We start from the raw sequence: 104,126 nt of genomic DNA, 5'->3' as shown, positions 1-104,126 counted from the left end.
TGTGCATTAAATATGAGCCATACAGAAGTTATTCCACTTACCTGCTCCGTTGCTAGCGTCCTCGTCTCCATGGTTCCGTCTAAATTCGCTGGCAGCTTGCTTTTTTAGACGCGCTTGCGCAGTCCGGTCTTCTGCTCAGCGCGAGCCGCTTCAGTGTGCTCCCCGCTACAGCTCTTCTGCGCATGCGCAGACGAGCTGTCACTGCTCGGGAGCGCGCTGAAGCGGCCATTCTGTACCTTCCTCTGTTAGAGAAAGGTGCAGAAACTGGAGCTGCCCAGCGGAGAAGACCAGCCCAGCCCAGCAGCCCCGAGAAGCGTCCCAGGTAAGTGATGGGTCGGGGGGGGGCTGCCGCTGCGCCGGGCTGCGCCGGGGGGGGCTGTCGCTGCGCCGGGGGGGCTGTCGCTGCGCCGGGGGGGGGCTGCCGCTGTGATGGGGGGGCTGTCGCTAGGCCGGGGGGGCTGTCGCTAGGCCGGGGGGGCTGTCGCTAGGCCGGGGGGGGCTGCCGCTGTGATGGGGGGGGCTGTCGCTAGGCCGGGGGGGCTGTCGCTGCGCCGGGGGGGGCTGCCGCTGTGATGGGGGGGCTGTCGCTAGGCCGGGGGGGGCTGCCGCTGCGCCGGGCTGCGCCGGGGGGGCTGTCGCTAGGCCGGGGGGGGCTGCCGCTAGGCCGGGCTGCGCCGGGGGGGGCTGTCGCTAGGCCGGGGGGGGCTGCCGCTAGCGCTGGGCTCCGGGGCCTTCACCTGGGCTGAGGGTCTAGCGCTGGGGAGCCGGGGGCTAGCGCCGGTTACCTGCTGTCTGGTCGGCGGCTGCGGGGCGTCTGGTCGGCGGCTGCGATGCGTCCGGTTGCCATGGAGACACAGCTGGCGGCGTCTCGGGAGCGCGCACGTCGGGCTGCAGCGAGCGACGGGGAAAGAGCCGGCGGCCATCTTGAGGAAACTTTTATAAGTTGCTGAAACGCTGGAACGGTAAGTACGAACCAGCTAGAAATGTCATTTACAGGGGGGCTTAGTTATGTATGTTTAATGGGGGGGACTGGGCAAAAAAAAAAATTAACTGCTTCCTCGAGACATCTCCTTTAAGACAATGCAACATATTTCCCCAAAGCATCAAATAGCTTATGCCAGGTCAGATGCAGATATTCAATGTAGGTACAACATTTGGTATCACATTTAAAGTTTTAGTGACTAAGATATCGGATGTGCTTTGCATATTTATGCATCCATGTGCTGATGGTATATTGGATAAACCGATGCAAATCAGGGGAAATTCAGTAAAATTGCTTTAACTTTTATGGTCAGGTTGGGAATTTTTGTGAAACGACATATGACCTAGTTCTGTAAATGTGCAGAGGCCTGCTGTAACATTGAACTTCTGATGATTTTACCACTTGTCTAGTCTTGGAGTTCTATGTAATATCTTGATTTATATACGGGGTGATTCAAAAAGAATGGTGGAAAAGTGAAGCCAGAATGACATGAAAAGATGCAAGAACTCTTCAAGTTTTTATACACCTTACAGATGTGCGATGTGGGCGCCATTGGTGACTTGGCAGATGCCAAGTCAGCAGTCCAGTTCGGTGCAGAAGTGTCCAGCATATCCTCAATAATCGATTTCACTACAGAGAGGATGGATTGTTTCAGATCATCTAGTGTCACTTACGGCGCCAACATCAAAGGTGCGTAAAAACTTAGAGTTCCTCAGACTTTTCATGTCATTCTAGCTATTGTATGTCAGTTTGTGTATGAAGAAATAAACTTTACTTTTGCACCATTCGTTTTGTAGTTCTCAGGGTGGGGTCTGGGGGTATTGGTGTATCTTGATGCCACCTGAAGCTAGGGGTTTGACAGGGAAAACGCCCGTTACACCCCTAGCTCCCCATTGGCGGAATAGGTACAGGTCCTGCAAGGTGCCTGAATGGATGAGGGACATTCACGCTCCGTGCCTCTTACCCGCTGCGGTGCGGCACCCCTGTTAGGTGCCTCAGTGTCACTGTCCTGCTGCTGCCGAGTCCCTGTTTCTGTCAGGCGCGCTCCATGTGGCTGTCCCCCGACGCTGTTCGGTCACTTGCCTTGTAATGCATGCAGGCACGTGTGGCACGCAGCTTTGGGTTGCCTGGTGTTCTCCGGCACTGTGTGGCCGGTGGTGTTAATTGTCAGTGCCACGGGGCTTCTCACCTTCCTGCAGCGGCCACGATATTCAAATAACATCGGGTGGGGGGTTGCCGACGCCCTAAAATCCTTGACTGCGCACGCGCCGCGTAGGACTGTCTCTTCCCCCAGTGCTGTCGACTCCCTGCACTTGCTGGTATATGAAACCAACATCAGGTGGGCCGCGACCACTTGTGGACGCTTTCGCCTCAGTGCAACTACACTAAGGGGAGTTCCTTTTTGTGAATTGGTTGGGGAGGAAGGCAGTTTTAGCTGTGGCTCTGCGATTGCAGCAGGGCCTGCTAGCTGTCTTTTCCTCCAACTCTTAGTGGCCTTCTAGGACCTATTGGCTAGGCTGCTCTGCAGCCAATCAGGTACAGGGGGCGTCACCCCTCTGTCAATCTTGATGCCACCAGGACTTCCTGGTGGCGTCACGGGTATTAGTGTATCTTGACGCCACCAGCAAGTCCTGGTGGAGTCAAGATTGACTGGGTGACGCCCCCTGTAGCTGATTGGCTCCACAGCTCAGGTCCTGGCAGCCCAGTAATGTAATGCAGAAGCAGAAAGTGGTTGGAATGCACGGCGGCCATCAGGTATGGGTTTTCAGGGCCGCCGCAGCAGGCGAGGATAGCGGCAGTTGAAACCCCCTTTTCCCCGGCGGCGGAGCAGAAGGCAGCACCCCGCTCTGTGTTGATGCACAGAGCGGGGTCACAGGGGAGGATTGCCCCAGGGTAAAACCCCTTCACTGGTGGCTGACCACAAGCCGACACCCTGCTCTGTGTTACAATGCAGGGAGGGCTCCCCATTACTGATGACACTGTGCTGTGAAGCGGCCCCCCCACCCCCACATATCTGCAACATGCAGGTGGACAACAGGGAGGACACAGCGGTGGCCTTCCCGTAAGTGAAAGACGCCGTCCACACACACAGCAGCACAGCTGCAGGGAGCCGGCAGCAGCGCACTACTGTGGCTTATATGCGTGCGTGTGTCCCCTCCCCGCACACTGCCAGAGGTTGCGGTTGCACACAGCTCCAGGAGGAGCACATCTTGGAGGCTACAGTGGCGTGGTAATGTCAGATAAAGGCTGTAGATGGATACAGCTCCAGGATGAGCACAGCTGGGAGCCGACAGCTTCGGGCCCAGGGAACAGGCATTTCACTGCGGAGGGCTGTTTAGTCACATAGCACATACTACGCCTCACATTTCAGCCCTTTAGCACCTTCCAGGGCCCTCTGCTATTGACACTATCGGGAGCTGGGGGTGTGAGAGGTGTGTTTTCCCTGTCAAACACCTAGCTTCCGGTGGTGTCAAGATACACTTATACCGGGTCTGGGACAATTATGCCCAGTGTAACCATAATCTTGCTCTCCGGCTCACACTATTGGCTGGTGCTGTCTTCTACACTTCATTAATTACACACATCACCCTTAACAAGCCCATGGAGTGACAGCACTACCAATTAAGTCAGGGTAGAACCAAAGTAAATACATTCATTGAGCTTTGATTGACATTTTCTGTAAATAAAATGTTGATTATCCAGATTTATATTTTGTGTTTTCTTATAAAGTAGGAATATTTAGTGTGATATAAATAGAAATTAAAGATGCATAATTTGCGTGGAGAGTCTGGTGTGATGAAATGCAGCCAAGAATAGTATTATTTGTACTTTAGTCATTTTTTGTGTTCCCTTCTGGCAAAGTTGGCAATAATATGCTATTCTATTTATTGTGAAAAACATTGCAAATGCTCAATCTAGAGTCCTCATGTAATTCTAGAGCTTATCTCCATTTCCAAGTGCCATAGACATACAGTGTGGCAAGTATATGTAGACCTCATTTTATGGTTCAAAATGTTTTCATAAAGAGTCTCATTTGAGACTTACTTTCAAACCACTTGTGTGGCTGGAGTTTAATTCTCTTTTTTTATTGCGTAATTACATAGTGCATAAAATGATACAATAACAGAATATAATGCAAATATTAGTTCCCTGTAATCAAGAACACAAAAGTACAAAAGGCCACTGATAAACACAATAGCATAAATGTTGGCCAAGTTCTGAAGAGGCAGCTCACCATAGAAAATTCACGAGCGGAAATATGCATTGTTTGACAAACCAAGGTCCTTTTGGTCTACCCCATACTTATTGTATCTTATCTCCATTAGAATAATGGGGGGAGACATGCTTTGGGAGTCCTGAGTTGAAGGACATGCCCCCAGTGGCTGATTAGCTGCCACAGGTGTGCCCTCCTGAGCTGGACCTCCTGCCTCATCCGCCTGGGCCCCATACACATATATGCTGTTGGAAGCGGGGTCGGTCCTAAAGTTGCGCCCACTACTGCTGGTAGAGTCACAGCAGTCCCCCTCTGCAGCGGCCGTAGTGAAAATGGGCAGAGTGACAGCGTTGCCTGCAGCAGTGCTAATGAAGCAGCACGGCAGGGCCCTGAACAGCACGGTTTGGACGCGGAGGGCATGGGACCATGTGAGTAGTGGGGGCACATGCGAGCTGTCAGAAGCAGGGATAGGAAGCCAGTGTACCTTCAGGGGCGGCTCCGCTCGCTTCCAGCGGCATGTGTGTGGGTCCCGGCCGTCCCCGCTTCCAGCAGTGTGTGTGTGTGTGTGTGTGTGTGTGTGTCCCAGTGTCCCAGGAGGATGAGGCAGGAGGGCAGGTCTGCGGCAGCCAATCAGCTGTTGGGGGCGTGTCCTTCAACTCAGGACTGCCAAAGCATGTCTCCACCCATTATTCTGGTGGAGACAAGATACAACAGCACCGGTCTACCCTTTTATGATTCCGTGGGTACAGAATAAATTGGATTTGGATGATTCTCATTGAATTTAGTGTGGCACCATCCAGTTTCACACCCCTGGTGGGCCACTGCCCTATATTTTGTGTGTTCCTAACAGCTGGTGTCATTGAGCCTTCCCAACTTGTAATTTTTTGTAAAAAGTAGTGCAGGGTACTTTTAATTAAATCTTTAGCGACAAATCCAGGTTTAATTTGAATACTGATGACGTCCGTGTTCATGTCTGGAGACCTCGGGGTGAGCGCCTCAATCCTTTGCTGTGGAGCAGCACTCTGCCTTTACTACTGGTGTGATGGTCTGGGGGGCCATCACATATGAAAGTCAGTCCCCCCTAGTAGTGGTACAAGGGACAATGACAGCTCAGCGATATGTTCAGGACATCCTGTGTTCCTCTCATGGCAGCTTCCAAGAAGCAGCAGGATAATGCTCGACCGCACACACAAAGGGGTCACATGAGCCTCCACAACATTGCCACACCTCCGTGGCCATCCCGTCACCAGATTTATCACCAATAGAACATGTAGGTGGTCCTCTTGGACACCAACTTTGACAGCCTGCAAGTTTCCATGAGAGATTCAGTTACAGAAAACTCCGGGGAACCCCAAGCTGCCGGTGCCAGTGTGATTCACCTGTGGGGTGCAGGGCAGCCCGCTGAATTCAAATATGGTGTTATTAAAAGTTTGTAAGCCTGCATGATGCACTACACGTACCATTGGTCTGACACCATATATATGCAGGAGTAAGCACTAAGCAGCCGTCCCCCTCAACATAAGGAAGGTGTGTCAGTGGCTGCTCATCAGTGTACTTACATGTGTTAGTTGCTCCTCCGTTTAGCTGTCTGTATGTTGGGGGATAAGCGGTGTATACGCCTGCCCTCTTGTATCCATGTATCAGCGAGTATATGGCCGCTTTCTGTGATTTTTTTTATTTTTGTCATACGATTTGGATTGAAGAGTAGTAAACCACAAATGTTACAATGTTTGCAATCTCTTATAGACCATCATTCCCAAGTTTATTTCAACCTACATATACACTTCATTCAAATTCATATTAAAATCTTCAGTTTTTTACAATCCTGGTAACTGTGGAGACCAGCGGGAGGGACTCTGACATCGCCTGCTAGGTAAGTATTGTTTTTTATTTTTCAAGTAGTGTAGCTAGGTCTTATTTTTGGGGCAGGGCTTATATTTCAATCCCCCATGAAATTCAGGGTATGGCTTATTTTATGGGTAGGTCTTACTTTTAGGGAAACACGGTCCTGAACATGGTCTTCCGGAAACGCTGCTTCTTCTAGCTTCAAGAGCAGGTCAATGGGACTAAATATTAACCCTTATCGCAAGTGTAACACAAGTCATCTTCATATTTTCACACCGAATCAGGCTAAGGGCTCATTCACATGATCACATGCGTAAACTTTGCAGTGTTTGAAATGCATATTGTTCAACTTTCCCTGCGTATGAGCGCACGTGTGTTTTGGTTTTTTTGTGCACGTCTACCTGCATGCGAATGTTACGCGCACAAAACAGCCTAGAATGATGTTCTCAACCCCCCCCCTTTTTTTTTATTCATTAGCATGTTTCCTAGCAACATGCGCAAAAAATGCAACTGCTACACTAGTACTAGTTATACGCAGCCATAAAAAACAAAGGTGCTCTTACACGCATAATACGCAATAAAATAGAGCATGCTGCGATTTTTCTTCTGCGCATGACATACGCAAATGTGAATGGATCAATGAAAATACATTTACTTTCATTGATTCACCGCGATATGCATAATAATGAATAATCCCGCCGCAGAATTTCCGCCCGTGTGCAGGGGGCCTAATAGGATCTGCCACATATCTCAGCATACTAATACCGTCCCAATAGAACCCTTCATGTCCACCTCCTCCCGATGCAGCTGCTTTCTTTCTACTCCAGCAGACGGTTTCCATTTGATTACACTGAAAGGTTGGATTCCAAGTTTGGACTGATCCTTTTCTCCTGGCAAGCCCACAGATGCATTTTTGGCCTGAGCTGTCTGTAAAATATTTTATCCATTTTTATTCAAATGAGGTAACTAGAAACCCGGGAATGCAAATAAGAAAGATCTGCAAGTGGTGGCAGAACTCAGTGTGCGCTTTGTGCTGCTGAGCTCTCGGTTTTTTTTCATTAAAGGGGTGCAGACTCTTTTTCTCTGTCCTGGATGAACCCCTTTAAATTCTCCTATTTACATAAAACAGTATCCCTTACCACAACCTCAGCATACGTCTGCGTATATAAATACAATATGGCTGTTTAGACTGAATAATGGAAAAAAAAGTATAAAATTTGGCATATGCAAAACTCTGCTCCATTGAAATGAATGGGCAAAGGTGCAATACCATTCACAACCTGAGGGGGTGCCTATCACCGACTGTTTGCATGTTTATAGGGAAGTCAGGAGGATTAGTTGTTGACCAAGCCAGCATCCTGCCAACAGCTATCTCAGGTGTATGAGAACCTTAACCTCATCTAGATAACTCATTGATCAGCTGAAACTGCAGTTAGTAGTGTTGTCCAACCATATATTATCCCTTCGGGGCCTATTCCGTCAGAGCAAGAGCTGCCCTTACTTGGGGCTTTCTCCTTCAGGTAATAGAGAGTAGGGGCCCAAGTGGACAACTCCTCCCTCACTTTTTGATATCCTTATGCAGTAATGGACAGGAATTATCTTTTAAAGGAAAGACAAAATCACAGACCGCAAATATTCAGGGTGAGCCATGAAAAAGTAGCCTGTTGCAAACAATACTGCGACAGAAAGAACAGGAGGAACGAGGAAGTGAATTGTTTTTTTTTCAAAGTTATCTACTTGTTATAACAGATGCTGGAAGTGGTCCCTGTTCACTTCTATGCACATCTGGGCATGTTGCAACATGTTGGCTGATACTGCCTGCAGCTCTTCAACAGTGATGCTGTGGATAGTGTTTGTGATGTTTTCTTGAGTTCATACCAGGTACGTGGATTATTGGTGTGCACCTTCTGATTTAAATTTTCCCACAGATTAAACTTGCATGTGGAAAAGTCCAGGGACCGTCATGGCCATAACCAATTGCTCACAATGTGCTCTTCTGTAATCAGTTTATTAACCCATGCCAGTGAGTTGTGGGAGGTGCGGTATGTTGTTGGAAAAAGCTGTACATTCTTTCTTCAGGTGTTAGTTGGTTGTAAAATTGTTTAAACATGTCCACATAAATCACAGATGATTTGAAGAAAATTGGTCCCACTATTCGTGTTCCTGACACTGCGCACCAAACGTCAGTTTTCTGGTCCTGCAGTGATGTTTCATAAGTCAGCTAAGGATGTTCAGTAGACCAAGACCTCGTAGTCTGTGAATTCACACGACCTGATAAATGAAACCATGCTTCGTCCGTCATAAATTACAGCATTGGATCCAAAAGTCATGTAGCGGTCAAAGTCAGCAACCAAGTAATTTACGCTTATAGGTTTGTTGACCCCTTTAATTCCTTCACCCGTTATTTGGTATGTTTTCAGGTTCAGAGATTTCAGCACTTGCCGGCACGTCGTTCATGATACACCAATTTGATGAAACAGTCTCCAAGTCGATTTTTGAGGGCTATTTGCAATCCGCTGCTACATGTCATGGATGACTTTGGACATCCGGACTAACAGAAGCCTTGGTTTTTTCATGTTTGCGACAGACCCGGTTTTGTGCCGTTTCTGAACCGCCTCTTAATACAATGTTGGGCAGGCGGCTTTGCAACTGTGTACTTGTCAGGGAAGGCCTCTTGAGTTTCCTTAATAATTGATCCGCTTCACACATAGCCTTCCACAATAACTATTCACTGTTGCAGGATGAACACTATGGGGCAGATTTAGTGGGGCCGTCTAAAAGAAAATCCGTCTTTGTCGCCCATTACAACGCAGCTCTCATTTCTTATACTGCTGAGGTTAAGTAATACTATGTCCTCCTCTAAAAAAAACGGTGCCAGGATCGGAGGCAGGCTACTTTTTCATGGCCCACCCTGCAGTATAGTGTGATTCCCTACAGAGGCGTAACTTAAAGGGGTTGTCCCGCGCCGAAACGTTTTTTTTTTTTTCAATAGCCCCCCCGTTCGGCGCGAGACAAACCCGATGCAGGGGTTAAAAAAGAAAACCGCACAGTGCTTACCTGAATCCCCGCGCTCCGGTGACTTCTTACTTACCTGGTGAAGATGGCCGCCGGGATCTTCACCCTCGGTGGACCGCAGGTCTTCTGTGCGGTCCATTGCCGATTCCAGCCTCCTGATTGGCTGGAATCGGCACGTGACGGGGCGGAGCTACGAGGAGCCACTCTCCGGCACGAGCGGCCCCATTCAGAAAAGAAGAAGACCGGACTGCGCAAGCGCGTCTAATCCGGCGATTAGACGCTGAAAATTAGACGGCACCATGGAGACGAGGACGCCAGCAACGGAACAGGTAAGTGAATAACTTCTGTATGGCTCATAATTAATGCACAATGTACATTACAAAGTGCATTAATATGGCCATACAGAAGTGTATACCCCCACTTGCTTTCGCAGGACAACCCCTTTAAAGCTCCCGGGCCCCGATGCAAAACTTGTAACAGGGCCCCCAACTATAATGCTTTACTCATAGTACTGGGTTCCCTATATGGAGAAGAGAGGCCTTATGGGCCCCCTAAGGCTCCTGGGCCCGGGTGCAACCGCATCCCCTGCATCCTCTATAGTTACGCCCCTGATTTCTTATTACTTTGCCCATTCTGCAATACAAAAACATATTTTAATATTTTAGAAAAGGAAGCTGCATTTGTTTTTGTAGCTCCATAGTCGTGATATCCTGATAGCAGGAGGCGAATCAGAAAGAGAGAATATCTCAGTTCTATTGTGTCGCAATCTCCTGACAGCTGAAGTTTGAAATCATCTGCCCAGGCTCCCAAATATGTTAATCCCGTCTGTGATTTCAACACAGTTCACACGATCTTTCCATTCGCAAGTGTTTGGAGAATCTGACCCCATGGAGTTTTCATTCCTCTGGATCTTCCCTAAGTTCTGCATAGTTTGTACTGAAGGTGAATCTTGTAGGGAGAACGTTCCGTTAGGGAGATACCTCAGTACCCAGCTTATGTGAGTCTTGCCAGATGGCGTCCTACCATGGACGGCCACGTGCCGGTGAGTCATCCTCGCAGGCTTTGTGTAGCACTTCTTTCTTTATTACTGCATTTCTCTAATTTCACAATGTTTGCCAGGAAAACAATAAAATGTATAAATAATTACCATGCTGGAAGGCCAGAAGCAACTTGTTTCGAAGCCATCGCAGCTCATATTTCTATGCCCTGGTTTGTCGTCAGAATACGACTATAGGCCTCATCTAAGTTTTTTTTACTGCTGGATTGGATGCAGACTGGGACAAACTTAGAAATCACAAGCCTTCTCCACATTTGGAAAATAATGGGCACAGCACAACTGAGAAGACTTACCTATGCACACTTATTTAACAGGTGAGTCTCCTGCAAGCTAGGGTGGATGATTGAAACAATTGGATTTTCAGGAGAGGGGGTAAGTCCAGTACAAATTCTGCCCCCACACTAGAGCCATTTGTACAGGTGGCCGTGTTTATGCTTCTACCAAACATATGGTCCTAAAAAAAATGTGGGTCTTCGCAAGTTTGGTTCTTCCATTGGAGCAATTTCTAAAGACTGCAAGGTACCCCAAGAACCTGTTCAAACAATTGATTGCAAATCTTGGGACAACACACACAGTCTTCGTTCAGGTAGGAGGCATAAATCAACTTTCAGGTTGAATGAACTTTGGTTTGGAATATCAAACTGAACCCCAAGACGATGACAAAGCAACTGGTGAAGGAGATGAGGCATCACCAGTAGGAGAGTCATTAACCCTTTCCAATCCACTGTCTGACGTCTGAAGACATTCTCATTGAAGGCTGTACAGTTGCAATGTCGGAAGACCGCTCTGTTGTCGGGGGGCCTCTCCAGCATGTCCCATACCACAGTACTGGCTCTAGACAGCAGGTGGCGCCATTGTATAATGGCAGAAAGAGAAAGCCCCCTAGGAAACCCTGAATCCAAAATTGGATTGCAAAGGGTTAATCACCATACGTAGAAAGGCAGTTGTGCAAGGAAATGGCCTCAATTCCAAGACAAACAAAAAAAAAAGTGTAGGCCAAAATAGTCAATGCTATTGTCGTGGGGGGCGGTATAGCGCACAGGATTCAGGATTTGATGCAGCAGGTGGAGTAACCAAAATGAACAATATTTATTTATGAACAAAGGAATGGAAATGAACAAAAATAATATGGCAGTAACGGTTATGTAACTAAATGTACACCTTTGAATACCTCGTGACTAGCTACGGCTAACTAGAAAATAAAATTAACAATACTCTGTACACAATATGTAAAAAAAAACAAAAAAACAGGATGAAAGGTGCAGGACAAAAAATAATCAGTCCCATCGAACACAAATCCTGCAACACACAGTTCTTCTTTAAAGGGTTAACATTCTATCCATATCAATTTATGTAAATAGGCCTGGTGAGCACTATTTGTGTCCCTATTGATGTACACACCTAATTTTGGAATTGAGGCCAGCCCTACTTACAGTTGCCGCATGGAGATTCTTCATACCTTGTAGCAGCTCTGATGCTTCTGCCAGGTTGGCGCTGTGGCACAGACTCTCTCTCTTTGCAGCTCCAGGCAGTCTCTGGTTCCTTCAGTGTCCCCCAGGCAGCTCCTGCTGCTTCTCTCCTCTCTGCAGACTATTGCACCTCTATTCCACAGCATTCCAACAGCACCTCTGCTCACTGTCACAGTCCAACTAATTGTCCTTTTTATATGCCAGGTATAAGCCAATTAGTAAGAGCCCACTATGGTAGGTATTTTCAGTTCTACTATGCTGAAATGTGTCGCAAATTTTGGCATGAAGAATTTGACTTCAGGGTCTACACCATTTGTGGTGAAACTGGTCAAACTACAACTCCCAGCATGGCCTGAAAGCCACAGGTGGCAGCTATGACCATTTAAAGACAAAAGAGTTAAAACCAAGACATGTTTTCCTTTGTTGCTGAGCTGTTCCATACCGCAGAATGACAGCGAGTAAAAAATGTACAAAGTTTGGCTAAAATAACTCCTAAACATATGTGTCTTTCTGGGAGCGCATCTGGTTTGTGTTTGCAGCAGTCACACTACAATGTAGGTTCTCTACTGGTTTCTGAATGATAGCGCAGACGCATGCTGACTCGATGGCCATATATTATCTCTCAGGGACTACAGACGATTCCTAGGACTGCCATTTATCTCTGCTGTCATGGCATGGACTTGGAGATTCCCCGTGGTCTTCTGCTTTGCTTGTTTATGTTCCTCATAAAATTACAAGAATAGTCTAGACCAGGCCTGCATAACTTAGCAGTCGGTAAGAGCCAAAATAATATAGGCAAACCTCTTGGGGCCGCAGATAGGCTTTTAGCGGCTCTTCTTGGTAAGTAAAGATAGTGATTACAGATAAACTATTTTAACCTACGAGGTAAGGTAAAGTCATGCACCGAGTCATGACTGATTCCTAGGGTGACTATTTTTGCAGGGTGGTTTGCCATTGCCTTCCCCAGTCATCTTTACCCCCCAGGAGGCTCATTTTACCAATCTCGGAAGGATGAGTCAACCTTGAACCGGCTACCTGACTCAGGCAGGGATTGAACCCGCAACCTTCAGGTCATGAGCAAGAGCTTAAGACTCCATTTCTGCTGCCTTAACACTCTGTGCCACATGAGGCTCATTTTGTTACTTAAAACACATTTAGCGTTTTTTTTTCATCGTTTATATGAAGTTAATGGAATGCATTACACTTCTGGTCAGCAATCAGTTTATCGTACTCCACTGTTGGATTCTCAGGAGAAACTTTCTGCATGGCTGCAACACTTTCCACTTCTGCACTGCTGTTAGTTGCACCGCCACTCCCGAAGCCAAAAAGACCTTCCTTGATGCAACACTCATATGACCGGCCGCGCAGCGAGGGAGGGGATAGCGGGCATCAGTTGTGGGTTCAACACTAAATTCAAGTTACACAGCTGATGCCCGCTATCTCCTCTCTTGCTGCACGGCCAATCAAATGACTGCGATTCAGTGAAGGTTCTTTAGGCCAGTCACACAAGCCACGGATGTAACATGGCTACGCTGCGGACTGTGCCATGACTATGATGTTAAGAGGCGAGCCTCTTGATACTATGGGCATGTCACAGACTGCAGGCTGCAAGAAATCTTTCGTAGGGCCACTTGTGGCCCACAGACCGTATGTTGCACAGGCCTGGTCTAGCTAGACATAGAAGGAAACAAATTATACCGGCAACTGGTTCAGTATTATATATCACTTTCTCCTTTTGTTGCTAGTCACATTTCTCCACAGGGTCCTGATGAGGAGTAAAGCCGGTCATACATATTAAGGTGTCCATACACGTTAGACTAAAGTTGATGAAAAGGGATGTTCTCAACCAAAACGATCTTCATCAGGTGGAATTTAACAAATAACGATTGTTTTGGCCGACTGATAACACACCGTCAAATATCTGTAAAAACCCGGTGCGACCTTCCAATAAATATACTTTTGGCGAGCCAATAAAGTTGAACTCCTCTTTATAATATGATACATCAGCTATGAAATACATTTTGAGACAAAGAGCCTTTTCATTAGCCACTCAAACTCCATCTCTGTTTCCTGTTCAAAGCTTCATTGCGCCTCTTAAATCTCAAGGCACCAATCCGGATTGCTCCACCCAATCTTCTCTTCTTTGCACAAGGTGTAGCGAGAAGTCAGCCATGTTTGAATTTTTTATCCAATAGTCAGACAATATATTTTTTGCTCTTACTAAACATTTTTCATCCATGAACAATCTCTCCTTGAAAGAATGTTCGTCTTTGAAAGATTGGTTGTTAATTGCCCAATATTATTGAACACGTACGGAAAGTTGGAGATTATAAATGACCAATATAGATTAACCCTTTCCAATCCACTGTCTGACGTCTGAAGACATTCTGATTGAAGGCTGTACAGCTGCAATGTAAGAAGACGTCCGGCAGAGTTCTTACTGTGTATATTACTGGCCAATCTGTTGTCAGGGGCCTCTCCAGCATGTCCCATAATGCAGTACTGGCTTTAGCCAGCAGATGGCGCCATTTTATAAAGGGAAAAAGAGAAAGCCCCCTAGAAAACCCTGAATCAAAAATTGGATTGCAGAGGGTTAAAATGAGGGGTTTTTGTAATTTGATTTGCAGCCGAGCTGCAGGCATACCCTGGACATCCCCAAGATGCTCTCTCGGTCTTAGGGGACACAAATGGGGATTTAATAGTGGAATGGATGAGCACCACACTGTTAGAAAGGCAAACTAGGACTAGCTTCTCTGTGATGTGCTGTCTATACCAGGTGGGGCCTACCTTTTCTTTTATGGTATCATTGTTTTTATTCACCTTCTTGGGGCGCTTTCCTTGACTAAAGGCCCATTCACTTGTTGTTCGCGGTTTGCTAAGCTCACTTTTCAGTCAGCCTAAAAAAAAACCTTGTTGGCTCGCTGGCTTCTCATCCTGAGAGGTGAAGCGTTGAGCGAGAAGCGGACGAGAAGCCCGCGAGCCGGCAGCAAGTCTTTCTGTGCAAACGTTCTGCACAAGTGCTGGCGATCTTAGCGGTGACAACAGCAGTCGTTTAAAAGCCCGTGTAAAATGGCCATAACTTGATTAACCTAAGCCGGTTGTGCAGATTATCTCTGGGAGTTTCAGCTCCAGATCCTGCAGAGTTAAAGAAGAAGTTATCCAGATGGGGCAATCCCTTTAAGGGTGCATGAGAATGGAAATTGTCTTCAATTGTTTCCTTTTCATCTAATTGTTTCTACTTCCGGGAATACATTTTTATCTGCACCCGTTTTCCGGTAACTGATACATTTGCAGCTACTTATCTGGTGAATGGAAACATTTAATATGTCAGAATTGTTCAGAGAATCTCCCTCTGCTGAGGTATTTGTCTATAGAAACAATCTCCGGAATTGTAGGAATCTGCTCCATTAAATATTTGTATCCTCCTTGATCTGTGATGATCATCAGCATTTGATCACAACCCGTACGCCGCATTGCTTGCTTCTGCTTGTGCGCAGGCCAAGTGTCTGAGTTAGACTTTCCAACGGTGCCAGGAATTAATATAACACGAAGTAAGTTCTGATGAAATCTTGGGAGGGATTTATGAAGAGACATGTTCTTATTTGGGAAGATATTTACACAATACTTTTAGGCTGATGTCACGTAAAATGCAGGATGCTAATTACAGATCTTATTACAATTAACCATGATGGGGCTGCTTCCAAAAACTACCGTAAAGGAAGGAAATGTTATTGTTGCCCATGGTAACCAATAAACCTTCAGTCATCATTTTTATTGCATGCGAGTTTAAAGGTAACCCAGCACCATGAAATCCATTTTAAAGCCACCAGTACAGTGCAATGTATCATAGCATTGTACACATCCTTAACACCCCATATGCAAATGCAACGCACCATGTCAAAGAGGTGGCGCCATAAGCCCTCCAAGTTGGCGTGTCATAATAATAATAATTATAATCTTTATTTGTATAGCACCAACATATTCCGCAGCGCTTACATAGACAGGGGGGAATACAGAAAGACAAAAGTACAAAAATTACAGAACCACGGTTATATAGTAATCAGTTGATGGAAACAATAGGGGTGCGGGTCCTGCTCCAACGAGCTTACATACTACAGATAATGGGATGATACAGAAGGTAAAGGGGCTGGTGATGTGCATGGTATGGTGAGGTAGAGAGTGAGGGGTGCTGTACACAGGTCAGACATTAAGCCGTGTGAGGGCAGAATCAGTATGACTGCAGGGGCGGTTGATGGTGGCTGGCAAGGATTGCAGTCAGTAGGTCAGGGAGCATGTTATCAGGTGGGGTACAGAGGGGTTTGTTTAGGAAATGCGGTATGCCTTCCTGAAGAGGTACGTTTTTAGAGCACGCCTGAAGTTCTGCGAGTCCTGGATTGCTCGGGTAGCCTTTGGTAGTGCGTTTCAGAGGACCGGTGCTGATCTGGAGAAGTCTTGGAGGCGGGAATGAGAAGCTCGAATTAGAGGGGCGCTTAGTCTAGTTTTGTTAGCAGAGCGGAGAGCCCGGGCTGGGTGATGGATTGAGATGAGGGAGGCGATATAGGGTGGCGCTGTACTGTGGAGGGCTTGGTGGATGAAGGTAGCGAGTTTAAATTGAATTCTGTATTTAACGCGCAGCCAGTGCAGTGACCGGCACAGGGCAGAGGCGTCCGAGTAGCGGCTGGACAGGAAGATGAGCCTGGCTGCCGCATTCAGGATGGATTGCAGAGGGTAGAGTCTGGTGCAGGGGAGGCCGATCAGCAACGAGTTGCAATAACCGACCCGAGAGTGGATGAGGGCAGCAATAGATGTCATAAATGAAGCCTGGCCTCCTCTCCTTCTCGCTGCCACCCTGCATCAATGTTCATAGCACTGAGATCTTGTGCATATGCCATGGGCCCCTCCTGCTGCATGTTACTACACATGAGCAGTGCGCCGGTTAAGTCGATGTGTATACGAGATGTTCAGTTATTACTAAATAGTTTTTTGTGTGCAATGCTTTTTTTAATTCTACATTACAATATACTGGCTACTTTAACCCTCTCCAATCCCCTATCTGACGTCTTCCTATATTCTGATTGAAGCTTGTACAGCTCCAATTTCAGAAGATGTCCAACAGAGTATTCTTACCATCTATTGCCAGCCACTCCACTGTCGGAGCCTCTATGACCCGCACACACTGGCTTTAGCCAGCAGATGGCACTGTTGTATAGCAGCAAAAAGCGAAAGCCTTTTAGGAAACCCTGAATCCAAAATTGGATTGGAAAGGGTTAAAAGGGATTTATAATGACAGGTTCCCTTTAAACATTTTGAATTGTAGTTTTATTGCGACTAACAGCTAATAGCGGGATTGACAGATGCAGATGAGATTGACATTAGCTTGACAAAGGCCGCTGTGTCGGCCGAAACGTCGCCTTCTGCCATGTTTTACTTTTGGATATTCCAATACAATTAGGATTTTAATCAGGTGATGACATCGTAAAGAATTCTTTTCCCCGCCGTGCTGCTTCCTGTTTACTTTTGGATAGATGCAGATGAGACAACTGGCAGAGCTATGGAAAGATTGGAGGAGTGCAGGTTAATAGGGTGGAGAGAAGGGTGTTGCAATAGTTGGGTCCTGATCGACTCTCTCTCCAGTTCAGCAGGAAAACGTTAACTGTGGAAAGATGAAATGTCAGACATTGGCATATGGCCAGCAGCTGGAAGATGGACTAAGAGGAAACTAATCAAAAGCGGGCGAATGCTGGAGTTGTGGCCAGGTGAGATTCCAACCAGTGACGCCAGACCCATCCAAGTTGCCATAAGACACTGCAATAGGTGAAGGTACTACTGAAGCCTGTGCTGGACAGTAATATTATCAGGCAGAGTGAGAGTCCATGGGCATCCCCCATTGTGTTGGTGGAAAAGACAAAGGATGAATGTTTTTGGTTTTTTGGGCATGCCCTGTATAGAATGCTGCAAGCTTTTGAAACGACTTTGGGTTCTTCATCAGGATTTATAAAAACAAAAAAAAATTTCTGTTCTATTGCCATGACAAATACTTAGGACCATATTATGATTAAAGGGGTTGTACAAGGTTAAAAAAAAGTCTGCTTTTTCTCAGGCACAGTGCCATTCTTATCCATGGGCTCTACTCGGTATTGCAGCTCATGCCCATTCAGTTGAATACGGTTAAAACTGGAAATTTCCTCTTTTCTTACTTGCTCCTTAAAGGGGTTCTGACATGAATAATTTTTTTATGCTTTAGCAGCCATTGTCCCCTGGTGTGCCTAATGGACCCAGGGAACCCATGGTTTAATGGCTGCTAAAGCATAAAAATATAACACTTACCTTGTCTTCTGTTGTTGTTGACATCGGGGGGTCAGCTCCCGGCAGGCAGTCTTCTTCCTCCAGCAGCCGCGCTGCTCCGGGATCGCGCGCATGCGCAGTAGAGAGGTGCCCTCTGACAGGAGTCAGGACGGGCTGCGTCTCCACTGCGCATGCGCAGCACTCCGGAGTTCAGCCGGACGGACGGGCCGCCCACAGCAAGCACTGCTTGTGACGTGCTTGCTGTGAGCGGTCCGTCCGTTGACCTCGGAAGTGCCTGACGGACGGAGCAGAGCCAGGAAGCGGTCTTTTTGACCGCTCCTGCTCTGCTTTAAAGGCACAGAAGATGATGCCGGCTGGAGGGGACATGCCTGGCGATCGGGCCAGGCCAGGCAAGGTGAGTACAATTTTTTTTTCTTCATGTCAGAACCCCTTTAATACGGCTTCATGCCTTACCCCATCAATCATTAACTTCATAGTGAAGGCTCAAATAATTTGTCCTAGTACTGATTCTTAAAACAACTGAGCTAATAGGCCACCCATATCAGAAAAAAACTTAAACAGTGTACTTACACTTTCAGATGACTTTTCAGTATAAACTGTCATGAGTGTACATAAGGAATAATACTATTTCTGCCCATTATATGACTCGCATACCTGCATTTTCACCAATTTTCCCCCGCTGGAGCCTGCATAACTAATCTTCAGTTTCCTCTTAGCTGATAGGTGTAGACTAGCTGCTACGATGCTTTAATACTATGCATATGGAGAAAACAGCTAATTCTGTTCCCTAACTCCCTAAGTCATAGCAACCGCATGGAGGACAGTATACAGCAGTACTGAGCAGTGTAGATGTGATTTCAGTAGCTGTGAGAATGCAAATTAGTAGCCATTAGCTGCAGCAGCATGTTTGTGTGAGTCTATCTGCCTTTGCAGCAGCCTCTATCTTCTTGTCACTCTGTAGACTTGTATGGGCAACATGAGGCAACAGTTTGCCTCAAGTCCTGTAATCTGTCTGTGCCTCTATTACAAGAAACAAATTCAATCAGCACTTGCTACAAATAATTTACATGCACAGGTGCCTGTAAGCCACGGCTGCAACTAATACAATAGCAAAAGCACATGCTTCAGCACACTTATACATTTAATAAGAAGTGATGAACTTCACTAGACAACAGGCAGTGAAAAGCAAATTAGAAGGAAGGGAAACTCCTAGTGGCCAACACTATGGAGTGATTTTTCAGCACAAAAACATAATTTTAGGTAAAAACATGGAATTGCACTTTTGCTAGCTATCACATTAGCACAAGTTTTTAATAAGCTTGTGCTTATATGATAGCCAATGTGATAACTAGTAAAGGTGCAAAATGCTCTAAATTGCTGTCCACTGCCTGTTGTCAAGTGATATAAAAGGGCAAAGTTTAAAGGGAACCTGTCATCACCGATAGGCACCATAAACTAAGTTATGGTGCTTAATGGACAGGTCCTGAGAAGCCCAGGGATGTGCTTTGCATACTGACCCAACTTCCCGTTCTTATGCTGTCAATCGTGGAAGTCGGCACTCGGTGTATGAGCATGACTCTGTTCATCAGACACACACTGTTCTTTATAAGAGTCACACTCCATAGACAGAGCGCCAACTTCCAGGGGCTACAATGTGAGAACGGGGAGCCAGGTAAGTATGCAAAGCACATCCCCAGACTCCACGTTCTCTGTTCTATGAGCACCATAACTTAAGTACTTGCGAATTCCCCTTTTATGGTAATACTACATTTATTAGTAGTCTCTGCCCGATATACAGATATAAACATCATCTCATTGACTGACTGATCTGTCATTGCTCTGAGTAATCGAGCGTGACATGGATGTTATTAAGTCTATATTAATTCATAATATGAATTAATTAGTTTAGATTTGATACAACTTGTATTTACGTATTGTTCTATTTTATCCTTTTTATGTTTTGTATACATTGCCGTTGACAATGGGGTAATTTTTTTTCTCTTATGTATATATACATTCTTGATTTTCTCTCTTCCTCTTGTTCTTGTTTTCATTGTTTAATTAACAATTTTTCTGTGAATAGTGTACACCCCCAGCCCTCTGACACAACATAGAGCTAGACTCACACCAAACTGAATCCACACAATGAGCCGCACAGCACATAAACAGACTACAGAATGACCCACATCCAGGAATGGGTGTGACCGGGTTAAATATACTCACACCATGGCTGATTGGCCAACCAGGGGACACACCTTCCTATCGACCAATCAGTTCATACACCATAGGAGATGTTACAGCACAGTGGAGAGGAGGGCCCTAGTGAGGTATTTCAAACAGACAATCTCAAAAGGGACCTTTTGTAGTGACAGGTAAGAGTCAAAGCGCAGAGCTGAAGGCATAGCCATGTGGGCCAGGCTGAGGTCATAATACACCCTAATTCCATTATCTGTTGCCTGCAATTACAAGCACCTATGTAGGGATCAGAGCATCCACTTTTGCTCCGTACCCCTGTGTGTTGTGGCGCGGAGAGTGGGCAAGTAACTTTCAAAAGGAATACCAGCTCATCCAGAGACCTGGAAAAATATTTAAAAATTACTTTTTTTTAATAAATATTAAAAAGTGAAAGCTGACCACCCCTGCAAAAACCTTCCCTACGCATTTCTGACATGTAACTGAGCTCTTAGTCACAGTTACACGCCAGAAATGTGTCAGAGAGGTTTTTGTAGTTCTGGTCAGCTTTCACTTTTTAATATTTATGGGGAAAAAGTGAATTTTAAATATTTTCCTGGGTCTCTGGATGACCTGGAATACTTTTCGAAGTTGCTTGCTTATCTGGATGGACAAACAAGTCCGTGCTCTCCTGTGGATCTAGACTGAGACGGTTCTTCCTTTCTATATTGTTTCTTGCTACCGAAAGGGGGTGCCGGATCAGCTGATCCCAACTGATGGACGCCAGCCAATCAAGTATCGATGACCTATCCTGAAGATAGAGCATTATTAGTATTTGCCTGGACCCCCCCATGATGTATACAAGGGGGCCCTCACAGGCCTGAGCCCTTAACGTATGTTTCCGCAAAAATCTGCATTCATACCGGGATGATGGTCAAATGTAATAGGTACCTATTTATATAAATGTTGCCCAATCATGTATGTTGTACCAGATGTAAATTAATAATAATAATAATAATCTTTATTTATATAGCACCAATATATTCCGCAGTGCTTACAAAACGGGAGAACAGATAAAAAAAAACAAAGATACAAAAACCACGGTTACATGTAGTAATCAATTAATGGAGACTGTAGGGGTGAGGGTCCGGCTCCAACGAGCTTACATACTGCAGATAATGGGGTGATACAGAAGGTAAAAGGGCTGGAGATGTGCACTGCGGGGTGGAGAGTGAGGGGTGCTATACACATAGACAATGGTCAGACATAAGCCATATGGTGGCTGAATTGATATGGCTACAGGGGGTGGTTGATGGTGGCTAGCAGGGTTGCAGTCACTAGGACAGGGAGCATGTTATCAGGGGGAGTACAGAGGGGTTTGGTTTAGGAGATATGGTATCCCTCCCTAAAGAGGTACGTTTTTAGAGCACGCCTGAAGTTTTGTGTGTCGGGGATTGCCCGTATAGTTTTGGATAGCGCACTCCAGAGGACTGGTGCTGCTCTGGAGAAGTCTTGGAGGCAGGAATGAGAGGTTCAAATTAAAGGGGTACTTAGTCTGATTTCATTAGCAGAGCGGATGAAGTTAGTAAGTTTCAATTGAATTCTGTATTTAACGGGCAGCCAGTGCAGTGACCAGCACAGGACAGAGGCGTCCGAGTCGTGGCTGGACAGGAAGATGAGCCTGGATGCCGCATTTAGGATGGACTGGAGAGGGTAGAGTCTGGTGCGAGGAAAGCCGATCAGCAACAAGTTGCAATAATGAACCCGAAAGTGGATGAGGGCAGCAGTGAGCATTTTTAGCGTGTCCACAGTGAGAAAAAAGCGGATTCTTAGGATGTTCTTGAGGTGCAGCTGACATGTTCAGGCGAGAGATTGGATGTAGGGGGTAAAGGAGAGATCCAGTCAAATTCAACCCCAAGACAGCAGGCGTGCTGGGAGTTATGGTGCCACACACTGAGATGAAGATGTCAGGATGAGGTCGGTTAGTAGAGGGTGGAAACACCAGTAGGTCTGTTTTTGAGAGGTTCAGTTTTAGGAAAAGAGAGGACATAGTGTTAGAGACAGCAGACAGACAGTCGGTGGCGTTCTGGAGGAATGTTCTGGGTGTTTTCAGCATGGAGGTGGTACTGAAAGCCAAATCTCCTGATGGTTAGCCCAATAGGGTCTGTCTAGATGGAGAAAAGGAGGGGGCCGAGCCCTGGGGGACCCCAACAGCAAGGGGAAGAGGAGGGGAGGTAGAGCCAGCAAAGGAGACACTGAAGGAGCAGTCAGATAGTTAGGAGGAGAACCAGGAGAGAGCGGTGTCCTTTAGTCCAATGTAGCGAAGCATACTAAGGTGGAGTTTGTAGTCAACAGTGTCAAATGCTGTGGAGAGGTTGAGGAAGATCAGTAGGGAGTAGTCACCCCTCGATTTGTAAGGACTGTTTCTGTCGAGTGTAAGAAGTAAACCACGCGTTCTAATAGTTTGGAGATGAAGGGGAGGTTTGAGATGGGTCGGTAGTTGGCAACATCAGTCAGGTCAAGAGTCGGCTTCTTTAGCAGTGGGGATATGATGGCGTGTTTGAATGATGAGGGGAAAAATACCAGAGGTCAGAAAGAGGTTGAATATAGTGGTGAGATGGGAGATGACCACTGGGGAGAGGGACTGGAGGAGGTATGAGGGGAGAGGGTCACTAGCGCAGGTCGTTGGGCAAGCAGTGGAGAGCAATCTGGAGACTTCTTCCTTTGTCGTTGGTCTGAGTACAGACAGTGAGCAGGAGCTAGATGCAGTACTGATGAGACTAGGGTCAGGGCTAGTCTGAGATTGGGAGGGTATTTCTTGCTGTAAAACAATTATTACCCTGCCAGTGTGGACTACATGATGGCTCATGACATCAGAGTATGTCTGCAGCACTTTGAGCAAATATTCTTATTACCAATGGAAAAATTGAAACTAATTTCCTGTCACTTCAAATGACACCAATTCATACTTGCTGTAAGTAAGAGGCATTGATCATATTGAGTTGGGCATTCACAGGGGTGTCCTGCAGAAGTGGTTCTTACAACATGAAACCAAGTGGATTTGGAAACTTAAAGAGAACCTGTCATCACTTTTGAGCCCCATAAACTATGTTATGGTGCTGAAAGGTGATAGAACGGGGAGTCTGGGAGGGCTCCTCCAGACTCACTGGGTGTCCCGTTCCAGTGCGATTTCACTGCAAAGTTGCACACAGCATGACTCTTTTTAGACAGCTGTGTGCATGCTTTCCTATTCATCTCTATTTCTGCACTAGCAAAAACTTCAAGAAACTCCCCCAAAAGCAGCACAGCCTGGAGTCTGACTCTTCCTAACTGGTCACCTGATCATTACATCAAAGGTCCTTTAGCCATAGAGGTAGCTCTTCCTCAGCTTTCCTGCAGGAAGCAGCTGACTGCCTCTTTTGATTGTTGGCTGGTCTGGCATCCAGCCTCCATTGCACCCAGGGCACATTCCCCTCCTAGCTATACCCCTGAAATCCCGTCTGACACTAACTAGATATTCTATTTATGATATCCACAGGCATGGGTCCTAATTACCTAAACATATTCTTGGTTGGTCCACTCTTCCTACCATATTCAATTACCCTATACCAGTGAGACTCTGATTTTGGCTCTTCATTAGCTGATAAATATTGGTCCTAGATTTGGTAATCTACTAGTAAGAGCTCCCAAAATATATTGATGTTGGAGACCTTCTTTGATATTTTGCTCAGGTGGTATCTGGTTCCCACAAGAATAGCTCACGGAGTGCCAGGTTACCCTTCGAACTCCTTTGGTGATTGTCAATCCCCTGGCGACATACTACATATCTGGTGGACCTACCCTTGAATAAAGTGACTATGGATAAGAGTTTATGCATTTATTTATTCAGTAGCAGTATTTCATATAAGGAAGTACTCATGGGAAATTACATTCATATGTGTTGCTTCAGGTGCGAACAAGCTAAGTTTTTGTTTGGTTTCCATGCATCTCTATGTACACTGGAGGTGGTAGGAGATTGCTTTATCTGTTATACCACTTTAATTGCTGGTTGCTAAGTTAAGATATCACTACACATGATAAAGGTCTTCAGAAGCAATGCATACAGTACATATACGGAGTGTTATTAGACTGGAGTTCCTCGGACCAAACCTCCATCTGTACAGATCGTGCACACTTTGCTGTTTTCATTACCGACATAGGACTGGAGATGAGCAAGTATACTCGCTAAGGCACATTACTCGAGTGAGTAGTGCCTTAGCCGAGTATCTCCCCGCCCGTCTCTAAAGATTCGGGGACCACCGCGGGTGACAGGTGACTTGCGGGGGGAGTGGGGGGGGGGGGGGGAGAGGGATCTCCCCTCCGTTCTTCCTCGTTCTCCCCCGCCGGCCCCTGAATCTTTAGAGACGATCGGGGAGATACTCGGCTAAGGCACTACTCGCTCGAGTAATGTGCCTTAGCGAGTATACTCGCTCATCTCTACATAGGACATACCATCAATAAACCTACGTGTGTAAAGCTGAATAAGGTGTTGGCTCCAGATGGCATCCGCCTCGTAGTTATTAAAGATCTCCAACCTGTGACAGCTGCACCTTTAACTAATTTGTTTAACAAGTCCCTTCTAACAGGTGATGTTCCTGATGATTAGAGAATGGCCAATGTTGTACCCATCCATAAAAAGGGAAGTGAAGAAGAAGCTGGGAACTACAGACCAGTAAGGGGAGATAATCATGCAAATGCTTGTTTGCTCAGGCTAAACTCAGAAAATCAGCAAGTCCCTAAGCACCGGATTGCCACTCTCATGATGCATGTCGCTCTCACATGGCGACATCAGGAGGTCGCGCTATCCGTGACGCGCTGCTTAGTGGAACGCAAATTGCGCTCCACTGTATTGGAGATGATTAATTACAATAACATATTCACACCTATTCAATTTCATTGAATTCATATATTGGATGCAATCCACCACTGTGCCTTCTTTTCTTCTGTGGTAATGTGTCGGTAGCAGTGAATAGCGTTCTCTTATGCACCGAAACGCGTGGCAAGTGTTGTAACGGTTATTTCTGAAAGATTACTGTCCAACTGATTATATACTCTGTGGAATCCTGTTGGACTTTTTGCTTCTTCTGATTAACCTCTTCCATTTGATGGAAACAAGAATCCTTTTTCAGTTTTTCCTTACCCCTGTATTTACACTCTGTTGAGTGTGGAGTTGTTTTTCTTGCTGCACGCCAACCCATGGATGTTCTGTGGGAGGTAAGACCAATCGATTACAAAGCTCACTAGGAATTCGGGTGCTGGCGGGTCCGTCCTTCACCATGGACTTACCCCCTCGCGCCCGGGTAAGTCCCTCTCTTTTTGTATATATTTATATTTTTTATGATACATCCACTTGTAGGCGCTGTCCTGTTTGTATATTAACTGGATAGTTCGGTGGATTTGCAGTTGGTAAAGGATAGATGTCAGAGTGTTGTTAATGATGTATGTTCTGACCAGAGACTGGTTACCAGTGGTGACCGCAAGGGTCTGTACCTGGCGGAATTCTTTTTAATAGGATTGTAGGTGGCATAGGAGAAGGTTTGGTAGATAAGGGCTCGGTCAGACGAGCGTGGTTTACACGCTGATAAGCAACGTGTAAACCACGATCTTGATATGCAGGAAAAGATCACGTGTTTCTAGCTCTGTGGAGCAGCCCATTCACACGCCCGTAGTGCGGGGAGGCTACTTCCACGGCTCCCATAGGAACCTATGGTAAGCACCATGGACAGCGCGCACCACGAAGCTGACAGGCGAGTCGGCACTCGCTGTTCGTTCTTTTTAAGAAGCGCAGATTCTGCGCTTCTAAAAAGGGTCCATGTGAGCGCTTCCATAGCAACCATCTAGCGCTGGAGTCCTGGTGCCCGCTGCTCTGAACCCAGTCAATTTTCTTTTCAGTCCCAGAAAACCCCTTTAATACGCATGCCATCTCCATCTCCAAGAAAATAGGATCTGCTCCCCACTCTCTCCAAAGGAGAGGTATTCCATTGTCACCGGAGTGTGCCCAGGACACGGCATGGGTAAGCTCTCGGCTCCTGCCTCCTGACATTGCTTTCTTCCTCCATCACATCTCCACTCTCCTCCGTCTTGCACCTCCTTTCATGTTCTTCTCCCGACATCTCTCTACTCCAACTGCTCCCCCTAGCACATGCGCCACAGATCCCGGACACAGCAGGCTAGGAAAGACCCATACACATAACCAGACTGAACAGATACAATACTAGACAGTAGACATTAACCCTTACGTGACCTGTCTGGGTCACGCCACACAGTTTACAACATAGAACAGTACAAAAGGGACAAAAACAATCATGCTGACAAAGTCACAAACATCACACAGCCACCAACCATACCTACTACAGACACTCCAACTCTGGCCACTACAAGGCCGCATGCAAATGATGGGTGATCCGGTCTGGTGGACGTGCCAAACTGTCAGTGGGGGGCTGGCTTGACTGTCTCAGAAGGCCTGCGGGCTTCCATAAACACCATCCACTGTGCTAATGACGTGAGATGTTCTTGTGTCATCGCCACCATGGTTTATATTTCGGGCATGTGCCGCAAGCAACATCATGGGTGCTTGCGCAGTTCTTCTGCCTCCTGTTCTGGGCAGCTTCATGAAATCAACTGCACATGCACCTATCACTTTGCTCGTGGAACTTGCGTGAAAGTTAGACTTTGATGGCGATGACGTGCACAAAAGTGAGGTGGTGTTTGGGGAGGCACGCAGAACACTCGAGAAGGTCCGGCATGCCCATTGGAATGAATCACCCACCCTTTGCATGTAGCGTGAAGACACTTGATTTTACAGGTATGAAAAGAACTGCATGGTTTGCAAACTAACTATGTAAGTGCACATTTTGTCACCTATTAAATGGTATAAAGGGTTTAATAGGTGTAAAAATGGTAATAGGTTCCCTTTAAGGGTACTCAACTACTATGTGGCCAATCCACGGTAACCACATGTGTATTAATTCTAATTGCTAGGCTGCACTGGACTTGCCATTGTTTCAAGTGGCAATTACAGGCAAAACCGGTACTGTTGTATTTTATCTCCACCGGAACTATGGGTAGAAACCTGGGATTGTGGGGGTGGAGTTATAGTCAATGCCCACATGTGCCGATTGGCTACCTGAATGGAGGGTGAAAAAAGCGGGGAGATCTGACAGCCGGTGGGGGACGGAAATTGAGACAGTGGGGCGGCAGGGTAAACGCGGGACAGAGGGTGAAGAAAGTGGATGACAGCCACTGCGGGACGGGGACAGAGACACAGACATCAGGGCCGGCAAGGTAGCAGCGTGGCCGTCCTCAGTGATGGCAGTACACATTACAGCTGACACGGGAGGACTGGGGGAGCTGTCAGCGCAGGAGCGCCATGGGTTAGGGTTCACTGCGCTCCTGGTCTCAGGTGCCCGGTAAAGTGGCGGACCGCAGTGCCCAAGCGGCTTACAGCTGTTAGAGTCTGGCTTACAGTCTGATCCTCAGCACAGCAGCACCTCCCATCTCCACTGGCATGTGTCTGCAGCGGCCTCCGTTCTGTGCTCCCGACTCTGCTGTCAATCTCCTCCCTGCCAGCCACCGCTGGATGGATGGCCGGCAATTAACAGTGGGGACGGGGGGGGGGGGGGCATATTTTTATATTCCACACCACCTCTGCTTGACCCAACCCAAACAACCAATCACTGTTAATCACCCAACCCAAACAACCAATCACTGTTAATAACCCAACCAAAATAACCAATCACTGTTAATCACCCAAGCAAAACAACCAATCAGGTTGCGAATCGAGCAGAGGTGGTGTGGAATATAAAAATACGCGGACAGGGGACAGCAGAGCCCAGGAGACAATCGGCAGCTAAGGGTGTGACAGGGGCGTTACCTCCAACTAAGGCCGATCCGCCCCTAGCTGCTGGTGGAGACAAGATGCAACAGTACCTGCATGACCTACCAAGGATCACCTGTTGCGATTATGAGCCCCCTAAGACATTCATGCATGGTTTCCTCTGTGGCTCAGTGCACCTCTACTGCATCTGATGTATACCCAGTGGAGCAAGTCAGAATTAAAATGTACATTAGCCTAATAGAATTTGGAAAAATAGTAGCAGCCAAATACCTCAGACTCCATTTCCACTGGGGCTCCGGTCATCTCCTGTGCGTACACAGTCTTATTCTTCACATGGAATGTACTTTTGTCAGGCCGAGTCTCGTTTATCAAATATTGTTCAATACATTATGGAGCTCGCTTCCGCTTTGTATAAACAAGAGCAGGAAATAAATGGGAATTCTACTTTTGTTGAGTATTTTAATCCAAAACAGCAGCAGCAGAATCTCATTAAATCCCGAGGAGCAGGACGTTCTTCTGAGAGTACTTAACAAGAGTGTAAAAGGACAGTGAGCAGGTCTTGTTTGTATCCCTATATACTGATCACAGTGCAGGTGATTATACTTTATAGCACATCTCCTACAGTGACTCAATAAAAGAAAAATCAAGCATATTTTACAAGTTTTTGTAACGTCCTATGATAGTAGATCTGAACATATGCCCAAGAAGTATGCAATGGTGGACCAATACAGCTGACTGTATATTCATGTGAAGATGGTGCCTAATAGGGAACTATTGGAATTGCGTGAGGAGGATTGAGCCTGCCTCTACCTTCAGAGAAAAGGCCTGAAGGTTCCAGAGCTATATAAAAAGGGCAAAATTATGCTGCACCGTGAGGAGATGCCGTGGGGACTGTTTGGGTTCAGGGGCGCTGTGTAATATAATGAAAGGCTGAGAATTATACCCTGCAGGGGGGCAGTCCGAGCAACAGGTGCTGCTAAGGAAAGCTGCTAAAGGGACACTCAGACCTCACTTTGTACTACTAAACATTGCCTGCAACTGCCTAAGGACCATAACAGAGCGTGCTAGTACTGTGGAGAGAAAGAGAGAGTTTAAATCTTTGCTATGGATACCACGGGTCAAGCCCCACCAGAGGACATGGAGGCTTTCTGCAGCATCTGGTTGTAAGTGAGGTCAGCCTCATTAAAAGCCGAATGATGTGCACACTCACAGGGACTTATTAGGGACTAGCAGGCCTGCTGTTAGTATCCTAAGACGAATATTATTCCTAGAGGTAGGTGCCATTGAGAGGAAGCTTGTATACTTAGAAGAGAATGTGTTTTTTTTAATGGATATTGAAACAAAAAATTTGCGGACACTAGCGCTAGAGTTTCTGCCAATGGCATCAGGTTTTCAGCAGGGCATGGAGAGTATTGGGTTAAGCTGCAACTTACTGTTTTATTGGACTGTGTTGGAATTCCATTTGCCTTGTGAGTATTGTATGCCACAAACATTGTACTTATCTGATACACAGTGTGAAATATTGCTATACGCTTTATGTAGTATAGTCAGGTTCATAAAAACGATACCGTGTAAGGCCGGCTGCACACGACTGGCTCAATTTCGCATGCGGGAGCCCGCAGCGGAATCTGGCTATGACCGCAGCCGGCAACCTATTTTCTCCTGTATGGCAGATGACCGTCGGACATGCATAGTGTAGGGTTTTTTCTTAATCTTTGTTTTTCCCAAACCGTCCCTAGACGATGTCGCGGGTACTCTCGCAGCAATGTCCTATTTCCATGTGAGTCTTACACGAGAATAGTACATACAAATTTGCGTTGTCCTGCACCGCACATGGATGCGCTTTCCATGCTCTGCGCAATGCAGCTCACTATCGGCCGTGTAATTAGGGCCTTAGGAGAATGAGGAGGGTTTTGGAAAAAGGATCACTAATAGAGATGAGCGAGTATACTCGCTAAGGCACATTCCTCGATCGAGTAGTGCCTTAGCCGAGTATCTCCCCACTCGTCTCTAAAGATTCGGGGGCCAGCGGGGGGCGGGGAGGAACGGAGGGGAGATCTCTCTCTCTTCCTCTCTCCCCCCACTCCCCGCCGCAACTCACCTGTCACCCACGCTGGCCCCCAAATCTTTAGAGACGAGCGTGGAGATACTTGGCTAAGGCACTACTCGCTCGAGTAATGTGCCTTAGCGAGTATACTCGCTCATCTCTAATCACTAAGTCCTGCAGATTTCGGTGCGGATTTAACAAGTGTTGCGGTACATCTTGCATTCTAAGTCTGCCAGCGTGAAAGCACCATCTGGCCGTTTTCACACGGGTGTTAAAATCGCGCGATTTTTGCACAATGCAAGAGTGAGTGAAAACGCAGAATTATGAAACCAATGATTTTCAATGGTGTCGCGATTTTTTTTTTTTACTTTTGCCCACGTTTCCCTTTGAGGCCTCCTTTTTATCGCATTGCAACGCACAAACTTGCGATTTTCGTGCAATGCATTTTTAACACCAGAAACTGCCATTGACTTTTGCGCAATAAAATCACGGGCAATGGCGATGCGATGAGCGATTTTTTTTTTACCATAGCTGACGCTCCAAAATCGCCTGAACAAAACGCGATTTTCCGGCACCCATATCGCGATCGCCCGTGTGAAACTAGCCTAATGCCATATTTACATGCCCAAGAAAATCGTGCGAGCTCTGTACATTTGCGCGATATATGGACCCATTGTTTCCAAGAAGTTAATACATGGCCGTTTTTCTTCTTGCATCGATAGTGCGAGATGGAAAAACTGAAGCAGGTCCTATTTTTGCGCGATTCACGTGTGAGAATAGGACTCACAATGTGTTGCGTCTTGCATATCGCACAGCAAACGGACAGGGTTGCGCGCGAGAATCTTTGATGCAGCTCGCTATCAGCCGGGTCAACGCGGCAGATACGTATTTTACTAACAAAGTGACATTTTCCTTTGATTATATAATAAATCTCCATTTTTCCATTTGTAACCAGACTTTCCACCCTGAGCCTTCCCATTGGGGCAAGGGAAGTATGTCGCTGTTGTTACAGTACCCTCACTTTCCAGCAGGGGGCGGTGATGTAATTGACTCTGTCAAGCAGTCAGGCAGCAGTCTGCCTGTCACTCACTTCATCTCTCTCCGTGGAGCGGCTGCACACAGTAAGTTTGTCTCTTTACACTTTTGCTGGATTGCATTAAGCACTTTGCAAAAACTTTTAACCCTTGAAGTGTCCAGGGATTGCCTTGCCCTCTGGCACAGGTCGCCCATCGTGTTATTTTTGCATTCTTTGACGGATTTGGCTTTCATGTGACCTCAAACTAATTGTGAGCAAATATAGAAAAACTAAAAGACTCCTCTGCGTCAGAGAAAGTCCTAAGTAGGTGAATCGTTAACCTTCCACCTGTACTTCAGAGCAGCGCTACACTCTTGTGCATTTCAAAGTGATTGCTGGATGTTTCACTTAGATTTCCAGTTGTTTTTAGAGATGACTGAAATGTTTTGTTAAATTTGCTTATTTATAGATTGAATTATTTAGTAAACTCACATATTCAACAGTTTACAGACTGCGCTGCGGGCGTCCGACAGCCTCTTCTTCAGAATTCAGCAAACGTCAATCTCATAAAATCAATTTGCCCAAATTATCAAAGTATTGGTAATTGGGCAGAAACTTTGTTGACTAGTTGATAATGACAAGCCAGAACTGATGTCGGTGTCTTGTGAATGAGTTTGAACTTCTCAGGTTCATAGATTGGCGCGGTGGTCATTATCATCATCATACCTGCCAATGTCAGCTCACTACCCTCTGAGAAAATATGACTGATTAGTGCAATTACTATGGGGGTCAATACAATACAAGCCCACCTGTCTGTAAAAGCCCTTTCCATAATGTTGTTTATTTAAAGGGGAACTTACGTTTAAACGGAAGGATGAGCGGCCTGAAACGCTCGCTGCTCTCCGATCTGAAAACACGTGACACGTCCACAACGGACTCTTCTGACACTTTTAACAGTCACTTTTAGATACTTTTTTGGACTATTTGGTTTGTGAAGTAGTGCCTGTGCATTAATCTGCATATGACCTTATATACCTGCGGACGGGTCTGGTGTCCTCCTGACTGATTACAATTCTGCGCCGTATTTACGGACATTAGTTTGCTGTCAGTAAATGCGCCTCCTCATTGGCAGCCGACCAGGAGATGCCTCGTTCTATTCTCACCTGAGAAGCGCATGCAGTTGTATCCAGCCTAGATAATGCTATGTGAGCCAATGCAATCAGCAGCTGCTGCACAAGGTCTTCTGGCAGTTTGCTACAATGTATCAGTTTGTAGTCCAGTCTGTTCCGCTCGCAGAGCGTTGCAGAGATTTCTCAACTGGATAAAACAAAAACTCTAATCTTATTAATAACACTTTAGTTAGGAAATTGGTATTAAGTCAGGCTCACACGACCGTGCGGCAATACGCTCCGTAAAAATCACAGCGTTTTACCGGCATAGGGAACTCCGTATCTTCGTTTTTGCATGCGCATGCTTGAGCATGAACAGTGTATTTTGCGCACGCTATCCTGCACTGGCTTCTTGGTTTCTTTTTTTTTTTCTTCTCATGTCTCCTAGCAGCATGCGTAAAAAACGCCGTACATACGCAATGTAATTGTGTTTTAAACGCACCCATAGAAAACAGTAGGGCTGTACGTGTGTAATGCGCACAATGAGTATATGCAAGTGTGAAAGGAACAACGAAAATCAATGTACTTTCATTGACTCCGCTCACCGTGTATTATGCACCCGTACTACGCATTTCAAATACGTTCGTGTGAGGCCGGTCTGTATTCACAAGCAGCGTTTATTTCTTGCCTTTCTCAAAAACCATTAAAAGACGCACTAAAAAAACATGCTTTTTTAATAAGACCCACATGTGTTTTTGTTTTTTTAATGCGTTTTTGAAAACTGCAACAAAAATGCCATGTGTGAACACAGCCTTGGGTCGTATATGCGTATGTGTGTGCGCATTTGTGCATCAGGCTTTGTCGACTTGCGTGCGCAGCAGAAAAGAAAATAGAGCACGATGCGTTTTTTCTTTGGCATGACGGAATTGTGCAGCCAAATAAGCGCAGGTGAACGCACCCATTGAAATCAACGGGTTCTATTCTCAGTGTATTGTACGCGCAAATTTTGCATGTGCAAATAGGCCCATGTGACGCTATTCTTAGGGCTCCTGCACACTTGCGTTTTTTTTGTGTTTTTTTTTTTTTCACGTGATGTCGCTGCGTTTTTTTTCACGCGATTGTCAATGGACTTTCTAATGCTAAAATTTGCAAAGCAAGTTGGTGCTTTGCAAATTTTCTGGGATGCGTTTTTAATAGAGATGAGCGAGCGTACTCGGATAAGCACTAGTCGCTCGAGTAATTTGCTTTATCCGAGTATCGCTGTGCTCGTCCCTGAAGATTCGGGTGCCGGCACGGAGCGGGGAGCTGCAGGGGAGAGCGGGGAGGAACGGAGGGGAGATCTTTCTCTCCCTCTCTCCCGCCCGCTCTCCCCTGCTCCCCGCTGCGACTCACCTGTCAGCCGCAGCGGCACCCAAATCTTTAGACCCGAGCACAGCGATACTCGGATGAAGCAAATTACTCGAGCGAGTAGTGCTTATCCGAGTACGCTCGCTCATCTCTAGTTTTTAACATTAGAAAATCCCATTGACAATCGCGTTAAAAAAAACACGCAAGAAAAACACAAGTGTGCCGGAGCCCTTAGGGTGCTATTACACCTGGCTTAGTGGATGCCACTAATGCTTGCAAGTTTTTTAATTGCCACGCTGCACCCGGTCTTCCATCTTCAGCCCAGCAACTATCAGTGAATGCAGCCTTAGGGCTCGTTCACAAGTATGTGAAGAAGACTTCGAGTCTCCTGCAGCGCTGTACACATTACAGCCCGTACGCTCTGCCAGCAGGGACCGTGGATGGGCTGCATATGGCACTGTGCATGTCCACGAATGATGCGATCACGGACACGTGCAGCGTGATTTTTTTTCTTTTCTTCTGCAGACGTCCGCACCCAATCAGCACGGCTCGATGAGGAATTCCAGGCAGATTTAAGCCATTGTCAATTCAGCATCAAAATCTGCAAGTTAGATTTGTGGAATTTGGTGCTTCATTTTTTGCAGGACTGCAGATTCTGCTGCGTCCCAGTGGAATAATAATATGAGCACTAAAGCGGTCTCTTCCTATGAAATATATATATATATATATATTAGTGTGCAGGGTGGAAGTTGTTGGCACTGTTGGCTTATACGGTTCCCGCTATTCCTGATAGGAGCCCTCAGGTTCTTCATGGAAGACCTTGGCTGCCATTATGGGGGTGCGGACTTGTAGGTGAGGTCCGCAAATGAGCAAAAGCCTGAAGTCCCCCTGAAAATGATTCTTCGGAGTAGGAGGGTTAGCGATGTGCGGTGATCTATCGCTACTCTGGCGTATGATTTTGCGCTACAGTAACGTGAGATCAATACGTGACTCCTCCAATGTAGGGATCGGATGGGAGGACAATATACTTCAGGTTTTAAGGGTCATCTACACCCAGTGACTGGTATAATGGCACAACCTTCCAAAGACGAAGTAGTGTAATCCAACTTCTCTTTTATTGCTGGCTGTTAAACATAGAAGAGATAAGTTAGTTACACTCCTTTGTTCTCCTATTTTCTGATTCGGAAGGTTGCGCCATAATACCAGTTTTTGTTGCTCATACACCTAAGCCATTTCAGGCCCATCTGGAGATCTCCCCCCCCCCCCCCGCTCACCCCACCGTCCCCGAATCTTTTCGGACGAGCAGGCATGTACTCGAACATGCCGATACTCGCTGGAGTAATTTGCCTTAACGAGTACGCTCGCTCATTTCTAGTTGACATGTCCTATTCTTGTCCGTTTCTCGAATGAGAATGGTAATGCAAATACGTGGGGTCCAGCATGTCGGACTTGTAAATTATCCATGTGAATATAGTCTTAGACGTGAATAGAGAACTGGTGCCAGCAGCAAACGTCTCAGCGACTTCATATTTGTTCAGCTTGGTCTGATGTCACAGACCTCGATCCATTACATCTTCGGACCAAAGAAGTCAAACCCTCATAATGACATTAATAAATGTTAATGAGAACCTCTAAATAATCACAAGGAATGACAATTGTTATATATTAAAACTAGAGATGAGCAAGCATTGCCCTTAGCGAGTACCTGCCCGCACGGAAGAAAAGATTCGGCTGCCGCCCGCGGGCGGGGAGCGGCAGGGGAGGAACGGAGGGGAGATCTCTCTCTCCCTCTCTCCTCCCCGCTCCCCCCTGCTCACTGCCGCAACTCACCTCTCACCCGCACCGGCAGCCGATCCTTTTCTTCCGAGCGGGCAGGTGCTCGCTAAGGGCAATGCTCGATCATCTCTAATTAAAACGCTCCTCTGTAGAATATTCTAGCGCAATGGACACAAATGGTAAGACTGAAAATTCTGCCCTGAAGAACTATAAACTAAGCAAGAATACAGCGAGGATTGAAGACCAATACAAACTGCAGCAGCAGAGCCAACACCAGTACGGGGATGAGAGCGCACGAATGTTGGCTACGGCTACAGCGCTGTTTGTTCCGTTCAAAAATTGGACACCTATCAGAGCGGAAGCAAACTGAAAGTTGTCTTATTTTTTTTTTCTTCAAAATCCATTGAAATCAATAAGGAAAAAACAAAATTGTTTAATAAATCCATTTGAATTCTGTTTCTCTGCTCTAAAAACAGAACAGAAAGACAGAAAGCCTGAAAAGCCTTACCGCCGATGTGAGGAGAGCCCCTTCTAAGATCACTATTGTAAGATCCGCTCCGCAGCAGTAGGATTGGCCTGACAACCTCTTGTGAACAGGATCACTATAGGGACAAAGCCTCTGTTTGTTTGCATTGTTAGGGGTGTTCCCGTTACAATTGTGTTCCTGCGTAGAACTAGGTGGGGCGCTCAAACTATGATTCACATGCTGCTATCTGATATACGTTATTTGTAGTAGTATATAGAAATGACGCGCTTCCTTGGAACAGGCAGGTCTGCAAACAGCGAGTGCTGCTTTATAACCCTGGCGGCACCGCGCAAAAAAATAGCTTCATGTCCTACTCTGGCCCGTATAAGTGGTGGAGACCAGCACATGCATGGTCTGTGGAGACTGGACAGCACACGGGTGGGTGGGTGTCCATGTGCTGTCCAGTGCAAGTTGTGCCAAGAGTTTTTCGGCACAACTCTCAATACGGCCGTCTAAATGAGGGTTAGATGGATGCGGCTCATCTGCTGCTTTTTGCCACCAGCTTTCAGCATTTTTCTATCTGCCATGTTTTTTATTTAAAACAATACTGTAAAATCTCAGTAAAACTTTCCACCTGTGCTTGACCTCACAGACGTATTAATCTAAAGGGACTCCCCCGGTGACGGATTTATGTATCTGTAGACTTTAAGATATATGTATATAGCCTCTATATAGCCTTGTGTGGTGCAGAGTGCTAAGCTCTCACTCACGACCTGAAGGTTGTCGGTTCAATCCCCGCTTGGTTCAAGGTTGACTCAGCCTTCCAAGGTCGTTAAAATGAGTACCCAGCTTACTTGGGGTAGAAGATGCAATGGCAAACCACCCCGCAAAAACAGTCTGCCAAGAAGACATCATGATGTGCCCTAGGAGTCGGTCCTGACTCGGTGTTCGCACCAGGGGACTTTATATTTAATGAGTTAATACATTTGGCTAAATAGTGGTGTCACATCATAAAACCATTTGTACTGAACAGTAAGCAGGTCTGGTGAACTGGATTATGATTTTCTCCAGCAGGCTTTTGGGGTATTTTGTCGCTTTCCTAATTGTATCGTGTGCACACATCATCGTGGAGCAAATTAGACACAAGCTATCAGCCTCATATCCAAAATGGCTCTCTGCCCAGAAACAGCCAGACAGGGCCTTTTATTGTACAGACACACAATGGGCGTGCAACAGGTTACATCAGTAACATATAGGATTCTCATTTGTCGGATCATATAGAATCCCCCGCCTCCCCTTCTCCCCACCTCTCTCAAGTAGAAGCCTTTGTCTTTAACATGTGTCCAAATCTGAAAGTGAAAGTAGATATCCCTTTGTTCAAGAAGATTCTGTGTGTGGGGGATGGGGAGGACTGGGAAAACACTCAAGCAATAACATATAACACTGTGATTTAACTCTTTCCTTATGCAGCAGAGTTCCACATTAGGCTGAAGTCATTACAATAGCATAATACATTTGGGTTATACAAAGCGATAGACATTTTATAAATAATCATCATGTCTATCACAATCCCCCCTTAAAATGTCTATCCTCTAATTCTTTATCTAATTTTCACAGTCTTCTGCGCATGAGCCTATAACTGGAGCGCGTTGAAGGTTCGTTTTAGGGTCTTCAAGGGGGTGTAGGACTTGTCCACTCCTTCTGGGGATGCATCCAGCAAACTCATGGTGGGAGCGGCTTTTCCAGCATCAGTTTCACAGGTCTCTCTGACACAGGGGATAACACAGCAGACTAGAACAGAAAAGATAACCATCAGTTCACATACAACAGCGACGCCCGTCTGTGCCAGGATCCTTTACCACCCGCTCATCCATGGCGAGTGCTGGTCCCAAAAGTTAGCTCTTTTTAGTTAGTGCGGTCAGCTTCTTAATGGCAACTGCGTCTTTACCCGCGGGTCACGTGTCGTCTAGGATGTAGGTATGACAAGTCTCCCCTATCATCTTTCAGACACTCCCCTTTTTAGCTAAAGTCGTCTCTAAGGCCATTCTATTTTTAAAAAAGTCATAGTCGAGGTAGGTCCTATTGGTCGACTAGTCCCTATAAGGCGTCTCTAGTATAATTTATAAACCACTGCTAATTATAATAAACATAATTAATCCAGTCAACATTTATTTACCCTAATGATCAGGAAAGTGGACTCGAATCTAGTTTTAACTTGGTCTCTAATTTTTAAAACTTGTCAGGTACCCCCCTTGGCTATCCCATGACGTCAATGTACACGTGTAGATCAAAACTACCACCAGGGGTCTCTCTTCTCGCTCTAGCATAATGTTACAATACTAGTAGCGTACACAGGTACGCACGGCGTGGGACTCCCTAATCTTCACCCACACCAGTGTCCCTCCTGGAGATAGTCCTAATGGTGAACACGTCCAAGTCGCCTCACCCTTGCGTCAGGGTTTTCCCACTGCCCGTAAGTCCCTACTCCTAGGAGGGGGGGATCCCTACCTCACCTCAGAGGGAGGCCATGGATTCCCTGGGCTCATTTCCGGGCATCCATACCCTCTATCTGTACAAGTTAACACCCCACAGGGTGTGCCCTCGCCGGAACCTAAGGTCTTCTGCACTATCCCTAGGCAAATGGGAATTCCACTGACAATCCATCTTAGGAGATCGGGGCAGGCACAGTACTAGTACATTTCTCCTTTTTCTTTGGTAGCGCATGTGGTTGGCATTATCGGAACTGGCTCTTCATCTTTTTCAAACAAGGGAAACGTTGGTGTCTGACAGGATGTGGAGGAGCATAAGGGCTTTACTAAGGCACACTCCCCTGTCCAATTACCCTCCAGGCGGGTCCTCTACCTCATGTCTCCACAAAGCCAGTAAACGTCTCCTAAGGACTGGACCTGATTCTGCATCTATTCCCCTCCTATCATACTGTAGGAGGAGCAATACCCGTTGGTGAGTTCCCCAAAAATCTCCCTCTACCCTGCCTATTTGCCTGGCAGGTGTAGTTTCCAGGGTAGTCAGTAATACTCTCTCCGGTGCAAACACTTAAGTAGTTATAGAGTATTCCTTCTTTCATTTCTCACGGACAGTGAAATTAGCGGAAATGTTCGTGAAGAGACTAATAAACCACTCTTCAGCATCTACAGGGAGATTTAGGGGGACCATCCCCGAGTGTAGTCGGGCACTACCGCACACGCAACAGTTAGACTTGTTGCTCCTGTTAGCATTGTACCTCATCAACTCCAACCAGAGATTCTGGTCAGAGTAGCCAGTCGCTACTGTCAAGGTGTCCTCAAAAGGTAGGGTCGGCTATGATCATCATGTTCGTCAAGGTCTTTATCTTACGGCGGAGGGGGTTAATTATGGGCACAGGACTAAGTGAAGGCTTCCATTCGGCTGCATCTACCATATCCCTTATTTTAAACTTCCCTAAGGGATCTGTCCTCCCGTACCGGTATGTCCCCAGACTATAAGTCTCCCCGTCCCCCGGGCTTGGATCTCCCATGGTTAATGTAAAACCGCATTAAAACCAAGCAACATACTAAGTTCAGCCTTCCAATACCTGCTGTCCTTATTATTCTCAAGGAGGGTTATACGACTAATTAGGGATTTCCCGCTCCTCCCTTTCTTATTTAAGGCACTTCGCGGTTTATAGGACTAGTCTATTTCTGTGTTCCATCCCACTAATCCCCAATAACGGCAGTCTTCTCCCCAGACGTTATCAGTGGCGCAAGCATATTGTATTCCCCGGGTATATAAGTCATATAACCAGCTGGACTGAGCTAAATCTGGCCTGCGGTGGGATCTTGCGCCTAGACACGGGACCACAGTACAATAGTCGAAGGAATATGCGGCTACTTGAGCATTGGACGAGTTATACTAGAAGGTAACCATACCCCCATATTCTTCCGACTAAGGATTCCAGTTGCTACCTTCCTCTCTCACTAGCCCTAACCAGAGTAACGTCTTTGGCACAACTAAGACTGGTCTCCCGGATCTGAAGCTTTCTTACAGTATGAAGCGTTGATCCATGTAAGTCTTTCGGCTAGTTTCACAGCTGTGGCAGTAGTCAGAAGCACCTGGTAGGGGCCATCAAATCGGGGCTCAGGAGGGTGCTTCCTGGGGAACTTCTTGATGCACACCCAATCCCCAGGCTGCAAGATATGTGTCCCAGTGTCTGCCTCTGAGTCTGGAAGAGAACACCTGTGCATAGGCTTTGGTTAGTTCTTTAACAACGGAAATCACATACTCAGTCAACACATCAGATTGTAATTGTAACTACTGAGGATAGTAACGACCTAGTCTTGGGGCTAGCCCAAACAATCTCGTAGGGAGATAATGTATAATCCCCCCTGGGTTCATATCTAACACTGTATAAGGCTATTGGATGACAGTCTTTCCAAAGTGGCGTCATTTTTAAGTATCTTACTTTTAGCGTGCCACTACGTCTCTCCACCTTTCCACTACACTAAAGGTGGTACAGTATGTAAAAGGCCTGGGATACACCCAGAGCAGACATGACATGTTACATTCACCTGCGAAGTTTATACCTCTGTCTGACTCTGAATCACCTCTGGTACCCCATATTCACAGTTTACCTCGTTCATGAGCTTCTTTGCGGTTACCTACTTGTTTACCTTGGTAACAGGGTCGGCCTCCAACCTGCAAAGACATCAACAACAACAAGCACGTATTCATACTTCCCAACAAGTGGGAGCTGAACGTAGTCAATTTGCAATCCCTGAAATGGGTAGAGTGGTCCCGGCAAGTGTGGTGTGGCAAATTTACTTCTGCCCTGACTTACCCATGGCATAGATCATGCTAAACCGGACAAATGATGCAGCAGCTACAGAGAACCTAGAAGTCGCCCAACCTCTTTCAAGCGTCGTCGTCATTACTGCTTTACTAGGTGGGTCTTTGCGTCCATCAGCTGGGCCATCATGGGATACAGGAACTGTGGTGGGCAAGTGCTGTTGACTGTTCACCACACGCTGTCCTGTTTCTGCTGCTCCCATATTAGTCCATTTATTCTTTCCTTCCTTGCTGGCTGGTAACTGTAAAAGTCTTTAGCATATCAAAGTCCAAATTTTTGTCAATGTCCAAAGTTTTTTTTTAACACTGACTCATGCTGTCAGTATCTTTCTTCTTTCTTCCACGGCTTGAGGGCCGCTGCCTTTGCTGCGCTGTCAGCGAGGGTGTCGTCTCTCGCCTCTCCAGTGTAGGAATCGGTGCGAACTCTCAACTTTGTCAGGTAGAAGTAGGGCCTCCATGCGACTCTGTACCGTTGCACCATTCTCAATTGGTTGTCCTGCTAAGGTAAAAAACTGTCTGGCCTTCCATATTGGGCCGTAATCATGAGCTATGCCAAATGCATACCAGGAGTCAGTGTAAAGGATTGCCGGTCTTACCTCTCGCCACTCTACACGCCTCAGTGAGGGCCTTCCATTCCGCTTATTGTACTGTGACATGCGGAGGCAGAGCTTCTGCTTCTAGGACATCTTGTTGTGTGACCACTGCATATCCGATGTGGAGTCATCAATCCTCACCCTGGTACCATCTGCAAAAAGCTCAACATATGCATTATCAACAGAGGTTCTGATAACTGTTTGCATATCTGCAGTTTCTTACTGAATTAGTACTAAATAATCGTTCTGATGTTCTATTTCACATGGCTCGGAATCTTGTAGCACAAAATCATTTATTTATTTTTTTTCCAAACCCAATAGCTGATCTACAACACCTAGATCATCTATGACCCAGATCACCTATGCCTCCCCCCTTTTGAACCGCAATACTCAATGGAAAAAGAGTCATTGCGTTCAAACTAGTAAACCAAGAGGCACAAAAACAAGCACTTTGTAGGTCAAGGTGACATTGTATGCAGCGAAGTCTGAGCAAAAATCTCCTTAAAAAAAAATTTATTTTTTTTTTTTTATTTCAGGTCGCAGTTAGCATTTTTTAACACAAGGGGGCGCAACACAAGTAAAATTTTACGTCACCCAGTGTAATAGTATTTCAGGGTATGGCCAGCGTTTAGCTTTTACTCTCCTGTCGGAATATAATTATAGCTTCAGTGTAGACTGACACTAGAATATACAAAAGACTTAAAAAAAACTAAAGAATACGGATGAATTAACATCCTACTCTGGGCAATTCAGTCCCTCTTTCTTCACATAAAAAGTAAAATTAATTCACCAAATTGCATGAAAAAGTTTGCTGGGTGACTATAGGGAAATTATTCCATCTGTAGGAGCCTTCCATAACATCATCTGTCTGAGTATCCATTGGAGAAGCGGGCAGTGGAAAACAGAGCCCCTGGGAACATGAGAGAGCGTCCCCTGTCATGTATTCCCGGCCTCTGCCCCCCATGCATCAACTCCAATCTTCCATGCACTATAAACCAGCTTAGTCATCTACCATGTCCCAAGCTGCATCTCCACAAAGGTTTGTTTCCCTGAACTTATCACACATCCAAAGTGGCCACATCTTGGAGCGTAACAAAGTCTGGTCAAACAAAACCTTACTTCAGACAATCATGATGTTAGCACTGGATACAGTGGCATTGGGGAATATAGGCCTCCCAAATGCAGCAAAATGACCGCCAGAGGCAGAAAGGGGCGGGGCTACAAATCTCCCAAGTGAGGCAAAATGGCTGCCGGAGGAACGGGCGGGGCCAGGGGCAGCAGCACTTCCAGGTGAGGCAAGATGGCTGCTGGAGGAGGAAGGGGCGGGGCCAGGTCCTGCCCCGGATGGGGAGGGACCGGAAGTAACATCACACACCCTGAAAGTGAGCACATGGGGGGAAGTAACTTCAGGGTGGGGGCAGGCCTCACTACATTTACTGCAGAGTCACACCATGTTGGATTGTAAACATTGCAAGCACGGCCGCCATTACAGGGAGGGGCCGCAGTCAACACAAAGACATTACATTGTTCATTAGCAATACACATACCCCCCTACATGCTTTCCCCTCTTCAATCTCTTAACTACATTATACCTCCTTCTAGCAATCTAAAAACACATTTCTTTCTGCTAGGCTTCCTGCTCATCTTCTGAAAACTTTCTACAACCTATCTTACCTGTCCATGACCTAGCATTTCTGCTTATCTGTCCATGACCTAACATTCCTTTCTGCAACTTTTCCTGAGCCTTCTCTTTGTATAACATTTCTACATGTTTTGCATATTCCAAAACATCCTGTACTGATCCCTCATTCTATTCTGCCTGCTTATTCTATTCTATTCTATTCAAAGTTTCTGCACACAGTACTGTTTCTTTTGTAAAATCTGCTTTCTTCAAATCCTTCCCATATAACCCTTCTTTCCCACTCAGATTACAATACGCATTAATTCTATAAAACACAGGGAAAGACAAAGTAAACAGAAAGGGTTAATTGAGAAGTGCTCTTAGTGGCTTAACTTCAGTCCACTCTCTTACCAGCACCCCTCCCCCAATAATCAACACTGCACATTGTTTCTATAATAGCAGACAGACGGGATTACTGGAGAATACCCACAACGGCTCAAGGTATATATATATATCCACCTTTATATCAACCCAAGGTATATATCTCATCTACCTTTATAACAGCCCACCGTATACTAGTAATCCCCAAGAGCACTCCTTGTACACGATCTAGACAGGACATTTAGCTATACACAGAGACTGACGATTATTTTCAATGACCAAAACCTCAATAATATTCTGGAGAAATCAGCCGTCACACCACGGCTATATTCACCCGTAAATACCTTTCCACATATGAGAACATAACACGCTCAATCATATGGTAAGTATTCGTATCATAAATCTTCCTAACCTCACACTAGTTTTACCTAGGAGCACGTGTCACTGGCGTGTTCCCTCAGACTTAAACAGCCGAGTCCGCCCTCCCGACACATTAACCCTCACAGAATTTATCTCTTGGTCTTGTATACACAATTTTTAACCGTCTCAGACATAACAGACACAGCATACAAAATACCCCTTAAGCAGGTTAAAACGGGGGTCTTTTCCGAGTAAGAAAGAACTATATTACCTGCCTTTCATTGATTTATCACTCTGGATCAGGTACAGGCAGAAAAGCAGTCAGAACCCAGATCACATCGGTAGATTTACATAAAGCAATCTTACCGTGTTCTGTAGATTTTCGGGCCCCTGAGTTCTGCGTGCCATCCGCCGATCTCTGTATTTTTCCAGAATGAAAGAAATCAAAATCTCTTAACTCGGTCCACCCAGAGACGCCACTGAACTGGATTATGATTTTCTCCAGCAGGCTTTTGGGGTATTTTGTCGCTTTCCTAATTGTATCGTGTGCACACATCATCGTGGAGCAAATTAGACACAAGCTATCAGCCTCATATCCAAAATGGCTCTCTGCCCAGAAACAGCCAGACAGGGCCTTTTATTGTACAGACACACAATGGGCGTGCAACAGGTTACATCAGTAACATATAGGATTCTCATTTGTCGGATCATATAGAATCCCCCGCCTCCCCTTCTCCCCACCTCTCTCAAGTAGAAGCCTTTGTCTTTAACATGTGTCCAAATCTGAAAGTGAAAGTAGATATCCCTTTGTTCAAGAAGATTCTGTGTGTGGGGGATGGGGAGGACTGGGAAAACACTCAAGCAATAACATATAACACTGTGATTTAACTCTTTCCTTATGCAGCAGAGTTCCACATTAGGCTGAAGTCATTACAATAGCATAATACATTTGGGTTATACAAAGCGATAGACATTTTATAAATAATCATCATGTCTATCACACTGGTAGAGGTGATTGCCTTTTAATGACCCGGCATTACTAGTTATACCTCACTGTAGGACTATTGTATCGGTGCCAGCATTTTATATGGCTTCAGGGAATTGTGCTTAAAATTACTATAAACAAACCAAGTTTTGCACAATTCTGGCTGTCAGACAGTGAAAGCTCCGCTATGTACTTGTGGGCAGACGGTTCTCCTGAGATTAGCGTAGTGATGTAAGGATGTGATTCCAGCAATAGTTGAACAGTTAATTAGATGTCAGAAGTGGCATTGTGGAAACTCGTAAGGACACATCCACAGTCTTATTAACTAATTGACATGCATTGTCATATAATTCACTATTGAAGAGTCTGCCCTCTGTCCTGCGTCCCCGTTCTTTGCTACTCCTTCATTTATTTAACCCTTACCCCCTAGACTGCGAATATAATGAAGCTTTTCTTTCACTGGTGCAATTACTGCTAAGTATTCTTAGGCGGTACGGAGAGCAGGAACGGTGGACTAGGGGTGAGCACAAAGCATGCCTCCATAGTGTACCAATGTAGTTTAAATATCCACTAAATACATTATTGAAGAAGTTTTCTGGGACTTTTGATGGCCTATAGGACAGTAATCAATGCATGATTAGTGGGGGTACAACCTCTGGGACCCCCATCAGTCAGCAGAACATCTACTGGTAGGAGCTGAGGTTCAGTGCCTGGCACAGCCACACTTGTTTGGTCATCAATTAAAGGGACACTCTGGTGAATTTATTTTCAGGGCTCATCCTCCTGACTTACGTTCATTAGCTTATTTAGGTGACTACAGAATGTAATGCAATTGTTTCCCCTGCAGCAGAGATGGTACAGGCTCTCTCTGCTATTGTGCTGATGCATCAAGGGATTGATGGCACAGAATAGTGAAAGCGAAAGCATCTATATCAGCATCAGATCGGAGGCTGCACTGCATGGAAGTGACTGCCATATACATAGGAGACCACCACAGTGTGACAGACAATGAGGCGAGGAGTACAGAGATGGAAAAATGTGTTTTCATTGGAGTAGCCCTTTAAAAATCCCCCCCAAAACTCTTAGAAGGTTTAGAAATAACTAAGCATTCTGCAGACTTGTTTGATGACCTCTCTGTGGAGTTAAGAGATGATAAGGGGAACATTATCTAAATATACAGTTGCAAGAAAAAGCAAGTGAACTGAACCCTTTGGAATTGCCTGGATTTAGCAATGTTTTTGTAGCCTTTTCCAGCCTCGTGCATCTTGATAATACTTCTGGGGTTTTCTTGCATGGTTCACACTAACCAGTCTTTCTTAAGAAGAACAGATTTGTCAGCAACCAAGCCTTCTCTACCTTTATTTAGTGAGCAAAGCACATATGCTTTGCCAATCTCATTTTTTGCCAATTAGCTCTTGACGAAGTCATTACCATAGAGGGTATTTTTTTGTTCTCCTTGCACTGTGGATGTTTAGTGAATGTACTCAACAAGACTCATGACCAGAACTGTTTGTGTGTTTTTTTAGGTTACTTAGGTTAGATTTTGTTCTTCTATAATTGTAACTTGTATTACAATTAGAAATGAGCGAGCATACTCGCTAAGGGCAATTACTCGATTGAGCATTGTCTTTAGGGAGTATCTCCCCGCTCGGAAGAAAAGGTTCGGCTGCCAGCACGGGTGAGAGGTGAGTTGCGGCAGGGGGGAGCGGGGTGGGGGAGAGTGGAAGAGAGAGATCTCCCCTCTGTTCCTCTCCGCTCTCCCCCGCCGCTCCCTGCCTGCCGCCGGCAGCCGAACCTTTTCTTGCGAGCAGGCAGGTACTCACTAAGGGCAATGCTCGATCGAGTAATTGCCCTTAGCGAGTATGCTCGCTCATCTCTAATTACAATAGGACCACATTTTATTAGCAATCGGTGCAGAAATCCAGCTACTTTTTCTTTCAACTGCAGATGTACAACTAGAGTAAATAGTTTTGGAGTTACTGCTGCTATTGAGTATAATGAACACATCACTGTAGCATTAGGAGGGGGTGCCAACTTTAATGGGATCTCCACAAGCAGCAAATAGGAAATGTTCCATCCCTAGGAAACCCCAGCATTTGGCTTCAATCTGTCATAATCCTTTCCCTGCAGCTGCTTTACATATAAAGAAGTATAAAGTTAATCTATCCATAGAGGACATTTTGGAAAATGTTTGGTTAGAGCGCTATGGGTGTGTTCCCAGCTGCACAATGAGCTAACCCTCGCACGTAGGAGGACGCTGCTATGGAAATTCCATTATTTGAAAACTGTTACGATTATATCTGATAGCTACTGTTTTTTTTTTTCTTATTGCTAATAATAAACTGTTTCACTAAATACCTACTTGAAGTTCCTAGAGAATAATGCTACCCCGGTGCCTTGCCTGCCACACTGTATTTGACTTGATCATTATAATAGAGCTTAAAGAGGCACTCCTTTTCAGACCGCTTCTGCTTGTCTTTGCGTGTCTCATCAATCTTGTAATATACTATGATTCATATGTTTTACCACTATAAATCAAAGCTGAATTACTTGTCATTAGGGGTCTCGCTTCTATGCAGTCCACTGCTTGTTGTTGGGTATTGAGCTTCTAACGTAACTAACATTGGGTCATTTTCTTAGCTGTGGGAAAGGGGCTTTCTTCACAGGCTGCTGACAGATCTACAGAAACTTTGTAAACAGTCTCCACGTTCTCAACTTTTCTTGCTGTTATAGCACATGTGTACACAGTACTTTGGGTATACTAATCATTTGGCCAGAATATCTCTAAATGCCCTACTCCTACAATAATTCTGGAATAGTAGAGACATGGGCATTTACATACTGCCACCATTCTGATTGGACCAGAGAGAGCGCAATGCAGCATGAGAAGTAAGGGAAAGCAAGTGCAGGACAGTGAACTATTGGCAGAATGATGGGCTCACAACATGCTCCCTGCCTGAAAGTGGAATGCAAATAGAAGGGCAGCAGAAAAATGGGGGAACAGCATCTGAAAATCAGAACATAAAAACATGCGACGGTGCAAACGGCTGCAAATGAGTGTATAAGGAGAACTTGATGTATTATAGAAAGCGTGTTGAAAACTCAATGTCTAGTAGTATAAGGACTCTCATGGCTATAGGTCAGTAAAACTGACCATTTTATTGTAGAGCATTTGTATATCAGATTCTGTAGTTGAGAATACTCACCAGACACATTTAACAGGCTGAACTAGATGGACATTGTCTTCATTCGGCCTTACATACTATGTTACTATGCATTAAGACCCACCAAATTCCTTAGATGTTCTATAGGGGCCAGAACCTAGCAAAATTTAAAGGGGTTGTCCCGCGCCGAAACGGGTTTTTTTTTCTTTTCAACCCCCCCCGTTCGGCGCGAGACAACCCCGATGCAGGGGTTAAAAAAGAACACCGGACAGCGCTTACCTGAATCCCCACGCTCCGGTGACTTCTTACTTACCTGCTGAAGATGGCCGCCGGCATCTTCTCCCTCGGTGGATCGCAGGGCTTCTGTGCGGTCCATTGCCGATTCCAGCCTCCTGATTGGCTGGAATCGGCACGTGACGGGGCGGAGCTACACGGAGCCCCATTGAGAAAAGCAGAAGACCCGGACTGCGCAAGCGCGTCTAATTTGGCCATTAGACGGCGAAAATTAGACGGCACCATGGAGACGAGGACGCCAGCAACGGAACAGGTAAGTGAATAACTTCTGTATGGCTCATAATTAATGCACAATGTACATTACAAAGTGCATTAATATGGCCATACAGAAGTATATAGACCCACTTGCTGCCGCGGGACAACCCCTTTAAGGTAGCCATTAGAGATGAGCGAGTATACTCGCTAAGGCACAATACTCGAGCGAGTAGTGCCTTAGCCGGGTATCTCCCCGCTCGTCTCTAAAGATTCGGGGGCCGGCGCGGGTGACAGGTGAGTTGCGGGGGGAGAGAGGGAGAGATCTCCCTTCCGTTCCTCCCCACTCTCTCCCGCTGCTCCCGGCACCCCGCCAGCCCCCGAATCTTTAGAGACGAGCGGGGAGATACTCAGCTAAGGCACTACTCGCTTGAGTAATGTGCCTTAGCGAGTATACTCGCTCATCTCTAGTAGCCATACATCTTTGATAGCTGTCTCATTGAGCTGACAACTAGTTGTCCCAACACTCCATACCCTTGCACACTCAGCTCGGCCTGACATGCATGTGTCCTTAATAAGGAGAGGGGAATAAGCCACTGCCAGACTCTTCTAGTGGCAGCTTATCTCCCTTGAAAACTTCTTCCCCTCAACATCTGCTATTCGGGAAAAATTCACAACACCCCTATATGCATTAAACAGTCAGTCCTGCCAAAATCAGCAGCTCTAATGTCTATGGCCACCTTTTAGCTTCCTTTAGTCCCTCTTGTCCCACTGCCCACATTAAAGTCTTCTTGGCAATTTGCATATCGCAAGCACTGTATTTCAATTCTACAATTGTCTTCCCGTTTCTGGGTGAAGGTGTACCTACTTGGTTCTCTCTTATGGCATTTTATAGAACTGATTTAAGATAGACCATCATTATCTAAAAGTTTAAGGCAGAGAGCGGTTTACAATATTAGTGGGGCACACAACTAGACTGCATTGTGTATTTTCCTAGGACTCCATTTGTCTTATACGGGGGTCTGAATTGCCTGCTTAGAGTTAAATGATAGAATTTTGGCTTCCTGCAGCCGCCACTTGGGGGAGCTAATGGTGCACAAATGTCTACAGCTCTTTTCGAGTTCAAAGGGATAAGAAGTTACCATCCGCTCCTGAATTATAGGGTTTCCATACTATGATCTTATCTGTTGTTACAGACGCATGGCCTTTCTTATCTAGATACATTTCTGTAAGATCTGAACCTTGGAAGCCAGGACCTGCTTCAAAGCCTAATTGATTTCTTTTCCCCTTTTGGAATGTTTTCTCTCTTTCCCGTTCCTCGCACATTATTGGGTGTGTATAGTAGCCGAAGAGTTATGAAGGAGGCTGTTTATGTAATTTTTAAATCATTCAGGCCTAGACTTGGCATCTGCTCAAAACCTTTAACAGCCTCACCCCATAAAAAGCTCATACTTCAGGTTGAACTATAACCAAATATGGGTTCTAAGATTTTCAACTAATTCAGCCGAAATTCCTTGTGATTCAAGAAAACATACACGCTGTTCAAAGTCCTCTTACTCACGACTGCATTCCTCGGTGACATCATCTTGAGATCTGTGTATTTAGCTGAATGATCAGACAAGCTACATAGAATATTTAACGTTGGCTTGTAAATCATTAACTGCTTCACAGCGACTGAGAATATTAGCGCCACTTGGAATCTTGACAAAGTTGTGTAAGTTCCCCTTTATTTAAGTCTCAGAATACATATAGGTAATATTCCCAAAAAGTTTCAGACATGGTATTGCAGGCAAAGTTCCCATTTAGTCAATGGGAACTTTGCCTGTAATACCAAGCCTAGCCACTGCAGTGGGAACGGAGCTGTCTGCTTCCTGTAGAAATTGGTTTAGTGCTCAAAGCACACCAACGTGGCAAACAGCTAATCAGTGGGGGTCCTGGGTGGCAGACCCCTGCAATCAAACAGCCTAATCTGAGCATAGGCCATTAACCCTTTACAATCCAATTTTGGATTCAGGATTTCCTAGGGGGCTCACTCTTTCTGCCATTATACAATGGCGCCATCTGCTGGCTAGAGCCAGTACTGTGGTATGGGGCATGCTGGAGAGGCCCCCAACAACAGAGCGGCCAGTAATATACAGTAAGAATACCCTGCCGGACGTCTTCCGACATCGGAGCTGTACAGCCTTCAATCAGAATGTCTTCAGACGTCAGACAGTGGATTGGAAAGTGTTAATAGTCTACAACTGGACAACCCCTTTAAGCGATCGCCTATTATATTCTGAAAACTTAAAGGGAGCTTTCCAGAACTCCAATATCAATAACCTACCCATCGGATAAGTAGCGTGGATCCATTGCTCAGGACCCCTGCTGATCAGCTGTTTGAGGAGACCGCAGCACTCGGGTGAGAGTCGCTCCTCAGTGACATCACGTTTGTCATGTGACCTGGGAGCAGTTCAATCCCATTCAAGTGAATACGATTGAGCTGCTATATCAGGCACTGCTGGTATGATATGTACAGTGCTGTTACTGGTAGGTAGTGAAGAGGTCGCAGCACTTGGCGGGGCCCTACAGCCCCTTCAATCCCTTGTAGCGGACCCCCACCAATCAAATATTGATAACTTATCCGAAGAATAGGTTATCAAAATTGGAGTCCCAGAAAACCCCTTTTAAAGAGAACCAGTCGGCTAACATGTCTGTTTTAGTAAATACTCCCAGTGAATTAAAGGGGCTGTACCAGAATTACAAGTTATTCCCTATGCAAAGGATAGGGAGTAACTAGCTGGTCGGTGGGGATCTCACAGCAGAGACTCCCACTGATCCTGAAAACAGGGATCCTATGTCTCCCCCTGATCACTACAGGTTAGAAAAGTGACCCTTGCAGTGACAAGGGGGCACACAGGACCCCCTAGACCGCAGAGGTCTCTTCTGTAATCTGTGGTGGTCGGTTGCAGTGAAAGGAGCACTGGCCAAGCATGTGCAGTCGGCAATCCATTTATTTCAATGGGGCTAAAAGGACATTACCGAGCGCAGTGAGGAGGGGGGACATGGGACCCCTGTTCTTGGGATCGGAGGGGCCTCAGGGGTGACGCCCACCACGATCAGCAAGTTATCTCTTATCCTTTGGATAGGGGATAATTTATAATTCTGATACAATGCCTTTAACAATTCCGGAGCAGCTGTTCTTAGATCGCCACATTATGCCTGTCACCGCTCTGTTATTCCTCCTGGAAATACAAATACTCATTGTCAAAAACAAGCCTCCCCCTAGAAGGAGCTGTCGGAATGGAATAAAACTTTCTCTGTGTGATTGTGATTATGAGTGATTACAATATCAGAGCAAAACTGACCACTTTAACCCCTTGAGTGGCGGGTTTCCTACCACCCTGTCGTGCCCACCAGGGCAGGTTTTTTAAAATGGTCTAATCATTGAATTTCAACTAATTTTGCAGTTGCGTCTCAAGAGCCATAACTTTGTCATTTTTCCATTGACATGGCCATATAAGGGCTTGTTTTTTGCGGGACAAGTTGTGATTTTTTAAACAGGGGGGAGGAAAAAAAGAAATGGGGAAAAAAGAAAAAAGGACCATGTCATTAAGGGGTTAAATAATGTATTAACTTCCTTCTCTGGGTCATTACGATGCACATGGATACCACATGTGTGATTGTATTTTTGATTTTTTACAAAGTAAAGGGAGACAAGTGTTTTTTTAATTTTTTTAATAATTTTTTAACTTTTTTTTTTTTTAATTTTTTTTAAATTTTATTTTTTTTTGTCCCTTTAGGGGACTTCCACAGGGACCCATCAGGACCCCTGATCACATTCCGGGGGTCCGATGGTGACAGCCCTTTACATGCTGCAGTGACAGCCCTTTACATGCTGCAGTCACATAGACTGCAGCATGTAAAGGGTTAACACAGCAGAGATCGGAGGTTTTCTCTGATCTCTGCTGTAAGAGCTAGTACCTAGCTGTCCTCTGACAGCTAACAACCAGCTCTCCCTGCCACAGAGACCATCGGCTTGCTTCTGACAAGCCGATGGTCTCTATGGCAACCTGTAAACAAAGCAGGACATTGCCGACATGTCGGCAATATCTTCTGCTGGTTTTTCAAAGCCCTTGAACTGCTCTGTGTGGGTCTGTGCAGGCAGAGCACACTGCCACAGCTTGTGGCATTGTGCTCTGCAGCTCCCATAGTGATACATAGCCCAGAAATCTTCCGGGCTATGTCACTATGAGCAGTGGAGCTCGTCCCGGAACTTTTCCGGGCGTGCCACTCAAGGGGTTAAGGGAGACTCTAGTATCCTGTTGTATCGCCTCTAGCTTGGATACAAGATGTGATACGGTGGGCATGGAGGCTCTAGTGCTCTGTTGTACCACCTCTAGCTTGGATACAAGATGTGATACGGGTGGGCATGGAGGCTCTAGTACCACCTGGTACTGCCTCTAGCTTAGATACAAGATGTGATACAGGTGGGCATGGAGGCTCTAGTACCCTGTTGTACCGCATCTAGCTTGGATACAAGATGTGATACAAGCGAGCATGGAGGATCTAGTACCCTGTTGTACCACCTCTAGTTTGGAAGTAAGATGCGATACGGGTGGGTATAGAGGCTCTAGTTCCCTTTTGGGCCGCGTCTAGCTTGGATACAAGATGAGGTACGGGCAGGCATAGAGGCTCTATTACGCTGTTTGACCGCCTCTTGCATGGATACAAGATGTGATACAGGTGGGCATGCAGGCTCTAGTACCCTGTTGGGCCGCCTCTAGCTTGGATACAAGATGTGATACAGGCGGGCATGGAGGCTCTAGTACCCTGTTGGGCCGCCTCTAGCTTGGATACAAGATGTGATACAGGCGGGCATGGAGGTTCTAGTACCCCGTTGGGCAGCCTCTAGCTTGATACAAGATGTGATACGGGCAGGCATGGAGGCTCTAGTACCCCGTTGGGCCGCCTGTAGCTTGGATACAAGATGTGATACAGGTGGGCATGCCGGCTCTAGTACCCTGTTGGGCTGCCTCTAGCTTGGATACAAGATGTGATACAGGCGGGCATAAGGCATACAGGTTCCTTATAGTAGCCTGCGGCATATCGGTCCACATTTACTGTAAGTGAGCCTCTAGATTGCGCAAACTCATGGGATGTAGACGTTGGTGTCCCTGATAGTCCAGAGCAGCGAGCGCCCGTCCATCAGCTACTTATGACATATCCAGGGACTAGATCATTGGTGAAAAAAGCCTGGAATCCCCCTTTTAACAGGCATTCTTGAGAAAGGAGATCAGGGAAAAGCTGCTTGCGCCTTGATCGATATTTTTCTTTACCAAATTAGGCCTGGCATGTTTGTTTGTGACGTTAAGTCAAGGTTTAACTACATGTAAAGATTCTGACTTGGTGAAAGTAAGGGAAGGGGGAGTAGAAAAACTGCTGAAAGCCGACAATTTCTCTGGCAGAGACTCTGTGGCAGGAAAAGGCACCTCGTGTTCCATTTAGATTACATTCGCTTGGGAAGGAATTCTATCCAGATGGCTGCACAAGCGTTCCTGAGGTTTGTGTGCTGTTTAGACAAAATGCTTGTTTTCGTTTGCATACGCCCATTCCAATAGATCTGTGTGATCGCAGCGGCTGGACTTGAGCCAACAGTGTGATGTCATGGATTTTTGCAGACAGTTAAGAGCAGCACAGTAATGCATGGAACAATTAATGTGCTGTTTGAAGCTCAGAGGGACAATTCAATCATATCGTAAGGGAATGTGCAATCAGAAAATGAATCGGGTTTATATTACATTTATTACATTTTGTTTAAGACTACCCTTAATAAAAAAAAAACACTGCCAACTTAAAGTGGTTGTACCAAAAATGACTTTTATTTCCTTTCCATGGGATAGGGGATAAAAGTATGATCAGTGGGGTCACTACCCACCGATCCTGAGAATGGGCGTCTCGTGTACCCCTCTCCTCCTTGCTATGGGCTTGCTACACCCCCTGCAGTGAAAAGCCGATTTGACTGGAGCTGCAGTTGCACATATGTGGCACAGGTCCATTAATTCAGAGGTCCCCAACTCCAGTCCTCAGGGACCGCCAACAGGTCATGTTTTCAGGATTTCCTCAGTGTTAGGCTGGATTCACACGAATGTATATCGGCTCGGTTTTCATGCCGAGCCGATATACGTCGTCCTCATTTGCAGAGGGGAGAGGATGGAAGAGCCAGGAGCAGGAACTGAGCTCCCACCCCCTCTCTGCCTCCTCTCCACCCCTCTGCACTATTTGCAATGGGGAGAGGCGGGACGGGGCTAATTTGCGGAACTTAGCCCGCCCTCGTCCCGCCTCCTCTCATTGCAAATAGTGCAGAGGGGTGGAGAGGAGGCAGAGAGGGGGTGGGAGCTCAGTTCCTGCTCCTGGCTCTTCCATCCTCCCCCCCCCCTCGCAGATGAAGACGACGTATATCGGCTCGGCGTGAAAACCGAGCCGATATACATTCGTGTGAATCCAGCCTAACACTGAGGAAATCCTGAAAACATGACCTGTTGGCGGTCCCTGAGGACTGGAGTTGGGGAACACTGCATTAATTTTAAAAGGGACTTCCAGAGATGGCCAAGCACTTATACTCAGCTGTTTCTGTGAGCCCTGTTAAAATGAATGGATCGGTGCCGCACGTGTGATTGCCACTCTGTTCAATCTGATGTTGCTGTGGGTGACCTGCAGTGACTAAAAGAGGGAGTCAGGGGATCCCCAGTCTCAGGATCAGCTGTGAGACCCTCACCGATCAGACTTTTATCATTTATCCTGTGGACAGATAGATGATAGTGAGGCTGATCAATGAGTAGAACAGGTTGCCACGGGAGGTGGTGAGTTCTACATCAGTGGAAGTCTTTAAACAGAGTCTGGACAGACATCTGGGATGATTCAGCGTATCCGGCATTGAGGAGGGGGTTGGACCAGATGACCTTGGAGGTCCCTTCCAACCATCTATAATTTTATGTAGTGGTTTTTGGTACAACCCCTATTAAGATCCATACACATGGACAGAGTATCATCCAGCTGTAATAAACACTGATCGGCAAAGTATATTGATCAGTGCTATTTCACTGATTGGCTCTATGGGGGGGAATGATCATCAATATAATCGTTTGTACCCATAGAGCTGTGATTGGTCGTCTGTACATCTCCCTGTTCATACAGCTATCCAGAGAGCATTTTTATGCTTGCATAAAAGAGCAAATCAGCTGATGAGGGAGCGTTCCGTTTAAAGTAATTAGCAATTTTATTAAGATACAATTGCAGAAAGAAGAACATAGAACAAAGTAACAAGTTCAATTCAGTAGAATGGGTTACCAATCTTAATGGGGTTGTTTGCTCTCTTCTTGACTGATGAACTATCTTCCCCCTAGGTCATCTTTATTTATGGACGGGGGTCTGCCACTCGTGATCCTTGCCCATCAGCTGATCATCTGTCCTGCTATCCAGTGCCTCAGGCCAGATGTTGTCATTAGCGGACAGGTGAAGAAGAGCTGGCGCCAGCTTCATTCCCACTGAGAGCCGGGCTGCTATGGCCCTTCTTGCTCCTCTCCAGGTCAGGACTGGATGTGATGTCCTGCAAAGAGAGGAGTAGGAAGTGGAGTAGTAGTGCAGCTCTCTCATTCACATCAATGGGAGTGGAGCTGGCGCCAGCACTTCCTTAGCTGACAGCTAATGACAATGTCCCGCTGCACTGACTGCGGGCTGGATGATCAACTGATGGACGGGGGTCCCAAAAGACTACTGATGACCTATCTTACGGAGAGGTGATCAGTGAATAAGAGGGTGGACAACCCCTTTTGAGGTTGGCGTGCCTTATAGATAAAATTCAACTATGGTAGATTCCGTTCAGCACGTTATTCGCATTATTATTTTCTTTAGCGTGAAGTTTACCAGCAGTCGTATTCATTTCACATCATATACAGGTTGTCCACAGAAATACCCATCCAGGGGCAAAAGGGATCTTGCCAGCGTTGCAGGAAGTTGTGTGTGGTGCTGCTTGTTCAGCCTTAGGCCACATGTACATGACTGGGTCGGATTCTGCATGCGGGGTCCGACCCGGTGCCTGGCTGGTGACCCCTGCGTCCGTATTCTTTTCTTCTGTGCTGCGGATGTGCTGGCCGGCGCACATGCGCAATACAGATTTGATCAGGCCGTCACTAGGTGATGACGCAGATCCCGCAGCCTTTTTGCCATGATGATTGCAGAAGGGCCGCAGGACGGACAGCTTCTGTTGACTTCAATGGAAGCCGTCCGTGCGTAGCTCACACTAAAATAGAGCATGCTGCGATTTATTTATTTATCCCCCCCCCCCCCCCCCCCCAGGAGCGGAAAATTGCAATTGATTTCCGCTCATGGGCAGGAAAAAGCGGTGTTCCATAGCATGCTATGGCAGGTATGGAAAAACGCTCCAGATTCCGCAATGCAAACCCGGCCGTGTGCATTCAGCCTTAAGGTGACCCCCAAAAGAAAAGAAATTCAAAGGCAAACATGGCGGCCGAAGAGCACAGTGTGTTTACAGAAATATCTACCGGGCGCTAAAGAGATCTTTCCTTTTTATTTCACTAATTGCATTACTTAATTTGTGGCATGTCTTCATTGCCGCCAATGAATACATGCATTGTTATACTAATTGGTTTTAAATTGATTCCCTTAAGCAATGCTGGAAAGATCTCTTTGGCCCCTGTGGACATCCTATACATACCATAACTGGCTTCCATGGAGAATAATAGGAGCTGAATACATGTGATTTCACAGGGTGATACTGTCATTGTCACCTCCACAAATGTGTCACCGTGACCCTCCATCATTACAGCGCTCGTGGATTCCTCGCAGGTATCGCTGCTCCGTGCTCGGTGGTTTTTGGCTCAGCGTTTTGAAAATGTTCCTGTCGGTCCAGCAGGGGGTGATGGTGAATAATGTTACAGCAACAGACATAAATCTTCTATATGAGAGCCACGGCTCACTTTTACTCTTGACATTTCCATCATAGACCATCGTGAAGGGTTTTATGCTTGATTGTGATAAATGTGTCTGATTTGATATTATTACCGTGTTTCCCCGAAAATAAGACAGCGTCTTATATTAATTTTTGTTCAAAAAGGTTTAACTTTTTTACATGTATAGCTGCCTGTACAATAATTAAATTGACTTTTTTAATTAACTGTTAGCAGGCCTTAATTTTGGAGTAGGGCTTATATTTCAAGCATCCTCAAAAAGCCTGAAAAATCATTTTGCATCCTTAAAAATTCTGGAAAATCATGCTGTGTCTTATTTTCAGGGAAACAGGGTAGTAGAGTTGAGCAAACTTTTGAAGAGTTCAGTTCAGCTGAATTTCGGAAAAAGTTTGGTAAGTTTTGAATTAGTTTGAACTGAATGTTCAGCAATAATAACGATCCTGGACAATCGGTGGTGCTGCCTCCTGTTCTCTGGGGTCCTAGGTTCAATACATAGCAAGGGCAACGTCTGCATGGAGTTAAATAAAGGTGGTAATCATGAAACACAGGGAGAACATACAACCTCCTTGCTGTCAGATTTGAACCCAGGACAATAGTGCTAACCAGAGGTGTAACTTGAAGCTCCTGGGCCCCAATGCAAAATCTGTAAGGGGGCCCCCCAACTGTAATGCTTTATTCATAGTACTGGGCTCCCTATATGGAGAAGATAGGCCTTATGGGCCCCCTAAGGCTCCTGGACCCGGGTGCAACCACATCCCCTATAGCTACGACCTGGTGCTAACCACTGAGCCACAGGAGAAGCGGAATCGCCACCCTCTCCTCTTCTGTGGGATTAGCCGGGACTGATTTGGTTTGTTTAACACTAATACCGTGTTTCCCCGAAAATAAGACAGTGTCTTATATTAATTTTTGTTCAAAAAGGTTTAACTTTTTTACATGTATAGCTGCCTGGACACTATTTAAATTGACTTTTTTTAATTAACTGTTAGCGGGGCTTAATTTTGGAGTAGGGCTTATATTTCAAGCATCCTCAAAAAGCCTGAAAAATCATTTTGCATCCTCAGAAATTCAGGAAAATCATGCTATGTCTTATTTTCGGGGTATGTCTTATTTTCAGGGAAACAGGGTATTAGTACAGTGTTTTTGACAAAGGGTTCTGCATATACAGTATTTGAAGCACAGGGTAGTCTTATGGATGACTTATGTAAACCATATTGCAGCCATAGTCCCCAAGATCAGAGCTCGTGTCGGTCACAATAATGGGGTAACTTTCTCTCCTAGTGCCCCATAGCTGATACTGAGTGTTCTTGACTGTCTACAACAGACCTGACTGCCATACATGGCCCCATTTTGACTTTTCATGGACACCAGTGTAGTCACATTCGATATAGAAGTGCTGGTAACATGTATTGCTAGCATGCTACCTGGGTTTTTAGCACTGTGCATCATGTAGGGAATAATGGTTCCTCAACACCACATATATAAATAGGAGAGAAGAAACGGTGCTTCATGTGAAGACGGTCAGGACAGGATAATAGGATAGCGGATGTAACGCCCCACCTGATTAGGTTGGGAGTACACAACGCTATTTGTGCATCAAGAATAATCTTTGGACAGATTGTGGACGCCTGGAGTTGTTTGCAGTAGTAAACTAATGACGCTTTTTAGGAGAGCATTGGTGCTTGAACATTGCATAAGATATCACAGAGAATGATAACACGCATGTGTCATATTTTGGTAGATGTCTTTTAGATCACCTCTCAAACTGGGCCACAAGAAGTCACCTGAAAGATTTGTGTATTGGCTTTGTAAGCCCGATGCATTCTCTTCTATTGGTAGCCTTGACCTATAATGCCCCTGGTCATCAAGGCCCTTTTGGCCCTCCATCTTCGCCCCCAGTCATCAGGGCCTGGGCCTGTTTGGTACCTGTGCTCCATCGTTGGCCCCCAGTCATCAGGGCCTGTTTGGTCCCTGTGCTCCATCTTTGGCCCCCAGTCAGCAGGACCCTTTTGATCCACAGCATGGTGACAGCACTGCTGACGCCACTCCCTGAACAATGGCCGTGCTGCTTCACTGGCTCTGTTGGCTTGCTTTCTTGTACTGCTGCTGCTGTTTCTCCCCTGACAAGCGCCACACTCATCCAACGCTCAGGCCGGGCATCCACTCTCCCTGTCCACTCACAGCCATGTCTCGGACCAAAAGGGGCAGGGCATACTTACGGTGCTCGGCTGCTCTTTATAGCGGCTATAAGCCAATTCTAACTTACGGAGGAGTGCAGCGCCTCTCCCTTACATTACCTCAGAATTTGGTTTAGCAATCTGTATCATATTTGCTCGGTGGCCTACATTTGTTAGAACACTCTTTGCTGCTCACAACAACCAATCACAGCCCAGCTTTCATTTCTTAAGCTGCTCTGGTAAAATGGAAGCTGAATTCTGATTGGTTGCTATGTACAACAAAGGCAATTTTTATTTTAGACCGTTTTGATAAACGTGCCTCATCGTGATTTTTGAACATAATCCAAAGTGTCCAGCCGTTGAGTAATTAAACAAGGTGGAGCTGTATAAATGACTGTTGTGTCTCCTTCCTTCCTGGATACAGAAATGTATTATGATATTTTGTTCACTTGCCGCACAAACTGTTCTTCCAGATCAGATGACGGACATTTGGATTGTACGCTGCCATCCAGTCTGCCCTTTGAGGCATGAATGATGGTAGAGAATAGAGATGAGCGAGTATACTCGCTAAGGCACATTACTCGAGTGAGTAGTGCCTTAGCCGAGTATCTCCCCGCTCGTCTCTAAAGATTCGGGGAGCGGCGGGGGGAGAGCGGGGAGAAACGGAGGGGAGATCTCCCTCTCTCCCCCCCCGCTCCCACCCACTCCCCGCCGCAACTCACCTGTCACCCGCGCCGGCCCCCGAATCTTTAGAGACGAGCGGGGAGATACTCGGCTAAGGCACCACTCGCTCATCTCTAGTAGAGAAATATTTCCATAAAGGAAACACACAAATTGCCTGTAAATGGGGGCAGTAGTTGTCAGCCTCCTCTGGTCCTGTTTACCTTGGTGGTGGCGGAGCGACAGCATCAACCGCTAACATGGCTGAGGCTCTTATAGGGGTTGTCTGAATGAATCAACATTTTTGACAGTAGGGGAAATAGAAAACAATAAATCAATACTAGCCTTGCAAGCCTCCCAGCCTCAATACTGGTGGTCCTAGTTCGTCTCTGTTTAGATCAGCTGTAGCTGTGATGTGGTTGTCTATGCAGCCCCCAAAATGGAACATCATCAGTCACATCCTATATACAAGCCTGGGTTAAATATGACTAAAAACTAGTAATTATTAGGCAATTATAGTACCAGTGTTTCTGGTAGCGCAATGCGCCACACAGCTGTGCTTCATGGTACATCCATTATGATCCCCACACAGCTCTACTACATACATCCTGATTCCCACACATTACACAGACATCTCTACTACATCCATCCTGATTCCCACATATTACACAAACAACACATTACATACACAGCTTTGCTACATTGTAAATCCATTATGATTCCCACACAGCTCTACTACATCCAATCTGATTCCCACACATTACACACATAGCTCTCCCAAAATCCATTTTGAACTCACACATTACACACAGCTCTGCTACATCCATCATGACCCCACACATCACACACAGCTGTGTTACATGGTACATCCATTGTGATTCCCCACAAATCACACACACTCCTGTGCTCCACCCTGATGTGCCACACAGCTCTGCTGCATAGTAAATGCACACACACAGCTCTACTACACCCCACACATCACACACACAGCTTGGCTCCTCCCACAGCAGTGAAATCACCACTGGTCCTTTAGCCCACTGGATTTCTGGGGTGGTGGTAGGTTGTTGTGTTTGTCAGGACTGCTCAGTTGTGTCTTCTGAGATAATAACGGCTTAGTTGTATTCTCATTGTGTTATTTTTGTCCTCCCCTTCCAAGAGCCCTAACTGTGTTGTTCTTCTGTCGGTCAGACTCTGTGTTTTATATATGTTGTAGGACCTTCGATGGTGTCGCCAGAGGACAGAGTAATGACATCACCAGGGGTGGAGCATAAGAATCACTCACATACACACATACGTACAGACAAGTGGTCTTTAGTAGTTTGACAAGCCCTTATCACTGGGGCCAGAAGACCTAATGACAGCACAGGTCATGTGACCTCTTGCCGCAGCGCTGAACAAGTACATTTATGAGCCAGAGTGCTACTGGATAAAGTATAATTTGGGGAGGGATTAGGCCCACTCACACCCGCGTTAGGGATTCCGTCACAGTTCTGCTCTCTTTAGTTTTTTTTTTTACAGGAACACATGGTGCTGCGGACTGTTGGCGTTGATGGGCTCTTAGATCTCTAAAAATATAGATTTCAGAAAAACCCTGCAAGTTTTTAGCTTTTGCTTTGTCATTGAAATTAAAGACACCCTTGTATTGGTAGATGACCGCTCGTTCACGGTTGCTCTCAGGGGCATAGCTAAAGGCTCATGGGCCCGGGAGCAAAAGTTTATCTTGGGGCCCCCAACTTCTCTTAACCCCTTCCAGTCCAATTTGTATCCTGGTTTTCCTAGGGGGCTTACTCTTTTTCTGCCATTATACAACGGCGCTATCTGCTGGCTAAAGCCAGTACTGCATGAGGTGACACATTAGATAGGCTTCGACAGCAGAGAGGCTGGCAATATACAGTAAGAGAACCCCGATGACATCTTTCAACATCAGAGCTGTACAGCCTTAAATCATAATGTCTTCAGACGTCAGACAGTGGAGTGGAAAGGGTTAACCTCTTAACACAGAGGCGTAACTTGAAGCTTCTGGACCCCAATGCAAAGCCTGTAACAGGGCCTCCCAACTATAATACTTTATTCACAGTACTGGGCTCCCTATATGGAGAAGAGAGGCCTTATGGGACCCCCTAATGCCCCTGGGCCCGGGTGCAACCGCATCCCTTGCATCCCCTATAGTTACGCCAGTGGTTGCTCTGTTGCCCTACCTGAGCGTTTATTGAAGAGTTGCTCAGCTGTTGATTGGCGTATATAACTTCCCATATATATCCAATAACTGAGTTTGATATTAACCAAGAAATCCAATCCAGCAGAGGGACTTTTCTACAGTAGCTGCTTTCGGTCAGAGCCTATCATACTCTTTTGTGTCAAGAAAAGGTGCCAAGAGTTGGGAAAAAAAACTGGTCTAAATCTGTCCCCTTGTGCCGAACAGCGGCGAGACAAACTGCTGTAGGTGTGTAGAAGCAATTCATCCGTTTCAGGAATCCTCATGACAATTTTATTGGTTGGCACTAGCGACAAATCTGTTGGCGAACACCGCGGCCCTTTCTTTATGTAGGCACGTCATCATGCAAACCGTGGGCTGTGCCCAATACTTCAGTTCAATCAAACGGCTGAGCTGCAGTACGAGTATACATGTCGCTGGGCCTGATCAGTTGGTGTCTTGGACAACACCTTAAGACCGGCTTCACACGGGCGAGAAAAGAATGGGGTCATACACTTGAGCCATTTTTTTCCCGTATCACGGCACAGCGCATCTCCCATTGTTTTCAACGGGGCCGGCGGCAGCATCGCACCGTGTGCTCGGTGCACGCAAGCGATATGAGGGTTTCCCATTGAAATCAATGGGAAGAACTCCACGATCCTCTACTGCGGCGATCCTCTACCTCTACTGTCTGACGTCTAAAGACATTCTGATTGAAGGCTGTACAGCTCCGATGTCGGAAGACGTCCGGCAGGGTATTCTTACTGTAGATTACTGTTGTCGGGGGCCTCTCCAGCATGTCACATACCCCATTACTGGCTCTAGCCAGCAGATGGCGCCACTGTATAATGGTAGAAAGAGAAAGCCCCCTAGGAAACCCTGAATCCAAAATTGGATTGCAATGGATTAAAGAGTATTCTGATCTCGGTTTTTCATAGCTAAGATGGAAAACTGCTGCCATGGCTATTGGCCAGCCAGCTGGTGCCTACGGGCAAAGCCCAGTGCTTAGCGTAGTGCTGTTTCCATAGCGCTCATTGAAGTGAATGGGGGCTACAAAAACGGCTAAGCGTGCTATTATGTGGTTTCCGTAGTTCCCATTCACTTCAGTGAGCGCTATGGACACGGCACGACGCTAAGCACTCGGCTCTTTCCAACAGGTGGTTGGAACAGAGCTTCCGGGTTCACCTATCTTGGCCATAAGATTACCCCTTTGAAGTTAAGGCTTAGCAGTGTCACTCATAAGTTAGGGTAAACCATGGTGTTACCGCAACCTTGGTGTTTCCTTATGAGAAGAAATTCTGAACATTAGTTATGATTTCCCACATGGCTGAGACTCTGCCAACTTTTGCAAGTCGTCTATGACTTTTCCCCATATAGAGAAACATTTCAGTCGCTCAGAAGTTGAGCATATTACAATGATTTTACTGTGACTCGTGGCCGATCTCTTATCACTGAGGATCGCCACTGTAAAACAAGACTACTCAGCACTAGAGTTACAAGAAAAAGTAAGTGAACCCTTTTGAATTACCTGGCTTTCTCATAGATTGCTAATAAAATGTGGTCTGACCGTTGTGCCCCAAAAGCAGACAGGTAAGACTGTATCCAGATGGCCGTATGCAAGTGGCACCCAAGGTTCTCGGACACAACTCGCATGGAAAGCATACGTACGCTCAGTCTGTGTGCTGTCTCATTGTATGTCCTACTCTTGTCCATGAATCGGACCAGAATAAGACATGTTGCGATAATTTCTTACACAGATGATTGGTGCATGAAAAAATAGCATGTCTGAAAAGCCCCTCTGAATTTAATAGGTCTTAGTTTAATCCGCTATGAACTCGGAACAAAAACTCACCCTTGTAAATAAGACCTAAATCAACTAAGAAATGGTTAAAAAGAAGATTTGTGTATCGGAATGGCCAAGTCAGATTCCTCAGTGCCGTTGAGATGTTGTGGCATGACCTGAAGAAGGCAGTGCATGCAAAGCACCCTAGAAATATTGAAGCAGCCCTCCAGGCCACGTATTATGATATTCCACACCACCTCGGCTCGATTCGCAACCTGATTGGTTGTTTTAGTTGGGTGATTAACAGTGATTGGTTGTTTGGGTTGGGTGTTTAATAGAGATGAGCGAGTATACTCGCTAAGGCACATTACTCGAGCAAGTGGTGCCTTAGCCGAGTATCTCCCCGCTCGTCTCTAAAGACTCGGAGGCCGGTGGGGGTGACAGGTGAGTTGCGTCAGGGAGTGGGGCCGAGCAGGAGGGGGGGAGCGGGAGAGAGAGATCTCCCCTCCGTTCCTCCCCGCTCTCCCCCGCCGCTCCCCGCCCCCCGCCGGCCCCCGAATCTTTAGAGACGAGCGGGGAGATACTCGGCTAAGGCACCACTCGCTCGAGTAATGTACCTTAGCGAGTATACTCGCTCATCTCTAGTGTTTTAACAGTGATTGGGTCGAGCAGAGGTGGTGTGGAATAAAAAATTTGCCTTTTGGCCGCAGCGAAGGATCACGGAGTTTGTCCCATTGTTTCAATGGTAGACCTTGCATCATATCGCATGCGCCTAGCACGTGGTGCGATGCTGCAGCCTGCTGATTTAACAACAATGGGCGCTGCAATGCGAAAGCACACCCAAAATATAACATGCCAACATTTGTTAAAGTAGTTAAATTAGATTGTATTCGTCTGTCAGGGCTCACGCACACGGGCATGTTTTGGGTGCGTATTTGGCGCGTAATACGCAGTGCTAAAACCCCATTGATTTACATTGGACCATTCAGACATGTGAAAAAAATACGCGCCATATTCTATTTTGCAGCGTAATATGCACCATTATAGCCTACGGGTACATAAAATACGCTGTGAATATGTATGTTACATGCGTATTATGCAACTAATGCGCAGCCAGAATGCACTTGTGTAACTTTAGTAACAATTGGACCAGATGTTCTTAGTAATCAGTGCAGAAACCCGTGAAATTCGAAAGGATTCACTTACGTTTTCTTGCAACTGTACTTCTTTGTTGATCATGTAATATAGATGCTCGCGTGTTAATGATCATCAGCATAAAATGAACATGTGGATCCTATGTTGGACAAGTATGTTACTCCATACAATAATCCCATTTATAGCAGCAATGGGAAGATGAAAGTAGAGGGAGAGCTTTGACCTTGTTCCGTACTCAATGGTAAGACCGATCGCCGGCCGTATACACGCCGCGCAGTTCTATATAGTAAATAGCCCATTCCAGCACTCACAACTTATTTAAAGACCTTGCTATGTACTTAGAGTTTAGATTCTGATTCAGGGCTTGTGTGGATGAATATCACTTACTGGTATTAATGCAGGAGCAGAAATAAGCCATGATCTCACTTGTTCAACAATGTTGAGTTCTCCAGTTAATCCTTCCAGATAATGAGAAGGTCACGGTGATAACCACGGCTCGCCTCCTATGCAGACCGGAGAAGAGACCTTGCTGATCCAAATGACGATTGATTCATTGGTTGCCTTGCCATGGATGCGCGGGTCATAAATGCAAAATGGCTGGCCGTGATGTTTATATCTACAGTTATGGTAACAAAGCAATTGGTTCCAGCTACTAAGCGTCTATTCTAGTCTCGGTCGCTCATGGTTATCACACAATGCATGTAAACAGGTAATGGGCTGTTAATATTTAATGGGAGGCAATGCAAGTGCATTATTGTGTTCTAGCTGCAAGGAGATGTGTGTTTCTATGCTGGTTAAAGGGGTTGTCTGCTTTGTAAGAAGGGTCCTTCACTGATAATTTGTGAACCGGGATTCCTGCTGCTGGAACGGAGGATCCTGGCAGCAAGTTTTCAAATCCCTCTGGGCATTACCCCAGGGGGAAGTAAAGTTTACACAATTTGTATTGAAAGCAATTCGCTGTCTGTTTAAAGTGTTATCCCAGATAAGTGTTTTTTGTCAAAACAGGTCCCTCATGGTAAAAAAAAAATAAAGCACTTGCCTCTCACGGCTCCCACAAGTCCACCATGGGAAGCTATAGGTCTCCGCTGTGAGGCGGTGGTTACGTGCTGCAGCGGCTTGTGTATGGAATGTTACAGGCTGCTGCAGCTAATCACACAGCCAGGTGATTGAACACCATCAGCCTGTGATGTCCTGTACACAGGCTGCTGCAGCCCGTAAACAACGAGTCAGTGAAGAGAGCCAGAGTTTGCGGGGAACCAGTAGATTATTAGACTTTTTTTTGCCAAGGGTGATGTTTTTAGAAAAAAACCCCTCTCGGACAACCCCTTTAAAGTATGTATGTGTGAGGTTCTGTAGAATGATAAACTTCATTAATAGCCGCTCATGATCCTGAATGTGAGACCCCCATTCTTTTAATGCAGAATTCCCTAGTAGAATATTTAAATCGGCCCTGTTGTATCAACATGCGTTAAATTATAGTACAATTGTGTAAAATACAGTATGCCTCTTTCTGCACTTTTGAGACACTTTGTCTCCTCCACCTGTCTCCTGCACAGATTATTTATTCTGAAGTACTGCTAAAGTTCTCCTTGAAGCATATCAGCTCATTGAGGTATCAGGTTACATGCTGCCCATTGAAGTCTATTAGTAGGAGGGGGAGGAGAGAAACACTATAGAGAGAGAAAGAAAGAGACAGACGGTGCAGCATCTGGTTAATGTTTGATCTCACTACAGTGCTGGATGCAGTGCTATTCATTACTGCTGTGTAATGTCCTCCATGCTGCTGCTTCTCAGTGTATGAAAGATGGTGATAAGAAAGCAGGATCTCCTCTTCTCTGTATGGAAGACATCATAGCAGCTAGTCCCAACCCCTCAGGTCAGGGAAAATCAGCAATTACAGATGGATCCTTCAGAGGGGAAAACTGGTAATAAATTCCACGTATGAGTCCTATAATGGAAAGACCTAGTGCTGCTCCTCATGTACACATATATGACAGCTTATTCTAAAGTGTCACCTGATAGGATTTTCAGTATCAAATGTTTTTCTAAGTAATCCATGGCAGCTAAAACTGTTGACTTTCACATCCCATGAGATAGCCGTAACCTAAACCCTCGTTCTTCTGACAGCTAATTTACTAGAGCTCACCAAAAATATGAACTCTCGGCTCGGTTTAGCATCTTGGTAACTCTTCTCTGAACTTGCTCTAGTTTCATGGTATCTGTCTTCTTTAAATTGGGGTTTCCAGAACTGGACACAGTATTCCATATGAGGGAGATGGGTCATTCTGTCAACTGCTACCCAATGTACATGACCAGTTGATGATCCTCACCAGATATGTTTGGCCGGCTTTAGTGTTGTTTAGCTTCATATTCCTTTTATCTCTTCCTGCCAAGAGCATTTAATCAGAGCAAGCAGACAAGAACTCTTGACCTCACCGGATGACCTTCTAAGACTGTTTTAGACAGTCATTGGTGAATGAGATCTACTTGAGTGATTCTGTATTTCTGTGTATATTTCCTGAACTGTACACAGGCTACATAAGAGGTTTTGCCAATTTAAGGCCACTTTCACATCTGCGCTGCAACCTCATGGGTTCCATCGCTGATCGGGCACAAAATACCAGAAGAGAAAGCGCTTCATGCAGCCCTTTTTTGTCTTGTGAAATGCTGGACAGCTGAGCAGAGACCGAACGGACCACCTTGTAGTCGATGGGGGCCTATTCAGCGCTGTTTGGTTCCGTCATAAGACAGATCCCCTTTGTCCAGGGGATTCCCTTTCCTGCACTCCGAACGGAGCAAGAAAATCGAGCCCCCGAAGCAGCATGGTGTCAACAAATTGTTTGCTTTGTATAATCAAAATTATCAATTGTCTTGTTGCATTTCATCACTGTTTTTAAAGCCTTCCGGGCACCGAATGCCAACATGCTTGTTTACATCTAGAGGCTAAGAACCTACCGTGTTTCCCCGAAGATAAGATATTATATTATTTTTTGCCCCAAAAAGGGCACAGTGTCTTCTTTTTGGGGGGGGGGGGGTGCTTATACTCACCTGGTCCGCGGCATCCCGATGCCTCCCGATGGTGTCTGGCGGCATCCTCCTCGTCTCACAGCTGTCTTCTGCTGGTGACGAGGCTTTGAATACCCTGCCTCAAGCAAAGCAAGCGCTGTGATTGGCTAATCGAGTGCCAGCAGCCAATTACAGCCATTCACAGAATAGCTGTGATTGGCTCATCGAGCGCTGGCTGTGATTGGCTGCTGGCGCTCGATGAGCCAATCACAGCGCTTGCTTTGCTTGAGGCGGGGGAATTCAAAGCCCCGTCACCAGCAGAAGACCAGGTGTGAGACAAGGAGGACGCTCCGCTGCAACGCCGTTGGAGACCATCGGGACGCCACGGACCAGGTGAGTATTGATTTTTTTAATTTTTTTTTTACGGGCACATTAGCTAGGTCCTATTTTCGGAGGTGGTCTTATATTTCAAGCCTTCCCTGAAAACCCGGTAGGTCTTACTATCGGGGTAGGACCTATTTTCGTGGAAGCACAGTATGTAAACGTTTTGGAGTTGACTTGTTTCTACACTGTATCTAGTCCAGGGTATCCTCTGTGAACTAGGTAAGTTAGCAACACAAATCATTTCCTATTCCTGACCGTTTGCTACTATGTAGGTAAAATGTATCAATACGGCAATCCTGATTACAATGTTATTGCTCCAACTAAGAGAAACAAAATCATCCTGTAGGTATGATACCTTTTAATAGCCAACTAAAAGAAATGACGTTATCATCCCAAGCTTCAGAGACGGCTTATGTGTCCATCAGGCATGGTATATGGTATCCTGGTGGCTCTGATCATCAATTAAAGTTGGATGAAAGACTCGATTTAAAAATCTCCTTTTAACATGGTGTAAATATTCACCCCTGTCAGTTAGCCAGAAAAGATCCAGTAGTATCTGATGGCCTGGCTGTAGACAATGGACTTGGTAATGTGTTTGGGATGGAAGCCATCCCATCTGAGGTATGTGGGCCGATTAATAGGTTTTCGGTACAGGGATGTCTGTATTGACTTGTATCATTCTGAACTTTTATGGCCTTGTCCAGAAATATCATTTCTGTCTATGAGTAACTCACTGTGCAGTTTATGGAAATTCATTGTGTCTTTCATTGAATTTTATTAGTTCTTGTTCTAAGTTGGTCCACATGTCATTAATGTAGTGGAGGTAGGCCAATGGTTTGATGGAGCAGGATGCCAATAAGTCACTTTCCAGTTTTGCCATAAAAAGGTTGGTGTATTGCGGTGCCATTTTACTGTCCATAGCAATTCCTAAGTAGTCTTGAAAGCTTGCTGTTAACAACAACATTTCTTTTAAGTAGCCATTAAAAGGTGGTATTACTAAAAGATGATTTGGTTTCTCTTACAGAGGGCAATGACACTTTGCTCTACTGGCTAACATGGTACCAAACTTTTTTTTTTATTTCACCAAATCCTGTTTATATCACAAAGAATTGTCAAGACTAGAAATTGTGGCAAATCAAAAGCTATAAAATATTAGACAAAAAGGATCCCATTCACTGGCAGCAACATTTTTATCTGCTCAAGTAATTGACTTGAAATACATGAAAGTGAAAGGGGTTGTACCAGAATAGCACGTTATCCACAGGATAGGGAATAACTTGCTGATCAGTGGGGGTCTCAGAGCTGAAATCCCCGCAGATCTCAAAAACGGAGGTTCTGTGTCCCCCGTCATCCTCACTGCGAGGTTATTGCACCCCTCCTGCAGTGAAGAGAAGACTGAATGGAGCACTAGTTGTGTAAGCGCCTTCGCGCTCCATTCACTTTCGATGGGACTTCTGAGAACCTGAACAGCACCCGCTCCCAGGTATTTCCATCACTGCCACTGAAATAAATGGAGTGCTGACCGAGGATGTTCAGCCGGCGCTCCATTCAGAGGGACGTTGCTGCAGGGAAGGAGGAGCCTTTGTAGCGGCAGGAGTGCGGGACGCGAGGTCCCATTCTCTAGATCAGCGGAGGTCTCACTAAATTATTCCCTATGCGGTGGATATTCTGTGGATAGAGGAGAACTTGAAATTCTGCTCCAACCCCTTTAAGGAAGGAAAATAAAACTAAACAAGGTTGATTCATTGTTGGACGGCAAAGTTGGAGAACAGTAGAAAACCCCATATTTGGATAGAAGTCGTGAGCTTTTAATGTCTTACAAAGGAAGTAAAAGAAAACTTTCCTAAACTGATTATAAATGCTTTTATTGGGGCACCAAATAAACCGGTCCGACGCGACGAGTGAAATGCCACATTGTTTCAGATTGTTAAACTGTAGCAAATGCGCTTCAGATATCGTGTGGAAGACGTCTGGGCTGTGGTGGCATTCTCCCATCCCAAATCTCCTCAACCAAACTGATAATATGCTCTTGTCGTTTACTGAGCAGCACAGTGGCAACTAAGACCAGTAATGCAGATGCATGGCCTAGAAAAGACTTATTAACTTTCTTGACATGTTTTTTGAGTAAGTACTTGTATTTCTCGTGAATTAACTACTCTGGAGCATCTGTCGTTCCTCTGTTATTACTCCTGGAAATATGTGAATAAATCAACAACTGGGCATCACTACTTCTCTCATTAATAGGGTGTGTCCCCATACAGTCTGACACAATCAGCACAGGTTACACAGTGTTAAGGCCCATTTAGACAGAACGAGTTTTGGGCAAACGATGCCTGACACTCATCCCCGCACATACTAGCTGTTATGCTGTTGCATGGAGCTAGTATCACTGGTTCACAGCGGGGCGGCTGGAGGAGATTTCTTGCCTCTCACTCCCCAGTCCCTCTCTATTCACATATCATAGCGGCTGTTCAGTACTGAACGGCTGCTATTTACACTGAGCAATAAGCGATCAGCTCATCGTTTATGCCGCATAAATGATAGACTCTGAGCTGAGCGATCATCATTCAGTGTAAATAACGGACGTTCAGAATTGAACGGCCGCTATGTTATGTGAATGGAGAGGGACGGGGAAGTGAGAGGCAAGAAATCTCCTCCACAACCAGCGATACTAGCTCCATGCAACAGCATAACAGCTAGTATGTGCGGGGATGAGTGTCGGGCATCATTTGCCCGACACTTGTCCCGTCTAAATGGGCCTTTAAAAACTGGGTTTTCAACTTGCAGTAGCCAAATCCTGCATGATCTTGTCAATGTTATCAGCAAGATCATGCAGCCGTTGGATGCTGCTGGTGGGTCGGGTTTTGAACATATGCAACTACTGCAGTGTGGAGATCCAGCCAAAGCATGTAGGTACATGCCCATTGCCAAGTGGATTGGTAACACTTAGTTGTCAATTTAATCATACATTTCCAGGTAAGCAACTGGGTCGTCTTCTTAAGAAGTCTTATACACTGTCATCCAGGATGCTGGGGATAAAGAGACTGGACGTGACAAAGGGATCCATAGGACTCTGGATAGAGAATCCCCCCTGCTTAAGGTACCTTTACACGGGGCGATTATCACTGGACACTAAACTCTGCCGCTAATCGTCTCATGGACTAGCGGCCACCGAAAAGGCACTGAGCAAGAAAATCACTCATCCGTTGGAGTAGCTTGGTTTTTAGCAGAACTACAAATGGAGCGACTATTGGACCTTGTAGATAGGAGTTGCTCCACATTTGAGTGACTCTAATTAACAGTAACATAGTATATAAGGCTGAAAGAAGACAATGTCCATCCAGTTCAGCCTTTTTCCACCCTCCCTTGTTGATCCAGAGGAAGGCAAAAAAACCCCAAGGAGGCAGAAACCAATTTAGCCCATCTGGGGGAAAACATTCCGCTTATTAGTTTAGTTGCCCTTCTCTGAGCACCGGTGTCCAGAACTGTACGCAGTATTCCATGTGAGGCCTGACAAGTGCCTTATATAGTGGGAGGATAATGTTCTCGTCCCTCAACCCTATGCTTCTTTTTTTAATGCACCCCAAGACTTAATTGGCTTTTGCAGCAGCTGACTGGCATTGGTTGCTCCAGTTAAATCTACAATCCACTAGTACCCCCAGGTCTTTCTCCATATCACTTTCACCTAGTGGTACCCCATTTAGTGTATATTGGTGACATCCATTTCTCTTGCCCATGTGCAGAACCTCACATTTATCCACATTGAACTTCATTTGCCATTTTTCAACCCAAGCCCCCAACTTATCTAGGTCCGTTTGTAGCCGTACATTGTCCTCCATTGTATTAATTACCTTGTATAATTTAGTATCATCTACAAATATCAATATTTTACTGTGCAGCCCCTCTATCAGGTCATTGATAAATATATTGAACAGAATGGGGCCTAATACTGAACCCTGTGGCACCCCGCTAGCAACGGTGGCCCAATCAGAGTACGAACCATTTATTACCACCCTCTGCTTTCTATCTCTGAGCCAGTTCTTTACCCAGATACACATGTTTTCACCCAATCCGAGCTGTCTCATTTTATATATCAGCCTATTATGCTGCACGGTGTCAAATTGTGGGATGGTTGTCGGGTATTTAAGCGCCTGACAATCATCCCATGTAAAGGGACCTTTAATGTAAAGTGTTTCCTGGAGGTTCATCTACAAAGGATCTGTCAGCTCTCCTTTCTGCATTCTCCATAAAATAACAATTCTCTTCCTGACTGGCCAACGGCCCTTTTGTGATTGGAGCTTCCCTGTATGGAAATTAGACATGTGACCCCGGAGTGCAGCATAAAGTCAAGTCAGAAAGTTTTCTGTGGATCAGTTTCAGTGTGAAATCAGCATTAGAATGGGAGAATCGCGTGCTCTGAGTGACTTCCAATGAAGTATGGTCATCGGTCCTAGACTAAGCAAGGACCAGGATTTCAAAGACTGCCAAGTTTCTGTGGTTTTCACATGCAGTGGTGTTAAGGGTAGATTGAGATTGGTGTGACTGAGGAAAAAACATCCAGTGAAAAGGGATCCTGTCAATGAAAGGGGTCACAGGAGGATGTCAAGAATCATTATGAAGAACGGATGCTGCACTTTCAAGCAAATTGCAATGCAATACATATTACTGATGCTCCAACTAACGTTTTTGAATGCGCACTCAACGCTCCTCAGTACAGATGGGCTATAACAGCACATGAGTAGTTATGAGTGCCATTGCCATATAAGAGAAACAGAAAGGCAAGACTCCAGTGAGCAAAAGTGCGCAGAAATTGGATCACTGAGCAGTAAAGAAAAAAATCATCGCCTGGTCAGATGAATCCAGATTTCTGTTGCATCACATGGTCTGATGGTCACTCTGGATTATCTTATCCTCTTTGTCCTTCTGGGGTGCAATTAAGTATTTTCCGTTTGTAATTATTCTTCCTTTGGATTCCATAATGAATATTTTTATCTTTGCAGGATTTGTACTTGCTAAACCACAGCTAAATGCATTGGGGTTGCTGCAGCTCAGGAGCAGAACAGGTGCCACCGCCACTCACCATGCAGTTGGTACTGCTCCCCCCACCAGTAGTTGCTCCCTTTGTATTTCGGCCACTGGTTTCTGGTGCTAAAGTGTTCATTAGACATTTTTTTAATGCTGCAGTTTTGCTGAGATTGACTTGGAACTAGACATGAGTGAGCATACTCGATAAAGCAAACTACTCAAGCGAGTAGTGCCTTATTCGAGTACCTGCCCGCTCGTCTCTAAAGATTCGGGTGCTGGCAGGGGGCGGGGAGCGGCGGGGGAGAGCGGGGAGGAACGGAGGGGAGATCTCTCTCTCCCTCTCTCCCCCCTGCCCACCCTGCTCACCGCTGCAACTCCCCTGTCACCCACGCCAGGAGCCGAATCTTTAGAGACGAGCGGGCAGGTACTCGAATAAGGCACTACTCGCTCGAGTAGTTTGCCTTATCGAGTATGCTCGCTCATCTCTACTTGGAACCCATGAACTGAGATGTTCAGCCCTTTTCATGGTTGGGAGGGCTATGATCCTGAGAGAAGATGGAATCTGGACAGACCCTTGATTAATGTTCTACTTCTCCCAGTAAATGTGGGTTTAGTTGCCATCAACTTTCCATTATTGCTGCTTCCTTGACCCTGCATCCCCTAAGTTACCAGGTCCACAGCCACAAAACAAACATTGTTCTTCGTGCGTTGGCCATTTGACAGCACAAGTCAGATCCTTGCCAAATATAACCTGTAATTTCACAATCCCATCTAATATGTTTATGCTGTAAGGAGACCTTGCAGTATCCAAATATTTTTTTATGGATTTGGGGTTTTTGAAACAAGCGTTGAGTGGTAGTACTGCTGACACATTTCTGGACTGCTAAATTGAGTCATTCTCCTATTTTTCAGCTAAATGCTGCCAATGTGCGGATATTCATTACTGCAATTGATCTCAAGTTTCTTTGATTGAAGGCCAGCTTCTGAATAAAGAGCCAAACACAGAGGAGCATGGCAGCAAACACGAACTACAGAGAATGTAACAGAAAATATATTTCATGTTGCCCTTTTTTTCATTGTATGTACAGTGAAGTAATTCTATTATTGCTGACTCTCCTTCACAGCTGGATTAATACATATCCTTTGGGGCACATACACTGAATGGCCACTGTATTTATTTGAGACCCCCATCTAGGAGCTCGTTGGACCTCTTTTGGCCCTCAGAATTGCAGTGATTCATTGCGAAATTGTTGTATAGGAATATTGACCCATATAGACCACAGAGCTTCTTGTAGTTGCTGCAAATTAGTTGAAGGTATGGGTATGCTCTAAGCAGGGAGGGGTTATGGACTCAAACTGCTTGCACCAATTCTGACCCTTCCATCAACCTCCTGCCAGAAATCTAGATTCATCTGACCAATCGAGCATCGCTTTTTTCGAGTAACTGACTACTCGGGCGAAAATATTCGGGGGACGCCGGGGGTGAGCGGGGGGGTTGCAGAGGGGAGTGTGGGAGGGAGGAGAGAGAGAGCTCCCCCCTGTTCCCCACTGCTACCCCCCGCTCCACCATGCCACTCCCCGCCCCCTGAATCTTTTCGTCCGAGTAGTCAGTTACTCGAAAAAAGCGGTGCTCGATTGCGAAATCGCCCTAAACGAGTACGTTCGCGCATCTCTACAGATGATGTTTTTCGACTGTTCAGTGATCCAGTTTTTGCATTCTTTTGCCTTCTGCAGTCTTGCCTTTTTGTTTCTCTTAGCAATGACCTGCAAACTGGTTGTCTGCTCTTATAGCCCAGCCGTGCCGAGGAACAAGGAGTTGTGCGTTTGGACATGTTAGTGCAGATTTTGACTCGTAATTGTATGTGTATCTGCAACTAATTTCGGCTGATCCAGCGCTCCTCTCGCCTCCCTATTCTTCACGCGATCAGCTCAGCCTTTTACCCGGCGTCGGGGCTCACTACGAGCTGCTGGCTGAATGGCTGCACTAATAGTGTGAAGAATGGGGAGGCGATGAGCGCTGTAATCTGACGAGATCAGGTGGGACTACGCAGCTAATTTCGAGTCACAATCTGCACCAATGGTGGGGATTTTGACTATTTTGGATGACGAAATTCCACAGTATTTCCACCCCATGGGAATGTACCCTAAAGAAAGAAGGAAAACTAGGCCTTTAAGCGTGGGCTTAACCTTACAGGCTCAGGAATAGTGGAAATAACTGCTAAGCATTGATATGTTAATCCTGACCAGACCCGAAATTATATCACATACCATATATACAAGGTGCAAATATTAACACCATTCATATTACCGCTACAAAAACAAAACCTGCTCTACTGAGACCAACATTCCCAATAATAGCGCCACACCATTATTACATATTACACTACATAGTGGCTGAATAATACCAGACTGTTATTGAATAAAGAACATTACAAAGATCGATATTACCCCCAGACCATGACCACATAATAGCACCATACTGTTACGAACACTTATACAAAGACCGATATTGCCAACATACGGAGGCCATATAGCAGTAGATAGCAGTTTTGCACAAGTGCTATGTACACCATATAAGTGATTACCTCTAGTGACCACAGCTGAAGTCGCTTCCGACTGGGGTCATTCACTTTGCCTTTTCTTCTCAATCCGTCTGTGATAATAATAATGTCTCTCTTCTTATATGTCCCATCTCAGTTCTAAGGTCCTCTTATGTACCCATTCAGTAATAATGTCCCCATATCAGCTCCAACCCAGTTGTAATGCTCCCCTATATGCATTAACCCTCCATTGTCTGACCACTGAAGACATTATGATTTAAGGCTGTACAGCTCCGATGTTGGAAGACGTCCGTCAGGGTTCTCTTACTGTATATTGCAGCCTCTCTGCTGTCGGAGCCTATCCAACGTGTCACCTCATGCAGTACTGGCTTTAGCCAGCAGATAGCGCCATTGTATAACGGCAGAAAAAGAGTAAGCCCCCTAGGAAAACCAGGATACAAATTGGATTGGAAGGGGTTAAAATAAAAAAAACAGTTTAAACTTGCCTCCAGTCCCCGGTCTCGCCAACATTGATGCTTAGGGATTGGCTGAAGTGTTCACATAAGTTTGTCACTTGATCGCGCTAGCAGCAAGTCAATGGGGGACCGGAGCGATGAGGACTGCAGCAACTGGGAGGGGAGGGCAGGTCGGCAAAAACCATACTGAAGCTCTGAGTTTGATCATTTAGATGGATGTTTGGAATAATGGCAATTAGTAGAAACGTTACGGAAACTTTAAACATTTTGCCCAGTCTTTCTGTTTGTTGTCACTTTTGCAAAGATGTTTCAGCTTTGGGTGGAAATTCTCTTTAATACAATAACCATGCTGGATTAATGTATTGTACCGGCCTCCGGCAGAGCGGCTGTGGTCATCTTCGGTGCACAGCCTTGGCTTATGCTATCTTTCAAACATGATAGTTTAATAATGTCAGGATGCTGACTCACCGCTCTTCAATAGAACTGGCATTAATTCCTGAACTCTGTCAGACCAACTTAAAGCTCCCATCCTGAATGTCTGTCTTTCCACACCGGGCAGCATACTGTACCCTGGCTGTGCACTACACACTATTTATACCCGTGGGCATCCTGCCAAGGGCTACCAGCTCCAGGGGTTCATCTGCTGGTTGGAAAAAAATGTTAGCAAAGTTTGTGATGAGTTAATTCAATAACTTTAAAGTCTTGAATTGAAAGATGTTAGCTGTAGCTTATGAGCATTTCATCTGGCATATCGTGTATCTTCCTCCGGTTGTTCCTGTGCTATCCATTACATGGATTCTCCTCCCTGGACAATCCCTATTTGTTGGAAGGCTAACCCGGCAGTAAGTTTTCATTCTCCCTTCTGTACCACAAAAAGGCAAATTGTGCATGGGGGTCCCTCCATAATGTTATATGTTTGTCTCGTGCCATTGTCTTGTCAGCGTCTTATTTGTAGAGTGCATTTGATTTATGTGGATTGGATGGCTGCAGGACTGCAAGGGTTAACTGTCTGGTATGTGATGTCCTGTCTGAAAAATGTATCGTTTTGTGAGTCATGCGACTATGCTTTATATAGAAGGCAATACTAGGGTTAGTCTGGGCAGCATGCTTTGGGAAGTCAAGGTCCTGTGAGTCTTGTATGAGCCTGCCTATAGACAGGCACTTATCGGCCTGTGTGTGGAAGAATGGAAGAGGCTGAATGACTGCTGGATACTTAACCTGGAACCCTCAAACCCAGAGATCCTCGATATGGCTACTGAGTGCCGAGAGCATGGAACCGCTTCACAGCGAGCGGAAAGAAGGAGGAAGTGAGTGAATTGTTGGTGTTGAGAGATTTATGCCGAGAGAACGTGATCACACAGATAACCGAGACTGTGGATTGTGTGATTGCTCTGAGAGCCTCCACTGATTTTACTCTCCACTTTTCTAAGGAACTGTTTACCTGTTTTGTGCCTGATTAAGAAGTTAAGTAAACGGACATTAAAGACCGTTCTCGGTTCTGTCCAGAAAAAGAACTCTCTTGTGTGTGGACTAATATTATTTACTCCAAGCATCCGCAGCAGAAGAGGGAACCGTGGCGTCACGAGTGACAGCTGAACTGGTATTAGTGTATCTTGATGTCACCAGGAGGTCCTGGTGGAGTCAAAATTGACAGGGGGTTGATGTCCCTTGTACCTGATTGGCTGCACAGCAGCCTGGCACATAGGTCCTGGAAGGGCACTAGAAGTTCAGGGAAAAAACATGCAGCGGTGGCCTGGTTCCAATGCACAGGCCAAGCTCCCATGGTGTTCCTGCCCACCGAAAGCCAACGCGCTACCCGCCTCGGTGTTTAACCACTGAGGCAAAAGGCTTGTGAAGGTGATTTTGCGGCGGCGCTGGACAACAAGCACCCCCCAGGGATGTAACATGAAGATCCCGGAGGCTGCATGGAGGCGACACGGGCGTGAGGGGGAAGAGCAATTGGTATCCGGCGGCCGGCCACTGCAGGAGCACATGCCGCCGGACTTCCCCTACGTCAAGCGGCTTTCCCGGTGCCGGAGATTAAGCACACATAGCGACAGTTGTCATTGCGGGAGTGAGGGGATGGATCTCACAGTACTGGGCGCCAACTGTCCGCTGGGGAGCGGCGTGCATGGACTTTATAGTCCTGCCGCCGGACCACACACCATGAGCGCGGCAGGTGTGAGCAGGCGACACGGACATGAGAATTCACGGTGCGCAGCAGAAGCGGTGAGGGCGGCAAATATGAGCAGGGGACCTTAGGGTAAGGGTAAAATGTCTTCTTAGGCTTAAATGATTAGATGTTCATGCTGCCGTGTTACACCTGTGACACGGCAGCATTTACAGCTAATAATGTAAGCCTAAGAATTAATGTGCACAGAACGCAGACATATATCCACACTGTGCTCCTAGGACCTGCCAGCCTTGGCCCTATCAGGAGCTAGGGGTGTAAGAGGGGGGCATTCCTCCTGTCAAACCCCTAGCTTCCGGTGGTGTCAAGATACACTAATACCAACTAAACTTAAGATACTCCCTGGTTGCTATCAATGGCGTGGTCGGGTCTTAAACTACTCCCAGAGGAGGAGATGGTAGACCCCAGTGACAAGGCCTTTCTCTACCCTGCTGTCTCCTCGGCTGTGGGCCCACTCCTTGGACACTGCAACAGCATGCATCCTCTCAGCTGATCGGTCGGGGCCCAAGTGACGGGCCCCAGCCGATCAACTATTGATGACGTATCCTAAGGATAGGTCATCAGTAGTATTCTTCCTGGAAAACCCCTTTAATATGTGAAGGTTAAAAACACAATATACTGCAATACTGAAGCATTGGAGTATATTGTAGAAGTGATCAAACCACAGCAAGGTCAAATCCCCTAAGGGGACTCAAAGGATGTAGAATTGAAGTCAAATAACATTTTTAGAAATTAATGAGAATTTAAAAATCTTAAATATTCAACCCCTCTTTTCTCATTTTTCCCACAAAACAATCTAAACAATTTAAAATAAATATAATTGGTATTGCCATGTGTAAAAAAGCCTGAACTATCTAAGTATCGCATTATTATCTTACATGGTGAACAGTGTAAAAAACAAAAAACATAATTGCCTACCGTATTTTCTGGTGTATAAGACGACCCCCAACTTTTCCCCCTCAAAATGCATTGAAAAGCCATTAATGCGTTTCAATGCATTTCAATGGGGAAACTAACTACCTGTCTTCTTATACGCTGGACTAACTACCTGTAGAAAAAAAAACAATACTGACCTCCCGCGGGGTTCTGCGATGATCTGCGGCCCTGCTGCAGGCTGTCGCTCCCTCCTCCATGCCAACAGAGCATTGCTTTCTGGATGTGGGGCTTGAATGCCCTGCCTCCAGAAAGCTAATGCTCTGATTGGTTAGCTCAGCGTGAAGGCAGCCAATGAAAGCCAGTGCTGCGTTAACCAATCACAGCCATTCATTGACATCATTGACGCCGCGCAGAGTTAGCCAATCAGAGAATTAGCTTTCTAGAGATGGGACATTCAAGCCCGCCTCCAGAAAGCAATGCTCTGTCGGCATGGACGAGGGAGCGACAGCCGGCAGCAGCGCCGCAGATCATCGCAGAATGACGCGGGAGGTGAGTTGATTTTTTTCCCTTTTTCTACAAGTAGTTAGTCAAGCGTATAAGACGACCCCCGACTTTTGAGAAGATTTTCCTGGGTTAAAAAGTCATCTTATACGCCGGAAAATACGGTACGTTGCTTCTTCTTTTCTTTTTTTTTTTTTTAATCGCCCCATCTCCCAATAAAAACTGAACAAAAAGTTGCATATACCCAAAAATGGTAGCAATAAAAACAACAGCTTACCCCTTACGATCTGAACCCCAATACTCCCCCATCAATGAAAAAAAAATGTAGAGCTCTTTATAAGGTGGGTATGAAAAAAATGGAAAATGTCTGGTAGTTAGAGAGTTAAGCAGTAGAAGGACCGACATTCCAAGTTTAGAGCCAGTATTTGTATCTGCAGGATAAGCGTTGCTGGGGGATCTGTTCCTAGTATTCAACTAGTGATGTTCGCTAACAGTGATGTACAGGGGTGGAGGAAGTAGTCTATAGTGAAGATCAGTCCGTCATGCAACTTGATTCAATTTCCAATAGTATGCCAATGAGTGCTAATAACTTGTATTGATTGTATTGGACCAGGTTCTTGTAGTAATTCACCCAGGGCTTCACCCTATATACTCTATATATTCACTTATTACACGTTATGATACCCGCACCCCAAAAAAATGGTATTGTGTGGAGTATGTTGGAGCATTCTCTGAAGGGCGGGCAGCAGAAGGCTGCAGTCTGTGTGATCAGTGTGTATATAGTCTTATTTCCAGCGATCAGTAATGATTTCTAAAGGGTCAGCAGATTATACAATGATGAAGGATTTAAGCCGCCTGTATAACAGGATAGCTGGCAAAATGGTGATTTGACGGACGGTTAAAGGCGGCGTTCTACAGGACTACACAAATAATGGTCTACCTTCCATCAATGTCAGGTCGGGGGGGATCTGACTCCAGGCACCCTGTTAATCCGTTTCCTCGTTACCAGGCATGGCTTTATTAGTGACTGTGCTTGGTAGTAAGCTAAATCCCTATCACTTGAATGGGACTGAACTGTTGTGAGTTGTAATCCCAGGAACAGCCACTACTAGAAGTACAGAGCTGTGCCTGGTAGACAATGAAGGGGACGTAGCACAGAAGTGTGTGGCCTATTGTTTGCAACTATATGTCTGCTAATGACAAAAAAGTATACCACGCGGGGATTCCCACATATTGGACAGTGTAACCAGTGCTTGAACAATGAAGTCTGTCGCCACGCCAGTGAAGTGTTTCTGACATACTGTATGTGTCATAGCCAGATTAAGATAGTCGAGTTCAAGCGCTTGGCAGTCCCTACCTCTGGTGGTCCCATTGAAATGAATGGAGCAACAGTGAGCATGTGTGACTGCCTTCATTGTGGGATACTCCGGACCACCATTCTGGGGATCATTGGAGCAGTCAGCTCCCCACCCATCTGCAAGTTATCCCCTATCCTGTGGGTAGGGAAAAACGTATTTTTTGGATTACCTGTCAGTAACCATTTCTCCTCTCCCGGACACATCCCGGTCTGATAGGGAACAGGGTTGCTCGCAGTTGATGGGCCGCTGTACATTGTGCTTCCACCTTAAATATCAATCTGCTCATCCCCTCTTGCCCTTTAACATGCTGCCTGCAGATTAGACCCAACATTCAACATAACACATTTCCTTTTAATTAAGGAATAGTTCTATACTTCCCTTAATGAGGGCTTCTATGGTTCCTGAAGTGGTTAATTCCAGATGGGAAGAGTCATATGGCAGCTAGACTTCATTGACTGCGGCTAAAATTCACTTTGCCCCTGTTGTCCTGCATCTAAATACCTGGTCAAATCAGTAGACCAGCTTGTTGGCATCCACCATGGCTCTCAGCAGACAGGGTACATGCCCCATCACCCGTAGCTATACCCCTGCTCATGTCCATGACCATGTTTTCACAGCGTATTATGCATGCTACACGGTGAAAGGAATCAATGGACTTTTAGTGATCCATGCACATGTGTGTGTAGACACTGCGTGTCAATACGCATGAGAAATAGATCGCAGCATACTCCTCTCTGCGTACCCATAAAGCGTGAGCCCTATACATTGTATAGCCTGCGTATGAAATGCTGTCCATATGCGATACTGAAACGGAGCGTGGAATTAAAAAAAAAAAAGTCACTTTGCATATATCCATGTGTGTGCGATACACTGTCTCTGTTGGCAGAGCGTATGCTTAGAAAATGAGTTAAGGCTGTGGGGAGACCCGCAGCGTTTTAAGCATACGCCGGTGGGCATGAGCCCTAATGGGCACCATTGGTATGCATAAGCTATACAGGGTTTGATTGATAAAGCCGTACTTTGTGCATGCAAAGTAAGTGAAGTTGTGTAAATATTGTGAAGGAGAACCGCTACAAAACTGCTTGGATACTTTTGTTGATAAATATTTGTTTTTGCAATTCCACTGTGTAAATTTTTGCTACATCGCCGCACTACCGTGTTACCCTGAAAATAAGACATTGTCTTATATTTTTTGTTCAAAAAGGTTTAACTTTTTTACATGTATAGCTGCCTGGACACTATTTAAATTGACTTTTTTTAATTAACTGTTAGCAGGGCTTAATTTTGGAGTAGGGCTTATATTTCAAGCATTCTCAAAAAGCCTGAAAAGTCATTTTGCATCCTCAAAAATTCTGGAAAATCATGCTTTGTCTTATTTTCAGGGTATGTCTTATTTTCAGGGAAACAGGGTAGTTCTCAAACTGGACCTCAGCAGATATGTAGCGCTTGTTAACTGTAGAGCACTCATGGGTTGGACGTGATCTCACACACGCATTGTCTATACTGAATAATTGGGTACAAGTGTGCCACTAAGTAGCTCCTACCCACAATATGAGCCTTTCAACCAATCTTCACTCTAAGCCTCGGCAGCTGCTAAGTGGAGAGGTTAATAAGCTGGGTGGGAAATGTTCCTTCCACAATCTGACACCCAGCAATTAGCGTGAACATGCTGGATACTAATTACACCACCAACACGATTTCTTCCAGCCATGACTCTTCCCATTCACTCGCTACCCCTCATGCTCCTTTTTGTGCCTCCCACAGTAAAAGTGCCCCCTTTTCTACCCCTCAATTTAATGGTGCCGTCTTTGTCACACCTTTTCCCATCACTTTGTGCTGTTGCTGGGCTGCAATGCAGTATAAACTATACTATCCGTGTTGTCTGTCAGGCTATGTGGCAGCATTCATGGCATAGCCTGACTCCTCCATCAAGCTCCTGTTCTTCAGAGTACATAATGAAAGCCAAGAACAGACGGTGAGGGAGGAATTGGGCTATGCTATGAAAGCTGCCACATAGCCCGACAGACAGGAGCGGGCATAGTATATGCAGCTTGAATGTCCAATCGTGGGCACTGGCATGCATGGACAGTCATAGTGAGAGGGAGCAGTGCTCTCAACCATTTCATAGTGCCAAAGGTCTCACCATAGAAGCTTCCATGCAATTCCATTTGTGACTTATTTGAACCCAGCCGTGACTTGGAAATGAAAAAAAGGCACATGTATCAATTTGCACCTAATTTTACCCATGGATCTTAAAGTAGCAATAAAGAAGTTTATAGGGTAGGTATCATGGTAGATATAGCTGTTGGCTCCTGCGTACAGATGTGTGTCCTCCCTTAAGTAGGCTCTTAAAGGGGTTTCCCGGGACCCCATTATTGATGACCTATTCTCAGAATAGGTTATCAATAGTTGATTGACAAGAGTCTGCCATAGCTACTTGAAGTGACAGCGGTGCTCAGGTGGGCACCACTGTCCATTTCAGACCTTACAAGGTACAGCGTCATACATTGTATAGCGGCTGTGCCTGGTATTGCATCTCAGCCACATTCACTTAAATGGGACTGAGCTGCTCTCAGGCCTGGTGACTGATGAACGTCACAGGCTGAAAAGTGGCCACAGCGCTCACTTGAGTGCCATAGCCTCTTCATTCAGCTGATTGTGGGGGTCCTGAGAGGTGGATCCCAGCTAATCAGCTGTTGATGAGCTATCCTGAGGATATACATCCAAAAGATCGGGAATACATCCTTGTGTGCAAAATTCCTGTTTTATTATTAAAAATTGTGCTTGATCACAGAAACGTAGAGAACGCGTTTCAGTTCACACAGTGTGAACTGAAACGCGTTCTCTACATGTTTCTGTGATCGAGCACAATTTTTAATAATAAAACAGGAATTTTGCACACAAGGATGTATTCCCGATCTTTTGGATGTATCTCTTATAAGAAGCCACAATGACTGTTTACTCACCTGTGAGCATACCTGTGAATGGAATGAGGAGAAGCAGACCAGCATAAGGTGGGACTTAACCTATCCTTAGTATATAGCATAACCAGAGGCGTAACTTGAAGTTCCCGGGCCCCGATGCAAAACTTGTAACAGGGCCCCCAACTATAATGCTTTATTCATAGTACTGGGCTCCCTATATGGATAAGAGAGGCCTTATGGGCCCCCTAAGGCTCCTGGGCCCGGGTGCGACCGCATCCCCTGCACCCCCTATAGTTACGCCCCTGAGCATAATCAGCAGTTTAGTTTAAAACTCCTTTAACTGAACTTATCCCAAGCTGTGTGGTGCAAGGTGAAAAACGCAAAAACATATACATCTGACGGATGCCACGTCTTCCATCTGTCACTATAGGCTCAGAAGTTGAAAAACCTATACATTTAATGTGTGTGTTTTTCTATAGAACATTGTAGCTGTGAGGGATGCCTCTGCCAGATACCATTCATCAGCCATCTGTCAGCTTCAGCCACCCGTGTTAACAATACATATACATTTAACATACACATTTTTTTACTAGATGGTGAGAGAATGTATTATTTTTGTATCATGAGAAATGCGAGTCCCTAATAAAATTCCCATACGTCTCCTTTCCATACACACACCTCTCCTTGGTGGGGCGTGCAGATACTGCCAACCACCTCTGACAATTCCATATATCAGGCTCTTCTTTTTCCTGACACATCTGGCAAAGGAGAGTCGGGAAGCCCCATACCCATCAGATAGTCGGCTGGTCTCCCCAAAAACAGTTATTTCAAAGAGCTTCCAACGTGTTATAGTGCCATGTCAGAAGTTGTGACTGGTGGGGGTCCAGGTGCCAAATCCTTACCAATAACCTAAATGACCAATAAGTACTCAGCAGAGCATTGTGCCTCTTCAGCTCTGATTGGCTGTTCTCCTTGGGTAAAGACATGCTCACAGAAGTCTATAGAATTCTCTATGAGCTTATGAGGCGATCATAGCCTAAGGGGCAGAATGCTCAGCCGAGTGCTTTTGTTCCGGGGAAGATCCTGGCACCTGGACCCCCATTGATCAAAACTACTGATATGTCACTATGACATGGCAGAGGTTTTTTAAAGACTTTAGGCAGTAAATAACAAGTTTAATGGTACTGCTATAAGAAGATCACTATAGGGGAGGGAGGCTCTGGGAGAAGACTGACTTCTACTTTCCTTTGATGAACCATGCTGCACATCCTTTCTTTGATCCATGACTGGGATATTGGGTTTCATTAGGGGAAGGGCTTTCAGCAACTACATAGACTAAGATGCTAATTTAGAAACCGGAGTAGTTGTGTCGGCATTTTATGTGTACACTTTTTTTTTTTTGGACCCTATTCTTCTTCCACAAGATAACCAAAAATGGTCCTGCTTTTCAGGCAGGATTAAACATGAAATCCCTCGAGAGGGGTGTGAGCTTGTGTCTGCGGCTCCTTATTAATAGCTGCTGTATGTTATCAAACAGTAGTGTTGTATCTGCTAAAGACGGGCAATAGTCTAAGTGACCACTTGTAAGAATGGCTTTCGAAAGGCACTCAGGTAAATGAATAGTGATTGTTTGTGACTAGGGGCCATAGGTGGATGTGATAAAGCGGTTTGCTTATTGTACTTGTAGTTTTGTATGAGTTGTGTCTGGTATATTCTGCTGTTTGCTTCACAGAACTTTCATGTTTATGGTTTGCAGATGCAAATCTTTTGGCATTTTGTGATGCATGCAACTACTGAACTTGAAAGAAGTTAACTTTGAGGAGTTTGGGAAAGTTCAGTCATTTATCTATGCTGCCGTTATACTGATTTTTCCATACTATACCTTTTTTAGTGCTTTTAACAATTTCAATGACTTGTGTATTTTCAGTTTATTTGTTTGATAAGTGAGCCAAATTGAGTTTAAACATCATGCAAAGTACAATGGGAGCACTCTGTGGGCATCACGGTATGTCATGGAGTTAAAGCAGAAGAAGCAGGCATAGTTTGTGCTTGAAGTCAGCATGACATGATCGGGAGATTAGGTTGTTTGTGCTGAAGCACTGAGATAAATATGTGGAAAACAAAGTAGAGTATATGTCTGGATCGGGTGTGCGCACCTTACAGATCTGATGTAGTGACTCATGCTGTACATGAAATGTATCATTCATTGACAATGCATTGGTCTGTATTGAGAAGATGTTTTCAAGTTAATGAAACTAAAATGTAGAACTACAAAGTGATACATATTTTATAGACTTTCATGTAAATATCTTGAAAATGGTGAGGAATTAAATGATAAAGGGGTTTTCTAGGGAAATAATATCGATGGCCTATCCTCGGAATAGATCATCAATAGTTGGTCGGCTGGGATGTGCCACTTGGGATCTCAGCTGATGAGCTGATTGGGTGCCCGCTATCATCACTGCAACACACGGGGGGACGGAGCAGATTTGTAGTGGCCGTCACTTGTACACTGCAGGTGCAGCTCTCGTTAAAATCATTGGGCACCTGTAGTTAGGCCTCATGTCCATGCCACGCACGGATATTTTATGCAGATTTCTGCAGCGGATGCACTGCAGGTCATCTTAAAATTGATTTTTTTTTTTCATTTTGGGAGATCTCAGATCATCCGTGTGGAAAAAATCCCCACCTCTCAGCCTTTTCCCCGGGTCCCTAATTGGTTCTAACCTTCAAATCCGCAGCGGATCCACAAATGCTAAGCTCCCATAGAGATGAATGGAGCCAGATCTCCAATAAAATGTAGCATCCTGCAATTTATTATCTGCGTGTGGCATCCGCGAATCATTTAAAACCAAATCCGCAGGAGTTAAATTAAGTGCGGATGCCCAATGCTTCTCTATGGGCGGCTAGAGCTGCAGATGACCCAGTGGATTCAATAAATAATATCTGCTTGTGGGCATTGGGCCTTACAAGCGTAGGGATCAGTGAGATCTGCTTGAACTTTGTACCCTGTGTTGTGGCACTGACAGCGGGTGCTCGACCAGCTGGTTAGGTCATCAATGGTATTTCCATAGAAAACCCCTTGAAAATGCGAGTACAGACCAGTCCTGCTGTCAACTGAGAAGTGGCTACAATTGTATCTAGGCAATGCTATGTGAGCCAAACAGTCTGGACTCCAGACTGATACATTGTAGCAAACGATAAAATCAGTAGGTTCAGTGGATATATGTATAATGTACATGGCCACTTAAACTGTCTACATAGTCTTTATTATTGACAGCATATGAATGCCGCCTCAAATAAAATGCTTCTGAATGTCATCTCTGCTCCCTCCCCGTTTGATAGACTACAGAGTCAGCCCGCAGATGATAAATGAGTGTATAAACTTCACATCCATTACTATCCTGTAGAAGAATGTTCGATGATTGGCAACTGTTGTCAGGGCTGTAAACAGCTCCAAACCACAAGCAGAGCAATAGAGGATCTGCTGCGGAGCTTTATCATCACCAACAGCCACTTCCATGTGTGACTATTGTTTGTGCTACAGCTGCCGTGTTTCCCCGAAAATAAGACAGTGTCTTATATTAATTTTTGTTCAAAAAGGTTTAACTTTTTTACATGTATAGCTGCCTGGACACTATTTAAATTGACTTTTTTTTAATTAACTGTTAGCAGGGCTTAATTTTGGAGTAGGGCTTATATTTTAAGCATCCTCAAAAAGCCTGAAAAATCATTTTGCATCCTCAAAAATTCTGGAAAATCATGCTATGTCTTATTTTCAGGGTATGTCTTATTTTCAGGGAAACAGGGTATTACTCTAGATACTCTGTATTATCTGCAGGGGAGCTCTCTGGAAACTGTCAGTATTACTACCTATGGGAGCATGAGGGTGAATGCATACATAATGACCACTAATAATATTCTAAAGCCGGAGGTTGTTATATTATTAGGTGTGACTTCATATTGCTTTCTGCTTTAGTTTTTCTTGTGTATAAGAAATAAAAAGTCTGATATACAATAGTCCTAGAAACGCCAGTTCCTTCCTGTAGGAAGTGTTCATGTCATAAGAACCCCAATGATGAGTAGCATACGAGATGGGAAGTGCTATCTTCTGTACAAAGTACTGCACCTCTACCCTACACAGGCTTGTTTTAGGCCTCTCATCGGGTAACCTGAGAATGTTGAAGTCAAAGGGGTTGTCTAGTTGGAAAGTATCGATGACCTATTTTTAGGATAGATCAACAATCGTAGATTGGTGGGGGTCTGTTGATGAGCTGTTTGCCAAGTCAGTGCAGTTATTACCATATTGAGGAACCGTACCCCTTTGGGCTAAGTTCATAAGAAGCTTTTGTTTTTGAGGTATACGGGGACAAGCACATTCAGACTTAACACATATGTTGATATGGTTGGGTTACAATTAGAGATGAGCGAGCATTGCCCTTAGCGAGTACCTGCCCGCTCGAGAAAAAAGGTTTGGGTGCCGGCGCGGGGGAGCGGTGAGTTGCGGCAGTCAGCATGGGGGAGCGGGGGTGAGAGAGGGAGAGAGATCTCCCCTCTGTTCCTCCCCGCAGCTACCTGCCCGCCGCCGGCACCCAAACTTTTTCTCTTGAGCGGGCAGGTACTCGCTAAAGGCAATGCTCGCTCGAGCAATTGCCCTTAGCGAGTATGCTCGCTCATCACTAGTTACAACTCATGACTTCAGTGCTGCAAGTCAAGAATGCCAACGGGGAATGATGTGAAGTTACATTGTAGAACAACCCATTTCCATGTTGTGGTTTTGTGATTTCCGTAAGGCCTAGTGAGTGTAATATACCGCATCGTAGGGCGTTCCCGGGGATTACTTCATACGATCAATTGATACTTAGGATAGAATTATTTCATTATGCAGCGGTCACTATAATACAAGGGGTTGTAAATAAACTGCCATAGACTTGACATTGCTGGTGGCACTAATCCTTGTGCTGTAGCATCCAGAAGGCTCCGGCCCGACACATCCTATTCCCAGCCGTGGCCCACATGGAAACAAATGCTATATAAATGGATGATGACTAGAGCCGTGCCTGGCATGCTTAGGAATTCCTCCAGATTGCATCTAAAATGAGATGCTTGGTAGGTCGGCCATGGCTAGTTTATAGGCTGCTGACATTCGGAAAGGTCACACATCCAGCTTTTATCTTTTAACCCCTTCTTCAGCTGACTCACTTTATTTAGCATCTGATGACAGATGCTATTTTGACAGCTACAAGAACAGATCACTGTTTGACTTTAGGGCGGTGTTAAGTTACAGTGTCCTATCTGTTATTAAAAAGGGTATTGGCGCAGGACATTCCCAGTGCTGTGAACGCAGGTTTTGCCCCTTTATGACATTTGTAACACAGTTTAATTTTTGCAGAATTCATTTTGTATCTGTTTCATTGTGTATTTCAATTCCTCTTAATTCTCAAAATCTCAGCTTGCTGTCAGTGAATGGAAACATTTGTTTACATTTAGAGATTGGAAACTCGTCCGCATCTAGTCCTGCTCTTACAGATCATGTTAGTGTAGATAATCCCGCAAATTACTCATCTGCCCTGCACTCCAGGCTGATCTCACTTATCTATTCGGATACTTGCAACAAACTGCGGATGTGTGAACAGCACTAGATCTTAAGCTTATGCATTTAAATAAGACTGTTTCCATTCACTGACAGTAATAAGAGACCTTTAACTCTTTCCAATCCAATTTGTATCCTGGTTTTCCTAGGGGGCTCACTCTTTTTCTGCCGTTATACAACGGCGCTATCTGCTGGCTAAAGCCAGTACTGCATGAGGTGACACGTTGGATAGGCTCCAACAGCAGAGAGGCTGGCAATATACAGTAAGAGAACCCCAGGCGGACGTCTTCCAACATCGGAGCTGTACAGCCTTAAATCATAATCTCTTCAGAGGCCAGACAGTGGATTGGAAAGGGTTAATATTGTGAGAAAGTGAAAAATAACTTCTCATTGAATCACTTTCCATTTCTACAAGGATTAAAAGGTTTGTCCGAGACAATAGCCAAGGTTTGATCATCTAATTTAAGGCACTATTAAAAATATGTCTCATTCTAGAAACTGGCAGTGCGGTCACATGTCCCCGCTGTCAAAGTAGCCGAACGTCTGCTGACGTCACATATATATTCCATGAGTCTTTGTGGCTCAGTGCGCATCGGCTACTACATCACTGGTGGTGACCTGCGCATGCGCCTGGGAAGGACATCCGTGCAAGCATAGTTCACCGCCAGCGATGTCATATCTGACGTACACCGCTCATGAATTATGTATGCGCCGACAGCAGGGACACGTGATGACCCTGCTAATCCTCACTCAGAACGGCACATAATGTTAAATTCATCCTCTGGTTTCATGACAAAAGTCTATTCTGGGACTGAAGGGGGTTGGGGGTATATTACCCCACTTGTTCTTCGCCGCTGCCCACCTGATCCATCAGTACTGGTTTTTAGCCATTCAACATGGCCGCTGCAATTTTCTATCTACCGTGTTTCGCCGAAAATAAGACCGTGTCTAATAATTTTTGTTCAAAAAGGTTTAACTTTTTTACATGTACAGCTGCCTGGACACTATTTAAATTGACTTTTTAAATTAACTGTTTGCAGGGCTTAATTTTGGAGTAAAGCTTATATTTCAAGCATCCTCAAAAATTCTGGAAAATCATGCTATGTCTTATTTTCAGGGTATGTCTTATTTTCAGGGAAACAGGGTAGCTAATCTGCACTGTTCTTGGATCACATAGACCGCACTGGCCAATGGGTTGGCCAAGTTTAGTTGAGCCTACCCGCTGGTGGCCTGGTTATCGTGCCTGTAATATGGACACTAAAATATGGCAGCATTATGGCTGTCAGACAGCAGCGTTTCTCTCCTTTATGAAACCTGAAGTTTCTGCACAAAACCTAAAAGTGTATCTAGAATAACTCCGTTGTGCAGAATTCTGTTTTCTGCAATTAGACCTGGCACCGCGCTCATGTCTGTTTTATAGCTGGCTCTTATGAGCCATGCAACATTTTATAGAGTATGTCAACACAATGGCTGTAAGCTATGCTAGTTTTAGATCTCATCAGAACACAACACATCCAGTAACGCGGTTTTATGAGCTGCATTATGTTCTGTCTTTTAAAGGAAATGTATGAAATTAGAAAAGTTTCCTTTTCCCCAAACAGTGTTCTTTTTCATAGGATGTATCAAGTATTGCAGCTCAACCCTATTCAAGTGAGGTCAGTTGCAATACCAAACAGAACCTGTGGACAAGAGTGGCGCCATTTCTGGGAAACATAATTAGATCCCTTTTCTAATGCAGTCCTTTAAACATCTCAGTATAACTGCAGTGAGAAGCAGCTTTCTATGCAGAGTGCCCCACACTGCTGTTATAAAGCACCCTCCCCCATGCACATTATCACCAAATGATGGTATTTTCGAGGAAGACATGGGATCTTTAGCAGGTTATTGACTTACACATATAGCCGTGGCCTCTAACAAGCCTGGGGTCTAACAGCTAAGTGCAACTAATCTTTCTGCCGCTGTGATGGAAAGTGAGAAGCTTGTTGGAACCTTCCTGCTCTGAAGTATCATGACTAGTATCAAAATTTAATGGAAGAAGCTCCAGTCCAGGCTAGATGTTGCGAGGACTAGGGGCCACCAACAGAAATTTCTGGACCCCATGCAGACAAGATGTCTAGGCCACCACATAATCAGGCTGTGTCACAATGGGAGACAACATTAGTGGAGGTTCTGTGAATGGAAAAGGTCAGGAGCGGTGGAGAAGGGCAACCTGGTCAGGGCTTTATGAAGAAGCAGGAGGAAGACAGTGACTGGGCAGGGGTTCCGTATAGGCACAAGGGGTTGCTCTGTGTGGGGAATGGGCAAAGGAGGCAAGATGGCGTGGCTTCTGTGAGGGAACTGGATTAAACACAACATAGGAGTTCTATGATGGGGCAGGTAGAGGGAGACCATGTGACATGAATTCTTTGATTGGAAGGGAACAGGGGTAAATACAAGATGCAGGGGCTCATGGGAGGAGAGAGGTACAACCTCAAGGAGGCTCTAAGGAGGGTGCAGAATAGGTGGCAGGCAGGGGCGTAACTATAGAGGATGCTGGGGATGCGGTTGCAACCTGGCCCAGGAGTCTTGGGGGGCCCATAAGGCCTCTCTTCTCCATATAGGGAGCCCAGTACTATGAATAAAGCATTATAGTTGGGGGCCCCGTTCCAGGTTTTGCATTTGGGCCCAGGAGCTTCAAGTTACGCCTCTGGTGGCAGGGGCTCTGCGATGACTGAGACAAGTGGCAAAACACAAAAAAATACACAAAAGAAGCTGCTGCCTGTACAGAATATAGACAGGCAGCAGCTTCAGGAGCCCCTCCACAGTTTAACCCTTTCCAATCCAATTTGTATCCTAGTTTTCCTAGGGGGCTTACTCTTTTTCTGCTGTTACACAACGGCGCTATCTGCTGGCTAAAGCCAGTTCTGCATGAGGTGACACGTTGGATAGGCTCCGACAGCAGAGAGGCTGGCAATATACAGTAAGAGAACCCCGACGGACGTCTTCCAAAATCGGAGCTGTACAGCCTTAAATCATACTGTCTTCAGAGGTCAGACAGTGGATTGGAAAGGGTTAACAATTAAGCGAGGAAAATCGTGTAGACTCTCTTAGGAACTAGTTCTTTTTCTTGTCTTCTGTGTGCCTGTATAAATTGCCATTTAAATCCCATAAATATGGCGTCAGCAGACATAACTTTGTGCTACTGTAAGCCACGCCCACAATTCAAACTTTTGGCAGCTATGATGGAAAGAATTTTTTTTAAAAATCTAAATAATTTTGCCATAGGATGATTGACGATTTTTGCAACAGTTTATACAAAAAAAAAAAGACACATTGAAAAAGTACCCCTCTTATTTCTTGCTGTCTGCACATATCGCACCTCCGGTTGGTGGATCGGCACCATGTAGTGACATCAGCAAGCAATACAACTGGATAAGAATATCTGAATACACAGATTAGATTACTTTTGGCTGGGGGAAACCTCCTTATAATAATTTGAGGAGTCTTTACATGTTTCTTTCTACATTTAAGATGAATTAGTCCTGAAGATATGCTGAACATTACATTATAATATAGAACAGTACCAGAAAGTAAATGAACCCTTGGTCACAACTCGTCCTGTAAAATAGTAAGCGGTTTCTCTACAAGACAGAAGAAGTCTTCAGACTCGTCTTGGAGGATAAGGACGTTCCTTGCTGTGGATGATTCATTGTTAATAAACACATCATAGCAGACGGAGCAATGCAAATATTAATCCCTCTTACTGACCTATTACACATTCCTCTGTCCAAGCTGTTTAGTTTATAGTGAAGGATGAAGTCCGTTGTGGTAACTCACAGGCTGGAGACACTAGATATCCCTTGAGTTGTGTTCCGAGGCACACGAAGGACTAGATCACCAGTCTATCTACTCCTATGGTGCGCTTCACCTCCACTCAGTAATTGTGAATTAGGCCATAGAGGCATGTGATGGCCTGTATACATATATTATTAGGGAAATATATTACAACGGCCCTCCTGGACACACGAGGATGGCCGCCTCGCTTCTCTGACTGTCTGATAGACTACTGATGCATACTAACACTACACCCGGCTCCGACTGGCCACTGCTTTCAATTCAAAGGCTGAAATCTGCTGCAAATCTGCATCAAAAACTGCACCAAGGGTGTGGATCTTGACATTTCCCACCATTGTTTTGATGCAGAATTTAGTGTAAATTGCTGCACTATTTTCCAGTACGTGAAAACCTACCCCAAGACAAGATCTTATACGCTTTCAAGCTGGAAAAAATCCATTGTGCGATCTGAGTGGATTACTTTAAGAAAGGCTAAGGGCCATTTACACTGAAAGATAATCCCTCAAAAAACAGTTTAAGCAATCATCTTTGCATAACTCTAAGTATCTAATTAGCAGGCAGAGCGGGATACCACTGCTATAGCTCTGAGAACAAAGCAGCTGTTTTGCATATGCAAACAGCTGCATTGTTCTCAGAGCTTTCAGCTGGTGTCGCACTGAGAACTGCCAGTGGGATACCAGCCAAAAGAATGCCATCAGTGCTGCCCGCTGAGTAAATCGGCATGTGGCGCTGATGAGGCTGATCGCCAATTACTAACTTGCTAGAAATCGCCGATGAACGAATAGTGCACGATGGCCGCGCGTTTAGACGCAACGGTTATCGCTCAAAATATGGCTTTTGAGTGAATTTTGAGCAATAATTGTTGTCTAAATGGGCCTTATGGCGTATGTAATTGCTATATAATACAGATAAATCGTTCTCTTGAGCCATGTGTCCAGTAGATATGCCAATTAATGTATATATGTGCATGTAGGAGCAGCTGCCACTGCAGAGGTGGAGGTCACACTGCGACAGTGGTGCCTAAGCAGGACCAAAGGGGTCAGTGCTTCACCTTGGAGTATGAGTGATGCCTATAAACTCCTCGATTTATAAAGCCTATACTATGTGGGGGTTCCATGTAATTCATATTTGTATTGTTTTCCTAGGTCCACGCCACTATACTGTGGGCACAATGTCTGAGCGCTTTGATTGCCACTACTGCAGAGCTGCCCTTCAAGGGAAAAAGTATGTGGAAAAGGATGGACATAAATGCTGTGTGAAGTGCTTTGAGAAAATCTGCGCCAACACCTGCGCCGAATGCAGAAAACCCATCGGAGTGGATTCCAAGGTTAGCAGGGGTAGGGGAAGTTAGGGTCTTGTTGGTACGAGCCGAGCCAAAGGCTTGTGTATATAATTCTCATAGTTGGGTGTCTGTGTCAACTTGATTTAAAGGGACCCTCTGGTCCTGGAGAAACAAAGATGGCCACACCAGCTTCTTTGACTACCGGATGTGTACTGTTAATAGCATGCATGAGTAGTATACACTAGGACACTACATGCTGATGTGATTGGCCAGTGCAGCCCACAGGAGTAGCGATGGTAAGTAAAGCAGGTGTAGTGTCTTAGCCTAATTCTGCATACTAATGATGTACAGTGTGCATCAGGCAGTCAGAGAAGCTGGTGCGGCCATCTTTGTTTCTGGATCAGAGGGTTGTTTTAAGTAGACAAGGGGCACCATATTACTAGCTGAGGACGGCACCACAACTTGGGCTCCTGATCTAATTTACATCTTCATTTTGTGGTAATTCATAAGTCTCAGTTTGGTTTGAAAAAAAGTTGCAAAAGTTCTCACTATTATTTCTATACTTATTACGAAACTTTTGTAAGAGTTGTATATCATATTGACATGTTTTCACTACAAAAGTCTAGACTGTTTCGCAGGCTGCAATACTTGTTTGGTTTTCATGGTTTTTTTTTTTTTTTTGCTGTCCAATGATTAAATACTGCCACCTAGTGGTGAAATAAGAGCTCATTACCATAGATAGAATTTAATGGGTGGTATGTAAAAATCACCATTTTCATTACATAGGCTGCAGTTTAATCAGTATTCTGGGAATTAATCCCACCAGTTGACTAGAAGCCAGAGAAGAGGAGTGCGTGTTCTTAGAACGCCAATAATTAAGATGAAAAAACAAAACTCATATGGTGACATCACTAAAGTGTGGTTTTGGAGAAACCACAACGCATTTCTGGATCCTTTACATAATGGACCCCATTGACTTGGAATCTGGTCTGTTGAGTTCAGTGTGGTTTCTGCAGCGCTGCATGCCGGGCTATCACACGATTTCCTTCAAGAGTGACGGAATCCGGGATGGAGCCTTCAAAGCAGACATGAACATAGCCTTAGTTAGAGTTTAGGTCCACTTATCTGGAGCATCTTTTTAGGCTTGCTAATTCTTTTGATGAGGATTTAGGCCTGAATTCTGCACCCAAATCCCCACCAAACCCGCTGACATTCCAATGCCAGTAAGTAGGGCAGTCATTCCCCATTCATGAGCAGCCAAAAGAATCTGTGCCGCAAGAATTCCCAAATTAGCCCCAGTGAACAACAATGGGGTCAATTCGTCTGCAGATCCTCATGCAGAATACTTGTTGGAATAGTCGTAGGCAAATCCTGAACATGTGAAGGTCCTCTGCAAGGAAACAATGTGTCCTTTAGTTTTGTTTACTAGTCAAAAATCAGTTGGTTGCTGCATAGTAGTCCTTCTCTGTAATCTGCATCCCCCTCACAGTGGGTGGAAGGCAGTTAGGGCTTATTCACATGGGCTTGGACATGATGAATCTGCAAAACTTGGTTGCTAAAAAAAAAAGTTAAATAGCGCATGGATGCGGTTAGTGGGCTGTCCGAATTTCACAGATCGGTTGACTTTGAATGGGCTGCTCTCATTCATAAATTGGATCAGAACAGTGCATGCTGTGTGAATGGCCGTATTGACAACTACGTGTCTGTTGGACACACGAACAGCGTGCTGCAGTGAATAAGTGTTTACAACATACCTAACTTTTCAGAATAAGCCGCCTTGTGGGGACATGAGAAATAACACTGTCCATTCTATAACTTGTATCCGAAGTATATAGGAGTTTTGCTAGTTATCACTTAAGCACAAGATGTTTGAAAAGTTAGTGACCCTTTAAAGGGCAGTCGCAGTCCAGACTACCCCATCTGACTACTGGGGCGAAACCAACACATTTTCCTGTTTTAAATCACAGGAGAAGAAATGCAAAAACAAAACTTGAAAAGTAAGGAGGAAATACTTTTTGCTGACTTGATGGGAAACCTGAAAATAGTCATTTTTAAAGCGGAAGACTTTAAGTTATGTATGTGTATTAGAGATGAGCGAGCATACTCGCTAAGGACAATTGCTCGATCGAGTATTGTCCTTAGTGAGTATCTCCCCGCTCGGAAGAAAAGATTCGGCTGACGGCGCGGGTGACAGGTGAGTTGCGGCCATGAGCGGAGGAGAGAGAGAGATCTCCCTTCCTTTCCTCCCCGCCGGCCGAATCTTTGCTCCCGAGCGGGCAGGTACTTGCTTAGGGCAATGCTCGATCGAGTTAACTGCTAGATTTTAAACATGCTTCTGTGTCTATGGATTGCTGTCACATACGTTTTATGCAGCCTCTAGTCATCTTTAGATTTCCCCTCAGGGTATCTCTAAGTACTGGGGGTCACACATGGGCAGTAGCGCAGTCAACCATTGTCTGGATCCTCTAGTAGTTCCTTGAAAGTAGTGCAAACTTTAAAAGTGGCCGGGGGTGTGAACGACACCATTGTCTAGATGGGGGCCCCCCTGACCAATAAATACTTTTTAAGATAAAGCTCTCGATACACAAAAAGGAAAAGTGGAGAGGCACGAACCCGCACTGGCCCGCGACCCGGACCGCGCTACAAGATAAGAGAACAACACCCTGCATGTACAATAAGTATCCATTTTATTGAAATGTTGTATGGTTGGCATAGAAAATTAATAAACACATTTTGAAAGAAAAGTGGTCGGGGGTGTGAGGCAGACCCCATTTTACTGGATAAATATGTTCATCATCGTCATCAATCCGGAAGATTTAATTTTTTTTCCCCCCCTGAATATGCCTTCTTCTCATTTGTAGGAGCTGCACTACAAGAACCGCTACTGGCATGATACTTGCTTCCGTTGTGCCAAGTGTTACCATCCTCTGGCCAATGAGCAGTTTATTTTCAAGGACAATAAAATTATGTGTGCCAAGTGCACCACCAGAGAGGACGGCCTGCGCTGCGCCGGATGCCACAAGCTGATCCAAGCAGGTAAAAGGTCCCAACACACAATATGGTCTATTAGATATAGGAACTGATGATCTTATGCAGCATAATCTAGATGATCAGCCTGTGCCCTACATCAGCCACCGGCAAACTGGCTGCACTGCTATGGGAAATGATGTGGATGGCTGCAATAAACCAATCCCAACCCAACCCAATCTGGTTACCATTTACTATGTTGTATAGTAGTTTAAACCAAATTCTGATGTCATTTGTGTCTCTTGAACCCAATCATACTGCGTGCAAATATCCGACCGAAGTATTTAAAGGTGTAGAATTATTGAGAATCATCACATTTCGAATGACCTCGAACTGTGCGATCCACCAACCTTCAGCGCAGTAATTAGGCCTCATGTCCATGGGCAGACATGAGGAAAAAAATGCATTTACTCACCTGTCCGGACGTGGCGCAGGTTTCCTCCGTCGCGGCCGGCTCTTCTTTCTTCTGTACAGCGGATGCAATCGGCACACTGGCCGTTGTACTGCGCCTTTTTTCTTTTTTTTAAATCTCCTGCTTTCCCGCGGCACGTCTGCAGCGTCAGCCGCGGACTGGATGGCTTCCATTGATTTCAATGAAAGCCATCCCTGCGGGATCCGCAGAAAGATGGAGCATGCTACGTTTTTTTTTCCTGTGTGCGATGCGCCCGCGGGGAAAAAATGACATCTGCAGGTATTTAAATACCTGCAGATGCCCAATGGTAGTCTATGGGCATATTGAACTGTAGATCATCCGAGCGGATTCCGCAATTCAATTATGCCCATGGACATGAGGCCAAGGTGCATTTAGACTGAAAGATGATTGCTCAAAAATCGCTCAAATAACAGTTTGAGCGATCATCTTTGCATAGCTCTAATTAGCTACTGAAAGAGCAGGACACCACTTATTGCTAGAACAAAGCAGCTGTTTGCATATACAAAACAGCTGCTTTGTTCTCACAGTTATCAGCGGTATCCCACTGAGAGGTCCCAGCGCGATACCAGCTGAAAGAATCAGCGCTGCTCGCTGATTTTCTCAGCGGGCGGCGCTGATAGCAGAGTCATCCTTGATTTCTAGCTTGCTCGAAATCACCGATGAACGAACAGTGCATGATGGCCGTGCATTTAGACACAACGATTATTGCTCAAAGGGTGGCTTTTGAGCGAATTTTAAGCGATAATCGCTGTGTCTAAATGGGCCTTAAATCCAGATCTCCTAATGCATGAATACGATATAGAAATCTGGATTGCTAAAAATCTTGATAGAGTACTGAGATTTGCTTCATTTTGTGACAGGCGCACACAACGTGGAGTACAAGGGCAGTGCCTGGCATGAGGAATGCTTCATATGCAGCAACTGCAAGCAGACCATAGGGACAGGAAGCTTCTTCCCCAAAGGAACCGATGTCTTTTGTGTCAACTGCCATGAGCAAAAGTTTGCTAAACACTGCGTAAAGTGTAAGAATGTGAGTATTTCTACTGGCCAGTTAACCCTTTAAAAGGAGCCGTAAGATATTTAAAAATGAATAAAGTCTACCTTTTGCTTTTCCCTCTCCAAAAACGACCCCACATTTCATGGGTTGTATCCGGTATTGCAGTTCAGCCCCATTCAAGTCATCTGGAACTGGGCTGTAATAGCAGACACAAACCATGGAAATGAGTGACACTCTGTTATAATATTTCTACACGGTTGTAGCAAAGTGTACCAACTTTATAACCCATAATCCTAATGATGTCACTTCTGCAATACAACTCCTCCCCCCCCCCCCCATGCAGTGTTCTCTCACCCGTGGTTCAGTGTCCTCACAATGTTCGCCTTCTTTTCCAGCTGATCACCACTGGAGGGATAACCTATCAAGACCAGCCGTGGCACGGTGACTGTTTTGTGTGTGAAACTTGCAACAAGAAGTTATCTGGCCAGCGTTTCACCGCTGTGGAGGATCACTACTATTGTGTGGATTGCTACAAGTCGTTTGTAGCCAAAAAGTGTTCTGGCTGTAGCAACGCTATAACAGGTACTAACTGTATAAATGCACCAGGTCTTTGTACATGCAGATTTTTGCAGTTGAATTAGGGCTTGCTCACATTATGTTCAGGCTTCCATCCCTGATTTCTAACACGGGTTTCCATTTGGATTGCCGAAAACTGCATCCAGACACAAACCTGGATGGAACCATTGGTTCTATTACTCAAACTGAGAGCAATAAGGTCTCCGTCTGAACAGGGTTGTGTTTGTTTCCATAGAGGTAGGGATGCACTACCGCAGGGGTCCAGTAAAGGCCCATTAACACTGGATTATCGCTAAAAATTCGCTAATCGGCGATCGTTTTAGCGATAATCGGTGCGTGTAAATGGGCGCGGGGCACCCGCATTTCGGGCACTTTTTGGTGATCGTTAAAATCAAGCTCACTTGATTTTAACGATCACTTTTATCATTCGTTCTTCACGGGGGAGTGCTGATAGCATTGTTTTTCCCATGGAGAACAAAGGATCTGAGCGCAGATAATAGCCTTGGGCTAGTAGCTGCGCTCAGGGAAGGCTTCATTTACATACATAATTAGTATTTAAGTAGCTGAGTAGCTACTTGAATACCAATTATTTTTTATGCAAAATAATCGCTTAAATGACAGTTTAAGCGATCTTTGAGCGATTATCTGCTCCTGTAAATGGGCCTTAAGAACAGCATTCATAATGGGCATTAGCTAAAAAACAAACAAAAAAAACATTCCTTTAGGGTCAGTTCACACAAGCATTTGTTTCCATCTAGCTGCTCCTTAGTGGGACACCTACATGGAAAGAAAGCGGAAACTGATACAGGGAGATGGAAGCATCCAAAAAGTGAACTGCAATGTTAAAAAAAAAAGCAAAAAAAGAAATGTACAGGAATTCCATTATGGTTCCATTTCTTTTGCAGCAGTCTGTCAATTTTTCATCTTCATTTCGTCTTTTTTAAACTGAAGCAAAAGCCTTTTTTTTACCGTTTAGCTGCTGCCGTGTCGGAACAGATAAATGGAAACAAAACCCACTAGTATGAACTGGCCCTTCTTCCTCCATCATAGGACTGAGATGTTGCCTAGTTTTCTATGTGGACCTTTGGGCAAGCACAACATACAATAACATTCACAGTGTACATCTCAATGCCCAGTTGTCATCCCCCACCTATGAAGGTTGTGTCTTAGCCAACTAGTTTCCATCTCTGTCCCCTACAAAGAAATGACATCTAGTACAGCTAGAATTGTTAATTTAACCCTTTCCAATCCACTGTCTGACCTCTGAAGACATTATGATTTAAGGCTGTACAGCTCTGATGTTGGAAGATATCGGTCGGGGTTCTCTTACTGTATATTGCCAGCCTCTCTGCTGTTAGAGCCTATCCAACGCGTCACCTCATGCAGTACTGGCTTTAGCCAGCAGATAGCGCTGTTGTATAACAGCAGAAAAAGAGTAAGCCCCCTAGGAAAACCAGGGTACAAATTGGATTGGAAAGGTTTAACATGGATCAAGCTTGTTGCCACAAACAACCCCATAAAATTTCTGCAGCGCAGAGTTTTGCTGCATGTGAACATGTCCTAATAAAATCTGTTAGCAGCAACTAGTCTACCTGTTGACCGTTTCCAGTTTGCAACAAGAAATGTTTCTGCCCATCTATAACTTTTTCCAGTGTATTGATACTAACATAGATATTACATTCATGACTATATAGTCAATAAGCGACCAACAGCTCTTCTTACTGAGTCAGCGACACTAATAGAACCCTCTTCTTTCACAGGCTTTGGAAAGGGATCCAACGTGGTGAATTATGAAGGGCAAGCCTGGCACGAGTACTGCTTCATTTGTAAGAAGTGCTCTCTGAACTTGGCTAACAAGCGTTTTGTATGTCAAAATGCGCAGATCTACTGCCCTGACTGTGCCAAGAAACTGTAAGATGGCACACCAATGCAAATCATTGTATCCGAAGTCATTTACATTTAGTACATTACGATGCTGAATATGCATGACATTGTTAAATGAGCTCTTGATGAAATAAGTGAACTTTCAATGTATATGCCAATCACTATATATATGTAATGGATGCATGCCGAAATCTCTTCTTGCTTCACTTAAAAAAAAAAAAGATATTTAAAAGGTTTTGCTCAAGTTGTGTGTAGTTTGTGGCTCTCCAGTTGTTGAAAAACTTGGGGTTTTCCGAGACCAATTAAACAAAATATATAAATGTACAGAATGTAATACAGTAAGCCATACACACCTCCCAAAATGCCCCCCCCCCCTCCCCAGTCCAATATGAGAGCTGCGGCCCCCCCGTGGTCTGGTCGCTGAAGCAGTTGCAGCTGTCACATGCTGTTCATTGTGCATGTGACCACTCAGCCAATCAGGCGTCGGCAGTGATACTGTCATGAGCAGCTGAAGCCTGTGATTGTTGAGCAGTCATGTACACAGTGAACGGCGCAATCATTGCAGCTTCTTCTGAGATCAGGCCAGGGGGCTTTTAAAGCAGATGAATATGGTTTATTTTTCTATTTCTTGTTTTAGTCCCGAAAACCCCTTTAACCTCTTAAGGAACAAGCGCCGTAAACATACGGCGCTTGGTCTTGCCCTTTAATCCCAGCCAATGGCAAAAGTACGACGTGGAATTAAAGTGCCTTCTACTGCAATATAGCAGGGGCAGGCCCGGTCTTCGGCTTTTAGTAACAGCCGAGGACCCAGAGGAGAAGGCAGAAGCAGTTTCTAACAGCTGCTGCCTTCTCCTATACAGGCAACATAGCGCTATGTAGTGAATAGATAAAGTGGAAGTGTTAGTTTCGCTATTCGACCCAGACATCACGTGACTGACAGATGCCCTCTGTCACAGCAGATCAATTCCGTTCGTGACTACAGGGGGTTGGTTTTCCCTGTAAACGGGGTTCCTATGGATGCCCCAGCTACAGTGGATAAGTGTGAATTAAAAGGGAAACTGCAGTGTGAATGACCCCCGGAGGTCATATATGACATCATGGGGGACTTAGATGGGAAAAAAAAAAAAAAAAATCACAGAAAAAAATATACATATATATTTGGCACCGCTGATGCCAAACAAAACCATTGCCATATGCACCCTGTAATCCAAAATGCTGGAAACAAAATGAGGAATCCATTTCTGTACTTTATTTTTAAAAGTAGTGCATTTTGCTGAATTAAAAAAAAGAAAGAAAGAAAGGAACCAAAAAAGTCAGTGAAAAGGAAGATGACATAATTGCCCTAGATGTCAAAAAAAAAAAAAAAAAAAGCCAAAACAACACAAAAATAATTTTGGTGGCTGAAGAAACAAAAATAAGGCAGTAAAACCATCACAAGGCCGAAATCCCTAAAAAGTTGTCTGGGATTAACAGCGCTCCATTGTCTATGGGTTATTCCCATATGAAGGACTGGGGCTGAGCTGCAATACCAGACACAGCCCAAGGACAGAGTAGCGCTGTAATAATACAATATAATCGGACACATGGACAAGTCCTTCTCCAACAGCTGGATAGCCGCACGCTGCAGACTACTGTTCTAGTCACAATGAGTTAACACTTTATATTAGTAGCAATATAATCAAATTATTACAGCGGAGTAGAAGAAATATGTTTATAGTCTATAAGATGATTGCAGCGGCTGTGACAGTATGTATACGACCATGTCTGCTCGGAACCTGTATGTATGAATAAACACAATAAAGCCTCTTGAAGTGTCTCTTGCCTCTACTGAAGATATCATTAAATGCACAGCTCAGGAAAGGCCCATTCAGACAACGGTCATCAGTCATAATTCGCTCAAAAGCCCTCTTTTGAGCGAATCGTTGTGTGTAACTTCACTGACATCGTGCAGTTTTCGTTATTCTGTCGCTTATCGTTGTCTTTCAGCATGCTGAGAGACAACGATGAGCCTCATCAGGGATTCTCAGCGGGATACAGCTGATACTATTTCAGCTGTATCCCGCTCCCAGAACACAGACGGGGTATGAAGAACAGAGCGGTCCAGCTGCGTTCTTCATACCCCGCTCAGAGCACTCTACTGTATACCAGCCGCGCACTCCGAGCAGAGAACAGCT

The 104,126-nt window shown here is 45.3% G+C and overlaps 1 protein-coding gene across 2 annotated transcripts; it reads left to right on the top strand.

The window, feature by feature from the left end:
* The first annotated feature begins 30,999 nt into the window (after positions 1-30,999).
* Positions 31,000-103,768, top strand: FHL1 (four and a half LIM domains 1). 2 transcript variants are annotated; one of them, XM_066581835.1, is made up of 6 exons: positions 31,000-31,104; positions 94,899-95,080; positions 97,897-98,071; positions 99,356-99,525; positions 99,888-100,074; positions 101,829-103,768. In XM_066581835.1, exons 2-6 carry the CDS (start codon positions 94,925-94,927, stop codon positions 101,981-101,983), a joined length of 843 nt encoding a protein of 280 aa, XP_066437932.1. In that variant the 5' UTR covers positions 31,000-31,104; positions 94,899-94,924; the 3' UTR covers positions 101,984-103,768. The 2 variants fall into 2 exon arrangements, with proteins under 2 accessions (XP_066437932.1, XP_066437933.1); XM_066581836.1 differs by lacking the exon at positions 31,000-31,104 and adding an exon at positions 85,818-85,937.
* Positions 103,769-104,126: the final 358 nt, after the last annotated feature.

Source organism: Eleutherodactylus coqui, chromosome 10 (assembly GCF_035609145.1).
Source record: "Eleutherodactylus coqui strain aEleCoq1 chromosome 10, aEleCoq1.hap1, whole genome shotgun sequence".
In the NCBI taxonomy this organism is placed as follows: Eukaryota; Metazoa; Chordata; class Amphibia; order Anura; family Eleutherodactylidae; genus Eleutherodactylus; species Eleutherodactylus coqui.
Note: the sequence above shows the minus strand (reverse complement) of the source record. Positions and strands in the feature narration are given on the sequence as shown.

Coding starts and splice junctions, on each gene's coding strand:
- FHL1 (XM_066581836.1), top strand. CDS start 85,916: ATGGCTTTCGAAAGGCACTCAG. Junction 85,938..94,898: donor GGCTTTCGAAAGGCACTCAG/GTAAATGAATAG, acceptor TTGTTTTCCTAG/GTCCACGCCACTATACTGTG. Junction 95,081..97,896: donor CCATCGGAGTGGATTCCAAG/GTTAGCAGGGGT, acceptor TCTCATTTGTAG/GAGCTGCACTACAAGAACCG.